Here is a 113,696-nt window from a genome sequence, read left to right as displayed (position 1 = left end):
GAGGACAATAGTGTACTTGTGACGTTGATCTATTGTGACATCTAGTGTTCAAAATGAGTGTTAACATTTTATAAAAAAAAAAAAATGTCATTACAAACTAAAACAGGGGTGACAGACAATTTAGTTTAGGGACCACATATAGAACAATTTCATCTTCAGTGGGCCGAAACGGAAATATAGTGCCATAATAACCTTTCAATTTGCACTTTAACGTTTTTCTTTTGTCATGACACATAGTATAGGTGATGAAAATGTCTATATTTATATAAAAAATCCAAAACTTACTCATGAAAATTACTACAATATCAACATAAAGCCAATTTTAATGAAACTTGAAATTAGTTTAGATGAGATCACATGAGATGAGATCTGACTTTATTAATCCCACATGAGGAAATTCAGTCATCTCAGCAGCTCAAACATCGCACAAATATAGTTGCACACAAGAGAATATGTAAGTAGATAATTAGATAAATATATATGTATATATACACATGGAATGACAGGGGACACAATACTCTGGTAGAGTAGTATTGATATTTTTACAATATTAACAGTGCATCAGTGCCATGACAGTGGTATTTACAGTTTATTACTCGGTTCCTGCTGTTGAACAGACTCACAGCAGCAGGTATGAATGAAATGTGGTAGCTCCGGTCTGCCACTGAAAGAGCTGGTTAATACTCTCACAGTGTCGTAGATGGGATGAGAGGCTTTGTCCGGGATAGATTCCAGCTTTGCCAGGATCCTCTTCTCACCCACCTCCTCTATGGTCTGCAGCGGGGCCTCCAGGACAGAACCTGCCCTCCTAACCAGTCTGATCAGTCTGGTCCTGTCTCTCACTGGAGCAGAGAAGCGCCAGCAGACCACTGCATAGAAGATCGCTGATGCTACCACAGTATCCTCGTTTACATTTTCACATTGAGGTAGCTAGCTTTCATACCAATGTCTCAGTTCAAGTTTCAGTGTTGTGTTGTGCCTGATATTTACAATGTTCTTGGGGCTTCGGTGGGCCGGATTTGTCTCTTGCGGGCCGGTTTATGTCCGACACACTCACACTCTACACTCTCTCCCAGCTCAGCTCACACAACACAGGTTTTTAAACTCTTAATCATAGAGCACATAACATAGATTTAATGCACTGATAAGAAGATTGAAGAATTTAAGATTTTAACAAATAATCTTTTTGAAACCTTGAATAAAAATCAAACTTGTCCAAGCACGTACCGTAGTTGAAGGTAATTGAACTGCCATTGAAGGTACTCATGCCATCTCATTGCTAAAAGTGTAAATTATCCCAAACTCTTGTACTCATGTAAAACTATAGCTACATTTCTCAATTGTACTCAATCATAATTAACAGTTTTGCTCAAATACTCAAAATTACTTTTCTCAAAATATCAAGTGTTTAACCTCATTTTATTATCAATAGCAGGTATTTGTGTATGTTTAAAGGATTATCCAGAACAACCTCAAACAAAGAGATGTGTATGTAAAGCAGGATGTATCTGTCAGAGAGATAAACCTATTGGCTACAAACATGCATGTCAAATCATTTGATTACTGGGTGTACTCAGCACGTATCTTTGTTTTAAAAAGTCATGATCTGGCAAAAATATATTAGTCAACTTTTATATTTGGGGGGGAGAGTAATATTCATAGTACCTTAAAACATTAATGGGAGTATTTGTAACTGTTACGATCACTCTTGCTGGAGCTTTTGATTGTGTGGTTTCATGATGTGATAGAATTGTTTTCTGTGGGGTTTTTTTAATCATGTTTCTTTAATTAGAGCATTTCCCCTATTTTACCACAAGGGGTCCTTGTTTCACAGAGCCAGACAAGAAAAAAAAAAAAAAAAAGACCTTCTCTTTTTTTATTTCCAGGGTACTACCCAATAAAGCTACATCATATATATAGACATACTGAAGGAGTATTTTCATCAAGAAGCTGTCATCAAAGTCGCAGAAAATATCTCTGCATTAGCGAGCCAACTTCACTGTTTTTTGACAAGTTTAAAAATCCAGTTATGCTTTGTAAAAGCCTATTCTCACTTATGTATAAAACAAAAAAAAAAATAGTTTTTTTTTTAAGTGGAACTCTATGTTAGGCTGAAATAACCTGTAAAACCAATATTGTAATATTTTTGGGGCGAAATTGTCTTACAGGTTGTAAAGAAAGAAGGTTGGGTCTACACGTGGCACACAAGCCACCAGCTGCCACTGTCTGTACTATCAAAGCACTTTGGCTGCTCCTTTCTGGGTTTGCCCCAGTGGATTATTTGATCCACATGAAGTGTCATTACAAGTCACACCTAAAACTGAAAATGAAACATCAAAATCATTTAAACAAACAGCAGAAGTGAGTTTTGAGCAGTATGGAGCTCGACCATTCAGGAACTAACACTGTCAAAATGAGAAAGGTGTACTTCTGACACAAAAATTAGCTCATGAAAGTTCAAATTCAGAACTGCTTTCTAATTTCACCTTCCCTACTTCCATATCATGCACACATTTCCACACACAATGATCAGCATATTATTATTATCACGGACTGGTGAAGTTGTCTTGAAAGTAAGAAACAAAAAGCATTTTTAAGAGTTCGATAAGGTCGAAATTGTGATGGCTGTCAGGCTTGTTTAGAGCATCTTCAAAACTGTGTTCCTCGTCTGCATCACTTGATCTCACAACCTCCAGGCTGCTAACATCATGGCGCCCGATACCACAGCAGCCTTCAGAGGTCTGCTGGTGGGAGTCCATGCCTCGAGGGGCCAGGGCTGCTTTGGCAGCAAATTATAGACCTGCACAACCCCAGCTGTTGTTGGGAGTTCCTTCTCGTCACATCCTTGTGGGATGCGTTCTTCCCCTCCCAGGTTTTTTTTTTTTTTTTTTTTTCCCACCCTGCAGTGGTTGGGATCCTGGGTGTGGCAAATTGAGTGGTCCAGCAGGACCAATGTCCTCACGACTATGTGCTTTTCTGATAGTTTCTGATGCATCCGTCGCTTTAGTCGACACCCTCTATCAGGTCACACTATAAAAGACAAACCCATCTGAAGGAGCTGCCTTTTGACAACATCTGTCACCCAACATTAATGCAATTTCCATAAAACCTACTCTCGGCTGTGGTAAAGGAGTGTTTTAATCAATAAACTCTACGCTGGTGGCCTCGTCTGTTCTTTCAATCCCTTCTCATTTTGTCGTCTCATTCATCCTCCTGATTTCTTCTTCTGCCTGTACATGTGTGGGTTTTCTCCCGGTCTCCACCCACAGTCAGAAATAACATGAATTTGAGGTTAATTGGAGACTTTACAACTCCCAAGTACTTCTTGAATGCGCGTTTGCCCTGTAATGGACAGGCTACATGTCCAGGGAGTATCCTGCCTTCACCCTCATTTCAACACGGTATGCATGAAAATCAAAGAAGTGGAGACAGACTCTGAAATGTTTTCCCCCCAAAATCCGAGTTCTAAAATGTAAAATAAGAATAATTACTGCCAAAAATACATCGGAGAAAGGCCATGGACACACAAACTCCCCAGATACACCTCCAAGGAATCAGACGGGGATATTCTCACCGTGAGGTGGGAGCGCTGACCACTGCATCATCGCACACATCCGCCTTTATTGGTAGAAAAAAAAAATGAAAGTTCAGACTTCCACTTGTAAGTTCAATGTTTTGTTGCATCAGTCTTGTCAGGCGCAAGCAGGTATCGTCTATGCACCGTTTTGTCCTCGACTCTGTATTGCATGAAAAAGGACACAGGCGACGATCACGCCTTGTTCTGAGATAACAATAAATACTAAAAACAAAAAAAAGTCTACACATGGAATCAGTGGGATACAGCCACAAAAAATAACTTTAATGCAATAGTGATTCAGACGCCAGTAGCCATGAGGCTGTTTGAATGAACAGACTGTGAGTATATTGCATAGGTTGTTGATCTGGGACGGTCCTGCAGGACAGTGGTGTGAAAACAATAATCTGCGTTACCGACACCCCTCCCGTCAGCGTCCCCGCGCAATAGAGTTCACTTCGCTCGTTCCTGCTGACCGCTCTGAAAGACATCAGCGTTTCCCGTGGACCATTTCCCTTAAGTGTCCTTTACGTGTTTCACAATAATTCAAGGAGGGAGGGAGAGGTTTGTTTTTTGTTGTAGGCGAGCAAATGAAAAGCATGGAGGTGGCGAGACGGCTGGTCCCCACGGCCGCTGACCCGACGTCCACAGCAGTGCAGGGAGGCCTGGAGACCTCCGTCCCCGCTGTGAGCTACCAGTCCATAAGCACGTCCTTAAAATGGTTTGTAAAAACAACATTTGAAGCACGTCATTCTGGATCGTTCTCCTTCTTCTTCACATTTGTAGATTAGCTTCAAGGTTTGCTAAAAATGTTATAAATAAGAACGAGTCACTAGTTTGGCTTTGATATAAATAATGTAATAATACATAGATCAAACAGACACTTCTCTCTAAAAACATTGAAATATTTCCAAATATTGCATTTACGAAACCATGTCTTGTGGTGCTCTTCTTCAGAAGCAGAATTCTTGACGGTCTAAGTTAAAGCCATTTTCGTTTTGAGTTCGTTTTGTAAATGCCAAACTAATCGGGGTCGAGCAGAGGTTTGCCATAGCGACAGGTCTAGAAAAACAATCTCAGCCTCCCTGAGCAGAAAGTCACATCAACACCACATTTTAAATATTGAATAAAAACACTCAAAAGCTTGGCAAAACACACCGCCCTCCGCATGGTTTCTGAACTCCCGCTACAACTTGGGAGGGGCAAAGCTCTGCCCCTCCCCCCGCCAGCGTTCATTTTGAGACTTTAAAGTACTCGATGCAAAAGGCTAATATTGTATATCACACTACCCATTGCAGTTCACACGTCTCTAACACTCAAATCAAATATATGTCTTTACAGATCAACAGAAGTCTTTGCTATTGCACAGAAATACATGTTTGTTTTTGTTGTTTTTTTTTCACTGGATACATCTAATGACAAGGCAGGTTATACAGTGACATTTTGGTTTGGTTTGACAGCGTAAATGTCCAATGCGTTCAGAAGAAACTGGATCAACCAAAACCTCTACACTGGTTGAATCTCAGCTTAGTTACTTCTTAGTGTGTGTGTGTGTGTGTGTGTGTGTGTGTATATGAGTCTGCGACACAAAGTATGAGTGTGTGTCTTCATCATTCGAATTAAAGTAAAAAAAAAAAAAAAAAAAGGCAAACCCCTTTTTCGATTAGGCTCAGCTTCACTTAACCCCTTCAGGTTCTGGACAAACCACTTGGGTTTGACTCCTTCAGCGCTGCTTGTGAGCCGATTTCACAGAGGTGAACAAGTGCTAAATGAGCGCGACATGAAAATATGACATTCAAGAAAAACACACAGGCCGAGTTTTTAACATCTGCTCGGAAAAACGTTATCGAGACGCACGGCTTGAGCGTACAGCTTTCCTCGAAAAAGGCCAAAAAAGGGATAAACCAATACGATAGCTTCCCCATTTTAAATGGAGAGGCGGCTGACTTGTGGGGCTGAATGAGCCGGGGAGCCAGTTTTCAACGAGCTCCGAGACGCTCTATTTGAACCGCAGGCCTCTCGGCCTGAAGCAGTTGCTCTGATGGAAACAAGTGCGGGAGAGGGAACCAGCGGAAAGACATGAAGCCTGCCGGAGGAAACCATTTGAAGAGACAAGACGGGACTGTAAGTGATATTTAAATATTGCAAAACATACAAAAACTGTTCTCTTTGAAGTGTAAACATTAAACCGATGTCTGATGTCATTTTTGCACATGGAGAAATTATATAAAATAAATCGTGTCTGTCAGACCTATAAATTGTTCTCATTAAAAGGTAAAAACAACATACTAAATCTGTACTTTATATTATTACTGTAATAATAATGTTCATATTAACCTTTGCATTTTTTTTTTTTGTATAAGTGAGTTCACTGTACTGGTATAAATAGTTTAAATGTTTAACATCTTAATTCATACTTTGACTCGTCTGGCTTTGTCTTTACAAGGCAAAAACAATACCTGTGCCTCTGCCATACTCAGAAACACACGCACTTACATCCCAGTATGATCACGCACCCACTCACACTCACACACTCACACTCACTCACACACACACACACACACACCCAAGCTGCCACAGTCACACGGGGTAGGTGGGGTCACCAGGAGGCTCTATGTGCGATTGAGAGTCTGGAAGATTCTGGATATTTGGAGCATGACGGGGCCGGTTTCCGGGTCGTTCATCCACTGGGTGCTGTTCAGCGGGTTCTCCAGCATGTCTTCAAAAGCTGCACACAAACAAGACGAATGGGTGAGAGACGTACTCCCATTTCTGTGCTCTTAACACCGAGATCTGCCACATGTGTGGCAGAGATCTTCCTCCATCCATGTCTCCAGCTGCTACAATAACGACTGATCTCCATTTACACATGTGAACAGAATTTATAGGTAACTGGAGAGGATTTATAATAACCGAAGTGGAAAACATCTCTATCTTAACTGGGAAAAACAGGTGTGATTGTGGTCAAACTGGGAGAAATGTGAGGCGTCAGCATGGCAGTGGTTTTAATGACAGTTAAGCAAATTAAGTTATTGTCTTTGTGTTTTTTGCTTTTACTTGCAGCCATAACTTACAACAGTCCCTTGTATGACATCAGGTCAGAGCAAAGTCAATGCTGTGCATGTAAATGTAGAGTAAAATCAAATTGACGGAAGTAAAGCGGCACTGCAGGACTGTTATTGTGATTTGAACACTGTAAACTGGGATAGAAAACATTCTACTTGCTATCACAAGTATTCCACTTTCCAGTTGGATAAGCACATTACTGGACACTGCTGATTTTCAGGTTTCTCTATTTGGGCTCTATAAAGCGATAACAACGATATTGTGATTTTACAAATAAAAACAACATTCACTTCCACTGGGAGAACTAAACGGTAAATGTGGATAATTTTAGTTCCTTTGGGGTGAACAAGCCAATCAGTTCATTGTTGAGAATGATGATCTATCAGGCAGGTTTTGTTTAATACATAGAATGCTGGCCGTGGCCGTATTAAATCAATGTCGGATGAAAAGCTGCTGAGGTGACTCCTGATGGCTATTCTTAAACCTATGATGAAGCCACTTCAGATGATGCGTTTTAATTTGGAACTATGCTATTATAAATAAACTCAACATTCGCTGCCTTGTGATTGACTGGGAATATCTCCTGAGTGTAACCTGACTGCAACCAGTCAGCTGGGGTCAGCTACAGCTTCAGGATGAAGCAGAAGGTGGAGGGGAGGACCGACGATGCTACAGGAGGCTGGTTTACTACACCCACAATGATTGGGTTCACTCATAGATGAGATTTTTCAATATATCGAGAAGGGCATGAAGCTTTTTACTTTACCACCCTGAGCAAACATTTTAAAGGGAAGTAGTGGCCAAGAACAGTAGACTGAGTAATGGATATTAAAAAATCTTAAAGGGATCAATAACATTTCTGTGTGCCTGGCTCTATCAGAGGCAAGGCGCAAAGATTACTATCCCAGGCCCCAGTTTTTTTGTGTTTTTTTAAATCTTCTATTGGGAGCACAAACACAAAATGCACATCAAAACAGGCCTAAAATTTCAGAATACAGCGCGATTCGACAAACCGTTTCTGGGGGACAAAAATACAAAAATTACGTAAAAATGCTGTGGAAAATTGGCCAGTCAAAGCCGATGGGATTTGGGAGAAAGACACAAAATGGAGTGGAGATACTAGTCAGCAGCACTCACACAAAAAATGTCTTCTAAAATTTTCCAGGTATTTTTATCGCTCTTAAAATGAAAAACTTGCTTTAGTTGTCCTAGTAGTCACTAACTTCAAGCTTACTGGTTGCTCGAGTTTACTTCAGTTAGTGGAAACGCAAACTTGCAAACTCATGTGTACAAACTCTCATGTGCACAAACTCAAAACAGATCAGCCAAACGATTTTGTAATAGAAATAAAACACAAATCTATTCAAACTTACATAACTATTAAGTCAGTGGCTGATATTTATGCTTTAACAGTTTTCATTCAACATACACCGAACAAAAATTCTAAATGCAACACTTTTGTTTTTGCTCCCATTTTTCATGAGCTGAACTCAAAGATCAAAGACTTTTTATATGTATGCAAAAGGCCTATTTCTTTCAAATATGGTTGACAGATTTGACTAAATCTGTGTTCGTGAGCAATTCTCCTTTGCCGAGATAATCCATCCAATCCCATAGTTTAGCCAACTTGTGTTCAACTGGCTTTGCCACCAGACCCCTCCACAGACTTTACCTAACAGAGTCTTGGGATTGGTCAGACCCAACTGGACCACTGGATTCTCCAGGATGGCTTGGAACAGCGGGCTGTTGGTGTCGATGCCTTTATCTAGATCCTCTGGAGAGGGTTTTCTGTCTCCCAGCAGCCATTCACACTGCACGAAGGAGAGTAAAAAAAACACGGTGAGAAAAGGCAGGTTTGCTTTCAGGAAACTCCTGAATAATTTATATCCTTATACAGTTCAGGTGACATGAACACCTTCGAGCTTTCCAGTTAAAAAAAAAAAAAATGGTTTGAAAAACACACATTTATGAGTGGAGTTCGTAGAGGCTAATCAAACTTTTTATGCGACATGTGAATAATCTATAACTGGACCGTGTAAGTTCATTGTGATCATTATAAACTGTTCCATGTGAGAACACCGTGCATACTTACTGCAGCGTCTTGCTGGTTGTTATTTACTCTCAGCGCATCAATCACCTCCTTTTCATCGAAGCCCATCTCCATTAATGCAATGACAGCCTACCAACAGACAGAGGAACTAAATATTTAGTCTGACTCCGATTCAACAAACTGCTCATGTGGAATTCGGCATAAATCTTGGGCAGAGAAATTGCATATTTTGTAAAAGAGAAAGAAGAAGCTGCGAACAGGTTCTACGACCGGCCACAGTGAAAAGTGCTGTGTTGAAGGATGGTGTGTTATTTGTGGGGACGGTGGAGACTGGTTATTTCTGTAGCGACCAGTGAAGTCAGTAGACTGCAAACATGATCCAAGTGATAGAAACACCTTTTAATGAAAGCAGAGAACACTTCAGATAAATCAAATGTAGCCTGCCAGCACTCTGGGCCCGAGAATGAAAAAACAGCCTCCTCCTACAAAACAAAGTGTAACGTGCCAAAAAATATCAAGCATTACGCCCGAAACAAAATAGACCAATGCTGCAACTGATCAATGTGGTAGATGTGAGCTGCGAGGTGAGTTTTATAAGGCAAAAAGGGTCAATTCACCCACCCTTGAATCTGGTCTGAACTCCCTTTTCCTGCGGATCCGTTTGAAGATCTCTGTGAGCTCATCCTGCCTGCTGCTCTCCTCTGAGCTCGATTGGCTGGAGAGGCTTCGGAGGAGGTTCGGACCTGAGGCTGAGGCTGAAGCTGAGGCTGAGGCTGAGGCTGAGGCCGAGGCCGAGGATGAGGCTGAGGCCGAGGCGGAAGGGCCTGGCGTGGGAGCAGCAGCTGCAGCAGCCGTGGCTCCCGCAGCACCAGAAGAGTCCTGTCCCGGTATAGGCGTGTCTATAGAAGGGTCGTCCACATGCTCGATGAGCCACTCCATGGCCTGCGTCACGGACATGCTGCGGAGAAGATCAAGCAAATAAAAATGCTGTCAATCATCTGGGACAACAATACAAATTCTGCTTTTTCCACATTTTAAGTAAAGCGGAACTGGAAAAACACAGAAAGCCTTACTGGTTTAATCGAAGAGCTTTGATGGCTCTGCTCTCAGGAAAACCCATCTCAGTGAGCTGCTGAAGAGCCGTCTCATCCACCCGATCCTCCTCATCTTCATCCAACATTGCTACGAGATGCACAAACACAGAGATCAAATGCCTAAAACTCAAGTGGATGAAAGCACCATGATGGCTGAATCAGTAATCATCGGGATTATTCTGCAGCAGCAGGGTTTTCTCAGTGTGTCCCAGAAATGCTGAACAAACAATCTACAAGACATCCAACATCTCATTCTTTCACAAACTGCCTGGGTGAATGCAGTGTGAGAGTGAGTGGTTGGTGGTGGTCGATGAAGGGCCGATGGAGCAGATTGGCAGCCGCGCTTCCGTCAGTCTACGTAGTTTACCACCATAGAGTATGGAATGAATGAATAATGCAATGTAAAGTGTCTTTGAGTGTCCAGAAAAGTGCTATATAAAACCTATGCATTCTTAGAATATAAATGGCAAAAATGTCAATATTATCACAAAGCCAAACAATTACTATGGAAAGTAATATATATCTAGCTTTCAAGACAAGATCACCAATATCTCAGCTCGGGTCTCAGTGTTGAGTTGTGTCCGCTACTCTTAAGAAACGTGTTTGAAAAAGTCAGTGTTTTCTCAGAAATTTTTACAATTTGCTTGGTGGTTTGGTGGCTGGATTGGAATCTCTTGTGTGCTGGGTTTGGCCCATGGGCCTTATATTTGATACCCCTCATTTGGAACAAGAAGAAGAAGAAGAAAAAAAAAAAAGACGGTTCACTTTACCGTTGGCCTTTTTAAAGAGTTCGACAGCATCGGGGTTCAAGGCAAGAAGCTTCTGGGCAACTTCGATGAGAGAAACTAAGATCTTTCTGAGCTCCGTCTGAAACTGCGACAACAGAAAACTGTTAGTAGAGATCTGTATCAAAACACATCGGTTAAAGCTTTGCTCATGAGATCCTCACATCTCTGATGTTGTGCTGCGTTACAGTGCGGTCAGTGTGGCGTATGGACAAGCTGGCGGTAGCTTTCAGGATGGCGTCTTTGTCTGGAGCTTTGTTATCTTGTTTCTTCTGTAACAAACAATAGAAAAAAAGAGTGGATTTAATAAGAGAGATCAATTAAGAGACTGGGCTTAGAATTTCTGTGAAATAAGAAGCTGATGAAGCTTACTTTTTCATCTGTGCTAACTTCTGCCATTTTCGGAGGGGTCGGAGGTGGTCTTTTCTTTATGAGCAGCAATACGTCTACAACGCATGAAAGACAGGATTGAGTCGGGTGTTTCTAATACTCAAGTCACGACGTCCGCACCCCTCAAACAAAATGTCTCCTACCTTTATCTTTAAGGTTCTCATCCGCAACAGTTCTGGTGTCGGTGAGGACTCTTTCTGTAGCAGCATGTATAAGTTTATGATGTGTGAGTGTTTTGGGGTCTTCTACGCTTCCGTGTACATACTGGGAGAAAAAAAAAGAAAAGAAAATATCAGTCACACTGTCTGACAAGGATTTTATTCAAACAACATGCAAGGTCTTTATAATTTAACACCCTCCCAACCCCCCAGCCCACCAGGTGCAAAGTAATAAGCACAAAACTGAGGAGACAACACAGGATTATTGCAAATAAAATGAGGACAGGTACGGCATTGAACAGATAACAGCAGGGATGATGATATTCTTGATTGTAGCACTAATGATGTTATCAACTTCATGAAGATACACTAATTAAAGCGGATGCATTGTGATCGTCTTTCGCCTGCTACCTTCTGAGGCCGCCACAACAAACCATGTGATCTGCATGTTTGACATAACTTATAAGCTGGATGCCCTTCCTGACTTTAACCCTCAGTGGGACGTGAATACCAACCTTCAGAAGCTCGCTGCTCTGAACTCTACACATGTACAAAGTCGACATATTATTATTTCACAACTTATCTGCCAGAGTCTTCAGTAAAGATATTGGGAAAAAAAAAAAAAAAAGTTTTGTAAAAGACAAAAACACAGACTGTTTCAGATTGAAAATCAGATTCTGTGTCTAACATCTGCCGAATAGAAATATAAGTTCAATATATATCATATTTTGACGGCTCTGTAGAAGAGTGAAATCAATTACAATATTAGCAATTCCAAGTTTTTAACTGTGAAACACCTCGAACACAAATGGTCAATGTTCTAAATGGAAGTGCAATCATTTAAATTTGCAAAGACAAGAGAAATGTTTTTACAATAGTCACTTCATTCATGTGAAATAGCTCCACTGTATACACCGATAGCGCCTTAAAACTAATATTTAACTAAATTACAAGTTAAATAATAACATTTGAGATTTGTTTTAATGTGTATCATATAAAGACGTTTTAATAATGAACACCTGAAGACTGTTGACACAGACTTCTTGTAAATAAGGCCTTAAAATACTATTATTTGCTCTGGCCTTCCATAAAAAATTTATATTTTTTACTGTATTAGATTTTTCTTAAGTTACTATATTTATTCACACACATTTCCCATATTTCATTGGAAAGAACTGCTAATTGCCTTGTGTCTGAATGGTATTATATGAATAAATTCCCCTGGTCGAATTTCATTATGACTGTTGAACAGACAGAAAACGAATCACAGGTTGGTCATTTGTGGATTCATCTGTAGATACACTCACTTATAAAATATTGGACGTTTTAAAAGCGGGTGAGTTTTTGAAAACATCTCAGTATTCAGTTTAGATCATATCCACCGAAAAGAAAACTCTTAAAAACTCACAGAAGAGGACGGCCATTAAGATAAGTATTGGACTAGAGTAAACTATTAATTAACTATAACGTCTGGTTCGTTCTCTGGCTGGACGTTTCAGACTGTGCAGGCTGAAGTATTAATTTCAGGTGCATTCTGCGCTGTCAGGAGAAACAAACATTGCATCACGGGCTGAGTTATGCTATAGGCCATAGAAGGAGAGCCGGGAGAAGCTGTATAATAATAGAAAGGCTGAAAAGCAGCGTGCCTCCCCGGCTCGCAGCCTCTGGGAGCAGGACGGGGCAGCTAGCTTAGCAGGGAGAGGGGCAGCCAACCTGCTAAATTATAAATAGCAAACTCTACCCAGTTACTATAAATACAAAGCCAGTGGCACTGACAGTTTACACACAGGGCACGGCAGGGGAGCGACCGATAAAAAAAAACAACAACAACACCGCCGAGGGAAACACAAACAAACCCCGAACCTACATGTTTTAAGCACCTCTCCTTCAGTTTCTCCACAGTCGTGTCTTCCGTGACCTCCTCCAGCCACTCCGTGCCGTCCATGGTGCAGATGTGTATCTTCAACACCTTCCCGGCAAATATCTTCTCCTCCTGCACGAACATAGCTGCAGTCCCGACAGTTAAGACAGCACAGTGCCGGTCCGGTGGTACCGGTCCGGGGGTACCAGTCCGGTGACGTTAGCTTAGCAGCAGTGGCTACGTGCTAATGTTAGCAGCCAGCGAGCCGTTGCTCCGAAAGTCCCCCGACAACAGAGCAGAAGCGAGCGCCGATTAGCTGAGGGCCATTCCCGGGTCCCTCAGTCGGATGGTGGGGCAGCGGTGGCCGAGCAGCGCGCTCCGTGCCCGTCCAGGTGTTTGTTTTCCTCCCGGTTAGCACAGGGCAGCAAGCAGCGAATACCCTATTTTTACTGTGATGTTTGAACTTTGAACTTTCGCAGTGCTGCTCCCGGTGCATTGTGGGAGGTGTGGTTTAAAAAAAAGAAGAAGAAGAAGAATGATAATATATATATATATATATATATATATATATATATATATATATATATATATATATATATATATATATATATATATATATATATATATACGAAGAATTAAAAATGAAATACGTCATTAATTCACTAAGCCTCAAGGAGACAAAATACACAGGAATCAGACGGGGAGCAATTGAAAACCTTTAGAGAATACATTAGTACTAGAGAAAAATTAAGAAATCACAGTCACACAGTTCTGATTCACATTTGTGTTGCACAACACTTGCAATCTTTAACATCCTGGACAAAGTCTTTATATTCCTGTGGTCTTCTTACATTGACTATGGCTGATTCAGTAGTAAGGATAGTCTGGAATAACCTCGTGTTCACTTTTACCACACATGCATTTTTATGAAGAATGTCATCCAATACTTACACTGCACTGTCCAATGTGAGTATTAAAGTTGGGTATTTTGAATGGACATATTGTGTCTGAGTTTATTATGTTATTAAAGCCAGGACTCCAAGCTGCAATTTCGTTGTGTGTATTGAAGCATGTGCATAATAATGACAATAATAGGATTCAGATTCTACATCCATACATAATCTCATCTAACATATTCATGAAATACAAATGTTAAGACATTTATTCATTGCTTGGTTATAAAAAGTAACTTCTATAAATTATGTCCTTATCTTAATCAATGTGCTTAATTAGATTGCCATACAGCAAATGTAGCAATGCACAGGCTGTTTTTCTACTACACTTATCAGTATATTTTGAGACAGCAATGTAGTAGTGGTTGGTGCTTTTCCCTCACAGTAAGAATATCTCTTATTCAAGTCCAGGTGGCATACCATCTTCTTATTCTGTCCAAACACTTGTCTTTATGGTTATTTAGTGATTCAAAATGAAAAGGGAAAGTGAAAATCATAGTCATAAAGTAAACAAACAAACTAAACTGTAATATAATTTAGTCTCATTACAAATTACGGACTCAATTACAAAATTGAATATTGAAAATGTTTTATAAACTGGTTGGAATTGACTTCGCCTAACACACTTCAGGGCCAACGCCATTGGAATCGTTGGTGTAGAAGATGGATTTACTTATTACACCACAAGATGGAGCCATAGTGATTGTCTTCAAATCAATCCATCCTTCAGACCCACTTCATCCAAATTAGTATGGGGAGGTGAGGTCTTCAGACTTCAACCAATCCATCCACAGGAATATTATACTATACTCATACTATTTACAGTAAAGAAAACATGAAGCACTGTTCATAAAGACAATAATTATGTATGTATGTTGTACCGTCTAGTTATAATGACCTTAGACAATTAAAAAAAGACAGTCCTCATGAACTCAAGACACAAACGTGCCCTTTTTATTTCATAACAAGAAACATTTTATTACAGACTGAAAACAAGTGAGGAAAATACATTTCTTGCAAATTTGAACTTTATAAGAGGAAGAGAAGATGATTCATGAAATCACAGTTTCACTACAACCTAATATGCTTTCATTTCAAATGATACGACTTCCCAAACGATACCAGGTTTTGTCTCACAAAACGTCAACGTGAACATGGCTGAGAACTTTTCTTCTTACCAAAGTGTAACAAAAACTTTTGCCTCAGTGGATTTGATGTGTATGCACTGCAGAACCGTAAATAAATATGAATTTATAAAACCTCAATATTAAATTTTTTTCTTATTTTATGAGAAACATGTTACCTAACAATATATTGTATCTATTTGTATATAGTTCAAATTTATCTATGCATAAGGGACAATAAGATACAAAATATATATTCATTCTGTTTTACATTTGCGAGGCGGTTGACTGGTGAGAGACCTCCCAGGTTCATGCTCAGGACGTAAGATTTCTTAAACAAAATCTTGCTTACAAAAAGAAAATGCGTAAGATATTTACAAAAGGAAGAACACAGCCATAGGCTCAAACAATTTGGAGGGAGAAGAAAAAAATGACGTTTCCTTGCCCCTCTGGACAACAATAAAACTCTGTGGCCAACGGGCCAGTTTCTCCAACACGACAGGACCCACAGTAGAGCCACGCCTGCCTTAACTGCCAATCTCCAAGATGGCCGTATACTGTACAACAAATCGCATCTCCACCACGTCCCCGACACACGAATGCAATCAAATTTAGAGGCACAATATATTGCTGAAATGTACACGAAGCTAAACGGTGTAACTAAAACAAGCACGTCCTTTGTTAAAGGAGAGGAGGGTGGCGGGGCTTTGCACAACTGGAAACATGAACAAAATAACACTGGAACTCAGAATGTGCTCTATAAAATTCCCCTCAATCACAATGTTCATTATAAACAAGATTATACAAAAAAAATACATATATAAACAAAGAATGAAATCATATTTTTTTTTTAAAAAGGCAAAGACTAAAAGTCCTTAAGGAAATAAATACCCAGTGTGTGTGCTGAAAGAAAGAACTAAAAGTAAAGTTTACGAAAGGGCTTTCTCTGCTCTGTGTGGGACCTAATGCCACAAACCCTCCAATTTCAGTAAGCAGGCAATGGGTATAAATAAGACATTAATAAATTAAAAAAAAGAGTGGATGAAACATGGATGTTGCTGTTAGTATAAAAGCGTAGAAAAGTTCCTATTCAATCTTGTTTACAGCTTTCCTCCTTATTGTTTGTTTGGAATTTTCACCAAGAGTGCTTTTTCTCAATAAAAAAATATACAGAAGCTCATCTGAAAGCAAAGATACAAGCTTTTTGTTTCTTCTTTTTTTTTCATTTGAATTGTTCCGGTATATGTCCAATCTGAGACTGCATGCTCGTCGGTGGACTGGAAATACCCTCCGACCAGTCGGACATGTTGGAATGAGGGGATGAGCTGGACCACTGGTCAGGGGAGCCGGGCGACGGAGTCAGAAAGGGGTGGTCGGGCACCTGGACCTGATGGTTGGGGGTGTTGTCCATGGGGCCGGAATAACTGTGCTGCGAGGGCGGGGTAAGGAACTGGGTGCTGGGCATCGACTGGTTGATGGAGGAGGGCAAGATCTGAGTCTCCTGCGGCAGGATGGTGTGGATGGGCATGCTGGAGGTTCCGGAGCCCTGCTGGAGCTCCGGGGGGCTCAGCTCTCCGCTGATGAAGTTCTGGCTGTTGGTGGTGTTTGAGTTCTGGTGCTGGAGCTGGATGCTCTGCTGCTGCTGCTGCTGCTGCTGCTGCTGCTGCTGAAGCTGCTGGAGATTCTGCATCTGCTGTATCTGCTGTGCCTGCTGCTGCAACATGTGGGACTGTGAAGCTAATCTGGCACCTGGCATGCCTTGGTAGGTCATCATCTGGGACAGGTTTGTCCCGGGGTGGCCGTTATGAAGTGCGGTGGTCATCATCCCATGCTGGCCTCCCTGGTGCAGGCCTCCTTGACCTCCTGGAGCTCCTCTGAGGGGGTTGAACTGACCCGACTGGCTCATGTTGCCGTGCATCCTGGACAGCCAGTCACACTGGCCTCCTGAACCAGACACGGGCAGGTGAGTGAGACGGGGAGGCAGCGGGTCGAACTGCATTCGAGCCAGCTCCTGCTTGTTGGGCATCACCATGTGGTTTACAGCCATGTGTGGGTCAGACATACCCTGCAGGTGGTTCAGGGAAACAGACGGAGACTGCTGGAAGGGCGAGGTCATCATGGGCGGAGAAGCCACGTCAGAGACGTAGCCGTGCGGAGACTCCAAAGAATCGACTGGCGACAGAACGGCCGAGCTGTCCAGGAGGCTGCCGGGCTTCCCGTCCTGGGAGTTCTTCTTCTTCACTTTCATGTCTTTCCCGTCCTTGCACCCGATGCCCTTGGCACTGGGCTTGCGTGCCTTCTTGCCCTGACCTTGAGGCTGAGGCTGCTTCATGCTGCCCAGAAAGCCGTTGGGCGAGCAGAGAGGGGGTGACAGTGTGGTGCCAAGTGACCCTCCGTGCATGGGAGGACTTCGTACCAGGTTGTACTCATCCATCAGGCGCACAATGTCGTGGTGCATTCTCTCCTGTGCAATGTCTCTGGGAAGCCGATCCATGTGGTCAGTGATTTCTCTGTTAGCGAAGTGGTCCAGTAAGACCTTGGCAGTCTCATAGCTTCCCTCTCTTGCAGCCAGAAACACAGGGGTCTCCTCCTACAGGTAAACCAAACAGACAAGTGTGTTAAAAAAAAAAAAGAAAATCACTGATCCACAAGAAAAGCTATTTCACAGTCCACATGCAAAAAAAAGTTCTTTCTGTACCTTGTTATTTTGCATATCTTTATTGGCACCATTCTTGAGCAGCACAATAGCAGCTTCCACATTGTTTACCGCTGCAGCCCAGTGGAGGGCCGATTTACCTGCAGAGACATGAACAGTTCCGCTCAATTCTAAGTTCCCCACTGACACGTTTCAGCACCTCGGAGATTCAAATGCATGCAACTTTTGATTACAAAGATTTTACAGCATTTAAGTGAAGCTTTACCAAAGTCATCAATGGCATTGACATCTGCATGACAGTTGATGAGCTCCTCCACAATGCCCTCCACCGGCAGCCTGGCAGCCAAGATCAGGGGCGTTGTGCCATCGTGCATGCGGGCATCCAAATCTGTGGCTCGGTTCCTGATTAGAATCTGCAGAAAAACACAATTTCATTAATTGTGAGTTTTTTCAGCAAGAAGTAGCTTCTTTGCTGCGTTGAGCTTTGTATACTTTGAAGAGCCTACCGTGTGTTCGCTTCAATGCAACCTAAACAAATTACCTTGAGGCCAGCAGGGTGTATTATATAGCACTCTCGCTTCGTAACAAGAAAATCCCGAGTTCAGTCCACAATTCAAAAATATGAGGTTATGACAATATCACACTGTGTGATTGTGTGTGTGTTTGACATCACGTCCAGTAACCTGGAATCAGATTCAGCCCTGTGAGCCTGAATTTGAAAAAACACTATCGAAGATGGATGAACAATACTGCATAAAAAAGGATGTGTACTGTTTGTTCTGTCAATTTTGTGATGGCCAACAATTCCAAGTATTTCTACATCGTCAGACGCAGTGAGACCATACTGTATCCCCAAGGGTCTTAAAACTGTTATAAAAAAATGTGCATGTGAGGAACAAATCATAGAGCTGAATAAAGGAGTGCAACCCCTGCAATTCTATTAATGGATTTGTGGATGACGTATTAGAAGAAGATAATCTGTGGTGGCAACGTGAAAAAAAGATGATGATGATCAGAATATGCAACAAAATCAATGTCACTGGATGATGTTGTTTCCATTGTTTTTGAGAGAATGGAACATTTAGTGTAATTTTACATCACTGGAGACAAGATACATTCCTGTATTTTTGTGGTAACTCTGCACACATGGAGCATGTCCAGGTCTTTAAATGAAATTCACCATAATACACTACAGCTTAGTTTATACTCCGTCTTCATTTACATTGAAAAAAGTTCCAAAATGCATCACGCAGCAAAAGAAATTTTAGTTTTAAACTCACCTTATTTCCCTTTTTTTCATTCATTCTAGTAAAAATGTTTCAGGAACAATGATGCATGCTGGGAAAAGAAACATAACCCCGAACCAGTGAAAATAATAGTTCAGTGAGCCCACCTGGAAGACTCCCTGGGCGTCAGCGGCCACGGCGGCGTGCAGAGGCGTCCTGCCCATGTTGTCCTGGACGTTGGCGTCGGCACTGGCCTCCAGCAGGCGTTTGGCGGCGTCGGAGCGAGCGTAGCGGGCGGCCAGGTGAAGAGCGGTCTCGCCGGTGCGGTCGGTCTGGTTGTGGAGGTTAGCGCCTTGGTAGATGAAGTCATTGATCACGTTAGCGGAGGCGTCCTCCTCTTCCTCGCTGTTGCCCGTCTCTAAGCCTCCGCCGCTGCACGACGCGATCATGAGGGGAGTGAATCCGTCTGCGCGGAGAGGAGCGGAAGGTAATGATGGGTAAACATCTGCATGGTCAGCACACGGCTGACGGGCAAAAGGCAGGAGGTGGCACTTCAAAGCACGTTACAACAAAGCAACAAACAAATCGAACGTGGATTGGACACGTTTGCCCGAGTTGAATCGTCTCCGCTCTCTCTTTCCGATAATGGATTCTGATCAAGGCCCCGGCACAGGAGAAGCTTCACAGGGAAAGCAGAGCTGAGGGGATAGAGGCCAGGGCTCGCTAAAGCTAGACTGCTGCGAAAACCAAGCTTTAATATCTAACTGTGAGAGGCAGCTCAGTCAGTCGACTTGGATAGGTTTTTCTCCTCTTCAAAAGGATAGCAAGCCCCAGATCTCACAGATTTGGTCGATTCAAGTGCATCGATCCACGACAGGGGAGAAAAAAAAAAAAAAAAAAAGAAGGAGAGAAAAAAAAGTATGCTCTCAAGTTGTTAAATCTGTTACTTTGATTTTTCATAGCTTCTCTTCAGGGAATTTAGCATTTACTACAAAATTGGGGTTTTTTGCATTCGATGCCTTCAATGGTTTTTGTAAAGTTGAAGAGAAGAGAGAGAAAAAAAACAGAGTGGCCCATTACTGGTCAAATGATTAATCTGATCAGGAATCAGTGTTTCCCCCCAGGCGCCTGGCTTCCAGCCAGCTGCTTTGAAGAAGATCCTTTACCCTGAGGATATGGGGTTTTAGCTACTCCTACACTCACAGGCACACTCACAGGCACACACACAGGCACACACACAGGCACACACACAGGCACACACACACACACACACACACACACACACACACACACACACACACACACACACACACACACACACACACACACACACACACACACACACACACACACACACACACACACACACACACACACCCACACACACACACACACACACACACACTCTCTGTAATTGTGAAAAGTTCATGAATCAATCAAGACTCATGCGAAGGCACACTAACACACACTCCTGTCTGAATACAGTTTTAGTTGTGTCATTTTTAAAAAAAACTTTTTCAATCATTCTGCTCAACATATTTTGCAAATTTCACAATTTGTTACACTCAACTGAGGAGATTGTCGAGGGAATTGATGTCTGTGACAGACATATCAAGAATCAAACAAGAAGAAATGGGTAAAAAAACCCACGTTTTATTTCTTCTGTCATTATGCAGCATTACCTTGCATTACGCAATTAGAGCTTTTATAAATTCACTTCTACTTGATCATCATCTGTTGACCAACAGATGAGGTTTTTTAATTTCCCAAAGTGTGTGTTTATCAGTCACCCACCTGGTCCCCGGACGTTCACATCCATGCAGTCATTCTCGATTTCGCCCTGAGGGGGTGTGGGAGCGATGGAGGGGATGCGGAGGTCAGCGGCATCTAAGTGCTGTTGTGTCCACTGGCGGTGGTCCGTTTGGTCGTCCGCCTCTAAAATCGCCTGCTCATCAAACTGCTAAAACAGGGACAGCAAGAGATTAAACGGCAAGAAGACAAAATTATTGCCAAAAAAGACATTTCAAATTTGGAAGAGATGAATAAAAATACTGAAGATTAAATAAATAACTTATCAAATATAAAGAAATCTCTGGCTGTCATAGGAAAAGAAAATCCCAAAATCTAATAAAATCATCGTCAAAGCATGAATATGAAGGAGGAAGTCATATTTTTTAGTTTTCTCACCCTGAAACGCTTTGCATCCGAAGGTTCGTCCTCTCCCCAGTCATTCTGGGTGTCATCCATGAGGGAAATGTCGGAGGTGTTTTTTAATGGCCTGAGATGAAGCAGAAAACCCAGTGAAAATCCATGTACTCCACTGCTTCCATCTCACCCGGACCCCTCAACATTAATGGTGCAGCGATGCCGAAAAACAGAAGCATTGATTCAAGTCTCACCCCACCCCTTTGCCCCAACAAGTGAATTAATGCACACTAAACCTGCGATATCATTACCATTAATGATTCACACTAAACATCCCACATTCCCTAAATTTGACTGACCACCAGTTCTGAGGCTTTTCGCCTCTCACCCCCCCCCCCCCCCATCTGACCCGCAAAGAAACAGGTACCCCATGACAGACGCCAACAGGGGTATAAACAGCAACTTACTTTAATCCCACTGAATCCTCTCCGACGGGCTCCCGTCTCTTCTTCTTGTTGGTGTCTGTGGTCTTGAAGCCCTCGGGGAGCCACAGGCGGCCGTGCTCGTGGCGGCGCTTTCGGGCAACCACCATCCCCACGCCGAGGAAGGCCAGCATCCCGACGCCGCCCAAGACCAAGTAGATCGGGTAGAGCTCCTGCGGGGTCGGGGGGTCCACGTCGCCTGGCGGGGAGAGGGACAGCATGGTCACGACGGGACCGAGCGACGGGAGAGGACTGACGCGACAGACCGGGGCGCCCAGGATCAGCCCGAGCGCGGGAGCAGAGCTAGTCCGGCACGTCTTCGCCCCGCGGTTCCCGCTCCAAAACACACCGCAACCTGCGCCGGCCGGCAGAAACTGACTGACGATCCTCACATTTGTAAAGCTAGCTTCCACTATCTATTCAGTAATAATCAGAATTGCTAACCACTTTTCATCAAAAAAGAAAAAAAAAGGGGATGGGGCGTGATACAAAAAAAAAAAAAAAAAAAAGACGAGGGGAAAAAAGAACATCACCACCTCCTCTCTCCCTTTTCAACCCAGGGTACCAAGAGACAACTTTACCATTTCTTCTTTAAGAGAAAAAAAGGAGGGGGATTAATGAACTTCAAATTACTGCACGCGCTTTAAGCTGTAAAGACGAAGGATTTATTAGGATTTTCCAGATAACAAAGACTCCCAACTTCTAGCACACTCCCGATCAATTTTTCCCCTTCTCTTTTTTTCCACTAACGATTTTGAAATGATAAACTCCCCCAACCTAAACCCTCAGAGATACATTAAGTCCTGGTATTACATTCAGCGAGGTGAAGGTTGCAGCAGCCCCTCACACTGTGGGATAAAGTGTGTGTGCGTGCATGTGTGCGAGTGTGTTATCAGTGGATGTATATGAGAGGTAGCCATGCCGTTGTGTTACGTGGGGTGGGGGTGGTGGGGGTGGGGGGTGGGATGGATGTGTTGATTTGCAGCAATTAACCGTTCTGGAGCCTGAAGGCGTTGGATTTACAGCACCGAGGAAAGGATTGATTGTTTAGGCTATGAGATTCACAACTGCATTTGTTCACCGCTGCATAACAAATACACAATCAAAGAGCGCGAGGGTTAGGACTCGACCGGAGGCCGTGCCGGATACTTTGGGCGCGAGCGTGAAGGAGCACGTGTCTGATACGACCGTGCATGTGAGGAGAGCACAGCGAGGCCTTGAAGGATCAGGCCACTGGATTTTCATGTTTTGGCCTCGTATCTTTAATCACATTCTTTTTACAACAGAACTCATCAATGTAATTACGCACACGGTTGTGCTGTGATTTTATTTTGTTTTGTTTAGTTTTTTTAAATCTCTATTTGTCCTTCTACTCCAGGCAAACTTTGCTTTGCACTCAAAAGAGAATCAATTATCAGACTCCAGGAAATTGTTACAGCCCTCCAAGAAACTTCAAATATGGATCAATGTTGCATTGCTTTTGAAAGAAAATGCAGGTAAAAAGACTAAATAAGTAGTAAATATGCTTAACTTAATTTCTAATGAAGCCACGCAATGTCATTGAAACATTTCTTTTGCAAAAACCACACAAAATAACAAAAAGCAATTGGCACACCATGCATGGCACAGTAGGTAAATCTGCAAATTAGCAAGTAAAAAACCCCAAAAAGAAACACACCCCGCTTGTCAAGTTCATGCAATACCACTTTGCACCACAAGATGGTGGAGTGAGTCACTCACTTACTTACTTGTCCTGAGCGTAGTTATTAATTACTAAAGCAAAGTGATGAAACCGTCAGAGCCAGACCGGATGCTGCAGCAACTCATGAACAACACCCAAGTGGAATAACTGGAATCCAATTAGCTGTAGCTATAAATGCATGCACACAATTCCAACTTAGGATAAAATAAATATAGTGTTTCCTTCAGAAATAACGAGTCCTCGGTAATGAAAAAAAAAACAATTATCAAAAAAGTATTCAGTATTGTTTTTTGCAAACATTTGGAAATCCTGTTTTGCTTGTCAGTTAGAAATCTGTGTTCTGAGTAGTTAAACCGCAGGAAAAAAGTTCTTGAGAAGAATTTTCCACTGAAGATGTAAAATTGCAGTCCATGGATTGTCAACAACAAACGGCTGACAACAAGTTTTTATATTAGGTTAGCAGTTATGATAATAATTCCCATTCATAAAGAAACTTGCAGTAATTGGTAGGCATGTTATTGCAATTATTTCAGAGTTTTTAAGAAACTTGTAGAATTGAGCAGGAAATGGTCCAAAAAACTGATCCATGCAAACTGCATGTATAAACTGACTTCTGAATTTGCTTTATGCTGAAGGTACGTCCCTCAGATTTCTATTAAGAACTTTGTAGCATTTGAATAATTCATTCAGATTTTCATCTGCTATACTCACTGAAAACAGCTTCAATGGTGAAGGGCACGTCCAGTTTGCCGCTGGACTCCAACGCACCGAGGAAGGCCGCGGCATCGTTTGAGCTCTGGAAACACTCGGTAGACTGCTGCAAACACTGACGATTGTCCACCTCCAAGTGCACAATGGATCTATAAAGAGGAGGCACAATCGCATGACAATCACTATCATTCGTCTGGATCTTCTTTAGTTTCAAATAAATCTTTGGAGGCGAGCACAAGGTTGATGGGCTGTTATGTCTCCTCACCCTTTGATGTGTAAATGGTCCAGCTCCCTCCTGGTTCTCCTGCTCCGCCCCGACAAGCTCCTCTTCACCACGCTCAGCACCTTAGCGGGAACCTCCGGCCACGAGTCCAGCGAACGCTTGACATTGTACTTCTTCAGCTCGTGCTCGCTCCCGTAGTACGGGTAGACCATCGTCTCCCCCTCCGAATCCCTCCTGAAGACCACGTTGGTCCGCAGGACGCGGCTCAGCTCTCGCAGGAAGCCGAAGGAGTTGTTGAGGAGGTGCTCGGGGGTGATGTGGACCACCACGACCAGCTGGCCCACGGCCAGCTTCACCGGCATGTTGTTGGCACAGTCCAAGCCGTCCCACTCGCACTCAGCGTTGTTGCAGCCCTGATCACAGTGGTCGTCGGCGTAGTGATCCTTGCAGTACTGGTCATATAGAGGACTGAAAACACGAAGCGTATATTCGATTCACACGAGTCTGGATGCGAAGTGTCTTTTGCAGGATAAAGGCTCAATACATCAGACATCTTTCAAACTGTGTTAAATAGTGCAATCTAGCCACTGTACTCTTTGCTGTAAATACTTTTCCTCGTAGTCTTAGTGTTAATATTCTATCTTTACTTACATGCTGTTTTTTTATTCTTGTGTTTTGCTGGCACAGAGGACACTGTAAACACTGTCTATACATTTCTTTCACAGTAATTATATAAAACTATTCTATTCCAAAGAAAGATAAAAAAACTAAATTTGTATTAGTTCTAAAAGTAAAAAGACAATTACAAGGAAATGGTTTAAACCTTCTCCATCTACTATCGAATATATGGATATTGTATATGAAATATATGTGATGGAAAGACTAATTGTGTCTCATAAACACTGATTTTACTAAATGTTGACTTTATCCATCAATCTGCTCTGTATTTAATTTTAATTTCAAGTTGTTTTTTTATTTTATTTTAAATCTGTTTGTTCTTCCAAGGCAAATGTACTGTTTAGGTATGAGGCCATTCACAGTGCTTTACAAAGAATTAAAAGAAATACATGAAAGCAAGGGAATTAAGTATGTAATTCTTGAGCAATTCAAATCGTGAAATACATTAAAACAAAATCATTAAGAAAGGCACAATAAAGTAAGTAAGATCTATTGTTAATTGGAAATCCTGAGCAAATGATGACTTAAGTTCTGATTTAAAAGATGAGAGTGCGTCAGCAGGAAGTTTGTTCCGAATGTGAGGAGCACTGGAACTACAACCTGCTCAGCCTTGTTTTGTCTGACTCACTTGGTAAACCTCTTCCTGGGGACTTCAGGGGTCTTAATGTTTCATATTCTACAAGTACATCTGAGATGCATTCAGGCCCGAGACCATTCAAAGCTTTATAGACAAGAAGTAAGATTCTGACCTCGCGGACACACAAGCAGCCAGTATTCATATCCATTTCATCTAATGCCGCTCTACTCTAGTATCTATAAAAAAAGAAAGACACCCACTTGCACTGTCCTTCCAGGTTCTGGCAGTCGAAGCCGTCGTAGAGACAGCCGGCGTTGTCGCACTGCGAGTCGCACTTGCCGTCGTTGAAGTAGCGCCAGCACTGCAGCGAGGCCGAGCAGTTCTTCCACGGGTCGTTGAAGTTGAGCGAGCAGTCGCCGTTGTCCCAGCCGCACTCGTGGTTGTTGCAGAGGACGTCGCAGTACTTGTTGTGCTTGCGCTCCTCGCACTGCGGGATCTCGCACTCCATCCTCACCGTCGGCGGCAGGATGTTGGTGCCGATGCCCCCCAGGAAGTCGTAGTCCAGGATCTGGCAGCGCAAGCCGTTGAAGTTGGCGGGGCAGACGCAGTGGTAGAACGGCGCCTCCGTCGTGTACTCGCACGTGCCGCCGTTGTAGCAGGGGTTGGAGTTGCAGGGGCTGTCGGTGGGGTACAGACACTCGGGCCCGGTGAACGACGGGGTGCACAGACACTTGGGGCTCTTGTGGCCGGAGATGCAGGTGCCCCCATTACGGCAGTGAAGGCTGCCGCAGGCCTGAGAGTCATATTCACACGTGGAGCCAGTGAAGCCCTGCAACAAGATGACGAAGATTATGAAAGTTATCGAATAATAATAAACATACAAGTTTCACAGATATATATATCTGTGGCAGGAAGACAGCCAAGTGGCTTAATCAAATTAATCCCAGCAGGGTGTCATTCAAGATAAACCTCGAGCAGGGTGGTTAAAGATAAAGCCCCCGGGCCACACTGTATTTTCAACCAGAACGTTTCATGAAAATTGACTGTATATTGAGATTGGAGTCATTTTCCTTTGGTTTTGTGAAAATATAGACATTTTTATCACATATACTCTGCGCCACAACAAAGAACAACTTTACAATTTAAAAGGTTATCATGGCACTGTTTTACCGGTCGGGCCCACTCAAGATGAAATTGGGATGAATGTGGCCGCTGAACTAAAATGTATTTTACACCCATGAACTCCAGGGATAACTAACGGGACAGTGGTTCCTAACGAGCAGCCTGAGACTCCTCAGGGGGAAGCAAGAGCCACAAAGAGGCTTTCTCTGCTCTGAGGTTGCCAAAATTAGATTTATACAAAAAATAAAACAGATTCAAATAAAGTACAAATTCTGCAAAATATTCTTTCAAATCTTTCAAATCCAATGTGAGAGTATTAGTGTAAGAGGTGAACATAATCTGGGATAACACCATCTGAAGACACTGTAATAATGAGTAATCTTGACTGTTCACCTTTGACAAAGTAAAATCAGCTGATTTCAGAGTAGGACTGGACACGGACGCCGGATTCACAGCTCCAGGCTTTCTGGAGGTTTTTGTAATATAATTATAATGTGATGTAAAGTTTGTTGACGTTTCCTAAGGCTGGAAATACAACTTTCTGTCCTCAGCAGTAACCTTTCAATTGATTTAATTACACTTCCAGTTCTTACTGTAAAAAATTATTTACCGGTATTCCAGTTGAAAGCCCTCATATGTTTCACATTTAAGATGTGAAACTATATCAAATCAACCTTTTGTTGGTGAGCATTACACTGACTGCTCATTTTGTCCTTTCTGTGTGTGTGTGTGAGTGTGTGTGTGTGTGTGTGTGTGTGTGTGTGTGTGTGTGTGTGTGTACTCACTGGAGGGCATTTGCAGATGAAGCCGTGCGGCGTGTTGCTGGCCACTGCGCAGGACCCTCCGTTACGACACGGCCGACCTTTGCAGCCGTCAAACACCGTGTCACAGCGCTGACCTGCAGAGGGATCCCACACACACACACACACACACACACACACACACACACACACACACACACACACACACACACACACACACACACACACACACACACACACACACACACACACACACACACACACACACACACACACACACACACACACACACACACACACACACACACACACACAAGTGGTTTCATATATTATTTAACACTAAACTGCATGACCTGGGTATTTTACAGCCTGTGGGCCACAAACTTTGCTGCTTTTATTTCAACTTGTATAAAAGTTGCTCATGATCTTAAGTGTAAGCCAATAAAAGCATCAGCATGAGACTGAGCTCTGGTTACCTGTGTAGCCGGTGCGACACTCGCAGCGGTAGTTGTTGGTGAGCTGGATGCAGCTGTGCGTCCCCCGCGGGTCGCAGGGGTTGGACAGGCACTCGTTGACGTCGCCCTCGCAGCGTTCGCCCACGTACCCCGCGGGGCAGATGCAGTGGTAGCCCCCCACGCCGTCCGAACACTTGCCCTTGTTGAAGCACTTTGGCTCGTTGGTGACGGGGTCGGTGAACGGCGTGCAGTCGTCGACGTTGATCTCGCAGTGCACTCCTGGTGGCGACGGCGGGGAAAACGAGGCAGTTCAGTTTTAAAGCAGCTAAAAACATTACTGACATCATGTGAGGGTTATTGTCGGGTTTACGGCGTTACAGAAGTTTCTCTTACACCCTGATTCAGCTCATTTTTATACAAGCGTCTGGATAAAAACTCATCAGAAGGATTTTCTCACATAAGTAGAGTGAGCGATAATTTCAGAAAAGTAAAATTTTGTGTTGAACGATCCAAAATGCCAAACATCCTCATGGTTATATCTTATTTTTTAATGCAATCAGGGTGAAGTTATCTTAAAATTTAATTTTAACAATGTGCTGTGCAACTGACTTTTTTTTTTCTCATTAAATTAAACTCCCAAAATGAAACACATAAACAACACACTTTGTTTTGCAGTCCAGTTATACACACCTCACTAATGAATTGAATAATTACAGAGAATTAATATTATCATTGGAGTTATCCACATATTCTCAAACTCCACAGAGCAGCTTTTAATAATTTGCAGTTTAAAATGTGTTTTTCTATCTAATAGAAATAGAACTATATCTAATAAAGATGCTGAGTCATCGCAAAAGGTTTTCAAACAGCTGTTTTTCTCTCTCTTTCGTGGAACTATAGTAATAATTCAATATGTTACAATTGTCGAACTCAGAATTAACTCATCATCACTCATTTCATTTTCTTTCTAAATGATTCATTTCTTAACTCCGGCATATAACAGCTCACCTCTAACTGAATTTACAATAAAAGTAGTTGCTTATTTTTTCCCAAACAAGCCAATATTGTGAAGTCATCGTGTTACTCTGATCTGCTTTTTGTTGCTTTTGAGTTTTTAAGTTCCTCAATCGATATCAGAAGAATAAATGAGTGAGGTTTCTGTGCAGTGTGCATGAACAAGAAAATGTGAAACAATGATGGACGAGGGCGTATCGAGAGGGTCCAGTCATCATTTCAGACTAAAGTGTGTTGAAAGAGATGTAATTAAACAGTTAATGCATTGAAAGTAACAAACATAACCATGTTTGTTTGTGGGTTTTTAGCTCTTCGAAAATCCGCTTTTTATAAGTGATCAACTATCATGGGGTATATCTGCCAATCAAATGCTTGTAATTATTTGTATAGTCTGTGACTCATAATAGACCAATATGTTTTTGAAAAACAGGATTGTAACTTTGTATAAAAAAAACAAAAAAAAAAACAACAACACACAATTGACTGAAGAATTCCTGAATCTAAAAGTACTTAGGTTTTTCTGCTCATATTATGTCCAGCTTCGGGGATGAACTTGACTTTCACCTTAAACTGACCCTTCATTTCTAAAAGCAGTATCGATGGAGCGCTTGACAAACAGAGGAAGAGACGGAGGCAAAACAAGAGGAGTTTTAATGCCCCGGGTGCAGTTAAGCCCTAATTAATGAAGTGTGGAGACCATGGAGGGCAGGGTGTGTGTGTGTGTGTGTGTGTGTGTGTGTGTGTGTGTGTGTGTGTGTGTGTGTGTGTGTGTGTGTGTGTGTGTGTGTGTGTGTGTGTGTGTGTGTGTGTGTGTGTGTGTGTGTGTGGGTCTGCTGACCTTGAGTTCCCCTGGGACAGGAGCATTTGTAGGTATTGATCAGGTCAATGCAGGTGCCCCCGTTGTGGCACGGCTGGGAGAAACACTCATTGATCTCCACAGAGCAGTTGGTCCCCAAGAAGCCGGGCATGCACTGAGGAAGAGGAGGAACGAGGAAGAGGGAGGTAAAGTTTAATCAATGACATGAAACAAGAGGTGCTTTTTGTTTACCTGGCTCTTTTTCTGGCATCCATCCTGCCAAGGCCAACAGATCCTCCACTCCAGAGGAGATTAACATAACCAAGCTACTTGTTTTCTATTTATAGCCAAACCTGCTCATCAGCCAACATGATGCCTGCTGTCTCATGAAAGAGCCCCCCCCCCCCCCCCCCCCCAAAAAAAATGATATGCAGGTGATATTAAAACATGTAAAGACTTGAGTGGTACGACCTTTGAAAGGCTGAGTGGTGTGACATTTGTTTCTCAATCTGCAATCCAAATTAGTCTCCTATCAAATGTCATGACACGTCTTTTATAACCTTATTAAAAAGGTGATCAACATGGTCCCCACACATTAACAATCGAAAAGTTAATTCAGGCAATGATAAAGAATTTTCCTCTGGGATGGATAAAGTTATTCTATTCTATTCTATTATATAAACTGAAACATTTCAAGTCTCTGTCAGTTTTATTTTCCTTTCTAATTCCAGCATAGAAGGCAATGACATTCAAAACGTGTCAAAATATAAAATATATTACATTCATATGTTTTTTTTTCTCTTTAAGGTTTTAGAATTATGGGTCATAAATATCACAACTAAAGCTTTTTGAAAACTTTTGGGAAATTTTCAATGGTATTCAAAAGTTATTTAGATGCACCTCAGAGGAAAAACCCAAACTGTAAAAAGTACAGCATCTCAAAATAATTGAAATAATATACTCGTTTCTATATTTTTGCAAATGTAGGCAATAATTATAAATAATTGAAAAACAATAGATGTTTGAAACGTCTCAGTTTATGTTTTATGAATATAGAAACAAAATTTACCTTCACATAATATCGGTGTTATTTAAATATCTTATTTTTAAGCGCTATTAAAACACAAAAATAATACCACACCCTAGAAATATACAATTACATTATGTAATATTTTATCTTATCTTACTTATAAAGATACCAGAATCATTTTCTAAAAAGTAACATTTAAAAAAAGCTCAATCTTTTCAATACTACTATATTTTGACATCAATAAAATACAGATAAACAATCACTTCTATGAAATATGAAAAAAATAAACTTTTGAAAACTGAAGATAAATACACATGCCTTATTCAATTCTGCCTCACATCACATAACACGCAGTATGCAGAAGGCAATAGATGAGTGTGTTGAATGGATGAGTATAGTTATATAGTTACAAAATAGCTTAAATGTACATATTTCATAGATTTGCAAGAATTGCACATAAAATTATCAATGATCCACATGTTTACAAATATTGAGTTTCTGCCATTTTGTGCAGGTGCATCTTGGATTGTTAGAAACAGAAACTTTGAGAGAAGGTTCTCGTCGTTACCTTGCAGGTGTATCCGCCCAGAAAGTCGGTGCAGGTGGCTCCGTTCTGGCAGGGGTTGGGAGTGCACTCGTCCACCTGCTGCTCGCAGTAGCTCCCCATGTATCCGATCTGACAGTGGCAGTAGTGAACGTTTCCGGCGTCCAGACACTGTCCAGAGTTTTGGCACAGGTGGGCCACGTCCACTCCTGAGCAGAGAAAATGAGACCGGAAGTCAGGCTCAGGACGCCACACTGTTGTTTTTAATCGTCGAAGCAAATTTTAAAAGCATTCAGACGAGCACACAAAATGATCCGTAGTTCCATTGTACCTCTCTGTTTGGCCGCCACCTCACAGGAAACACTCGGTACGTCGCAGTAAAGACCCGACCAGCCGGTCTGGCACTCGCAGCTGTAGGTGGTGCCCCTCTGCCAGCACGTCCCGCCGTTTTTACAGGGCGACGAGTCGCACCAGCGCACCAAGTTCTGAAACACACCCGAGAAGAAACAGATACTGACTGAGCTCTGTGCACAGCTGTGGGAAAGGAGGATGGATAATTACTATCCTGACAGGTGCTACAAACAGACTGAGATCCCGGAAAAAAAAAAAAAAGATTTATCAAATAAACACAAGAGAATATCTAAAACGACTGGAAGGCCCTGTGAAACCAAGTCTCAATGCTACTTTAAAAAGATTTTATCTGATAAATGAGATTATGCAATATATATAATTGAGATACAGTATTTTTATGATTAATAATCTAAAATTACAAAGAATAAAACATCTTTAGATCAAACTTTATGAGTTAGTCACCCGTCCTTCTCTTCCTCACCTGACAGTTGAGTCCGGTGTAGCCATGTGGACAGGTACACTTGTAGGTGCCGTAGCTGTCCTGGCAGGTGCCGCCGTTCAGACACGGTTTGGAGTCACACTCGTTGATATCATGCTGACAATAGCTGCCGGTGAAGCCCGGCGGACACAAGCAGGTGAAGGTATTGATGCCGTCCAAACAGGTGCCGCCATTGAAGCAAGAGCTGTAGAAAGGAAGAAGAAAAAGTTATGGCAAAATCAGTTGAAAAGGGCTGTCAAGTTTTTTTTTCTTCTTTCTTTTTGGGAGAGAAATTTAATCAATAAAACTGTCAATATCTCAGCTGCAGGCAGTTTCACATGTGTTTTATCTACAGAAAGTTCCCAAAGAGAAAATGCTTCTTTTCTTTTGCCTTCTCAGTGAAGTGGAGTGAAGCTACTTCCCCACAGCCACACATTCAGTACATGTACACACTACTACTTTCTAACTGCTTCCACAATCTACCAGAGGGGGCAGCAGTGGACAAGAGAATGTGAACTACAGCAGCATGTGGATGGAGATGAACCTGATGCATAAAGCTGATCTTACCTTTCCTTATAGTTATGTAAATAAAATCTGAATCTCCCCCACCCCCACCCACCCACCCACCCACCCATCCATCCCCAGTGACCTCCGTACCTCTCGGTGCAGTCGGGAGTGTTGTTTTCACAGTGGATCCCGCTGAAGCCGGGCGGGCAGGTGCAGGTGTAGCTGTTGACGCAATCGGTGCAATTGGCCCCGTTTCTACACGGGTTGCTGTCGCACTCGTTGATGTCCTCCTCGCACTTGGTCCCCCGAAACCCGGGCAGGCACGTGCACAGAACGCCGTTGACCTCGTCCTTGCAGAGGCCTCCGTTGCTGCAGGGGTCTGCGAGAGAGAGGCGTCAGGCTGAGATCTGAGGGCTCGCGGCAGTGAGCATGAGGAGCAGAGGACACACAGGGGGAAGGAGTGAGATGCTTACTGGGCTTGCAGTCGTCGATATCGGTCGCACAGTTGCGTCCGGTGAAGCCCGGCTTGCAGGCGCAGCGGTAACTGCCCAGAGTGTTCTGGCAGGTAGCTCCATTCAGACAGGGATTCTTCACACACTCTTTAATGTCCACCTCACATGTTTGACCTTTCCATGCACAAGAAAGAGAAAGAGAAGGTCCATTTCAATAATCATCTCAAAACCAAGGATGTATAAAAGTAAAACATACATATAAAGTCCTGATGATTGAGTACATAAAGCTAAATTTAACTTATATCAAATTTAAGAATCAAAAGGTCAATAAGAAATAATGGCTCAAAGAAATCTGTGTTAACAATGCATGCGATTTTACTGTTTTGCTATTTTTGGGGGGCATTTGTACATCAAATGTGAACTTTTAGGCACATTGGCTAGTATAGCCAGGAGGAAGCAGTTCGATGAACAAACTAAAATACAATTCTAAGAAAATACTAAAATTCTTGTTCTTTCTGCATTGATCCAGACCCAGAAACTTGCAACACGGGTACATTTAAACAATACTACAAATAAGTAGAGATAAGAGATGAACTGATTACCTTGCCATCCTTCCGGACAGACACAGGAGAAGCTCATGTAGTCCTCAGACTCCTGACACATGCCTCCATGCTTGCAGGGCTTGGAGCTGCATGGGGCCATCAAGGTTTCACAGTTTTCTCCTGAAGCGCAAAGAGCAAATCTTAATTTACACCCCAATTTAACTGAAAAGCAAAAAAAATTGGGGGGAATATGGTGCCGTATTATAAAGGTAACTTAACATGTTTTGTCATCCAAACGGCTAAATACATGAAGTTTCTCTACAGTACACAGTGTGGAGAAGAGGGACTGCTGTTCTCTCTTTGCTTTCTGTTTGCAAACATAAAACTAGTGCCACAAACTGGTGTAACGTGCACGCTTCCAATAAAACTGATCGCTTGATTAAGGATTTGTCTGTGGAGTGTTGGGTTTCTCTGCTTGCATTCACAGTTTGTGCACGTGTCATAAAGTGGCAGAGTGCTCATGTCCGAAATGTAGCAGGCGGGTCGGTGAAATAAGGCCTAAAGCTTAAATATATTTAGAGCCAAGATATTCTTGTTTAATTTGATGTGTAACATCACTATATTTATACATGACTAGTGCAATGTTTTAACTTTCAGTATCTGCCCCCGAACTGAGGGGGGCCTCATTTTAAGGAGTTTAATTAATAAATCAAACATGCTGTAGGGACAATCCTTCAGCTAAAACGTCTGTTTAGCCACATATCAACAAGAGTACCTAGAACCATAAGTTCCAAGGACTTCTCTTTAAAAAGGTTCCGATATCTATTGATACCTGAAAACTTACAGGGGTAATAATCCATTCAAGCTGATGACATACGGGGGGAACATAATGACTGTATTTGCGATAAATCATGGCCGTCTTAAAAGCGATGGAGAGGCTGGCATACTTGGTTTTCCAGACTGTAAACATGGAGGTTTAATTTGTCCTGTTTATGTCCTTCACTGCTTTTGAAAGTCCAGTACAAAATGCCAGAAAACTGTGCCTTTTAAAAGTACTATTAACAATTAGGGACTTTTATCAGTGGTAAGAAATGTGCTCAAGAACTAAATTTAGATTTAATTCTAGTGGTGGGAATACTCAAAGTCTCTGTGACGGTTCCTAATACTTTGGAGGGTGATGTTTAGTTTTAGCTGTGTTGTGTCAGTTGGCATATGAAGTGTGCATTATGTACTGTATGATACAACCGTTTCAAGTCCACTTTAATTGTGTCAACTACGTAAAGGAGAATGGGGGTCCTTATTTAAACCTTATTCTTTCTCTGAGGAGGGGCGTTTCTTTTCAGTTTTGTTTTGACCTCTGGGGTTCTCTTACAAGAAACACAAACTGGATCTTTCACCACATTTCACTCTATGATATCATGCTAGAGTCATGAACTTCGAGAAGCCCTGCCCAAAAGGACACTGCACCATCTTTCAGTCAGTCCTATCAGAAGATTTTAGCCAGGTTCTGTCAGTATCTGAGGCCTGCGGAGACATTTTCCTATCTGTTTCCACAATACACGGCTTGTACAGGAAGCCGGCTCCAGTTTCCGGCCATTGTGAAGCCATTTGCTTTTCTGTGAGACAGGAAGCAGGCGAACAGGAAATGTGTCAAACACCCTGTTCCCACCCCAACACAAGCGGGAGCCTTTTACTATTCAAAGTCCTGTGGATTCCCCCCCCAAAAAAAAATACATGAACAAATGCAAGAAAATGGGCCCTTAGCCTTTCCATTATTATCTGTTTGGACAAATATTAAGTGGGATGACATGAAAATAGCTCCCAGCCCTCATCGGGGATGCTTGTGTATCACAGAGGAGCAGAGTGAGTCAGAGGTTTAGTGTATTTGAGCCCTGAGGAAGTCTTGCAGCTGAACTTTACTCAACAGTTATTTCATCCCGCGCACATTTTTCCCCTCTGCCCAGAAACTTAAAGGACGCCGTGTGGAAACTGTCCCCAGGAACGGAAATGCCAGAACACCAGGCCAAAGCATGGGCGGATCAAATATTTACAATAATATTTTCATACCCGTGTAAGGCAGGATGCAGTTGCACTTGTAGCCAGCGACGTCGTCGATGCAGGTCCCCTGGTTGAGGCAAGGGTTGGAGGCGCACTCGTTGATGTTGGTCTGGCAGTTCGGTCCTGTGTGGAGAGCAGACGATTATTCACACGCTTGTAGAGCGGAGTACGGTTTTGGATGGCACGCTGAGCGGGTCGACGCTGACCTGTGAAGCCCATGCGACAGGTGCACACGTATCCGCTGGTCATGTCCTTGCAGGTGCCGCCATTCATACACGGGTTGGATTCGCACTCGTTGTTGTTGATGTCGCAGTTCTGGCCGCTCCAGCCGGAGTCACACAGGCATTTGTAGCTGAAAACCACAAATGGAAAAACCTCAGTGATATTCAACAAAAAAAAGGGTGCCACTATATGTCTGGCACAAACATTGATCACTCCAGCCAAAGTGTTGAAATTTTATTTTCAGATTGAAGCAGCTGCTTTTTTCATGTGAATATTGTGTGTTGGTGGTAAACTGAGGCGTGGTCAGAGCTTTGGTGGTACTTTTTGGAGGTAAATAAAAGCAAATGTATAACTGACCCAGTAAGAGCGTGTTTTCAGTTTATGGCAATGTGGTTTCTTATCATTTCAAGGGTGCAGAACAGAGTTCTCCCACAATTAAATGGCTCAGAAGCAGGCACTCTCCCTTTTCGGGAGTTATGACAGTGATAACTCCACATATACATTTCTGGCCTTCCTCAAATTCCCAATGGTTTCTCATTTTTCCCAAGTCAAACCCATCAAACTTTGATTCTGTTGACTTGCAGCCCTATACCATCCACTAACGGTGTCATGACAGAGAGATAGTCAGTCTTATTCACTTCACTGATCATAATGTTCTGGCTGATCTCAGATAAAGGTGTTTCCTGGTTCATAAAGCGAATGGTTGATGACTGATCTTCTTGACATTAAGCCTGAAACGCCACCTGTGAATAATCAGGAGATGAAGCACATTCCTTTTGAACCTTGCTCTGTACTCTGCATGCAGATTAACCGCCATTAAAGTCACATTAGTGAACTTGGGCACACCCGAGTACATCTGCACCAGAAGCTTTTTGCCTATGCAGTTTCCTTTAAAATACTCAGTCCACATATTACACACTGAGTATCAAAATGTGTTTAAATACTTTAAAACCATCCAGTACAAAATGATCTCATCAATCAAACTCGGTCTCCTTCCAACGTTTAATGAAAACTAATTATTTCTCTCTTTATAGTAATAAGAGGGCTGCATACACTTTGCAAGGTTGTTTTATTTTTTGATTTGCTTGCTGGTTATGAAAGACAATACCCTTTGACTTAAATAAAGCCCCCCCCCTCAAGACATTTTTTACTTTAGTCTTGGAGTACTTTGCCGTCTGTCTCACCCGTTGACCTTGTCCTCGCAGTGCCCGTGGATGCAGGGATTGCTGAGACACTCGTTGACCTGCGAGAAGCAGGTGTTGTCATGGTAACCCTCCGGGCACACGCAGGTGAAGCCGTTGATGCCGTCGATGCAGGTTCCGCCGTTGTGGCACGGGTTGATGGCGCACTCGTCGATGTTGATGCTGCACATGGTACCTGGAGAGACACCTGACTTTACTTCCTGGCATCAGATCACATGATAACTAATAAGATGTATCTTCTTTTTTTTTTTTAAATATACAACTTTTCTTCCTTCACACAAAGGCACCACACAATGAGCTCTATATCCATGTGCAGTGAATGTATCAATTTCCGCAACTATAAGGGGTTTAAAGTCGCCCTTTGTCGGCCACTTGAAGCGTTGACGCCATTCAGGCCGGTGCCACGCATAGCATAAAGGCGGCCCATTTAGCTTTAAAGCAGGGACCGGCTTCCAAGCTTTTAAAAGCTCAACTTTCAGGAATCTTTCAGGGAATCTTTTCTCCTGCCGAAATCCCCGGTGACGCTGCGGGCCCAAGTGTGTGTCCGCTCTCTGTGTGAGGGAGGGCAGCTTGCGTGTCCTAACAGCAGCAGGTTGGGGACAGGGTGGAGCGGGAAAGTGACACCGGTCGGGCCTCAGAGGAGCGTGCTCGCTCGCTCACCATCTGTCACCCTCCCCCCGTCAGGACCTCCGCCTGCACCATCAACGTGCCTCCAGTCCTCTACCTTAGACACTTGTAACACAGAGAGTTCATCTTCTTTTGGATAAACATATCCTGAGATATATTAGAATTAGAGCTCTTGCTCTAAAGAAAAGTTTGCTACAAATGTTCTTTCCTGTGATTGGACCACACAGCCTCAGATTGACCACGACCCTGATTGAAATCATGGCCAAAGGGGCTTTTCTGTGTGGAGTTTCCAAGTTCCAAGGTGTTTATCTTGACGATGTTCCCAAATTTTCCACCGAAAGTACAAAAGCACGTGTTTATGGTCAACTGGTGACGATACATTGCTGGTAGTATGTGAGTGTGTACACTTACTGTATGTCTGTGATGGACTGGCAATCTGACCAGGGTGTAATCTGCCTTCACTACTGTCAGATACCAGGGATGGATAAACTGTTTTGTAGATGTTTAAATTTAGTTTTCTTTGAAATGCCAATTGTGCTGTAAGACTTTCTTTGTTTCATTTGAAAAAGTTATGCTCAATTTACGCTTTTTTTTTTTTTTTTACTTGATTTACATTTTCTGATCTTTATCTGTTTTGTCAGCAGCAAAATGTTGAACTTACCAACACAGTTTTAATAGAACTGAGAGGAAAGATTTGTCCAAAAATGATATTATTAAATGTTCAGTATCATTAAAGGGGATTTATTACCTTATTCACCAGATTATAAATCACACTTTTGTTCAGTTGTTTGGCTGGTCATATTAGAAATATACTGTAACTTAAAAAGAAAAACTTACTCAATGATGGAAAAAATACATGCAGTAGTTCACAAGTACAGCAAAAGAGCAGAAGAAAGATGCCGTATTTATGACAAATGAGACGTAAACTCAGGTTCGAGGTGTGGTTTGGAATATACAATATGCTTAATATGATATTTATACTGGCTCCTATACTGATTCTTTACACAGCAGGCAAGTTTCAAAGTGATCTAAAACAAGCAGTTTCAGTGTCTTTCTCTTGCCCATCTTTCCTTGGATTGGCCACTATGCTTTATCATCTTGCCATTTGCTCGTGTGGCTAGATCAGATGGTTTGATTGAGATATTGTCACATTATGACTTTAATAATGTAGTGTAATGCTTTTTTTTCATAACAGTTTTCTTTCATTCTTGCTAAAAATGTGTGTGCTACTATTTAAACCCCTCTTTTTTTTATAATTATTTCTTGGAAATTAAAGGGACTGAGGCATGCTGGGAGGTTAAAGAACCCTCCCTAACTGCGGTTTGATTACAAATCACAGCCTCTGTAAGTATATGACAGTTATAGGAAATCCAATAGTTAATTTTGTACTGTAAAGCTGAACATCTTATAAATTACAGTGAAGACGCTAATTTAGAAATGGGAGGATTCTACACAACAGACCACATCCATAGGTCCATATTGGCTTTAGCTCGACATGAATGAACATATGATGATGCCCGTCTAATCATGGTTCCAGAGTAGCAACAGTTGCAGATTTGCAAATTATAAAAATGGGGACTATTGGCTTTTTTCAGCAACCTGTGCTCTTTACACATTTTCTGCCTCGTAACTGCCTCGTAACTATACTTTTCCCTAAACTGCTCTTTCTCTTTCTTCTTTGACGACTAAATTGAGTTATCGGCTATGTGTGCAGTGTGTAATAACATGACCGTTCAGCTCCACACGTCAGGCTCTTTACCAGTGTATCCCGGTTCACAGGCGCACTCGTAGCCATTGATCTTGTCGATGCAGGTCCCGTAGTCACAGGGATTGCTCTTGCAGTCGTCGATGTTGACCTCGCAGTTGACTCCTGGAAGGAGGAAGAGTTTTCTCAGTGACCGCAGACTCCGGAGAATCGCTCAGACTCGCCTCTGACTGTGCGTACCTGTGGTTCCTTTTGGGCAGCTGCAGATGTAGGCGTTCTCCCGGTCCTGGCAGGTTCCTCCGTTCCTGCACGGCTGACTCAGGCACTCGTTGATGTTGGTCTCGCACAGCCGGCCCGTGAAGCCGGGCTTGCAGTGGCAGCTGAAGGAGGCCAGGCCATCCACGCAGGTGCCGTAGTGGCAGGGGTCCGAGTAACACTCGTTGATGTCCGTCTCACAGTGCCTCCCGGAGTAACCTTGGAAATAACAACGTTCTCATTTGTCTTCACGCAATTACTTGACAATAACTCATGCATTTCTCTAGTTGTTATTGCCCTTTGGGTTTTTTTTTTCTCCTTTCTAGATGCTTGTGTACCTTCAGTGCAATCACAGGTGTACTTGTTGGGTCCGTCTGTGCACTTGGCGCCATTTTTGCAGGGCGTGCTGGCACACTCGTCGATGTCGATCTGGCAGAGGTTCCCAGTGAAGCCTGGAAGAACAACAAGAGGCTGTCATTGTGTGCATGTGTGCATGTGTGCATGTGTGTGTGTGTGTGTGTGTGTGTGTGTGTGTGTGTGTGTGTGTGTGTGTGTGTGTGTGTGTGTGTGTGTGTGTGCGCGCGCGCGCGCGCACCCGTGTGTGAGTGTGTACAGACATGGCTACTGTGTTCTCACCATTTCAAACCCTCTCATAATCCTGAGCTCATGCTATAAGAGCTCCGAACAAATCAGAAATCTGCATGTTAATTAACAACTGTGCAACACTACAAGCTCTCCATTTTCCCTTTTCACTTCTTTTCAGCAAAGCTCCAAAAGGGACAGGGGGACAGAGTAGTGGGTGGAGGGGGGGGGATTCGTTTAAAGAGGGGGGGGGGGGGGGGGGGGGGGGGGGGGGAACGAGGGAAGAATGAAAGTTGCGAGGCCTCCTGACCAAGGGGTGAGAGACAAAGGAGGGACTGTCTGCTCGACGCAGCGCCAAACCAAGCCTGTTGCCTCCTTTGTCCCCCAAAACTTTTCCATCACAATGTGCATTCTCCCGTTTTGCTTTCACCCATCCTCCCTCGCTACCCCCCCCCTCTCCCGCACGCCTCCAAAAAAGCAGCCGGCATGACCTTTGACCCTCCACTATTCAAACTGCCTTTTATTCAAAACTAACCAGCAGGCTTTCTCTTATTTCGCGTAGTTATTCCCAGCTCAAATACTCGTCTATCCTCTGTCACAGCGCAATGACGAGTGAGATGTTTCCGATGAAGAGATAAAGACCCCCACTTTACATTTTCCTGTGACAGGAACACACAGGTGATTTAACATAAAAAACAAAAAAAACTAATCCAGCGAGGACATCTCTGTCCCTTCATCAAGGGGAATTTGCTCAAACCATTCAGTAATTTCTGAATGAGCTGTGAGCGGGAATCAATTCATCTTCTTTACCACTTAGAGCCCATCCCATACGATGTGATCACTAAAGTGTGGACACGCGAGCATGGAGAGGATGTTTGCGATTCCCAGTCACTCTGAATTATAGAGCAAATCAATGAGACAAGTGCTTTAGTTTTAGTTTTGAGTTTACGCCATTTATATTTAAATAGGCTGTGAATAAATGCATAAATTCAACGTTTTTTTTATGGGAATATATAGAAGAAAAACATCTAAAAGGTTAAAAGTAGTAGTAAGACACTTTTACTGAAGATTTCTGAGTCAAAAACTAGAGGGTTTATTATTGTAGCACCACCGCAATGATGATCTATTTTTATAAATGATCCCAAAGTTAGCATTTTTTGTGGTTTCTGCCTGCAAAACGTTTCACTGATTTGGTTCTTTAGATTAGCATTTCCTGTTCCTCTATGTTGAATTTCCTCTTATTGTGACATTTTATTACAGAGGGATGCATTTGCAATGTGGAATATTTGGGCTGGCTTGCAAAAAGAGTGAGCGACTAGTAATTTTACTTATATTATTTAGACATAGATTTTATTTCCAGTACTACATATTTTCTTGAAAATTCACAAAAAACACAAGAATAACCAAAAACGTTATTTCTGGATTTTGAAATTGATCATTTAGGTTTTGCTCCTTTGTTGGCTCTGACTGTCGCTTTTCAGATTTTTCTTTACAACATGGGCTCCTGCCCCTCTGTAAAAAGATGTCATTTTAGACATTATTTACAAGGAAACTGAAACTGAAATTTTCTTAGGATAAACACCTTTTTTATTCCAGTGGCCTCAAGCCAATCTATTAAGCTTTGTATTCCATTATTTTATGAAATGTTGCCCTGTGAATTCAGGAAGAATTACAACAAGTATTTAACACAACACAGTCCAATAAACACAATGCTAAATCTATAGACGTGTGTATAACTTAGTTACAGTAAGTCACTGCAACTTGCATCCTCAAAAACTCAAGACTTCACCTCATTTGAACAATGACGTAAAGAATCCAGAAAACATTCAACATCAGAGGAAAAAGAATAAAAAGTTGACATTCAGCAGTACAGACAGAGGAGGAAGGACAGCTTATGTGCTATTAGAAGAAACCTGAGCTGCACAAACTGTCTCTTCACTAGGAAATGATCCTTCTTCACAGTTCAGTTACAGTGCCTCAAAAACACTACACTGTCTACAATCAGAACACCCCCACCACCACATCCCGCCCCCCGGGGCCCCTCCGGTCTGTCAAAGAATTTCTTACCCAGATGCACACATATGCATGCACACACAAAAGGTGAAATGCAAAAGCATGCACTTTGAAGGGGGGGGGGGGTCACATCACACACCTCCACAACCAGAGAGAGGGATTTTTATCCCCAGACTGCTGGAATGAGACATTTCAATGGCTCTCAGCAGGGTTTCCATGGCTATTCCATGTACAGAAATGAAAAGGAGGGGACCCTCGCCTCGGGCCTGGCTCGCAACAGGGACAAATTTACATCTCAAGCAGTGCGGTTAAACTACCCCCCCCCTCCCTTACCCCTTCCTGCTTCTGCATAACGGTCTGTGCGTCTCAAACACCAAATCCCCCCCCGTACTCCCCCCCCCCCCACCTTTAAAAAAAAAAAAAACACTTTCACCACCACTTTGTGCCGCTTCCTCACATAACCCTCGCTCACTGTCGCACACACTGAGTTTCTCTTAGGCGTTAAGCTCTTGTGTTCACTCTTGTTCCCCCGCTCCATTAATTCCACAGCTTCCTTGTTGGGATTTCTTTTCTGTCTCTCTTTCTTTCTGTCGTTTCTTCTTCCTTTCTTGTCTTCACATCAGGAGAATTCCTTCTTCTCCCCAAACCGGGCCGCCTTTGATACGCCGACTCTGGGTTTAGCTATCACTTCCACCTCAATAATCACGATGAAAGAATTCAAAACACCACCCCCTCCTCAAAAAAATAAAAAAAAAAAACATTTGAGGAGTTTCAAGAACCTTCCTTTTATTGCTTTCTCTCTTTTAGATTTAATAGTTGAATTCCTCCACTTTTGAACAAAACATCAAAACCTCTTGTCCAAACAGTACAACTCCAATAGCATTTCTATGCAGAAAATGCTTCAAAAGATGCCCAACAACCAACTCATTCACCACCACGTTACAATAAATGTCATTTTACGAAGCCTGGTATTCTCAGCCCTCCTCTCTTGTTTCCAGTCGCCATCAAAAGTCTCGCTCAGATCCACTAGTTTCTGCTCAATCATCACACTTGATAAAAGGGATTAGAAACTTGTTTAAAAAGTTCTAACTTCCTCAAGCCTCTCCCTATTTCTTTCTTTCTTTTTTTTTTTATTTAGAGTCTCCTCCTGGGCTGCTGCGTCTGTGCCGGGCTGCCCGGGCCCTGGTAAGCCCGCCTCAGGGCTTGGATTAGCTGCTGTCCACAGAGGTGTTTGTGTGTATGTGGTGGAGACTAGAAAGAGCGGGAACAAGATAGAGACAGAAAAGAGAGAGGAGAGAGATCGACCTCCGTGGCCCCTGGCCCCATCCCGCCGTCTCCCTTCCCTCCTCCTCCACCCCCCCCCCCCCCCCCCCCCCCCCCCCCCCCCCCCCCCCCCCCCCACCCCCCAACCCCCTCTCCCCTCTCACCTGTGGGGCACTGGCAGTGGAAGGCGTTGATCTTGTCGATACACTTGCCGTTGTTGAGGCAAGGGCTGTTGGCGCACTCGTCCGTATCGATCTCGCAGAACTCCCCCTCATAGCCTGGCCAATTAGCAAGGGAGGACCAGAGGGGTGAGGAGGGGTGGAGTGGTTAGACACAGATGGAGGCATTTTCACACTGCTGCTACAGAAATGCTGCTATTCTCATCAGGGATTAAAATTGTACACTGATAGGAAACAGTAACAAGACAACAGACTTCCAAAGCTTCCAGGTCAGGGGTGTCAAAACATGAGGCCCGTGGGCCTAAACCGGCCCGCAAGAGGCTCCACACCGGTCCGCCAAACCCGTATTTTGTGAAAACACAGACATTTTCATCACCTATACTCTGCGCCACAACAATGAAAAACTTTTACAATTGAAATTTGTGGCCCCATTTTTGACACCCCTGACAAAATGCAAAACATTAAATGTAATTTCTTTCTATAAAATTAGCTGTTATTTTGGTGTCCACCAGCTAAATGCAGCATGATGCTCTACTGAAAGCTAGCCTTATTTCTGTGGCCAGAAGTTGCATCGATTCATAATGCAATAGGATAAATGCTGAAAGCTGCAAAAATCAAGTCAGATTAAGAATTTTTGTGAAGATAAAAGAAATCCAAAGACTCACCTGGCATGCAGATACAGTGGAAGCCTCCAATCTTGTCCAGACAGGTGGCTTCATTCAGACAGGGGTTGGACATGCACTCGTTGATGTCCAGCTCGCAGCGTGGCCCCACGTACCCCCGCAGGCACTTACATTGGAACGAGCCCTTTGTGTTGATGCATTTCCCCGCGTGCTCACATGGGTTGGAACCTGTTGGAACAGATCATTGGCCTTAATTTCACTCTCTTTAGCAGGCCTCCGTGTACGTGAAGACCCAACAAAGCAGCAGTTTTGCTGTGAAGACCTGGAAAAACAGGAGGTTTAGTGTTGTTTGACAAAGCTAGACCACAGCCTTAATTGTGTGATTACAGCGATAATGCCCCGAAAGGTGGTATTTACAGCAATTATAGGTACCAGATTATCCATAATAACAGGAGGGAACAACATTGCATTTAGGCTTGTGTGAAGAGGAACATGATGCTTGTGTGGTAGTGTGACTTTTACCCAGCGAGCACTCGTCGATGTCCTGATCACAGGAAGCCCCGATGTACCCCGAGGGGCAGGTGCAGAAGTGGGTTCCGCTGACCGGGTTGGTGTCACAGTTGGAGCCCTTCTGACACGGGTTGCTGATGCAGGCGTCGTCCAGCTGGCAGAGCAGGCCTGCAGGAGACGACGCACTCAGGTTAACTTCACTACACTGGGCTCTACTTCAACAAGACCGTACGATCAACAACTACCATCAAGCGCAGTACTCCGATCCAGAGCAGAAAGGAGTGTTAAACCTAAACAACAGGCCCTGCAGGGTCTCAGGAATTTACATGGTTTCCTCCTTGTTTCTGTAACCTTCATATCAAACTGTGTTCTGCAGAAAAATTTTCTCATTGCAGTTTTGCAGTCAGGGCAACTTCACAAAAACAATGAATGTATCGGATTCCAGTGCTAATAAACTGAATAATGACAAGTCTTTCATTAGTTAGTTAGTTCCTCTACGTTCAAGATCCCTCTCAAAACATTGGAAAATAGGCAAACAATAACAAACTGTGAACTGAAAAGAACTGAAAACAATAGGATTTCATATTCTACCAATTTGAATAGGAATCAAATTCAGAATTCAAGATGAAGAGAAAAGTAGCTGATTTAGGACTTTAACTGCTATTTGCAGCGATAAAGTGATACTGACATCTTTTAATTTAATGGAAGTGTCAACAACCACATATGAATACGATTCCTCCATTGAAAATATAATTAAAATGTACATTACAGTAAAGTGTTAGGTACATGTAATATTCAGACTGTTACATATAAACAAGTTGCACGTCACTGTTTTGACATGAAAGTATCATTATTCCTTTCTTTGCCTGTATATTTCATCTCAATACATTCTAAGAAAAGACAATTAAGGTATCTTAAAAACTACCTGCAAAAAATTATTAAATAGAAAAAAAAATTATCTGTAGTGGAGTAGATATGAAGCATTTTCCTCAAAATATCTTGTAAAGAAGCAAGAGAACTTAAGCGTATTGGTGTTGTGTTACTCTCCATCCAAAATACCGCGTCTTACCTGTGCGTCCATGTGGACATTCGCAGAAGAACGAGGCGATGCGGTCGTGACAGGTGGAGCCGTGGTAGCAGGCGGCGCTCGCGCAGTCGTCGATGTTCTCGCTGCAGTCGTCCCCTGTCCAGCCGTTCACGCACACGCACTGGTAGCTGCCGTATGTGTTGTGGCACGTGCCGCCGTTCTGGCACGCGTTGGGCATGAGCTGGCACTCGTCGACGTCCTCTGTGCAGAGCTGACCTGGGGGGGGGGCCGGGAACCAAAGCGTTCAGTGTATCTTAAGTTCAGTGTATCTTAATTTGTGTAATTGCACTTGTGTGTGCATAATCATATGTGCGTCTGTAATGAAACGTATGCATACTTTGATTTGTGCATGGTCACATTTGAATGAAAATGAAAAGATTCATGTGTGCATATAGGCATCTGGAGTTGACTACACGGACCTGTAAATGTGTAATTCTTCACTTCCCTCTCAGTTGCATTTCTCTCTCCAGCCACAATAGATAATTGGCTTAAACTCCGGGTTTGTACTACCCTCAGTGTGGACTGGCAGGCTCTCTAATTTCAGTCTGGTCTGTCTTATGAGCTACACAGCCTTTATTACACTAAGTAGCACTTTTATATTGGTCCATGATTACAAACAACATCACAGGACTTCGATGACGCCTTTACTGACGAAGAGCAAATTGCCCTTAACCATAGTGACTGCGAGGCAAAACCTGAGGTGGAGGGAAGGACAAAGACTTTTAAAGGTCCTTGTACTCACGCACAAAACGTATATCACATACATACAAACTATATGCACACAAGCACATCAAGTTCTGTACAACACACACAATTTTGGTAGGCACAAGTAAAAATTATACATACAAACATGATTACACACACACACGCACATACCTGTGAACTCTGGCTTGCACTGGCAGTTGTACGTGTTGACTCCATCCACACAGGTCCCTCCGTTCTGGCATTCGTGACCCGGACAGTCATCGATGTTGTGATTGCAGTTTTTCCCTGTAAAACCTGAAACAACGAGGGAAATATCAACAACATGTTCTGATCGTTCCCTTCAGCGCTGGGTTTTTTAATTCAGGGACTTGAGTTTCTCATGGTTTGAACACAAGTCTCCCAGCTACAACAAAGGGCATGAAACCTCTCTACAGTTAAATGCGGTCAACTGTCTTTTCCTTCCCAGGAAAAGAAAGCAGCTGTGCCCTCTTGAGGTCTGTGGCTCGCTCACCATGCAATAACATTTACTCTGTTGCACAAGAGGCAACCGCTGGACTGCGCAAGTGGCACCACGCTGATGTAAAATGCAAAGTAACGGCTCCAAGTTACACCAGCTACTTACTCAAAGGTCGCCATACTACTGATGAAGCTGAATGTAGTTAAAAAGTTTAATGAACTGCAGATTTTTCAGCAAAATGAAAGTCATTTGATGCACAGACACATTTTCATATGACACATGTAGAGTCATTGTAAAGTGTAGTACTGTCTTTCTAAAGGTAAGTCCACTCCACCTGTAGCTTTATCTCTCCTAAACTCGCCTTTGAGTGACCTCTCCTTTGAGCCGGGGGACTAAGTCGAGCTGTCACTGAGAAACTGGGAACACCAGGCCAGTGATTTAAAGCTACATAAGCTTGGCTGCTCCGTAGGCCTTTTCCCCTTCTCTTGTTTCGCCTGTACTTCTGCCCCAAATACTGCAAACATAGAATAACAAATCCAAACGTTTTTGATGGGGATTTCTTTTTTTTGCACTGACAACTCACAAGATCTCAAGATCACACAAATACCAGTGATGCAGATGACTACACCTAACTCACCTTGTTCAAAACAACCTTTATTTGAGAAGTTGGGTATTAACAGCACTGCTCCAATCAGTATCATTTATACTTAAAAAAGTGCTCCGATACTACGTGTTCGGCAGCCTGTCCAAACAATGCTTGTTTTTTCAGCAGAAGTGTCTCGGCCCTACACATACAACCTGCAGGAAGCAGATCTGACAAGTTTTGCCTTCGGCTCGGGATAGATTTAGAGGGTTTTACAAAACCCGAAGACGAGCGGGGAAGCTGCAGTACAATATTTGCAGGCAATAAATCAAATTGCGTTAAAGTTAAGATAGAAATACGTACATGAAATGAAGAGTGAACGCAGTAATGCTGTGATGATCTCATTTCACTTCATTCATTTCATGTTACAAGATACCAGATGGCCACAGGCCAGAAGTCCAGCGCACAAAAGTACAAGAATTCAAAGGAAACAAGACAAAACCATAAACGTTTTGCTTCTGGTGTAAAGCTGTTGAATATGTGAACTGAAATGGCTTTTCTCCCCCAACAGTGGAAATGAGGCCACGACTGTGAGCTGAATCTGCCTCTGTTCTCATGGATCAATGCATTGTTTGTGAATATATCTCTCAAAAAACAAATTTATTGTAATATAAAAGCAACTTCTACGTTATCAGATGACCGTGATGTTTGAATCAAACTTGTGCATTTGCCTTCTCCCAGAGAATTTTCCTGGATGACTAGAAATTCTCTTAATAAATGTGTATAAGTATTATATTTCGTGACAGTAATGAGAATAGGGCAGACAGAGATATGTGTGGAAACAAGTACGGACGGATGGACGACCAGGAAACAGAACGTCTCCGGCCCACGGCTGTGAGACGTGACAAAAGGTGGCCTTCTCAATCCTTTCCATGAATGTCTGAAGTCAGTGGAAAGACATTTTAAAAAAAATGTAAAAAAAAACAAAGCACAGTCAGTCTGGGTGGATGTGCTAAAAGGGAGGGAGGTCCGCGCCGCTGCACTCCCAGCATGCTTTGCTTCTCTCCAGCATGTGAAAAGGATGTTGTCCTCTGACCATTTCCTCACGATAAGGCTGGATACCTTCCTGCTCAGCCTTGTTCACACACACACACACACACACACACACACACACACACACACACACACACACACACACACACACACACACACACACACACACACACACACACACACACACACACACACACACACACACACACACACACACACACACACACACACACACACACACACACACACACACACACACACACACACACACACACACACAAACGGCCCTGCCTTACATGACTTCATCACCGCTCCACCAGCAGCCATCAATCCTGGCATTTAAACTCTTACAGCTGCATTTAGACATTGTGGCTTGACCTCAAGCATTAAATGACCACATGATCCATGTTAGCATGACGTGTGATTTATATGTAACTTTTAAAAAGGTATTTTCCGGTTTTCATCTTAAAAACAACAATTTACTGTGAAAAATATTTGCATACAGAAGCTGGGAAACATTGAGCACTTTCACATGAACACTGGAAATCTGAAATTAGATGATTCCAGTCTCCATGTGAACATCAGAATGTGATATCATGAGAGAAATTGGATTTACAGCTAGATCTTTCTAGTAAATGGACTGTGGATGTGCATGTAAAAAAAATTGATAGAATTAAAAAATGTTTTGTTATTGCGAAACTTTTATACTAAAGATTTTCATGCATTTCAAACATTTTGAAATGTTGATCTGTATAATGCCCCTCTTCCCAAATACATTCAAAGTATCTTTTCAAAAAACAAATTATACATATTTTCTAACATTCAATTCAAACTGTCTGTACAAAAAACAAAAATCAAGCATCGTGCAAACAGATTGTGCTAATAAAGAACTAACACTACTTGTAGGTTTATTATATAGAAAGAATTGTGTCATCATATTTGCGTTCATGTGTAAATAAATCTGAAATGTATCTGTGTAAATGTATATACATGTATATACATCTAATGTTATTGTAAGTGCATTGTGATATATTATTATTTGAAAATGCAATGTCAACAAAGCGCCACTGACAACTGGTGTCCAGGCTGATGTTTCCATGATTGCAATGTGACCTCTGTACCTGGCACACAGGAACATTCGTAGCTGGTCTCCCCCTTCTGGATGCAGGTGCCCCCGTTGTGGCAGGGCGACGGGTTGCAGGGCAGGTAGCGGCTCTCGCAGTGCTTGCCCGTGTACTCCTGCGGGCATTGGCAGCGGTAGCCGCCGACCTCATTGACGCACACGCCGCCGTTCTTGCAGGGCGAGGGACTGACGTCGCACTCGTTCACGTCCTGCTTGCAGTTCTTCCCGGAGAAGGCCGAAGTGCAGGAGCAGACGTAGCGCGAGTCCACGGAGGAGCAGCGCCCGTCGTTGGCACACGGATTCGAGGCGCAGGGGTCGGCTTGGTCGCACCGTTTACCTGAGACCGCACATGGAGATTATTATAAAGTATATGTTTTAAAAGCTCATAAACTGATTTTGCAATCACACAAATTTGCTCGCTTATGTTGACGAAAGTCAGGGTGAATTTTAAAATTCATCAAAAGTATAAATGCGAAAAAGATATTGATATGTGGATAAATTAAAGTGCTTGAATACTTCGAATGCCAAATGTTATGACTGATTCTCAAGTTAAAATATCAATATTCACCTTTCAGGTAGTAATTTTAGGTAAATATGAGTTTAACCCGAACCCAAAAAAACGTTATTATACTCTTACAGAACAGATAAACTCAAATTACTATTATTTATTCTTAGTCAGAAGTGTAAAGTATGGCTGTAATTCACATTAAATATGTCGAGATCATCAAGAATAACACACAATTTGTGCTGTTTGGTTGAATTCTTTTCTAAAAAAAAGAATTTACACAGTGAGTTTAGCCTCTTGGTTCAGAATGAAAATCTGTGGTGTCACACATCCCAACTCCTCCCACTCCTCTTGTAATCCCCTCCCTTGACTTTACCTGACCATCCCGGGGGGCAGTGGCACTTGTACGTGTGGAGGCTCGCCGGCTCGCATGTGCCGCCGTTGCGACACGGCGAGCCGATGCAGCCGCTGCTGACAGGCGTCGTGCAGCGGGGGTCGGTGAAGCCCGGTCTGCAGGCGCAGCTGAAGTCCACCGTGTTTCCCTTGGAGATGGCGCTGCAGGTGCCCCCGTTCGCGCACAGCTGGTTGGTGCACGGGTCGCGGAACTGGCAACTGCTTCCTACGTAACCGTCCCGGCACCTGGAGGAGGCAATATTAGAGATGACCCATCAGTATTCTGAGACGATCAATTTCATCACAGGTGTATATTTGCCATGTTTTCTCATACCGATCACATATGGCGGATATCTGGATACCAACACACTGAGTCGGTTCTATAAATTTACCAAAAACTATGTGATCAATCAAATGTCATTGTGGCTGTGTGCATTCGATGACATGAAATCCACTATTCTCTTCTCCCCCCCCAAAAAAATCACATAAATAAATGTAAATAAACATCTTGAAAAAGCAAGAAATCTGATTGTATTTGAAGTAAATAATTAGCCTAAAATTGGGGAAAATACAGTGAAATAATTAATTTAATAATTGTTTAAATTTGATAAAAAGAAGATTTAAAGCAGCTTTCAGTGCCAGTTACAGCAATTGAAAGTGTGGAGGTATCCAACGATTGATCCAACTGCATTCAATGAACAACTTCATGCTCGTGTTTTGGAATAATAGCCTTTTTTCCAAATATATCTTTCAAATCCAAAGCCAGGTTTGTACCACTTTCATATTCTTGAGGTTTGATTTAAGATCCAAACTGTGAGTGAAAATTGAAACCAATTCAATCTGCTGCATCCCAGAGAAATACCAACAAGATGTCAATGATTTGATGAAAACCTTTTGTCTTCAAAATGTATTGGTGAACTCATAAATGTCAGCTTTTTATTTATTTCCCCATTTAGCATTTCAAAGCCAGTCAAAAGGAATTCCCAAACGCTATTTTCATGCACCCAGTCAAGAGTTCACGGGGCTAATGCAAGTCGGAGGAGGAGCAAAGGTCCCTCCTGTGTGTGCTACTGTGCTTATAAATCAGCTGCTCTGGGTAATAGCCTTCACCAGCTATCCATTTCTTTTAAAAGACAGCCCTGCCTTGTTGTTTTTACAACTCGGCAACATGGCCATGAGAAACTATTGCTTTAAACGGGACATCCATCTTTCCACAGCCCCTGCACCCGAACCCCCCCCCCACGAACAAACCACGAACAATGTGTTTGAGTTTCTAAAACAACCAAGTCTACACAGAGAGAGATGAGGGGGAGGAAGAGTGTCCTGTGATGTTTCTCACAGGTTGTGTATGAGTCGTAAACATGGTGACCGAGTTCCCAAACAGAGAGAGAGAGAGAGAGAGAGAGAGAGAGAGAGAGAGAGAGAGAGAGAGAGAGAGAGAGAGAGAGAGAGAGAGAGAGAGAGAGAGAGAGAGAGAGAGAGAGAGAGAGAGAGAGAGAGAGAGAGAGAGAGAGAGACTGGAGATTACATTCACACATTTACAGCTTCAATGATTCAATGAGTGGAGCTGAAGGGTCGTCCCCTGAGAGCGGCTCAACAAAAAGGCCACACACACGCATACACGCACATGCACAGCATGCATGCACGCACACACACGTACAGGAAGATTACAGACAGGAGCTTGATACAGTTGTGTACATGTCAGCACGAGGCAATACCGGTGTCGGTAAAATTAAGATCGAGAGTCACGTTTTACAGGAATAGTTGAAATGCTATTCCAAACACATATTTGATTAATTGTTACTAAACATGAACCACATCTTTGTTCCAGCTGCACATTGATGGTAGTTCTTTTCAGTGTGAGTTTTTTGGAATGTTTGTCTATGCATTTAGCTCTATACTATTTTAATATTTGACAAAAAGACTCAAATTGTGTCTCAGATTCATCTGTGGCTATTAGTATATTGACAAGAATCTGGTGATAAGATATGAATCACATTACAAATTGTAATCTAATTATCTAGTCTCAAAACCAAACATCCAACATCAACAAAATGACCAGCTGCCTTGATCAGAGATGATGAAACACCCCCCCCATTCCTTCAAATGTTGCCAGGTATTTACTGCAAAGTTTTCTTGCATACAGCAAACTAACCTGTTCCACTAGAGCTGCCTTATCAACAGGTAGTCCTTCTTGTTTATTTGTCATAAAATCTTGATTTAACAGATCTCGAGAGGAGAAAAAACATATTTTAGACATTTGTGATCAAGACGTTATTCGTTATAACTTTAGAAGAATAAGTGACTATAAGACAAAACTCCTTAGCACCCACATCTCCGTTCTCTTTACATCCAGAGGTTCAGTACTGTTGTCAACAGCTCTGGGCGGCCCTCACAAAAACAAAGCATCTCCTCAAAAACACCGGTGACACCAACAATCTGAGGCATTTGCGATTCTTCCTAATCCGTCCTTTTCCCAAAAAAATTGAGACCCGAGATAAAGCCGGCATCATGGCAGCCGTCAGCGGCTCTCGCTGGCCAAGATATGCTCGCGTTGACCGTTTTGTCAGCACTCATTCATCCCAAAGACAAGGCAGCATCTATGAAACGGTGTTTGAGCTGCAAGCCAACATTATGGCGACTTCAAAGCGCCACGCCAGCACCTTGGCGCTTGTCACTCCTTCTTTCTCTCCCCAAGAGGATTTTCTCCAGCATCAGACAAGGAGCGGGCGCAGGATGAGACAGAGCGGCCTTCGCTGGCTACGGACATGAAAGATTTCTGACAAGTGAATTCTGGAGAAACGTGAGAATGTAGAAGAAAAAAAAAAACCTTCAGCTTTTTTTCCAGAGCGATCCAAAGATGGGCAATGAATCTGTTGTTTATTTACTTATAATAACAAGCAGAAAACATCCTGCAGACATCAAAGCGGCATTCCCACGACATTAAAAACCCAAAGTGACACTCAAATACCTGACCAGAGCCACCGAGTCTGTTAGCCCCGAGGGGCTGGCAGGACCGTGTCCCCAAACATTCCCAGAGCGTTCGATGTGTGTGTGTGTGTGTGTGTGTGTGTGTGTGTGTGTGTGTGTGTGTGTGTGTGTGTGTGTGTGTGTGTGTGTGTGTGTGTGTGTGTGTGTGTGTGTGTGTGTGTGTGTGTGTGTGTTGGGGGCCAAGCCGTGGCCCCTGCAAGAGGACAGGCCTGTGTTTGGACAGGGTCTCCCTCTCAGGGGATTATACAGCCTTAGGACTGTGGCAAGGAAAAGAAAACATCACATGCTACGCTGCCTGCTGCACAAACAGTAGCAGTGAGTGGTGGCATGTCACCGCGCGGAGAGCGGAGGGAGTCGGTACCTTCAGTTCACTGTCACTCATCATCACACGATCAAAAGCCAGCGAGCGATGGTGTCTCGAGGCCCCGTTTACACGACAACGGTGCTCAGTGCCACAGATAATGCAAGTTTTTGGAAACACCTCCAACCCTGTCTCCGTGTAAACATGGAAAATGCCATTTTTCTGAAATGCTGCGACTGCGCATGCGCACCACGACCATAGTAAACCGTTCTTCTGCACATGCACGAGTGGACAATAACAACCACAGCGGCCTCCACAGTGTCATGACTCCAAATAAAAAAAAAATTTGGGGGGGGGGTGGGGGGGTAATTTTATTTTCAGAGCATTGCATACATTCATGTCATCTTCACTATCACTGAAACGACATACATGAAGAAAATGTCTATATTTACGCAAAAAACTAATAATTACTAATGAAAATGCCAACAATCTCTACAGGAAGTCAATTGACAGCGTCTTGATTTTATAGGTGATACACTGTTGGACCCGACCTACAGTATTCTAGTTTATTTTACCATTCTATCGAGTTAATCTGCTATTGATGTTATCTTAGCACACTGTATTATCGCCTCCCTCTTGGATTTTTAAATGCTGTATGCCATATATGTTTCTGTATGCCATGTTTATATGAATGTTTTATACTTGCGCCCCACACAGATTGCCTTATGGGGACAAAAATGAACTGAAATGAAACTTCTGGTGCAAAATAGAGTGAAATCTGAAAAAAACTAATGTTCTCCTTATATCTTTTAGATTATGCATGTCTTTACAAATTCACTCTGACAGCATGGCGTTGAGGCTAATGGAAGCTGTGCTCTCAGGGTCTCGATTGCTTGCTCACAATTTGCTTGGTAGTTTGTCGGGCTCACGGGCTTTATGTTTGGCGCCCCCATGCTGGACCCTCAGATTTTGGCGCCCCAAAGTTCAGGCCAATTAAACACTTTGAAAACCTGAATCAACCATCCATGACTTGAAGACAGTCTGGGTTTTTTTTTTGTTGTTGCCACAAACGAAAGGTGAAATCAAAGAAAACTGGAGGAATTTAAGCTGAACTTTGCTGATCTAATATCTAAGATGATTTGGTGACACTAAACTCACACTTGACTCGCCTCTACATTTTCTATGTAATCTAATCACACGCCTTTACATACAAATTCTTCCACATCGTGTTTGAGAATCTTTTACAAATCCCAGAGCGGACTGTAAAGGCATGTGTGTACTCCCCTGTGATTGGGGGGGGGGGGGTTGCGGATATTTGGCTGCTGGAAGGCCCCGTCCGAGACGAGGCCCAGCGGTGGCGGGCGCTGAGGTCGTGAGGCGCCACACGAGCTCGCTGGAAAAAGGCCGCAGGGAGCAGGTGCGCATGTTAATGAGGAGACAGCAGCTGCTGCTCTGGGCCAGTCACTGATGCCCCCCTCCTCCTCGCCTCCACACACACACACACACACACACACACACACACACACACACACACACACACACACACACACACACACACACACACACACACACTACTCCCACCACGTCTCTCCACGGCACCCCATCCTAACCACTGTGCTCAAGCCTCGTGCACTGCAAAGCATACCCCTAAAGGTTCAGGAACAGTTTTTCTTTACGGAATCTGTGTGGAAGACAAGTTGCATCAGAAAATATTTGTAAAAAAAATATAGCGATATACTCAAGACTCAAACTAACCAGTACAAAAAAAATTAAAAAAAATTTCTTTAGATTTCATGGCTGAACTTTGTCTTAAACCGGACATTTTTTGCAGTGTCTGCTTCTCAATGACAGCGCTCCCTCCTGTCAACACTTAGCGGAGAGTGAGGGAGGAGAAGGATAGGAAGAGAGAGCGAAGGATGAGTGGGGGCATTGTTTTTCCTCCCCATTCAGAGCTGACCACAGGACGAGCGTATTCAGCTGCAGTGCCTCCTCCTCCTCCTCCTCCTCCTCCTCCTCCCTCTCTCCCTCGCCTCCTCTTTTTCCCCCAAAAAATCCATCTTTGAATCATCCGTCATTACATGTGCCTCATTCCTGAACTGTCCCCCGTTTTCCCCACTCATTATTAAATTTTGCTTCCTCGTTTCAAAGCCACCCAAAAACTCACCCAGCTTCTAGTAAAGTTTTTAATTCATGAAACACTGCATTTAGATTTGTACGTCTCAGCTGACAGCATTTCACTCCCTCCGGGACGATCTCCCAAGCTGCTCTGTGACTTTTTCTCTTAGCAGTCGGCGATGTTGGAGGCCAAGAGTGAAGCAAGAGAGCGGCTTAAAATCCCCCCAAAAACACACATACACACACACTCACATAGAGGCGGTCAGAGAAACAAAGGAGTCTGAAAGAAAGGAAACTGGAACTGGTTTGGTTTGGTTTCCAAGGACAGAAAAGCGGACAGGAGCTGCCAGCTCAAGCAGGAATTTTGGTGTTTACTCTAAAGAGTCTCCTGTCCTGGTTTTTAACCTGAGGAAGCTCAATGGCGGCTCTCTGGCAGCCTCACTTTAAGGCTCTTTGAAAGAAAGAGGGGAAAAAAAAAAAAAAAAAAAAAAAAAGAAACCTCAACCAGTTTTGAAAGTAGTGCCCTACCCCTCGTGAAAAGGCAGCCCAGCGTCTCACGCCGAGGCCTGAAAAACAAACAGACGGGGGCGTCTTGCGGCCTCACCTCAGAGCACGTGGACACGCTGTCCAAACACGCCCCGGCCGAGGTGCTGCAGCCGTGAGTCAACTGTAGCGCACGCCAGGCAAACAGTTTGCTCTTTAACTTGGAGATAACCCGCGAAAGAAGGCGCAAAACAGCCCCGCTTTAACCGCCTCGATAAGGACACAGATGTATTAGAAACAGTGGAAGGTGGGACGCCAGACAATCAACGACTCTTTTATGGAGTCTTGGCTGTGTTCAAAACAAACAAGAGTGGAGCAGCTGCTCCAACAAGCGGGAGGTACTGGCCAGGAGAGCGGGATAATCTCAACAGCAGCAGGTAAACTGGAGCTGCTGGAAAGGTAAATAAAGAACACATGAAAGGAGGGGCACAAATCAGAAGCTGAGCAAATATCAGGTGTTTTGGGAGGGATCGTGTGACTGCGGGACAGCAGTGGAATTATCTCCGCGGTAAGGCCGATACTGTTATTATCTCCTCTGTCATCCCGGTCCAGGAGCCCTCATTGTTCTCCTCGCCGCTCACTTCTGGGCCGGCTCTTCTTCGATTGCCCCCGCAGTAGCCCGTGGCAACAGGTCTGCGCTGCTGATGGGAGAGCAATAACAGGGGGCCATGCGCCGGCGGTGGCAGTGGCTCGGGCCCGCAGCAGATGTTGCGGTGACATATGACCCTTGGCCAGGCGTCGCACTCTGGGAAAAAAAGGGGGTTTTTCCTGGTTGTCGGGCCAATCAGCCATCTGCCATCTTTCTGAGGTCTCACACACAGATGGGATATATGTAATATGTGGGCTACACATGTGCACTGTATACAAATAAAAACCTCGAATGGGAGCACAGGTTTTGGCAGCTGGACGCACCACGCATTTAAAGCTTTTTAAGAAGCTTACAGTGAATTAGGTTGTGCACTTATTCAATTATTGTGCCATGTAAATCTCTGTGGGACATGGAGTCAATGTCTGGTTTTGGTTTGGATTTCTGTAAACAATGTAATTATGAATATTACAGGGGTAGTCCTTTGTTTACAGTTTTTCTTTTTTTTTCCAGATTTCCGCAAACCATGACCTATGTTGTCAAAACTGTCTTAAGTTTTCCCTGTGGCCATTGATTCGATTGATCAGCAGCGCAACATGTCTCACTGTGTACACAACACGACCATTCAGCTCATCATGGAGACTGCAAACGAGACAAAACCTCTTTAAAAATCATCTTGTTTACAGTAACGCCATGCACATGCAATATAATGTATAGATTGTTTAAAAGCATTTGCATGAAAGAACAAAATAAGCTCTCATAGTAGCCCAAGAGTTGTTTTGAAATACTCATGAATATCTCATTTTTCATTAAAGAACTAAATGGAGATTTTTCCATAACTCTGATGGGACATAGGTGGGACACCGTAGACTCATTCACTACCAATGTCAATGAGTTTTACTGACCATACAGATTACTTTCTTTGCTCTCATTGTTGAAAGCATGCAATTTGTATTATCATACAACTATTTTTAAATACTGGTACAATGCAAAACAAAATCAAGGTTAATTGTTTTGTCAGTTAGTTCTGCACACGTAACATATAAACTTAAAAAAAACACAATCTAAGCGTGATACAAGTTTTATTTACGGTAATTATGTCCTATCAATTAAAAGATCAAATAAACACCTGAACTTGTATAATATTGTAACTTTTTGAGATACTGTAATGTTGACCTACAGGCTATATTTGTATAGAAAACAACATAAAGGTTTGAATAATGTCTGTTTACACACCTATTTTGTTAGGAGCCACTGAAAGCGCAACTTTATGAAAATGGGGAAAACGCAACTTTTCTGAAAAGCTGCTGCTGCACATGTGCACCATGGCCGTAGTAAATAGTTTCACTTCACATGTGCAATGAAATGGACAAAAACAACAATGGCGGCTTCCAAAGCGTCATGACTCCCAGTCCATATTCTTCTGGGAACTTTGTAGTTTTATCGATGAGATTCGCTATAAAAAAAATCCAGCTTTGTCGTCTGTCCCTACGAATATCCGTGTACTTGCCATTGTTAATATTTATAGCATATTGGTTTCTGCGTGCAAACAACAGCGCTCACTACGTCAACATGAAAATTACAACCGTTACAACCTTTTGCAAATTCATTTGAAATGTTGATACAGCCAAATTTCTAGAGCAGATATGTACTTAAAAGAAATAGTTGGTTGAGGTCAGGTTTTTTTTTCTCCACACAAGCATAGTCCGTAGTGATCTTTTAGCCACAAGTCAAACTGTGTTAGTGGAGCACATTTGTACCTCTGAGCTCCCCTCCTCTCCGTCCCTGTACCTCCTGTCAAAACCCTCCACCTCCCACCCATTCTCATTTCCTGGTCGTTTGGTGCTGTGCCTGGTCTTAGTTCCCCTTTAGTCTTGTCTGATCTGTTTTAAAAGCATTGCCCAAGGGGAGGACCCTCTCACCCCTCCTTTCCTCCACACTTCCCTCGCTCTCTCCTGTTTTTTTTCCAGCAGCGTGTATGGCATGGCAGCTCACCATAGTGGCAACTCTGCCACCGCCGTTGAAAAAAAAAAGAAAAAAAGGAAAAGAAATAAAATCTGAGACGCACCCCTAAATTCAGCTTTGATGACACAAATGGGGCCCGCTGCATTAAAAATAACTCCTTCGCTGAAAACCACACCTGGCACACGCGCAGAAGAAGAAATAAAAAAAAAAAATATTGGGCTCTTTGAAGTGGAGTGGAAACCAAAGTCAAAACCAAATCCCAACTGGCTGGAGAAATTACAGGGGTGACGCTGTGCTAGTTGCCCTCTCCTTACATCCATCCTCGTGCTCCTTCCTCTCTAATCGTCCAGGAGAGCTGACCTGGCCAGCCCACATCTGGCAGCCTTCATTAGAGACCCTGTTTATTTGGAAGCACTGCGGACATGGCCCATGGGAAAGAGCCCGCTCCCCTGAGGACCCAACACTCACAGTGTGTGTGTGTGTGTGTGTGTGTGTGTGTGTGTGTGTGTGTGTGTGTGTGTGTGTGTGTGTGTGTGTGTGTGTGTGTGTGTGTGTGTGTGTGTGCGTCTTGAGAATCATAGGAGCTCTAATGACTTCTGCCACTGCCTACTTTACGAGCCTGGGAACCACTTAATGGCTTCACGGGTGTCTGAAGGTGCAAACCGGACCCTCAGGTTGATACTGTACATGCTCACTTCAACATTTGAGTGTGGAAAAGTGTCCCATCGCTACAACTTTATTCTCAACAACTAAATGAATATATTTTCAACGAACGCTGTCTGACTCTGCGGGCAAAGGCTGAATGTAAGAGGTACAAGAGATAAAAGTCAATTAGCAGCCCGAGGGCTGAGAAACAGGTAAACCTCAGAGTGTAATTCTCAAAAAACCTGGTTTCAGCAGCCTCTTACAATCTTTTTTCAATGTTTTGTAAATGTTGATGTAGGTTTGAGTCTGCATTCTGCTGAATGTGCTCTCAAAAGCCAGTGGATTCAAATAGTGAGGTTGGGTGTTTCAGTACACACCCGAAGACGGATCATCCACATCTGCAGTCCAGTGGAAATCACCGACAACCACGCCACGAGTAGAAATTCAATAATAAAGTTCCATATACCTCAGCTTCCTCAACAGCCCGAAGTGAGAAGAAAGCAGTGTGGTGTGGCGTGAAGGAGGCCAAAACAACATTGACGTGATGTCATCAATGCTTGTCTAAAACCTTTAGGGAGCTGTGGGGTAAAACGCTATATATCCATCAAGTAATTCTGCACCATATTCAAACATACAGCCAAAGTCTTCAGGAGCTATCTATAGCCAGACCAGTGGAGAGAAGGGGTGGACCTCACAGAGGTCTATCTCAAGGGTGGAGTCTGTCTGTGGTGACATGAAGAGCCGGGGTGATTTCATCCACATATACGTTCTGAGGGTTGTTTCCCATGACGTTTGGAAGTTTGGAAGGCAATGGGACACCAAAAGATACTGATTTCTGACTAACTGATCGGGTCTATGTAGGTGTTTGTGGATCTCGGCTGGTCACCTTCCACATCTGCTCCAGCTAAAACATCAGTACTATGGAATCCAAAATCCTCACTATAAACCAGTGGTGTTCAATCTCAGCCACCAGGATTAGACACCTCTGCTATAGACTAATACGTGCTTTGCTTTTTTGTAGTTCTGTTTCCCAGATTGATCGGTGACCTAAATCTTGTACTGAGGCACTTTGTTACTTCCTTTTGTCTGGTGATTGTCATTCAATTCCTGTTTTTTTTAAAAGAGTGTCTAGTTTCATTTTCAAAAGTTAATGACTTAAAACTGAAACTAGTTATATCAATGTGATCCTAATCGGACAGCCTTCATTGTGGCAAAGCTTCAAAGTAGTTACTATTTACAGAGAAATAGATTTTCAAGTCAAAATAAATCAGAAAACGTTGAATTTGACAGAAAAAGGTATCTATCTATATATTGTTAAAATATACCATAAATGTTTAAGACAATTTTGACTTAAATACACCAAAGGTAGTACTGATTTCCCTCATGCAAACATTGATTTGAACCTTTTTCTGTCCAAACGATTGAAAAAGTCAGTTCTGCTGTAATAAAACACAACACCTAATGCGCGTTAAAACTCTCACATCATCTCATCATATTTACATCTCTAACTTATTTCACTTTAAAGCTAATGGTGACACCCGAATGGAGCGTTGGATCCCACTTCTAAATATGAAGGAGTCAATATCTGATTGGTATCAGTCTTACAATCTTTATTCCTGCTCGACTGAGCAAACCGTTGTGTCACAAGAAAGGCATTGCGCCCTAATCTCCTGAATATCCTGTGAGCGTGTTTGCGTCAGGGAGAGTGGAGGCTAACAGCACACCTGGCAGACTCGAGCTGTTTCTATGTGTGACTGAATGGGCTAAAAACCACAAGTAATCACGGTTATTATGCAGCATGCCGCTGTGTGGGCGAGAGCCCTTCCCTCCCAGTTGTTCCACGATAACCCGCAGACAGGTGGTCGGGCTGAGAGAAAATAAAAGAAATGAGGAGTTGTGGTCTGGAGCGTGCAATCCACCTATGTCCCCCCAACACACACACACACAAACACACACACACACACACACACACACGCCTTAGCCCGCGATCAAAGTTTATGTGATTTGTCTTGGCATATGCCAAACAGGGAGGCTCAAATATCACTAATCCCCAGCACCGGGGTTCTCCACCACCGAGTCGCTTCATTCAGCCAGATCTCTCCTCTCACCAGTCGGGCTCTCGCCAAAGGGAACATAACACTGGCTGCAGTGGCTGTATAAAAGCCCTGCACTATGTGCGTCTCGCTGTGTGATGATATGATCAGATACGGCACCTTTTCTTCCCTCGGGGCGCTCTGAGGCCGTTTCCTGACTCTGAATAGAGGTGCAGAAGGGGGGGATGAAGGAGCATGTGGGGGGTGGGGGGTGGGGGTTAAGATAGACTCATCTGACTGGAGCAAACAGAGGTGCCATTGAAGAATGCCCAGAATCAAAGAGACAAGGGCTCACTTTCATTGAAGTGGATGTATACTGTAGCAGTCGCACATACCAGCAAGGAATTAATGACTCAGGTTGTTATCTGAGGCTGTGGTCACTCAACCTCCAACACATCAGTAGATTCTAAGTGTGGGATTAAACTTCTCACATTTTTCACATTCTGAGGAGCTCCTGGTCCGCCTGATATAGCGAATGTCGCGTTAGTGAGAAATCAAATACTGGGTTTTCAATTGTGCTTCTTTGCAAAGTTTAAACGTCTTTGACGCCAGTCAAGTGTGGCATCTATTGCTTCCCACATTGTTCAGCATGAGCCTTGACACATCGGCTCTTAGTCTGGTTACCTTGATGCTGATCCTTCTCAGTAACAACTCAAGTTAGCTGATTAGTGCAACTTAAATGCTGTGCATAAACATCAGCAGACTATCAACACCAAATCCATTTTATTTGCATAAAAAAAATATATATATTTTCCCCATAAACATTGTTTATATTGCTTTCACACGGAATATCACTATCATGTAATATAAATTTGTAGGACCGAGGTCAATTTTTCTCTGATTATTTATTCTGTGAAAAATGCATCAACCATCCGGGTATAGTGTGGAGAAGTCATTTCATAAATATACACCTTTTGACCCATCCTGTGTCTGCCTCCTTCGACATTATGCGATCATTTCTAGAAGACTCTCTAACTGATCCACAGAACAGGTGCACGCACACTTGCACAACCAGGTATACACCTTTTGATTCCAGTAGGAACTTTGTCACAAACATTGTTGAGGTACAGCAAAAAAAATATATATATATAAAAGAGTATGCCTACACAGTGAATATATTTATAAAGCATTTACATTTTTGTCTATTTGTTATATCCTTGAGAATCAAACTATAAGCAATATGTCTTCCGATCTCAATGCCACCTGTATTCAGGGATCTGACGTTATACAGCCTCAGGGCTAGAACCAGTCCTTTTCTTGTTCCATACTTGTATGTTGGCGTCTCGCCAGCCTGGCCAGTCTTTCATCCACAACACAAATCCTACCAGTGACTTTCCTCACATCACGCCGCTATCAACAGGTTATCAAAACTTCATTGCATTATTTTTTTCTAAATTGCTTTGACAATCTAATGATGGAGGTATGTGATCTCTCAGAAGCTCACCCCGTTGCAGAAGAACTGGCTGGCGGGATCACCCCCCCGACCCCACACCACCCTCCCCCCCACACCCGCACCACCACCACCACCCCCTCAACCCCCCGCTGAAAGTTATTCTTCCTCGTCTGCGCTGCTTCTCCCACTACGTTGCTGCTTTCTAGATCCCACCGTAGTGAATGAGAGGCCTTCATGAGGCTCTCTGAAGATAAACTTCAGTCATTCGGCCGGGCCAGATATGAGGAGGACGTAGTATTTATGGGATGGCATGTCAAGTAGGCATCTTCGACAGACTATATTCAACTGAAGTATCCGATGCCACTTGCTTGACCTCAACATAACACTTGAGTTCAAGAGTGCCGGCGGTTTGATTGAGGCAAACTCCAATCGTAATTCTGTCAAGGCTGAAGAGAGGCTCAGGGGAAGAAGGAAAAAAAAAAAATCCCCTCTGCCTTTTCTTATTAGGAAATTCTACACAACTGCCAGCCTTTATCTTTCACCAGGTCAAGCAGGGAACTGGAAATAGTCGGCTGATCTTAAACTGTGCATGTTAGTCAAATATGACACTTGTTGGATATTTTCCTTTGACGTTATGCTTCAAACAGGATCCACCTGGCGGCAATTATACCCCGCCGTTCACCAGAGTCCCAGCTCTCACTGTGTGTCTGCTCTTACTGTGAAAGTCATCGACGTTGGAAAATGATTTTCAGGAGGTTCGTGGAGAACCACTGACGACAGTGAAACTGGGTTTGTCAGACCTTAAAATCTGTTAACAGGTAATGTAACCTGGTTAACTCAGTTAGATAATTTTTTTTAGGAGAGTTAACTGATTAAGAATGTAATGAACATAAATTCAATGGCCTTCTCCAAATGTAATTCTGATCATCATCTCATCAAGTTCAAACTTTCTGCCACGGCGATTCAATTCAAGATTCTCCCAAAAGAGCTTCCACATGGTTCAATTCTTTTTTAAAAACTGTATTTAAACTCAAAACAGAAGCAGATCTCACACCTGATGAGCCTTGAATCAACATCTCGCTTTTGAAATGCAGATTAAATCATCACTCTGAGCTGAGAAAGTAGAAGCAACCATTAAAAGCACAAACCCTCAACTCACAGGGAGGAAATTTATCTTGAACCTTGTGAAGCAGCAATAAGATTCTCTGATGGAAACCAACAAAGCATTACCTTTCAAAGGTTTGACTTTATTACCAATTTGATTTCATGATGGGTTTTCTTCTCGACCGTCCCAGTTTTTAAAAGCATTTTTTACAACCTGCATCAATGTCAGGAGACCCTCAGAGGTTTTTCAGTGGCAGATTAATGACAGAACACAATGAGAGAAATGCGGCGTGCTCTGTGTGCCCGCTCAAACTTTATTCAAAACTCGCGAGGATGCCCACCTCCGTGTTTAATTGGAGGAAGTCTGAAGAGGAGGAGGAGGACAGCGAAGGGGCACAATGATGGCTTTGTGGCGCAGGGAGGAGGTGGTGGGGCTGGTTTTAAGGGGTGAATACACAACAAGACCAAATTAAGTTGTGGCTATGGGGTAATGGGGCGGTTGGGAGGGGGCAAGTTTACTGCCCACGTCTTGCAGTCCCCAGGACCGGCTTGGCCCAGTCGGGTCACCTGGATCTGCGACAGTAAGGTGACACTGGCTGGTGCTGCTTCATGCCAGGTTAGAAATAGAGCCAAGCGCTAAAGAAGACCATTGTTGTAAAAGAAAAAGAGAAACTCTGTGTAGGGCAAGAGCTTGTTGCTCTACATGTGAACTGGAAACAAAGCCTTGATAGAAAAACTCAGGAGGACAAAGTACAGAACTTGTCTCCACTTTATTAGCAGAATGAGGAGAAGAAGAAAAAAAGATGTAGCCTCTGCCATCTGTCTGAGGGAATGAGAGAGTGAGAGAGAGAGAGTGAGAGTACTGAGGGCCATTGAGGAGTGGGACAAAATCCCAGGAGAGAGGCGGGGGGCTGCGGTGGGGTGGGGCAGGGTGGTAGGAGGACAGGGTTTGAGGGTCTCTCTGGGAAGCCTCACCCAGATTAGTCACACAGAATTAATCGCAGCACAGAACAATGGTCGCCGGGCTTCTGGCAACCCCAGCTGTCGCTCCGTGAAAGAAAAGAAAAACAAGATTTAGGGGCTGCGAGAGTTTGGCTGCAGAGGGGAGAGTGTGGTGGCAGTCACTCACTCAGACGCACGCACACACACACACACACACTCACACACACACAGTCTGGCACACAGTGACCCCTGTCCTCATCAATGTCCACTCATTTTTGTCTCCTCTCTCTGACCATTTGCCTCCTAGAAATAGCAACAGTGACCAATGGGAGGGCTTTCCCACCCACTTTTATTAGAACTACACACATGCCAACTGACACTCACATTTTCCACAAAAACGCACAGGTTAAAAAAATTAAATAAAACCAAGGATGAACTCACTTGCACTCTCCATTGCCATCTGGAGTGGCTTCACATCTCCCCTGGTTCAAACATGACTCCGTGGAGCATCTTAGACCTGCAAAAGCAAAGTTTCAATAACAGAAGAGAAAGAAGAAGAAAAAAAAAAGACTCTTCACATCACCTCAACTTGCAAATATTTGTTTCTCTCAGGGTACTTTACAAATGACTCAGGTGCTACTTGCACAAATGTGACATGTTGGTGTGACTCTTGCCACCCTGAAGTGTAGTTTTTTTTTTGGTGGTTCAGAAGTGGGTCTTGACACCAGTTTGTCTCTTCTTCTCTCCCCCCCCCAAAAAAAACAGTGTGTGCCATTTGGAGATTTACACAGCTTCGCAATTATATGTTTTAAAGAAATCCCCAGACTCACAGTCCAAACTGCAAAGGCGTGCGTTTGCACTCAAGTGTGAAAGAAAAAAGAAAAAAAAGTTACGTGTTTTGTGGGCAAAACTGCTGCGCAGGTGTGGGAAGTTTTAAAAGCAAAGGATTCATGTAAGAAAACGTGCAAGACAGTTTGGAAAGAAAGTTCCAAAACACTAAACAAAACCGGACGCAACAAGTTGAAGCAAAAACTATATAGGAGCAGAAATCCACTCACCTCGTGTTAGTCCTATCAGCGACAACAAGAAAGTTAGTTTCACTAACAAAATATGCATTCCTCCTGCTTTAAAATGATTAAAATGCAAATCCACGTGGGTTTTTTCATAGATCCGTTATGGTGTCTTCCTCGTCGACTGGTGAAAAACTTTTAAAAAAAACAACAACAACAAAAAAAAAAAACAATCCCGCTTCAGTTCATCCCTTAGTAGATCCACAGAAGGTTACAGGAGGGAAACAACTCCGAGCGTGAGATGTTGTCACTTCAGGTCCCGGGTTGGAAATGATCAGAGGGACGCGCGTCTCCATCCGCAGACGCGCGCTGCGCTCGAGGGGCGGATTCTCCTCCGCGCGCGCGCGCGCACACGCACGAAATTGGTTCCCCAGACAGGCACAAGCTGCGAGACTTGAGGGAGAGATAATTCAGAAGTTTGTTTTTACTGGCCCGGTTAGTTTTCAACAGCCACTTAGTCGTTAATTAACGCTCCTGGATTGATGGTTCCTCTCACAACGATTCAAGAAATACAGAAAAATACCACCAGTCATGACTGTCTTGATTATAGAAGTGTCTTTTCAACATTTTGATGTTGTTCTCAAAAATTGTTGGTCTTTCTATGTTGAGTTTGTTCTCCTCTGGGTTTTTTAGTTTGATCTAGTTCTGCAACCTTTATGACCACAAGAGCCATTGTTGTGACTTTCAATCAGATCTAGTTTAACTGGAGCTTTAAACCTTTAAAAAGAGGCGTAAGCAGCTTTAAAAGTTTCATATTTCGTTTATATACAAGATACAGAAAAACTGTCTTATGTTGCATTTGTGAAGTTTCAATTGCAGTTCAGGAAGGTGAACATTTCATTACATCTGGCCTGTTTTGTGTCTAATTTGAGCAATTTCGCTTCTCTTTTTTGCAATCTTTTTGTAGACTATTTTGACATTCAAGCTGTTTTTGCCATTTTTGCTCTTTTTTACAGTATTGCATGATATTTTTTCTATTTTTATTGTATTTTATATTCCAGGAATACTAGTCATCACACACAGTTGAGTAACATCCACAAAACATTAATGTGTGAAACTTTAAATGTTTATTTTGGCCGTCAGCCCAGTGCTTTATATTGTTCATGGTAATGTGAAGGGGAAAAAACTAAGATTGAGAACGTGGTCACGATAAGAGATAAGCATAAATACTTGAGATTATATAAGGAATATGCTCTATAAATATAGGAATAAATATGTCAAACATCAGTCTTATAGCTTGGATTTAAAAACCCACATCAGCCCACGTTCCTGCATCCATCTCTCACCTCCTGACAAATCCTGGGAACCAGCTCGATGGCTGATAGGATCTTCAGTGCTGATAAATAAATGCTGACAGGCACTTGCTCAAGTATTTACTCAGCAGATGGAAGATTTGATTCCTATCAGAGAGTTTGTGAACAGAGTTTGTGGAGCTTCTCACAGGTAACTGCTTTCATGCATACAGGTAAAACTGCTGTACAGGCAGTTTTACTTTGTAAATTAACTAAAATCTTTATAGAATCAGTCATAAATCTTTTAGATAATGATCAGTCTGAGTACTTCCCTATCAAAAACACATTAATAAAATGTGACACAGCATTGTATGTATGGGTTTTTCTATGTGGAAAGTGCATGTTCTTTTCTGTGGTTGCCATCCTTTTTGCAGGTAATCAACCTCACCTGATAATCCAAAGACTCACTGGTTAATTGTGGACTCGTAATTAGCTGTAGAAGAGAGTGCATGTGACTATTGGTCAGCTGATATTAGTTATCAGGTAGATAAATGGAAACATGGAGCAACAAGAGAGACTCAAATCCCACAAGTCAGCATGTTGGGTGTCGTCAGATCTTATAACAGGACAACACACACACACACACACACACACACACACACACACACACACACACACACACACACACACACACACACACACACACACACACACACACACACACACACACACACACACACACACACACACACAATAAACTCAGTTGATGACACTCTTGAAAGTTTCCAAAGCATTTGAAGGTTTCTTCCTCTTGTACCTCCTCTGACAAAACCTTAGAGTTTAAGGAATCTTCCAGCCCAGATTAAACTTGAATCCATCTATTCTTGTGTCTTCAATACAATCTGTGAAAGTCTTTTTCATTCAGATTCAAGCCCAGAATCCAACCTGGGGTGTTTTATCTGTGAGGCAAGAGTTCTCATCACCACTGTACCAGCCCACTGGAAAGCTGCATAAACAGTTGGTTTGTAAATGTCAGTTTACTGATCACTATTGTGAGATAAATTATGACGGTAGCATCCATGACTGGAGGGAGGGATGTTAAAACCAAGGAAACACATATGTTTGGCCTTCCAGACAGCACATTTCGAACAGAAAGGCCTGTGTTGTGAAACCCAACATGACTTTCAAACAGAGACGTTTTCCAGGAAAGAGGGACTGAAGATAAAGATGCTCTTGTTCGTATGATGGGACTTCTGTTCTGTCAAGAGTTCTTTTTTTTTCTATGATAAACCTTCAAATACATGAGATCATATTCTCATCTGTCCTCACACATTAACCCTCGAGTTACTCAGACAAGGAGGCTTCATTGACATTCATGGAAACAGACACTTTTCTTTACTTTGGTTAACTTGTTATTTTTTTGAAATTCTATGATATTATAGTTACTTACTGTTGGTATCCAATAAGCATAACTCATTTCATGCCTTGTATACACATTTTAAAATCAATGTATACTACAAATGAGATTTGAAAGTGCGTATTTAGTTAATAATCAACCTTTTTTACCTTACATTTATTCCTTCCGTGGTTTCTTCCTTAAACTCTAAATCTAAATCTTGCTGGCATTACCCAGACCCCCAGATTTTTCTTTGTGCTGCCCCTCTGCTGCTTACATTAAGTCAGCTTTCTTTACGTTAATATGTTAAATATATCATATTTATTCTGAAATGAATTCTATCAATCAATTTTAGGAACTTAGTTATGTGTGGACCTCAAGATGCAGTGAAGTGGTGTTAACCACATAAATGAACAGGAACAGTTTGAAGAGGAAGGAAACAATCTCTGGAAGTTAGACGAGTGTGTGACTGTGGATCAGCTGGAATGTTCTTTTCAATTAAATACAACTTTATTTATATAGCACCAAAAACAACACAGCCACTCAGGATGAAACTTTTGCAGCAACAAGCTCAGAGGCTGTGGCTTTTCTGCTTACCCGGTTGGGCTGGGGGGATAGAAAGAGAAAAAAAAGGATGGGACAGACAGATAAGAGAGATTCACTCAGTGAAGATGGATCAGGGCTGGAGGCTTCAGACCACAAACCACAGTTACATTGACAGAGCTCCTGCAGGGGGGGAGAGAGAGAGAGAGAGAGAGAGAGAGAGAGAGAGAGAGAGAGAGAGAGTGCACAGACTGGGAGAGAGGCACATTTTAGTGACATGTAATAGTGACACATGGTGAGTGAAAAGGAAAAGAAGATCAGAGTAGGTCCTCCAGCGTTCTAAACCTACAGCAGCTTCACTAGAAAATGGTCCAGGGTGGCCTGAAGCGCCCCTACCTGTAAGCTTTATCTAATAGAAAAGTAAAAGTACAGACTGTGTCAGCCTCCCTAACTGAAACTGGGATCTGGATCCACATAAGAGGAGCCTGACAGCTGAAAGCCTTGCCTCCCACTCTACTTTTAGAAAACCTTGGAACGTCCAGTAAGCAGCACTCTGTGAAGAAAGTGTTCTTCTGGGATGATATGGGGCAAACGGTTCTTTAAGATACGATGGAGTCTGATGGTTAAGAGCTTTATAAGTCAGAAGGAGGATATTCAATTCTATTCTAGATTTAACAGGAAGTCAATGAAGAGAAGTTAATATCGGAGTGATGTGATCCCTCCTGGTGGTTCCTGTCAGGACTCTCGCTGGAGCATTTTGAATCAATTGAAGACTCCTTGAGCAGTTATTGGGACATCCTGATGGTATGGAGATGTTCTCTAATCTTAATCCTTGTGTCAAAGAGTCTTTACAGTTAGTCTCAATTTTACAGATTACAGTTGTGCAATTAGTACACTGGTTAATAGAAAGTCTGCAGGACATTAATGTAAGTCAAAAGGAGATCGCACATTTAGATTTGTGCTACAAATCACAAATAAATGCATCTGTCATCATATAACTTTAAAACAGCATGCTTCCCAATCCAAGTGTCGCTTTTAACTGACACAAAGTCTCTATTAGCACATTGTTGGATGACGTTATCAGATCACTTGCCAGTTCTCTCAGGTTTCTGTGAAAAGTATAGTGATTCATGCTAATGCTTTGTGGGGATTTGTGTGAGTGTGTGTGTGTGTGTGTGTGTGTGTGTGTGTGTGTGTGTGTGTGTGTGTGTGTGTGTGTGTGTGTGTGTGTGTGTGTGTGTGTGTGTGTGTGTGTGTGTGTGTGTGTGTGTGTGTGTTACTTTTAAGTGCCAGGTCATCACTTTCTTCTTTTCGACCTGCCAATAAGCATCCAGTCCTCATGACATGCGGTGAATGCTAAAAATATTTAGACTGTAATTACCGGGCTGGTCTTTTTTTTTTTTTTTTCTCCCTGTGCATTAATCCACAAAAAGCCGCATTACATAGACTTTGATCTTATAATAAACATTAAAGGAGCCGTATGGTTTTTACCCTTTGAAAAGGCACAGTTGTACAGAGTTGTCCGACTGCTCTGACTCTTACTCAATAAATCACTTTTGAATGACGAGCCCTCTTGAAGCAACAACTTTGGATTATAAACACACCATATGTATATAGACTGTATCTGTCTCTGTGAACACAACCAGAGGCTCATTTGTTCTAAAGAGCAACTCGTGGAAACGGTGCCAAGAGGTTTACAGGTGAATCATCTGCTGGGGTGAGAAAACAACACCAGGCAGACGTTGATGCCCCGAGGGCAGACAGACAGAGTGTAGGAAGGCTGGAAGTGACAGAGTGGATGAATTAAACGTCCTCAACCTACATTCAAACCAGCCTGCCCAAATAAACACTGATAGCCTGACGATAATCTGATTAAGGCGATAATATGTGGCCATTGTCATGCAAATGACTCAGATTAGCCACCGTCACCACACTAAATCTCTTAATCAGCTTTGCTTTTTTGGTCATTGACCTTCAGAGCTTTTTAGCACAATCAGACAATTAATTTGAGCTCATGAATGAACAGCTTCAGCCGATTCTCGATTTCATAAATAATGAATATTGTGAGTAAAGTATGACGGGAAACTAGGTTGAATTCAGTTGATTATCTAATTCAAAGCCTTTATTAACTCCAACACACTCCTCTTATTTATCAAAATGTCTATTTCAATCATTTTTCCTCAGAAAAGTGCCTTCAGATTAACATTAAACCAACACCTTTGTCTGACCGCAATCTGGACTTTTAGACATTTGCGGTTGGTTTTTCTGAAGAGATTTGTTCATTGTGATGTTAACTTTTGGCCTCTTCAATTGTTTGCTTTCAAACAGACTAAATGCTTAAGTGACTCTAACCTGATGGTAAAAAGCAGTACTAAAATCTACTGGGGATGCTGGTGTTGGTTGGTTTACTCCAACTGCTTGAAATTCATGTCAAAGCCTGAATTACTTTACATTCTTATTGGTTCTAAATGATCTATTTTAACTTATTCAGTTAAATGTAACTTTTTATTGTCACGTCTTTCATTTAGTTCACTGGTTCTCAACATATAAAAAGAGGAGCCCAACTTGCAGAGCTTAAACCACAACTCTGATTGGCTCTTTAGATGCATGAGCAATAAAGAGCATGAATCATATGCTGCTATAAAGAGATGGTTAAATTAAAATCCACCATTTATATGTAGTGTGCAACTGTTGTCACATGTATGGGTTTTGGAAATAAAGCTTCCCGTATTATCAAAATAAAATGTATAAGTCTCAATATTTTTTTTTATCATTTGTTCTTAATAAGTAAAAGGAAATAAAATCCAGCAGCACTTGACGCAAAGACTAAATCTGTGTTTAGGACATTAATGACATTAATGCTCAGTGGACTCTCATTGACGTTTCACTCAAACACCACAGACTTGGGGCAAATCTAGGAATGTTCAGCAGATCCACTCACACATGAAGCAGCTCTGAACAAGCCATCAACCCTTTCCCATGTTGAACCTCCCTGTTGACTTTGCTAATCTGGATACTTTCCGTCTCCACCTGCGAAAGTGGGCAGATGACGTTTGGTCCCACTTGAGATGTCAAAAGCCTCGTTTCCACAGTGCCCCTTGGTGCCGGTGCCGGTCGGGTGGGGTCGGCTATCTGTAACCAGACCCATATCAGTGCCGCGTTTCCATTACACGGGGTTCGGTTTGAAATGTAGGCGGGGTTATGAACGGATGTGTAATCACGCAGGATGTGACGCCATAACGGGAGGACATTTTCCAAAAAGTGACCTGATTGCTGCCGGACAACTGATTGGCAATGGCTGCTTGCTGGGAGAACAGCGGTTGTCACGGACCAATGAGCAGACGGCAGTGTTGAAGTTCCTCCCCCTCATATCCAGCACATTGTGCCTGGTACCCCAAGTGGAGGGGTAGCGAGAAATGGTTACCAATGGTACCGGTTGGTAACGGTTCTGAGTCAGTGGAAACGCACAACAACCGGTTCCGACCTGACCCGTACCGGCACCAAGGGGCACTGTGGAAACGAGGCTAAAGACTTGACTTTCTCACGTGGTGGATCGAGGGTCGACATGAGTCCGGGCCCAAGTCCCTTATATATATATATATATTATATATATAGTTATATTACCTTTGAGGCACGCATATACTGTGTGAATACAAAAAAAAATTTTCTCGTAGTCATCCTGAAAGCTGACAGAAGCTGATGTTCATTCAAACGACTGGCTATTGTGCTGTTTGTTGTTCATTGTGTGGAAAAAAGAGAGGGGGAAATGTGTTTATAGGATCACATTGTGTGACTGTGAGTAAACAGGATTTGTGTTGATTTCCTTCTCATTGTGTTGACCTGGGGTTTGAGGTCTACCGGTGGAGCACAGATGGAAGGACCCGTTCTACTTTCTCAACCTCAAAAAACACAGACAGCTGCTCAGGATCAAACTGTGACACTAAAGCACGGCAATCTGGTTGCTAATACAGGGGTAATCATCATCATAACACAATTTCAAAATAGTGATGAATGAAGAAGCATAATTATGTGAAAGTCACTACTTAACAAGATGATTGATAGTTGTAGGACCAGAGACACAAAGGTTTTCCAGTGAGTAATCTAATGAGAGTGACCTAAACACTGGGAGGTACGTAAAGTGAAAACTAGGTGAAAGTTTAGTCTGATATTGAGGCACAGTCAGAAATAAATTGCTTTGCTTTAATCTTGAATTACCTCACAAAAGATCTGGCTTGTGATACTATTTTACAGTAAATTTTCCTTTTTTAAGAAAAGAAAACCCCCACAATGATTTGGACAATTTGCTGTATTATTTATCATCAATCATTGCTGATTTAAATATTCTTGGTGATTAATAACATTAGGTCTAGCAGCTCATAAATATATCTTTTTCTGATACTGTCAAAACCGATTACACGCCTATCATCCTCCTCAGACTTTAACTAATCCCAATTCAGACGAGCAAGAGGATTTACTGTCATTCTGGCCATATATTACTATTTCAATTACTAAATTATAGAGTAAGTTAATAGTATCAACAGTACCTACAACCAGGACAGAGGAAATGCAGAAAACATTATTGCCAAAGTATTCATGTTACAAACAATTAAGGACAAGATTACATGAAATCTTCAACAGTATTATTACCGTAATTACTGTAAATTATTGAGCACACCTGAATATAAGCTGCATCCAACAAATTTAAAAAGAAAAAAAAAACATAATTCCGGGTTACGTGATGTACCTGAACGCATCACCTATGGGGATGAAGCTACTTAACCAGTAAAAATCAATGAACTAGCCTCAGGGTTCAAGCATATGAACAAAGTAGAGCTTAAATTATGGTAACTTTAAATAATTTAGTTTTTCAAACTCAAGCAATGTGATATGCAATCAGTCAAGAAAGTTGTGTTTTTCTACAATTTTAACTGACTTTTATTTTGCCTCGATGTGATCGAACATGAACTGAGTTAGAGAGTTGAAGTCTTTAAGATTGTCAACTGAAGCAGACACAACCATCACATTTTATGGTGTTTACAAAAATGTAGATTTCGTCCTCCACGTTCTCAAAAATAACATTGCTCACAGCAGATTGTTTTTGTTCAGTTTTTTTATTTTTTTTTAATTTACTCAAACCCGCATTAAAACCGATGTTAAATTAAACCAAAGCAATTCTATTGATCAAAACCCCAGCTTTGTGTGAAGGTAATTCTGCATCCTGACTCTCACTGTTAAGGTGTAGACATTATGATGGCAGCAATTATTTCACATTACAACCGCACAGAGCTGGGATCCAGAAATACTTGAATGCAGTTTCACATTTTAGAGGGAAGTTGAATTTCCCCACTCACATAAATATTTAACCCCTGACAGCCGGCGATGACATAATCTAAACTCACTCGACGCCAAGCGTGCAAAACGTTAATATTGCGTTTCATAAAAGGCCTTGTGTTTGCGGAGAGTGTGGGTGGGCGTCGGCAGATGTGGTGGTTGAGGGTGACGAGTCCGGGCATGTTTGGTAACTCCATGCTCTGTAAAAGTCGGTTTGACATGTATCTACATATCTAACACGATGCTGCTGGAAGGACAACGGCAATCTTAGATGTTTCGTATTATGACATTAAAAAACAGACGGTTAAAACCGTTATTGTTGACAACCTGTCAGGACAAATGCACAAGAGTTCTGTCTACGTTTACAAAGTATGACAAGAAGAATTTGGTGCTGCAGTTAAGTGTTTATCCACAAGACCAAAAGAAGTCATGCACAGATTCAGTTTGAGGGGAAAATGCAATAAAAAAAACTTATACTATGTCAACTGATTTGCTCCTTTGAGTTGCTATTAAGATAATATACACAAGCTGGTAAAAAGAATGAAAAAACATGATAGTCAAATAATTATTGTATTTCTTTATCGTGGTAATCTGTGTATAATATATATTTTGAAATAAAGTTATAAGATGTTCCAAACCATGTTAATACACACACATTGGTTTATAAGAAACTATTTAAATTGCTGTTTTTCAGGTAATTACAGTAAACTGGGATACAATTTTTCCAATGTTCTGAGATAAGAAATATACCTCAGGCCCATGGATATCAACCTGGCGTGAGGAATACTGCTGGAAGAGAGCACTAGAGGTCATGAAAGGGGCTCTAAGGCCTTTCCTGCTCTGATCTTACAAGATTTGATTCACACATATGAAAGAAAAGCATGACACGGCATTTTATCAGTGCACTTTTAAAATATTCAGCCAATAAAGGTAATACAGAATGATAGGTGTAAGTGAAAGAAGATCGAAGTTCTAGCAACCACGTGTGTTATCATTTCATTGTGACTTCAATGGATTTCTCACCAGTCTTTTGCTTTTGTTGCATTCTCTTATTACCTTCTGTCAGTGAGATTTGTTGGTTTACTTTTTGTACAACTACTGCAAATAAAATTTGGATTTTATTGATCTGCTTCAATTATTAGTGTCAGGCAGTTAAAACTGTCAAGATTATGACTAGTTTTCATCTCACACACACACACACACACACACACACACACACACACACACACACACACACACACACACGTTTATTTGTCTGTTCCCGTCATGTTAAGAGTGTTTGACAGTGTTGTAAGCCAAGTCGCTCTAATCCTCCGCTCACTGACAGACCAGCTCGGCTCTGAGTGCCGATTACCTCCATGTTGTTGTGTCAACGTCTCGGCAGGTTTGTTCTTCTTTGATCAGAATCAGTTGATGGGTGACAAGCTGGAAAACTCCCACTCTCTCTCTCTCTCTCTCTCTCTCTCTCTCTCTCTCTCTCTCTCTCTCTCTCTCTCTCTATCCAGTATCCAAACAGTCCCCAAGCAGCCATTTGTAGATTCTGTAATCTATTTTTTCTTTTCTCCAGAGAAACACTACGACCACCAAAATCTAATTATATAACTTGTTTTTAATCGTCTTACTCACTGAATAACCAGTGGGTAACGAGGGGAAAGAACTGACCCTGTAACCTCAACTCTCCAGAGGAACTGTCATTAAGTTTGATGATTAGATTCAACTGCCAATAATGGCCTTTTTACTGTAAAGTTGCTTGTAAATATCAGCAGGGTTTTTTTGGGCTTGATTGTGAAATGTGTTGGCCTTTTGGGGCTTGTTCTCATCATATCTCAAGAGATAAACTGTATCATATCGATATATTTGTGGAAAATGTGAATCACATCTTCATATCGCATCTGTTGGATGCTGTTCAATAAATGGTAAACACCCTCAGCAACCTCATTATTTATCTATATTTATTAGCTATTTATTTGTATTTAATCTTTATTAAATGTCATGATAAAGTCACAGAAGCCTGGTTTCCTACATATGACTATTGCACATACTTACATTCTTTATCTGCATATTACTGCTGTGATAGTTTAATTAAGAAAACAACAATATCAGTGAATTATTTAACTTAATTTGTGCCTGTTTTCTATATAATTACAGATTTCCCAGACCAAATATATAGTTTGCAAAGTTTTGAAAAGAAAGTACATGATAAGAAAAGAAGTACAAGATGTCACTGGTAAATGTCCTCAGTAGATCTTCTTTTATTCCTGTTTTCCAGAAGTCTCAGTGCTGTGAATTCCTAAATTAGAAATGATGTAATTTCCTGGAAAAAAATGAGGTGTTGTTTTCCGGTTTATCACAACTGTGATAAACTTGTGACAACTAGTGATAAGTTGGACTGTTTTTTGTCCGACTAAAGTATAGATGCTCTAGAAAAGCTGTGCTTGTGCTTGATCTTTCAGGCAATAAATGAAAATATTACACATTTCATTCACACAGCCAGTGTAACCACAAACAAACAATCATAACTGGAGTAAAGCTGTATGAATAAATCATTGAAATGCTGAGAAAAACTTCTACATGCTGTGAAAACAACAATAAAACGCTATTTATATTCTAAATTCAGATGTCTAAGGGAACTGTAAAGCGCAAGTTAACTCTTTTGCCAGCAATGAGTTTTAAATCTTTCTTTCACTTTATGTACATCCACTGAACCCCAGCATTAAAAAAAAAAAGATTTTGTACTCTATACAACATTTAATTTATTTTTTGTTTTCTATAACTTTTGTGCTATTGTTTTCTGTTAATCTGACATATACCTGGATATACTTGTATTCTTGTGCAATCTTAGCTTGTAGACTGCTGTACGTATATTAGTTCTCTCTGGGTACCTTGGCTTCTTCCCACAGTCGAAAAACATGCATGTGTTGTTAGTATTTGACCCTAAATTGCTCGTAGTCCCTGTGATGGACTGGTGATTTGCTCAGGATGTAAACAATCTTCAACAGATTATTTAACATGAATCAGCTTCAGAGCCCTGCAGCCCTGAAGCGGATAAATAATAGATGGCCAGATTGTGAGTTTGGATTGCATGTTTTGTTGGTTACCAGATGTAACGTGCCTTTCAGTGTCTTGAAAGGTGCCTCTAAAGCTATATCATTGTTTATATTCATTATTACAATTATTATGCATTTTCTTATAATAGTATTTATCTAAATACCGAAATTGCAGGTTACATAAATCAGTTTGTACTGATTTAGGTATAATATTTAAAACAAAATCAGAATATTGTGTTAACTTAGATCAAATCTTTTTGTTGTATTTCACATGTAAATCTCAACTTTTTTCAATAAGTTTATATTTTCTCAACTCAACTTTTGTCTACAAGATCAAGACACATTTATTAAATAAATCCCTTAGTGAAAACCTTCAGAATATATAAAGATCTCTAAAAGAATAGTTCAGTGTGTCTAAGTCTTAATTTCAAATTGTGATGTCATTATTGTGTGGACAGGCTCCTTTTTACATGAAAACGTTTTGATGTGAAAACAGAAAACCTTTGCATTTTCTGTGTCTGTTTACCCGACAGTGGCGCTTCGAGTCACTGAAAATGCAACTTTTTGAAAACGGTTCCCAAGGTGGGAATTTTTCAAAATATTCCGACTCAGCTGTTGCTGTGATGCACAACGCAGCCGTAATAAACAGTTTTTCTGCCCGTGTGTGGGTAGATGGACAATCACAACAATGGTAGGATCCACACTGTCATGACTCCCGGGCAATACTCTCCTAGTACTTGGTAGTTTTATAATTGAGAGTCACCGTAATAACAATCCAACTTAGTCGTCTGTCCATACGAATGTCTGCGTTCTCCCATCGCTAATGTTTATAGTGTATTATTTTCTTCGCGTGTGCGTGTGGTTTCATGATAAAAAACAAACAACCGTGGCAACTTGTGGCCTGACATGCTAACTACATCGTTTTCAGTGTTTTTGTTGTTTCCGTGTAAACAGACGTCATTTTCAAAACGTTGGTGTCCAAGCAAAAAAAAAAAACTTTTCAGAAACAATAATGATGCATTTTCACTTGTACATTTCTCATGTAAACGGGGCCAGACTCAAGATAAATAGTACGAAGGGGACGCCATAAAGATTGCAATAAACTATATAAAGCGTATCATCATTATGTGCAGTGAACTAAATTACCATGTTGACGATGACTAAAGAATCAAGAATCCTTTACACCTGCTGGTCCGACATGAAACAGCCGCTGACCTTTTCCCACTGAGCCGCTTATGAAAAGAGGTTAAAACAGACCTGAGAGCTGCTAGACTCTCAGCTTCCTCCAACCTTGCTACGGCAGGAAAGCAGGAGCCAAAGACCCTCATCCGCATTTCCTCACATTGGCCAACGTATTTCACAATTCAGCATTAATGTGAGTAAACCCCCCCTCCTCCCTGATAAGAACAATACGGCAACACCAGGATACATTAATCCACGTTTAAAACACTAAGGAAATAATACGACTGCAATACAATGGACTATTTTCCTTCCCTCAGGTACGCTTTGGACACGATGCTTGTGAGGACTGTCTGTGCTGGGTGTGAGGTAGAGTGGGCTGATGTTTAACGTACGGCAATGAACTCACCGGCTCGGTTCAGTGGGAAAAAAGGAAACCGGAGACAAAAGAGCTGATGGGGCTTTTGTAGGCGACTCGTTCCCGACACAGTGGTGTTCTTAGAAATGAGAAGTGGGAGGAAAACGGACTCCTGTCTTCACACAGCGTGGTATCCACTGAGAAGAAGCATTTTAAAACAATCCAGGAGATGGTTTAAAAGGGATGAAAAAATTGTGCAACATATCCAACATCTTTCATTCAGTTGCATTTATTTCTATTTTGGTGAATATTTATTGTTGTGAGTTAAATTCCAACAAAGCCATCTGAATTTTTGTCATATTTGTGTCATGAGAATAGAAGTGATTAAACATCATAATGTGGGACAAGCTTTCCACTACTGACTCAGTTGTGCTGTTTATTTTTCTTATCAAAGACAATGCAATACATCAATAAAAAATCAACAACCACAATAAACAACCACCGATGTCAAGTACAGATCAACATCGGTGGATGTAAAATAGCTTTAATTAAACACAAATCAGATAGCTTCGCCATCAAGTACTGAACATTGCTTTCAAGTAGAATCATTTTCTCATCTTTTAAGAGTGGAAGTCATGCAAATTAAATCTTTTAACAGTACAAAAAAAAACAACTTTGTAAAAGCCCAGATGGTCCATATAAGGAAGCAGGAACATTTATTGAAAGTGTTTTTACCAGAAAATGCAACTGTTTGGTTAGTGGGAGATCATGAAGCTCCACATACACATGACTACCTTCTTAAAGTGTCACATTATAAGAGGTATTACTTTAATCTGGGTGTGAGTCTTTCAGCATTTGACATATATCTAAAGTTTCATTCAATTAAGTGTTAAGCTAATTCCAACGAGGTAAACAGAGACACTGCACCGATACGAGATGGGGAAAAATGCTTTGTTTTATCGGAACATGATTTTATTGAATATAAAGTCACTTGAAGTTGATGATCATCAGTGATGGCACATTTGGCGCACATATGGTGCTCATGCTTATCGATGATTAATCTATCTCATATCTATAACAACCATCTCCTTGGATAAATAATCCTGGATGAATGGTTTTTCAACCTTTCCCCTTGGTTGTAAACACATGTGACATGCTTTATGTATTACACAAAGTCCAAAATGGACAAAAATTGACTCACAAAAAAACTTTGCTGGATTGTTCACTATGGCCTTCTGAGTGAAACTTCCTGTCAAACTTCCTGTTTGACCAACGCAGCTCTGTTTTGTATCAGTGTTGCATGATTTTGCGGTTACAGATTTGTTCTGGAGGAGTTATCGCACAGAGAGCAATCAGCTTGTAAAACGTATGTAGTCACAGATCAAACTGACCAGTCGTATCACTGTAAAATGTTTCATGTTTGTTTTTTTTGGTTTCACACATTTTAATATATGTTTTGTTCTTTTTCTTTCAAATGTGTTAAACCATGAGAAAAATGCATTGACTCAACAGTACAAATCCACACTTTTCTATTCTACAGTTGTACTTGAGTAAGAAATACTACCAAATCTCAATGAAAATTCACCATCTAATAAGAATCCATTCGACCTGTGGAACTCACTGACCCAGTAATTTAAAAAGCCATTAGCACTGTTTCCTCTGCTACTGTCCATTAGGCTAATTACGCTAATGGTAGCTGGAGTGAGCCATTAACAGCGTACATTTGTCACCTTTATGTGCGCTGCAGCTGCTTCCCACTATTGTGGCGCCCTGGCCGTGTGAGCACAATGTGCGGACAGCCAGACGCAGTGGGTCAGTGGTTCTCCGGCCCCGGCTGTGGAGTCGTGGGAGGTCCAAAGACCCCGGTTCTGTTTTTGGGCACAACATCACAAACAGGAAGTCCCTGCAAAACCAGTCACACAGCGCCACTTCCTCCCTTTGTTTACAAGAAGGAGTTGAGTTAAACTCCCAGAGACTGAAGTCGTCGCAGTGTTTGCCGCCGCCGCTCCGGTCCGCCTCTGTTACGGAGCCTCTTTCTGTTTCTCAGCCTGCTTTCTATTTGCTTCACAGGGAAGGAAGAATTTTTTTTTGTCTTGATTTGTTTTCCTCAGCCAGCTCACGGCAAATAAAACATCAATAACCTCTCAGCCATTCGTGCTTTGTGCTTTAACACTTCAAAGATCTGTGATCCACATGTTTCAGAGAGATCTGGAACAAATTTTATTAAGACATTATTATTTATTGGTAAAAGTTCTGAATATTTGGACCCTTTTATCATCTGAAGACAATAAAAGTTTTAAGAATAGAGATATTGAAAATAAATCTTTCAGTATAAATTGGATACAACAAATTGAGAACATAATTTAATTCAAATGTGAAATGAAGCGTTTAACCCTACCAAACAGCTTCAAAATGCATCAGTATTTTATTGTGAAGTAGCACCCATGCTATGTAATAAATTACTTTTACTCTGTTTTTGATTTAATTGAAGGAGGCACCTGCATACATGGCATTGCATCACACTGCTTTCTCAGAAAAACTGACTTATAATCACTTGTTTCTGCATATTCTGCACGGCAGCGCATGTTTCCCCAAAGTCGTCTTGTAGTAAAACACATGAACATTTGTGCTCATCACCAGGGGAAGTTTGAATGAGAGTGCCACAGAATCTGCTCAGCCAACAACCAAACGGGCCTAATGTGGATTTTCTTTTCCTCCTCTCAGTAATAAACAACCTAAATGAGCCATAACAAAGCAACCTCTTCAGTCAAAGTAGTTCGAGTCAATTGGCAGAAATGATGACAGACATATGGAAAAGACTTAGATACCTTGCTTTGGTTACACAATGATATGTCCCTCCATCCATTTATCCTATCATCATCTTTTAAGTTTGTATCACTGCGACAACTGCTGGATACTGTGAACCATTGCTAATTGCATTATTTCCATTACATTTGTATTCATAATAACTCTAATACAACAGCAGAAGTTCACCCTACCTCCCGATCATGTGATCATGTACACATAGACCACCCTCTTCCTGATGACAACGCTGTCTGGCCAATGACAGTGAAGTACAGAAACACACTCCCTGAAGAAGGTGAGCTACTACATCCTAGAGAAACAATATATTGTAACATGTTTATCTCCAGTTTATCTTCAGTGTTGTGCTTAAGTAAATTAATTCAACTCGCTGAATAATTATTGTTTTCTTTGAAATCTCTACAATGTGCTTGGTAATCTGGCAGACTGCACTGAAAAGAATTATTCTCAGTCATTTCCACAAACACAAAAATAATTTGCTGAGTTAATGTAATTTAATCATGCCACACATCTCCCTCTATTCATATTAAGTAGATTGAATCCCATTTATTCATATTATCTGAACAACATGTATTAGAATGAACCATTTAACAACAGGAAAACTCAATATGCTCACGTTAATCAAACATATTTCTGACATGTAAACTGAAAAACTGCATAGTTGATTTTCTTTGGACTGGCGCCAATGTTCGTTATGTTTGACACCCCTGACATAGAGTTTGACTTAAACAGTTTTTTTAAAATAGATAAATAATAAAGGTGATTTAGCCGTTGCAACTGTGTGTGACCCAGGTGTGAATTCCAGCTCAGAGTCATGACAGCCTGAAGAATGGGGCGTTTGTTAAGTCTGTTGACTCTGCTTTGGATGCTCCTGCTCCTTCTCCCAGGAGGCAGTGCGCCGAGCAGGTGGTCTGCAGGTTGGAGGCAGCGTCTACGGATGTGTTTACCCTGGTGAGACATCTGGACCTGGTGATTGAATTATCTATCTATCTATCCTTTATCGAGTTTATCAGAGTACCCTTTGTGTAGAGTTATTATGAAGTTGTACTTTTATTACACTGGATCAGTGCAGGTTTCACATCATTTGTACACTTGTTGAACTGCGCAGTAATAATCTGTAGGAGGAGTAAGATTGGGAAGCCATAACCTGACATGACAGAAACTGTAGAAACATAATGACACACAACGCAGCCCACATTTTACCCCTCTTTCTAAGGAATGCATTTATCTTGTTGTAGCTTAAGACGCAGTGTGACACACCTCCGAGCCGCCGTTCCCAGGCAGAGAACACCATTCCTTTGTTCCCTAAATATTTGATGATTACCACAGTGAGAGTTCTCACTCCCTCTGCATACCAGCCTGTGTTACCTTCACATGCTGAGAAAAGCACTGCTGCTTACATCCTGTGAAGTCTCAAGTGTTATGCAAAAAAAAAATATATATATAAAAATCTCTGTGTGACCATGGAGATTAATGGAAAAAGTAACATTGAGGACCTTGTTTTGAGGATACACAAACGTCTCAAGAGGATTATGAGTTACTATTAATGTTAGTGTCCTAAAGTTATTGCAGCCTGGGTGAAGAGAAGCCGAGTTTGGGAACTCTGTGGCCTTTTCCCTTATTAGGATTCCCCAAGGGAGTGTGATTCCTCATTCCTTCCCCCGTCCGCATTTCATACTCACTTTCTCCGTGTCACTTAGAATCTCTTGCCTCTCTTTTTCTTTACCATGTTCATATTCGTGCTCTCCTTCTTTCCTTTCTCCATTTTCCTCTTTTCCACCTCTTCCATTCTCAGTTTTCCTCCCTTCATATTTTAGCATCCAGCCAGGAGCGCTTCACTCCCACACACCCAGTGGCTCTGCCATGCGTCAGAGGTCCAGGCCCGTTTATTTCCCAGAGGCGACTTGAGAAAGTTAAAAACATTTTTTCTCTGGCAAACGAAGCATAAAAACCTCCAGTGAAGTAGAAACACAGCCTGCAGTTGCAATACGCCATAATTCTCACGCAATCAAAGGCTTGCTCTGTTGCTTTGTCTCATACAAAAACAGAGACATGCCGTCATATATACGTAGAACGGAAGCTATACCAGCATGTTTGAAGGTCATATACAATGAGTTGTTTGGATTCTTTGCTAATAAAAATGAAGAAGTTACATTTATCGATTAAAAACACGTCCAGTGATGCTCAAATGTAGAGCTTCATGCCACTGGAAGGCACCACTCTCTCCAGAATTGAATCACTTCCTGCAGAATAACAGACGCCGTCTAACATCATGATGAGGTGCGTCACCTTTTCCCGGTTACAGCCCATTTTGCTCCAGTTTTCTGGCATTGCCACTTTACTTTTTAATGGCGTTGTGGAGCCCGACCCCTCTCTGGCACACATTTTTCTGGCATTAGAGAGAGGAAATGAAGCAAACTGAGGTAAATGCACAACATGAGCTGCCAGTGAACCCAGCCTGCTGATAGATCCGGGGTGTGGTTCAATAATGTCACTTGAAGACAAATCTGTCCTGAATGCAATACCTGTCCATTAAAATCCATTTCTAATAAAAGGCTTTATACTGTGACCTACAACTGTGGCTTCTAATCTTTCTTGTTCTAGAAGCCCCCAATGGGCCCCTACTGTACGACCAAATTCTGGCCCACCATCATTAACAGTAACTTCATCTTCTTCAGTTTCCAGGACATGTATAGTTGTGGTTTTATTCAACATAACTTAACTGGTGTGCAAGGGATTCTTCAATGTTATATACAATGCAATTTCTTTAAAAAAAATATGAGGAAAATACAAGATTATTTTATATGCAAATTATTCAATTATTACAAAATAAACATGTAATAGATAATTCCCAGTATAGTTTAGTCTATGTTGCTCCTGGCAAACCAACTCTAGCCACAAATATATTGAACTAAGACTCACTTACTGTTTTGAAGTAAGTCTTGTGAAGTAAATCTTGGCTCCGTAAGCTAGATAGATTTTCCAGGGTCACTCCTGACATCGCAACTTCTAATATTCTTCCCCTTCCAATCTATCCATTCTGAGTGGGATGAGTCCATTTATTATGAGAAAGTAGAGCCGTTTCATTAGTGTGAGGTCATTAATATCTGCACAGGGTCACAAAATGTACGATTCCATTAGGGTCAACACATTACACTGCTGTGAAAACACCAGCAGTGGTCAGAAATATGAAGAGCTTCAACTTATTTATTTTGCTCTCCGCCTGATTATGACCTGAGATGTGAAACGCTGAGACAGACAGATGGGTTAAAGTGTCAGCTTTTCTTTGTTATTGTGTTTGTGTTCAGGAGCTGAATCGACATGTGAAGCCACTTTTACATGTAAAACCCACCTGCTGTCATAGAAGTTAAAACCATTATATAAACAGCTTCACGGATGCTTCACGGATGCTTTACAGTTATTTTTCATGCAGAAAGTTAAATGGTTGCCGCATTTTTCCCGCACCTGCCACTGCCCTCTGAAGACCCCCGCCCCCCCTCTGTGATATCTGCCCTCCTCTGATGTAGCCGTGATTATGAGCGGGATGTGATGAGAGAGGCCAAAGTATCACCGTGCGGCAGGGACAGACTGACTCCATGACCCTGTGGAATTGTGGGTAAATATCTGCGGCCCAGTCATGGGAATGAAATAACTTCACGTCAGACTTGTGAGCCGGGGGTCACTGATATGGACTTAACCGGTGCAAGGTCAAAGGGAGGGGGGGGCTTTCTCTCATTAGGGACTATATAAACATTTCTTCCTCTGCTTCTGTCGCTCCAAAAAAACACTCATTGTGCCCCTTTCACTTTTTTCCCAGTCTATATCTGTATGAGAAAAAAAATATCTGCCGGAAAATAACTGTTTACATGAGAATTTGAGGCTCTGTGGGTTTATTATTGTTAGGTTGCAAGTGTCCTCCGTAACCCCCAATATTGGACAATAAATCTCCAATCCTTCCTCCCATGTGTGTGTGAGTGTGTGCGCTGCTTGTTTGTGAACATAATGACATAATTGTAGTTTGTGCGAGAGGAGGAAGGGTGAGGATTAGAGCTCCTCTGTGTGTTCCAGAGTAACGTCTGCATGAGAACCGTGCTGCAGCTCGTGACACGGTGCCACACAAAGCGCAAAGGAACCGGGAATCACGTGGGACAGCGAAGCACCTGAAGTCTGCAGCTCAAGGATGGGAAAGAAAGAACTGATTCACACAAGTGTCATTTACATTTAACTATATGAGGACACTTCATTTATGAGACAGAGATCCTTTGTTGGTTATTTTCAGCAAGAATCTTGTATTTCGATGAGTTGGAGGATTTCTATGAACAACACAGGAAATACTATGACCTTGGGTGTGCATTTGAGCTGATCGATGCATCAAAAAATATTACATTGCAAATATAGTTATTGATAAAACTGGACTTCCCTTAGGTAGCAGGTCTTCTCATACATTTAGCTGAATCAAAAGAATATCGGACATGTGTGCAATAAATATTTGACCATATAAGCAGTCCCATCATGCCGAATATTTAATTCAAAAACAAACTAGTTATTCTTACTTTCCCACATTTCCTTTTTTCACATTTTTTTGTTTTCTCATTTTCTTCATTTTTAAATATCTTTATAGATATATAGTTAGAACTGTGACACGTCCATTGTCACCTTGTTGTCTGGATCGACTCAAGAAAATTGTGTGATCATGAATTGATAAATGGCATGTAATCTGATTTTTGCAGTTTAGTTCACTGCAAACTTATATACTTTAAAAATACTTTTAAACATTTTGAAAGATATTCAGACCATAGTACCATGCAGCATCTCATGAAGACATCTGCCCTGCTTATGTTTTCAAGATAACTCACTTTATGTTTGTCATTATTCATTTCAATACTGCAGTAAACAGATCGATGTTAGAATTATGTTTGGATTTTTTACTAAATTATTTAACTGGAGAGCAAAGCTGACTCCTTTCTGCGGTAATGTGCTTGAACATGGAGTACACAGCATTTCTGGGGACAGCTGCTTCTCCCAGCTGCACATACACACTTAGGAGGATGTAAATGTTTGTTTTCTGCAATCCAGCTCTTTACCTTGTGGTTCTAAACAGGCCCTCGGTTCCTGTTCTCATCTACAGGTCTGCTGGATCAAAGTCGTCCTCAGCTTTTGTTCAAAATTCTCTTTCACTTCCTCAAAAATTAAAAAACATGCGTAAATTACAGACCCAGTAGCTGTTTGCTTGTGTATCTAATCCGGCTCTTGTAAGAAAACAGCTATTTGAGACTCTGGTGCAGTTCACAGGCTTCTTGAGTGTCCCCTGTTTCTAAACAGAGATAAAAACAGTAGTCTGCCTATATAGACCTGCATGCCCTCGGTTAGATCTCACGACAAGACAACTCGACAATGGTGGGAAAATTATTTTCCAACTGATCTCCATAATTGTGTGGCATTAATCCTCAAACTGCAGCTGTGAGAAAGCTCTGGAGACAAAAAGGTCTCATTATACCATTTGATTGCTAATAGCTGAAAACTACTTATCACTTTTCATTACTGGAAAACCCACAATGCATCACTGTAAAAAAAAAAGGAGCAATTTACCAACATGAAGCCTGTCATTCTTCATCGCATTCGATAAATTCACCTGTTGGTACTCAGTGTTTTTCTTCCATTAATCCCTCAAACGCTTCTTCTTCCATTTGATCTCCACTACAGAGAAACTGTGGTAAAGTGAATTACACCCAAAAAAAAGATTTCAACTTTTAATCTTAAGGTGTTTAAGAAATACGATTCAGTGATGACTCAAACATGCAGAGACTTTGTGGAGTTTAGAGCTCAAATTATCAGTCTCCCCGGCAGCTCCTTCACTATTTGAATAGACTTCAAATAACTCCAGTGCTCAAGTTACTGCTCACATCACCTCACTGCACTGCACTTTAGCAGATCCCACTTCATTGGAGAGGGCGTGAACATGACTCACACACACAGCAAACACAAATCATTAAAGTTTTCGACAGGTGCACAATGAGGTGTGGTGAAACAGTAAGCGCACTCTGAAGTATGGTGGCGGAAATGTTCAGGGTTTGGTGTTCCTCCACTGCCTCAGGCGGTGGAGCCTCGTCAAGATGTGAGAACATGCGCCTGAAAGGGGAAGTTCAACCAGAAATGGGCGCTTCGACAGGATAATCATTCAATGGACCAAAAGTTGACAAAATGGATATAGGATAGATTGATTGAACCAACAAGTAATTGAAGAAATGACTGACCAACAAACCAACCAACCAACCAACCAACCAACCAACCAACCAACCAATTCAACCCTATCTGAAAGAGATACCGTCCTACATTGTAACCCAGTACATGTTTTTGGCTGTATTCATATTAATCTCATTATAAGATTAAAACCCCTGCTTTCATCACCCAAAGCTGAACACTTTTCCCTCATATTTCTGTGAAATTAGGGGAGACCATACAAATCAGGATGGTTCAAGTACAGAAATGTTTGTTTTTTTAACTTATCAGTAACGTCAGTGATATCATGTGCATCGGTGAAAGAATTTTAGTTCGAAAGAATAGATAAAGACAAAGACAGTCCTAACAATAGTCACATGCAACAAAAGAAAATCCCTCAAGCAATGAGGAGAAATCACGAGGAACTCGTACATCCTGTATTTTCGTATCAGGTAGGACGCAATCAGAGGAACTCGGGTGCATCTCATCTGCCGGCCATGCTTCCAGCACTCGGCCTCCCACTCAGGAAGAGAGGGAGAAAGAAAACACAGTGCAAACGCCAGATCATCAGACAGCGTCTGAGGAGTCATGACGACTCATCCAGCTTCCTGCACTGGGAGCACATCAAACAACCGATCAATCGCTGGACAGATTGTTTCTTTCCTCTATTACACCTTCCTTAAGTACACACATAAACACATACGGCCTCAAGTTCCCGGTTGACTGAATTCGCATTGCTGTGCAACATCTGGAGGAGTCTGGCAGGGGAAAAGAGATATCTGGAGTGGGCTGCATGGCAGGAAACAGCCTGTTTTACCCCAGCACAAATCTCTGATCCATATAGCAGCATGGAGGGGGTTCAGCTGAGGTGAAACGACAAAAGCCTATCTGCTCTACGAGCAAAGAACTCAAATCTTAACCGATGAGGTCGTTTAAAAAAAAAGCTGGAAACACATTTCATGTGCTCTAGTGCTTTTGTTATGCGTGCCTGATTTCAATGTTCCTTTTAAAAGAATAAAGTTGTGGTTCCTGAGGGCCATTACAGCCTTGGTATAATAATGAGATAAAGAGATCTTACATTTAGAAAAAGCAGCTTAACACCTTTTAATTTGGACCAGCATCCTCTTACACTCTTGTCTTGTCTTTTTATATCTTCTTTTGTATATGATTTAGTAATTTTGAACTTGATTTTAATTTGTGATCACGTATTATTATGATTTGTTTTCTTCACTTTATTCTTGCCCGTTTGATAATCTCATTTGTTTTAATCTGCTTTTAAAGCTTTCCGTCTTGTATTGTGAAATTGGTGTTTTTCTTTTCAAATTGTGAAGCTCTTTGAGTTGATTTTTATTCATTAAAGGGTTAAATACAGTTATCGTTACTGTCATATCATTGTTTTTATTACAACAACGGTTTTTGGCAGCGAGGCCTGAGTAAATCATTGTTGTAATAAAATGTTAGTAGCAAATGATTACTATCATCAAAATAAGAACACAGATACAATTACAGACATTTTGTTAGGCTCATTACTTCATTGTTACGTCATTTTATCACATTTGAAAACAGTTGGAGAGCTCCAGAGCTGTACTTCAGCTAATATGCAGTATTAAAATAACTGTGCACATTATTGAGAAACAACTAACTGAGAAAAATAATTAAAGTAACCCAAGAGTAACTATTTCATTATCATTTCCAGTAACTAGTAAAGTAACTCTTCTACAAGTTATTAATAACTGTTCAAGTTCAAATTTAATTAACTAGAACTACTCTGACACCGTGTTAATTTGGTAATATCACATTGTTGATGTCTATCCTCTGAAATCCAAACTTCCAGGTCCAGGACAAGGGCACCGTGAGATTCACACCTACAGCCATCCCACAAACTCACAATCAGGCCGTTCATCAGTTTCCCACACTGTGCCTGACATACATGGCGTTCCCTCTCTGTTTGAGAACGGTTTGTAAATGCTGACGCTGTGCAATGTTTTGCAGCCTGCGAGGGGCCTGGACTTCTGGTTACTTCTGCCAGCCCAGGTAGAGCAACACATAGTCCCCGTTTGTTCATGTGACACCTGTCGTCCTGTTTCATCTCTGCTGACGCTTTATTTCCCCTCTCCACTCCTCCAGCACAAAGGGGAAAAAGGCCTGAGGGTTACTGCCCATTGTTTACTGAGAAAGCCCATATCTCTTTCTCTCCCTGCACACAATCGCTGCAATTTTTTTCTTCTTTTTTTTTTTTTAAAGGCAGAAAAAATTCCTTTGGAGCCTGGGAAAAAATCTCAAATGAGAAAATAATATTGATGTTTGTGTTCACACAGTGGCTCCTCATAGAGGTTTTTAGTTCCACTGCGTTTGGAGGCGAGAGTCTCTCCTCCAGAAAAACCCCATTTGCATTTCTGTGTTTCATGTGACAACAAGCAGATATTTAGCGGGGATGTTTCACACGTGAGAGCGCGAGACTGAAAAGAAAGATCATATCAGTACTTTGGCAGAATCCACCGCTGTTAGCGTTGCATGGTGGTATCAAAACAAGGCAACTGACAATCTCATCAAGCCTGCTGGCTTTATTTTGCCTGAGAATGTTTATCCTCTAAACTGTGATGAGAAGCACAGTCAGACACTTTGCATAACAGAAACCTTGTGAAACCGTTGTGTAAATGTTGTGGGGGTTTCTTTTGTGTGCTTTTGTACCAACAACAAAAACTGCATCGAGATCTTTACTGATTTACAGTAAGTCGTCCTCACACACTGCCGGCAAACAAACTAAGAAACAAAGAAAGCTATTTTTACACGGCCGCTCTGCATTCAGATCCACTGAACTGGAGCTGGAATGTCCAACAGGGACACCACGTCCATTCAGCACCTACAGCTGACTGGAAAAAAGGGTTATTTCACCTTTATTTACTACTTGTACTGGCCTCTGTGTTTCCTAATTGTTTCTACCTTCACTTGGGATAAAATTGGCATTAATCTGATAGTTGACATGAGTGTTTTCATGCCATACTGCTCTTTAATTCTTAAGTTTTTAATAAATCAGCATCAGTCCACAGTATTGTACTCTACATTCATACACATCACTCCTCAGTTGGCCTTGTTTGTAAATATTTTTTTTTTTTTAAGATGTATGATTTTCTAAGGTGCAACACCTGCACTAATTATCCTCTTGGTCACTTTCAGCACAACAAGCTGTTTGCACAATTGTCCTTATCACTGGTAAACAGATGTGAGAGCTGGGTGATGGTGCTCACTGGAATTCAAGTGTGATTTCATTTCACAAGATCCTTGTAGGAGGACACGAATGCTGTGCTGGCTTGTTCTAATGAAAAGCTTCAATTCAGAACTGGAATAACAAAGAAACAGTTTAAAGGGAAAAGAAAATGCTTCTTGACACATTCATGCATGGTCTCCTCCAGACTTCTGGCATCAATATGTAGTAACATGTTCTTTAACTTTCTGGGCCGTCCATGGATTGGACGTGCTTGTCAAGCACATCCCACAAATGCTCAATAACATTGAAATCTGGGGAATTGAGAGGCCAGGTAAGTCGTTGTCAGGTCTCCGAGTATGTCTTACTCATGCCTGTGCGTCTTACCTATATTTGTCCTTTCTGTTTTATTTTGACAGCTACCTGTTTGTTTCCTTTGAGTGTCACTTCTCCTCCTTCCTGTGTGCCTTCCCTCTGTATGTATCTTCATCTTCCCCTTCCTATTCCCTTCCCCTGTGTGTGCAAGATCGTCTTAATACTTCATGTCTAGACATCCCGCCTTGTTTCCCTTTTGTTCTTCCCCTGGATATTTTCGCTTGGATCTATTGCTTCTTCTGCACTTAATTTAACTCTTAAAAATGAACTTTGTGTTCTGAGTCTGCTTCTGGGTCCTACCATGAGTCCCGACAGTTGTCGTGTTCCTCTAAGCAATATCCAGCTGAAAGAGGCCACTGCTGTCAGGGAGTTGAGTGGGTACATATGGTCTGCAACAACGCTGAGGTAGATGATAGATCGCAAAGTAGCATCCAAGTGAATAGCAGGATCCAATTTTCTCCAGTAGAACATTGTTCAAAGCATCAAAGCCCCTGTTGGCAGGCCTTCCGCTCATCTTGGTGCCATGTGTTCTCCAGCGATGCACACGCATCCAGTCATCCATGTCTTGTGAAAGAAAACTCATGAAACCGGGCCAACTCCCACTATTGCTTCAATTAATGAAATAAATGGGTTCACTTCTGATGTTCATCGCTCACTGTTGGTGCTTTCAGTAGTAAACGGGTCAGTGAGGGCACACTGTCTAATTTGCAGCTATGAAGCCACAAAATGAGGAAAAACTGTGATGCACTTTGTATTGTGACAACTTTGTGACAGAACTATCATCAACTTCTGAGGAAGTTTGATTTACAGCAGCTTGACTGTAGATTCCAACCACAGGGGCAAAGCCTGTCCAGGGTCCTGCGTTTTCAAAAAGTTCCATTTTCAGTGGCTTCGAGCTCAGTTGACGTGTAAATAGACACCCAAACACAACAAAAGTTCTCCGTTTTCACTTGAGCACGTTGTCGTGTAAACAGGGCTTAAATCTCAAGCATCACATCTTGTGATCAGCTGTTATAACTTTCTTAAAAATGTTAACCGTTACTTGATCTTGCTGGGAATATATTGTTTTTAACAATTAGGTGCTGCACCTCATTAAAGTAAAATTTGTGTCATAGTGTGTTGGCTGCCGACCCAAGTGGTCAGTTTTAGTCCCACAAGAATGAAAAGCCGGGGGGACGTCTGCAGGGCAGGCCTCCATCAGGTCTGGGTGAACCGGTCATTGCCTCTTTCTGTATCTGCTCTCTCCTGGGAACAAGGGCTTTACTGTGCGGGCGGACAATGTGGAGAACGTCGAGGCGTCTGGCTCTCACACAGTCAAGCCGCTGGTGACAAGGGCCACACAGGCTCCCGTCCTTTCATCGCAATTATGTTTGGTCCTTCTCCTAATTGCGGCGAGCTGGCTGGGAGTGAGGAGAGGGCCGGCTGCCGGTTGGGACTGAGGGTGTTTTATTGAGCGGAGGGATGGAAGGAGGGCGAGAGGGATGAGGCGGGGTCATGGAGACGGTCGCTCGTTAGTTGCTGAACAGCTGCCAATCTCCTGGCTGCCTCTCCTCAACACCGGGATTACTGCGGAAGCAGAAACAGCGCTTCACGACTGCTCCTCTCCGATGTCTTCACCTCACCTATATACCTTTCTCACCTCCTCCCTCAACTCCTCTCATCCCTCATGCAGTTTCTCTTTCACTGACTATTTGTCATTCACGTCATAACGTCATTCTTTGCAGCTTATATTGCAAACTTTTACTTGTACTGTCTTTGTCATTTACCTCACTGTCTCCTCCTGTGTGTGGGCAAAGAGCATGAAGGTCTGCCTTCTAATGATATCTGGCCCATCTGCTGGATGATGCCAATTAAACAGACTCCACTGTTAAGAAAAGATTCAATCAACTGTCCGCGATTCCCAGCAGAGCCAACAGGGCATCATGGGAAATGTTATGAGCAGCTGCTCCGTTTCCTGTTAATACCCAGGAAAGTACCAGACTTTAGCAGGGCGCTGCATTTGTTTTGTGACAAATTAGATGTTTATTACCTGTTGTGCAGAGAAATGATAAAAACTGTTGATTCTCAAAGGACACGTGAGAACACATGGTGGTTTCGGCATAGTTCTAATATTCAGTTACAGTTTATATTGATCTTTTTACTAAATTTACAGAAGGAATCGGTGAGCAACTACTGTATTCTCTGTCTTCACGTACCTCTACATCGAATATTTCTTATTTCCTGGAAACAGCTGGAATACTATTTGGCTCAAGAAGAATACAGTTGAGTAGGAGGAGAAACCACCTCGTTTTGAGATTCAACTTTTTTAAAAAAAAACTTTTTTGAAGTTTTCTTCTAAAGGACAAATCAATTTATCAGGTTATGAGTTCACTACTTCACATGAATGGAAAGTTCTCATAAAAGGCAACAATTTGATGCTTTGGGAGTTTAGAGAAACTTTAGACAAAAGTAAATCCTAAATCTCAAAAGTTGTTTTAATTGTTGAAAGAGACCACTTTTCAAACATCTGTATTCGCTTCATCATTGTTATAAACACCTAAAGTGGTTACCAATGAACTTTTTATGAGGAGACCAATCTGACCTGCAAAGACTCATTGTGACCATTTACAACACGGTTAAAATTTGATTCTGGGAAGCTCATGTACTTCAAGAGATTATTCCAGGGCTAGTTAGTGATATGAAGGTTGTATAGCAACAATACCAAACGTCTGAAATCCAAAAGTCATCAACAAGTGAGCCTGCCAGTCAATTCCTGGTTGATACAACTACAACTAAAGGTTTTATTTCCCCTTAGTGTTGTAGATTCCGAGTAAATAAAACCGGTAGCTGGAGTTGTATCCAAAACTCTTTTGCAGCAGAATAGTTGCTAAATGTGAGACGTATCTGAGATGGCGGTCTCGACTGAGACTTAAATCACACCAAACATATAACAAAGTGACAAAGGGGAATGCACACGTTCAAAAGTCAACCCAAATCTGGTTACAAACAACCCTCATATCAGTTGAAACGTGTGTGTGTGTGTGTGTGTGTGTGTGTGTGTGTGTGTGTGTGTGTGTGTGTGTGTGTGTGTGTGTGTGTGTGTGTGTGTGTGTGTGTGTGTGTGTGGCCCTGCTTGTTGTTGCTGGACCAGCTCCTTGTATGTTGGCGACCTGAATGAGGACATTGTTCCTGTGGTGATAAGGTGTAATTTAAGCCTGATTGTGTACAAGAGTAAGAATCTGCGGAAAGTATATAGTTTGTTCCCTCCATTCAGCTTTCGCTTGTCGGGAGGAAGCCACAGTTGATTTCTCTACAACGACAGAAGCAAGACCACCAAGAACAAACTGCTACACACAGAGTTTTTAACCAGAATGTTACTTTTATATAACTCTGGGGAGAAAGCAGGACACTAATTTGTGTGGATTTTGAAGGTGTAGTCTGTCTGCAGTAGTATGTAAAATCAGAACAATGTTTGAATTTAGATTTTTGTGATGGTTAAGAAATTACACCCGTAATTTTGTATTTAATTGCAGATTTTCTGAGTATTCCGAAAACAGATTAGGTTTGGCGAGCTGGTTAGTTTCTTCCCAAAGCCATAAAACATGACCTCCAATGGATCTGTTTTTTGTTTTTGTTTTAAATTTAAAGAAAAGCATACTACGCCTTTAGTAGATGTCCAACAAATTTTACAATCTTTTCATGATTAACAATTTATAGCCAAAATGTACCTGGAATGGATCGTTTTGTATTAAGATTCTTCTGTCCTTGCTACACTAACCAAAATTCAGTTCTTGATAAATATTAAGTATATTCCTCCTTTTAAATCAGATAAATTCTGCCTAAAACCCCCTTATGTTTTTATGTGGTTTAAGCAAATAATACAGAAACATGGAAATGAAGAAATGTTTCAGAGAAGCAGCACAATATCTTTGACAGGAAGTAGGGACAAAAAGAGAGATTAGTAATGAATCAAACTAAAATCCTAATCGCAACATTATTGCTCAGTGTCAAGCAGACTGTTTTGTTACAGAACAATCTCAGAGAGGAACTTCTAAAAATAACGTCCTGACAGGAAAGCGAAACTGGTAATCTTTTAGGATACAAGAATCACCACTAAGCAGCTGCAGCCCGGGATGTGCAGTACGTGTGAATTTGCACATTGGGTTTCAAACAGTAAGGCTGACTAAACGGTGTCAGATCAGATGTGTCTGATCTTTGGTGAGCACTCAAAATCGGCTTAAGATCTCTCAGCGCATCATCGGTTCCTCTCAGACTTAATGTCAATGACGGCTATTATTACAAACATAGAAACAGAACAGAGGTGTCGTGTTTAAAAACATCCAGTTCATTAACTTCAAGCTTTATTCATAGAGATCTGGTCATCTAAGCTTTCGTGAATGGTAAAAAAAAATATATATATATACACTTTTATTTTAAAGCAATTTTAAAGCAAGCAAGGTTAAAGTGTGTTTGATTTTAATGCAACACTCAAAACCTAATTTTTAATTTACTAGACAGCCGCATTAGAATTCTCTCACCACATGTACACACTGTCGTACAATGATCTCAAACATACAAATGAAAGCTCAAGAACAACACGTATTTAGATGGATATTGTTTTGATATCAGCTTTAAAACCTTTTTTTTGTTTTTTAAGACCATTGTTTGTTGAGCTCAAAAGCTCCAGAAGAGCTACAACATAACGTCCTGGTAAAACGTTCGATTTTTTCTTTTTTTAAAATACAGTTCCTTGGAATTAAAAAAAAGAAAGAGGCTATCTTGCTCAAGGAACTGCAGGAGGATTTGAACCTGCAGATCAGCTGGACTCAAAATCGCTTCTCTAACCTCTCTGCCACCACTTGTCCAATTATATCTAATGAAGTGACTGGGACACCTTGGACAGGTCGATAGTCTGTCACACTCACACACTCATAGTACATCAAATAGTATTTGTGATTTAATGTACTCTAATGTGTCTTTGATGAACACGTCTCCCTGATTATAACTAATAAAAGAACCCATCACAGCCCAACATCAACTCAGAGAGAACCAAAATAGACATGCGGTAATTACTTGTGAGAAAATAATACTTTGTTATGTCAGGCACTGCCTGTTTACTCTCATCACTTGGACAGAGATGAGCTTTTGAAACCCGAGTAAGGAGATGAATGTCTTTTGTGTCTGAGGTTATTTTAATGTGGGTTTAAAAAGGAAACACAATACTTTAAAAGAATGTCAGCTGTTGTCTGTATTGGGTCATTTGTGTGTCCGACTGAAGACAAAGACTACTCTGAGCAGACTGAAAAAGAAGCCAAAATCTTCACGAAAGTCTCCGAACCACATCTATCCACTATTGATTATTAATACAGCTGGGAACTGGGATAGATACTACTTGAGAAATGTAATTTCCAAGTTTATAGCGTTCACGTGAAAATAATACACATGAAACAGGGCCATCTCCAGCATGTGGTTTATTTCTGCTGTTGGAGTCCAGAAAACAGACAAACAAACTCAGCATCACAAACATCCACCAATGAATGAAATGAAGCTTGTGAGGCACAATTTATTTTCATACTACGTTCCTGTACATTTGCTGCTCAGCTGGTACTTTGTTTTCTGTTAACACATCTTGCAGTCTATAATAGTTGCGGGAAAGCTTTGAAGTTACACACAGCAGAAATGTTTCACTGGAGCCGTGAGAGGCAGGGTCATCATTTTTCCAAAGAAAACAAACAAACTAAAGGAAAACAAACACGTTTTTTAGTTTATGTCCTGAGTGAGTACATTTCCTAACTTTCACCCCAAAAAAAACTACTATGGGGAGTGACGTCAGACCTGTTTCTCCACCAATTCTCTGAATACACAGATTTTCCCCGTGGGAATCTCAGTGTTGTTATTTATTATTTCCCATCGGGAAATTCCCACCTGACTCAAGAAGACAGCGCGACAGTGAACTGAATATCATCACCGTGCGTTCACATATTTACACAGAGCGAGCTGGTCAGAAAAAGGAAAGAAGAGAAAACACCTTTTTTTTTTTTTTTAGAAGGAAAAAGTCCCAAGTTACGTTTGGTGAGAAAGCTATTTCTTTGCAGCTCAAAGTGCTTCAGAATTTGAAAAGAAAAAATAAATAAATAAATCTGACGAAATCAGTTCACTATTAAAGAGAGGAAACTACAAGTAGACTAAAGTAGACTGCTTTATTAAGATAAAGGTTTTAAAACAAGTCAAATCTATTGTTTAAGACGATGCCTGGGTAGATAATAGTCTTTTAAGACCTGATTTCAAAGAAGTGAGTTCATGATTATGATGTGTGGATGTTAAGAAAAAGAGGCTCAATGATGGAGCCTTGAGGAACCCCACAAGTGATTTTCATAATTACATAAAACTAAAATTGCAATATAAAATCTGAATTTAAATTTGAGTTCCAAATAAATGAAATTAAACAATACAATTAAATAGATTTAAATTGAATTAAAAGAAAAAAGGAATTATAGATATAGGAACAACTTTTAAACCAGATATGAAGTCTGACCACAGCTTGCGAAGAAGAAACTAATATATTTACGACTACATGGCAGTGAACTAGTCTATATAGTATTATCAGGATCAACAAGTAGTATTTTTTTATTGTGATTTAAATAAGGATCAATCAGGAAGTCAGACATTCAACCCAAGGCACAGATCACTATGCATTTTTTTTAACAGTTTTTTTTCAGACGTGTATTCCCACTGAGAAACGTCATCTCATTTGCAAGAGAATCCTGTTTTTGGACAGAAGACAAGATATTGTTTCACAACATCACTCTGATCTACAGTACAAGCAATATGTAATACATACATAATAAAGCTCATGAGATGCTGGGAATGTAAAATAAGCCTCAGTACAACTTAGATCGTTACCAGTTCAGCTTTTAGGAAATATTTTGTGTATTTGTTTAGTTGTGTGCTGGATTCAGTAGTTTGAGCTGTTTTAGAAAGTTCCACCTCAGGAGTCATATTTAAGAACTTGCATTTTCGGTGGCTCTTAATACGTCTGTCTAAATGGACACCCTAAGCAACATAAGTTTTCCGTTTTCACACAAAGAAGTTGTCACGTAAACGAGGCCTTATTGTTCACATACGTTTTTGAGAATTGCCCATCACAGCATTAAGTTTTTGGGTCCGTATATTATCTCAAACTTTCTAATAACATCTCTACGCCCTGTTAATTTTCCACCCGGAAAGCTGTGAGAGATAAGACTGAGAGATGTGGCCCCATTAGCTCAGCATATCCACCTCACAATGTGGCTGCAGATATCTTTGGCGTGAAGAAGTGTGAATTCTAGAGCGTGTATTGTCATAATATTGACACGCTCTAAAAGAATGGCAGCAGCTCGCTCTGGACGTGTGAAGGCGGCCGTCTTGCTGTGAGCTCTGGGAGCAGCCGGACATGGTGTTCTGGACACTAACTGGAAGATGTACATGCTGCCGGCAGCTGCTGCACACACACACACACACACACGCACACACATACACACACACACACACACACACATGCAGAGGTCTGTGGTCACACAGCGTGCCATTGTTAACAGCTGGCAGGGGTTTAAGTGCTGTATTACTCCAGACATGCAGAGGGAAGGGGAGATAATGTGGCGTGTTAACCTTGAGTGTCAAAACTGGGATGTGACTGCAACAATGTCACACAGTTTGTTTGAAAGTGATAAACATAAATCTTGTGTGGGAGTGTTGGAGTAGTTTCACACCAATCCTGTTCCTGTGGAAAAATTGGGGGGGGGGGGGGGAAAGAAAAGAAAAAAACTTTGCAATAATATTTTGTTTATCATGTTTGGAAAACAGTCATAAGGAGACATGATGGGAAAATGTCTAAAAGAAGGCGAGATTGTTATTGATAGTACAGGAAACAACTAGGAAAAATGTTGAATTCATCCCAGGACATTTGCAGAGCAAAGAGAAGATAAACCAAAAACAACGGGGTTTGCCTGATCTAGATAAGGACGAGGTCGATTCAAGATTAATCCCAAGAAAATTTCAAATGGACTGATCATAAAATACGTCATTACAGTAAAAGCAACAATTTCAGTATAAGCAAATGTATCATCTAAAACTCAAGTAAGGAGCAGCTCGGTTGCTATTGCACCAAACTCCTGAGTAAACACAGTCCTCCTGACCGCATCATGAAAGATGACAGCTTAGAAAATATTAAGAGTGCCAGTTAAATCCAGAAGTCAAAATGACAGTAAGCCTTGTATTTTCAGATGTTGGAAGAAAAAAAAAAAATTGCAACAAAAATCTTCCAATTTCAGGTTTTAAACAGCCACATTATTCTGCCGGGATATTAACTTAATCTAAGTTACAGTAACGACATTTTTTTAAATTTTAATTAAACTATTTACATTTTGCTAAGTTAAATAACTTCAATAGTTTGCTTTCCTTAAATGTTTTGAGTTGAACACAACCTATTAAAGTTTTACAGTACATTTCTTTTGAGAAGCATTCAAGTCCGCAGAGCATCTTCCTCTAAATAACTGATGTAACTTCAACCACACATAGTTTTCACCGTGATACCATGATGCTCCTATCAGCCAGTCCATTAAGTACACTTGCACGATCCAATGGGACAGATGTGCTCCCATAAATTAGAATATAAATAAAGTTCAGTCTTGCTTGAGATTGCCAGAGAAGTTTAAACTTAAATATATATTAGTTTCTGGGGCTGTGGTTCACCGTTGTGACAATTCCATTCACACGAGAACTTCAGGAACAAGGAAACACCTCTCAGTTCGATGGAGTCTCGCTCATGACAACAAGAATAACAATATTACCTTATGGATCATATACACAAACTTTCAATACACAGAAAAACCGAATGAAACAACTGCATCAGCTATATATTTCAAGAAATACTGAAATCTAAACGAGACCAGAATTACAGGTCAAACTGCTGTAATACTGTTGTATGGAACAAAGAAACTGTGAATATCACAGGATCATGTTAACACAGATCTGATAACTGATCATCCTGAGCAGGGGATCGAGACAGAAAAAGACAGTGATGAGGAAGCAGAAGAAATATAAAAAGCAACGACAGCCATGTGACACAGTGAGGGGAAACGAGTGGGAGAAGTGGGAACCTGACCAGCCAGACCACTAGAGGGACCAGCCGGAGTGCTGGAGAGGGGAGAGGGGAGTGGGATGGCTGGGTGGAGATGAGAAGAGTTCCCATGGCCTGGAGGCCCCTGGGGAGTAGTGGTGGCAGATGTAATGTCTGGGGCCCTCCCTCCATCCCTCCTCCTCTTCCTCCTCAGCCTGGATATATACTCTTCATGTCCTGGTTCGTCTGCTGCATGTCTACTGAAGACAGGAGTCTCCTTTCCATCACTTCGTAGTCTTTATCATATACATAGAAATACAGGCAATACTACTTATCCAATAGGAAGATTTCATCCCACTGGCGCTGCAGAATTGATAACAACAACTGGAAAATAAATTCTTTTTTATCGTTTGTCCCTTGAAGGGTGATTTGTTGTGCAGCAGGTACAAGAAAGGAAAAACATCATAAAAACAGTAGAAACAGAAAAAAGACACAGTTAAACAATAAATATCCTGAAAAACACAAGCTAGACAGGGGCATTAGCAGCAAACTTGGCCTTTCAGTCAGGGGTAGTTCAGCGCAAGAAAGAGACTATTAGAATTTCTCCTAAACTGGTGCAACTGAACTTTTCCTTTATTTCTTCCCCCTCCCTTTTTTTCAAATGAAATTATTATCCAAATTGGGGAATTAGTTGTTTTCACTACCTGAAACCTCTTGAAATGAGGACATGTTTTTTCAAGCTTTGGCTTTTATATTCATCTCAACATTCAATGTCAGTGGATAAATCAAACATTCCGAATAAAATGAAAAATAAAACTACGTGTTCAGATTTGATCCTCATAATGAGCCATCAGTATTAACATGTTGTCTTTTTAAATAACAACAACAAGGACATAATTTAATTAACATATTTACACAGGTGTGATATCACGATCTTCTACTGGAAATTGGAAATCTTCTAGAAATGATGGAGATGTTATTGGTGTAATGCAGAGGTCTCCCACAAGAAGAGAATACTACAAGTTCACTATCCAATCCTGCCTGCAAAGCTGACTAATACCTCCACATCATTACGTAGAATAGTTAGTTAGAGATGTGTCAAGATCTTGAACACGTAAGACTTTTAAACTGTGTCTAGAAAAATGACCAAATTTCACAATAATGTGAAATAACTAATGTGTAATTATTCCTATTACATCCTATTGTAACTTTAAGCAAAATAACAGCAGTTGCACGTAAATAAATCTATTCTTTCCAGCTCTAGTTTTAAACTGTGTGAAGAAAATGCCTTAAAGCTTTTAATCTTCCTTCAGCGGAATATAATTACATAAAAAGATGCCAGAGGACATTGAACCTTATTAAACTGACAAATAAGGAATCAAATATGTAAAATCATTGTTTGGATTTGGTGAAATGTGCACACTTACAAAACTAATCTGATTGGTTTCAGTCATGTTTTGAATCACGAGATAAAATAAGATTTCTGTTGCTTAGAGGTTTCTTAGTGTTCAGTAAGTCTTGTGCCTGAGAAAAACTGGAGAAATGGCCGAGGCTTTAAAGTGAAGAGAACACAGTTATGAACCAAAACCACAAGAAGACCAGTGATGAAAGAGATTTGTGGGTAAAAAGAAGGCCAAGATCAAGAGTTTGAAAGGAAGTGTGAGACTGCAAAGACCAAGACCTGTGGAGGAGATAGAGCGGCAGAGAAGGAAAGGATCAGTTTTTCCAAGAGTCTGTCAGCATGAGACAGCTGTGAGGAGAGGCCTTTATCTTACTAATGCACTGTATTACAGGAGGCCTCTTGGAAAAAGCCCTGTCTCTGTGCGGCTGGATGAAACAGATCCGGATTGGACGCCCCCCCTCCTCTGAGCAGATTAGGACCCTGTGAACAGTCACACATCTGTAGCTGCCACATTAGTCTTTGAAGCCCGGCGGAGGGCTGTCAACAGCCATCAAACATAGCGGCAGGAGCAGATCTCAGGGTTCGAAGAGCAGCGGCTGGCTTTCTCTGAGGCCTGTGATGGTCTGTAAATAAACAAGTTTAAAGTCTCCGACTGATAAGAACAACTTGTGTTGGGTTTTTCTTCACTGGGAATTAGGAAAGAAAAAGAAGAGGAGGTGATGGAGGCACGACAAATTAAGCGAGGACTTCCCGGATGGTTGGAAAACAAGTGGCGGGCCATTCATGGCGATAGCATCAAGAATAACAAACAGGAAAGGACCACAGGTCCTGAGGGATGTCCTCTGTCTGCGACATGCATGTGACTTTTTCTCTTTCCCATTCACAAACATATTTGATGCATTTCCAAATGGCAAGATCAGCACAGAGTTTTTGGCAAAGCCGGTTGTCATTTTTATGTTGACACCACAGGGGGTGTTGTCGACAGCTGCTGAAAGTGACAACATAGAAACTTGTGATCTGACTTAGTAACCTTTCTGATTACTTGTTTTTAAAAGTAACTAAGTTACTTTTCAAAGGAGTAACTAGTAATCAGTAATGATATCACTTTTTCAAGGTAACGTGGCAACACTGTTGACTTCAGTACCCTGACTCTCCTGCAGAGGGCAGCAGCTCAAACACACAGTGTGTGTGGGCTCTCAGGATACTGCATGGTCTCATGGCCTCATGGCCTTTGGGAGGTGTGTGTGTGTGTGCTGTTGAACTGCACTGCGAGGAGGGTCCACATGTCCGGCCACTTCTTCTGTCCCATACAGGCTGAGGAACAACAGCGTCCCCATGTGGCAGGTGGCAGACACGCTGACTGTGCCGGGGACGAAGGTGAGCTCTTGCCTCACCTCCTCACCCTGAAGAACCACTTCAGAGTCAAACACATGATTGACTGTGCCCTTTACCATGATGCACAGGTCCTCACTGTCCGATGCTCTGATCTCCTGTGTGGGCGCGATGCCAGGGAAACCTCTGTTGGCGTGCCTTGAAGGAGGCGACGGTCCACACTTAAGGTCCGCGAAGGCTAGAAGCTCATCAGATGCTGATCACATAAATTTGTGTTTTTCAAGCACTAACGAACATTTTAAAGGTGCGACATGAGCAAAAAAACTATATTTTAAATAATTAACCAGTCAGCATTGTCTGAGAAATGTTATTAGTTATTTCATATGGAGATGACCATTTTCAAGGTCTGCTCTGAGCTCTAGGAAGTGTGTCATTGTGGGTCGGGGCGGAGGCGGGAACTTATAGCGACCCTCAAAATTGATGTCGGACCACATGTTGGAAAGCACTGATTAAAGACCCCATTTATGCAACAACTATTTCACGTAAAAATGCTAAACTTTTGTTGGGTTTTGGGTGCCACGTTATTCTGTGCCACTAAAAAAACTGCTTCTTTAAAACGGCTGCCAAGATGGAGCTTTTCAAAAACGTTCCGACTCTGAAGAAGCGGAGGAAAACACAGACGGGCAAAAATGCAACTTTCTAAAAATGCTGGGGCTCCCTCTCCTTGTAGACTGAGGAAACACTGCTACTGCACACCATTGCCAGGTTAAATGGTTCTTGTTGTCCACATGCTCGAGAAGATGGTGGCCTCCTGAGTGGCATGACTCCCCGTCCATGTTCTTATGCGACTTGGTAGTTTTATACAGTAGTTGAGAGTCACCCGGAATAGCAATCCAACTCGGTCATCTGACCAAACCAATGTCCCTGTAGTCCAATTTATAGCATATTGTTCTAAGCGTGGTTTCATTTTAAAAACAACCAACAGCACTAATTACCGTCTTCAGTGTTTCTGCCATTTCCGTGAAAATGCTGGTTGTTGGTAGACGAGTACGGAGTTACATCGGTTGGTTTGTTTGATTTGCTGGTTGGTTGGTTAGTTGTTAGACAAGTAGGCAGGTACATCGGTTGACTGGTTGGTTCGCTAAAAGGATAACTCAGAAACTTGCGCCAAAATTTGGATGGAAATCGTCATAAATCGAATAATGGATGATGGGACGAAGAAATAGAGATTAAATTTTCGTTGCGATCCCAATAATTTTCTCTCCAGGTTGAGGTTTGTGCTCCGGTCTAATAGATTCTCTGGGAAAACTATGAAACTGGTCAAAATTGTGTTAATGTGCAGGTGAATTATCTGCTTGACAATAAAATGTACTGATAGCCGTTACGTGTTAGCTTTTAAGAGTTAGCTGATTAATTTAATAAAAAAAAAATGGGAGAAATGTACTGAATATGGAATTCAAGAAGACACCCCCACTATCAATATTGGACAACAAGGACAATCCGTGAGATTGTTCTGCTGTCAGGTCTCAACAGGTGGAGAGGAGTGGTAGCAGGAGACGACAACTTGTTTTGGACATTGGCCGTCTCGGCAAAGGACGAGCAACTCGGGCAGCAATCTCCGCTCAAAATAACTTTAAGACACGACAGGGACTTGTGAACACTGTTGTGTCATGGAAAGTTAAAGATGTAAACATTGCTTTTGCTAAAGTTAATTGATAGAAAAAATAAATAAAGGTGTTTTAAATAACTGAGAAATGACATGCCAGTCAACTATTTTGGTGTAATTGAACAAATAAACCAAAAGATTAAAATCTCTTCCTTATTTATAAATCCCAATAGCTATTTTGCAACATTAACTGCTAAAAATAAATTGGCTTAATTCTGGGTGAAGCGTTATTATCACAACTAACGTGTAAATTGTACATTGAAGTGAGTATGCTTTCTATACATTTATCCTGAATATCTTTTCGCCTATTAGAAATCCCTATTAAAACAACAAAAAGAACATTTCCAGGCATTAAAGCCTCCAGTGCTGTCCATGTACATGCTGACACCACACATGACCCCATCGGAGGTCAAAGTTTAGTGTTTGACCTGGCCAAAGCCATCCAGTGCAGTGTTTTTCCACACCAAGGAGGGGTTTTGTAGTATACACAATAGGGAACAACAGTCGCAGCTTTGTCCTTTTTACTGCGACATTCACTGTCCATTCACTGCTTCCTGGGCATCTGGTGTTATGAGCAGACTGGACTTCAGTGTTTGTTTCTCTACAGATTTTCCAACGGCTCCAAACATGCGGACACGGCTGACATAGACAAACACACGAAGGGAAGCACACAGCGCCAGCGCTCACATTTCACCCCCGCAGACATGAACTGTTATCAGCGCTGGACGACGTGGCTCTGGGAGGATCAGGAAACTGGTTAACGAAAAGAAAATGTTCTCTGGGTAGTGTGAAAGAGCAGCAAAATTATTCAAACTCAACTTTCACTCAGTTGCAATTCCACTGTGATCCATTGACAAATACTGCAATGGAGTGTATCTTTAGGCCCATGGGTATTATACTTTCGTTCCATATTCATTGAATATGCTCAGCATCTCAAATGCGCAACACATGCTATTCCTTTGAAATGAGATGGTTTATTAAGTTATATATCAAAAGAAGCAGGTGTTTTTCTGCAGGCGTCACTTTGAGGTCAGCTCATGCTAAAATTAGCTGCAAATATTCACATAATCGCACATGCAACGATCCCAAGTCATAAAGTCATAAGAGTAGTGACAAGATGGTACATTTTCTGCATCATCATGCTGCTGTGACAGCCTCTTGCTTTTCTGAAAAGGCATTTCACAAGCTTTAGTGGACTGGAAGAAAGGATTTGTGCTCGTTCACCTTTGAGAGTGTCACTGAGGTCAACCGGGGATGTGAGGTTTAAGATGCAGTCTGCTCGTCTCACAGGATGAGGCTGAGGTCAGAACTTGTGTGAGTGCTGGTAGAAGTCAGTGCATAACAATACATAGATTTCCACAAATAACCTCCACAAATTCAGAATCTTTGCCTTAAACAGCTTTTAATGATGCAATAAGTCTTCCGATAGCAAGAAGTAAGAGATAAGACCAAGATAAAACTTGTATGCAGTTTTATTTTCACTTTGAAATTTTATGCTTTGTTTTGTGTTAAAAGCATTTATTATGTTGAGGTTTGAGAGCGATGGTTGAGGAGCAAATAAAGTCAATTAACTTACTAGTTTCCTTAATCATGATATCAGTTTAGGGCTTCATTACAAAAGACAACTTGGCTTTCCTTTTTATATTCTTTTTGTTCTTTTCTTTTCTCCTTTCCTTTTTTTTTTTTTTTTTTTTAGAAAATCTGACCTTTGATCAAAGGTCTAAATGTTCTTAAATACTTCAATGTTTGAGATTTTATTTCCAGAAAGATAAGCCTAATTTCTTCAGGAATACACACTTTCATTGGAGGTGAAAGGCTCCTCTGCATCCGCACCACGAAACTGCCTACTTACACTTTAAACAGAACACTGTGACGTTTACCTCGTTTTTCGATCGTTTCCTTCATTTTCTTGCCTCCCTGTATCTGAAAAATACTCAATTCACTGTAAAATTGATGGTTCTTGTATGTTGCACTTGATGAAAATATAGCAAATAGAATAGCAAATTGTCCTTCCTTGAGATCACAGTCACATTTGTAGTCTGTCTGTGTTTTGTGCAGTTGTTCATTGAGCCCGCTGCCTCAGTGCCTGAGGCCTGTAACGTGTGCCTGCTGTCTGTTGGCTGGAGATGCTATCATGTGTAATTAGTGAACGCTGTGTTTGCTGGCACATGTTCTCGCTGTCTGAGAGCAGTTATAGTCACCCCAGCTCTGAGCTGCCCCGAGGAGAAAACCCCTGCACCTGCCTCTGTTTCTACCTCATGTAAACAGGATGTGTGTGGAGGGAGAAAATGGAGATTCTTTTTTTTTTGATGGGATCAAGTTGTCAGGGCCCGCTGAGGCCATGGTACCTGAAGAGAGTGGTTGCACTGCACTGATTAGACTTGTGAGATCAGTGGGTTCACCGATGCAAATGTGTCTGAAATGAGGCGGGAGATTAGTGTGGATTACACACTGCATGTTGGAGCAAAACAATATCATTTTGGTATTCCACCTCCCTGACAATTACACTGTTGCCCCCCGCCCCCCCACCAGGGTCAAGAGAGTCCACCACTGTGCTCGAGACTCCACCACCAAACGGAGCACAAGAAAAGTTTTATCAGTGAAATCTTATGTTTTTCATTTTGAATTAGACTTAACTCAAGGTAATCTGATTGCCACTTAAGTTGACACATTAGTTTAAAACAAAGATGAGTTATTTAAAGTTCAACGTGCACCTGCAAAAAAATTAAGAATCACTCTGTGACAAAACAGAGATTTAAGTTTAATTTAATTTAATTATTTTAATTTGTTTATTTATAGATCACCTCAAACAGAGAAAACCAAACTATTTCAAGCATCATGAAGGCAATGTTGTCAATGAAAAACTCTCTTTAAACAATAAGTAACCTACAGAACCAGATTTTGAGGCGGCGCTGTTCTGCTATTCTAGTTTGAGTTAATCGAGTGCAATTATAGTGTCTAACTGACTCAACAAGGCAGACACAGACAACAACAAGAAATTTAGGAGTTCATCCCAATGGAAATGGAATCAGGTCAACTGGACTTGGTCATATGTCTCAGGGGGGATTTGACCCCTTATGTAAACAGCTTCATCAGTTCACACAGCTTACTGGACTAGATTGGCAGGTCCAGTTGGCCTGATTCAATTTGCATTGAGAGAGAATTTTGCATTGCCTCCTACCTGGACAGATGAGAATATGCATATACATGTAAACAGTTCTTTGACATGATGTGATTACAGATTCCTCGCAATTGGATTTTTTTTAATGAGATATCAAAGCTACATATGTAATTGACCATTTACAAAAACACAAATGAGAGCAGTTATTGCATGAGTATTTTGTATTACAATTAATGGAAAACCAGGACCTTGGAAGCTGGAATTGTCGTGAAAACGACTTTATTTGAAGATGTGGCAGGCTTGCTTTCTAAACCCACAGAAAGTCCTCATCTATTTTGCATCTTTAAAGATTACCTCAGTTCTCCACAATAGCAAAATGCTAGAGGCCATCATTGAAGAAAACATTTAGATTATTTTTTTTTTTTCATATCAAGATTTGCTCTCTGCGTGTCGAGTGATTTTCCGGGTCTCCACAGGCTGTCTACAGGCAGGAAAAATGGAAACCTGCCAAACACGAGGCTCTGATTTGGAGAATCCTGCCTCAGGTTAAAAGACAATGAAGTCTAGCAGGCTTTGATCTGAGTTCATATCCAGGCTGAATAACGATGACTCCTTTGGCCAGAGCTAATGATGTGTGCGGTGCGTTAACACACTGCAGAGGAGGATTGGGAGCCACGCGGGCACCTTTGATGAGTTTTATTTGTTTTTGCTTTATCCCCCTCCACCTCCTACTCACCTCAGCACACAGTAATGATGGAGGAGGGGGTACTAGTTAAGACTCGTCCATTTCTACACCTTTGTGAGCTAATTACCCAATCCTACCGAGGATCATCTCACAATTTTACCTAAAGCGAGATGATTCTATATCTGCCTGGTTAGTCTAAATTGGTGCACGTCTGTTTGCATGCTTATTGTTATTGAGGATGGAGCAGTTTGATGCAAGCTATTCCCATCCACAAGACATTTTCCTCTTTAAACCTTTATGGCATGTTCATTCAAATAATTGTAAATTGGAAAGTTCACCCCAAGGATGTTATTAAAGTTGATTTCAAAATTCTTTTTTTCAATCTCTTTTAAACTTTTGTGATTCGCTACAGACGGTGGAAATATAGACATATTTCATATAGCCTACAAAAAATTAAACAATATTGTTCATAAAATGGAAAATGAAACACAATCACACTTAGTCTGTAAATAAAGGCCTCAAAAATTATTCGAATGGAATTTTTTTTTTAGCTAAATGTTGTAAATCCTTGTTTAAGGGAATTTTTCCTATCCACAGTTGCTTATGCTTGTAAATGGTTGGGGGAAGGCAATTTTTCTGAAACGCTGCTACTGTGCGTGCACACCACGGTCAAAACATTTTCTCCATACTCACAAGTAGATAAACAACAAGCACGTTTTCCTCCACAGTTTCAGTGACTCCCAGTCCATATTCTCCCGGGACTTGGTAGTTTTATGGTTGAGTCACCCGGAACAGTTATCCGACTTTGTCATCTGTCCATACGAATGTCTGCAAAGTCACCATTCTCTAATCTTTATAGCATATTGTTTTCTCCAAGCATGTGTGTGGTTTCATTACTACAACAAACAATAGAACTAACGTGTGGCCTGGCATGCTAACTGCATTGTTTTCAGTGTTTTTACCCTTTCCATGGAAACTAACAGCGCTGTCGTGTTAATGCAAAACTTTTCTGAAGAAAAAGACAAACACGATGAGCTTTGACGTGGAATGTAAACAAGGTCTGAGATCTGCGGTCACAAGGCAGCGACAGCAGCCGTCCTTAAAAACCCCTCCTCACTGTAAGACCACAAGCTTTCTGCACCAATCAGACAAGATTTCACCACAATCGATTACCTTTCCCCAAAATTGCACAATGTAGGCTCACTTTTAAAAGCCAGCGAATACTGTGGAACTTCACATGAAAACATTATTTACATGATGGTAGTCAAATAACCTTTTCATGGTGCAGACCCTTACGACAAGTTAATGGCAGGATACACAATAAAAGTTATGTACCGAGAATGATTTCACAAATTTGACTGGCGTCAGGATCCTTTTTTTTCAAACTTGAAACTTTGCTAACTTTTGTGTTAATGCTGCGCTAAAGTAAAAACACAGAATCTCTTCAGGGCTCAGCATTAAACTTTAATCCATCTGTCCCACTTCAGAGTAATTTTCACACTCTTAGAAGTCATAATTACTAACACAGACATCGCCTTGTGTGTGTGTGTGTGTGTGTGTGTGTGTGTGTGTGTGTGTGTGTGTGTGTGTGTGTGTGTGTGTGTGTGTGTGTGTGTGTGTGTGTGTGTGTGTGTGTGTGTGTGTGTATCCTTTAACAGTCTCGGTCACGGCACCTATCTTTGCCGTCGGACCCAGGTCCCAGTCATCCCCTCCTCATTAAGCATATGTCTCATTTTCCATTTCAGACAAGAGATAGCACAGAAGTGCACACAAAAGCACTATTTTCAGTCTCTTCTGCTCATCTCGTCTGAAAGTCTAATGAGAGCAGATCAAATATAACTGACACCGCGGGGAGACAAAGGGAGCCGGGGCCCTGGGTGTGAGATGAAGCGAGGCAGAACAATGGACCTGGATGTGCCGTCACTGCGGCGGTATGGAGCGGGACCAGAGAATGCAGATGATTCTGTAATGAGGGATTAAGTGGAGGATTATGGGTCTTTATTAAGATGTTTCTGATCCTCATTAGGCTGAATCTTGTATCAGGGCATCGATTCCCCTGCTCACTCGCTGGATCGGCTGCTCTCTGGAGGAAGAGGAGAAGAGAGAGGAAAGAGAGGAAGACATGTGCTCCTAATATGCTCTACTAAAGCATGATCACTATGTACATATAAATGAGATAGCCATGCGTCTTTTCTATACAATTTCTTGGGATTTTCACTATCGTTCTTAAACTGAAAACAGAGGAGGCCGCTTGTCCTGAACATCTGAGTATATCCTCATTCAACCTCGAATATCTACGCTTAACTTCAATATTTAGAGTCTGCAGACATCCTGACAGCTTTTCAGTTACCACTGATTCAAATAGTGTCAGACTAATGTCATTGCTTGTTGGTTTTATAATTTTAGAGGAAAATAGATTTTAAGTCATAGGCTGACCTCTGGCGACCATAGCAGCCATGACAGTAGCAATACAGAGGGGCAAAAGAGAAAGTATGAAGAAGAGGAACGTTCAGCCATAACATTATGAGAGATTAAGGACAGAGTTTTAACTCAGATGCTCTAAAAAAAAAAACTTCAAAATGCCAATTATTTGGGTTTATGGAACAAAATTACATGAGTAGACTTCTCAGACCAGACGTGAGGAATTATTTCTCCTGAGGGAAGCTCGAAATTGTCGGAGTTCAAGAAAGGCAGAGACATAATGATGAACTCAATTGTGTTAGATAATAATGTATATCTCCAGATGAAAAGCAGAAGAAACTGAAGAGACAAGAAATCAAGGAGATTAAGAAATCATTGTCGGACAAGGATTGTTTTTCAACTCAGGACTTTTAGGCATAGAACTGTGACTTTGGTTGGGCAGATATCAGCAAACTATAAGAGAAAAGAGTTATTTTGCATACAATATGCACACAATGCCAGGACACTCTTGAAAAAGAGATTTTTAATCTCAACAAGGTTTATTTCTGGTTGAAGGAAGGTCAAATTAAACAATGTTAAATTATTGATATCTCATTGATCCATTCCTGCATACGATACTTTGGATAACAGTTTCCTCAGAAGTTAGTAAAAAAATCTTAAAAATACAGTTATCAGCCAAATAGGACAATGCAACCATAAATTCTTAACAATACTAATAATGATTTCAAACTGTTGAACCGAGTGAAAAATCGTAATCACCTCCATAGATCATTTAGTGTGACTATCTCCTGACCACATGAAACTTCCAACTGCATGTATCTTATATGGGAATGTACTAAAATCAAACGAGTTGATCATTCAGTTTATATACCAACATACAGTATAATTGTTGGAATGTGGCGCAATGTCAGTAGCAGTTGTTCATACGATGGAAAAGCAACAGTAAAATTCATCGTAAAGACATCATACATGTCCGCACAAGCATTTTATTGAAATTCCTCCTGCAACTTAGATTTTCAACCACACTGACGCTTCAACAGGAGCCCATTTGATAAACCTCTTTCTCTTCTATATTTTGAGCTTACCTGTGTTTCTGTGTTTCTTCACTAGATTGTACAATGAATACAGTTGCATGTAGACAAATGGTCATACAATAATATTCACATCTCATAACTCAAGTCTGAAGCCAAACGGTAAAAGCCGAGACTCTCAGCTATTCCACAGTTTACAATATGTGACAATGTCCGAGTTTACTACCCACACAAAAATATTGAAGTATTTAATCCTCTCAGATCGAGACTGAACTTCCTCCAGTTTGAAGCAACAATTTCAGCAGACACAAATATTTTTTACCACAGGAAATTATGGGTTTAGACGTTACAGCGGGGCATTAGCTTGTGCAGTTGAAAGACAAAAGTCTTACAGATGGTATAACTGCTGTATCGCAACTGAATGATCAGTCCTATTTCATAGAGTCACAGTAAATTATGCAATGACCATGAGTGTCTCTGTAGATTTGTATATTCTTCACAAAAGAAATCAGAATGAATTATCCTAATATTTTCTATGTTTTGTTTCTCCCCTCCTTGGAATTGAAATGTGTGTGAATGTCTGATGAACCAGCAGTCTGTCTAGTTTGTACCCTGCCTTTTGCCCTTAGTCAGTTGTGATTAATGTATAGATGGATGGTTCAACATGTCCTTCCTGTTGGTGGTGTAGAGTATACTCTAACAATTATTCTATATTTGCTTTTAACATTTTACATTAGAGTCTTCCAAGTGATTATAAAGCATAAAATACAACCTATAAAGCCAAAATAGCCACATTAACGATATCTATGATTGAAGACATTGAGAGATAATAAACATCCATCCTGCTTCTAGGA

At 41.6% G+C, this 113,696-nt stretch overlaps 2 protein-coding genes across 2 annotated transcripts; both read right to left on the bottom strand.

Annotated features, from left to right (window-relative positions):
• Positions 1 to 3,838: 3,838 nt before the first annotated feature.
• Positions 3,839 to 13,445, bottom strand: ubac1 (UBA domain containing 1). Its single transcript, XM_080467588.1, has 11 exons — positions 12,985 to 13,445; positions 11,103 to 11,223; positions 10,942 to 11,015; positions 10,734 to 10,841; positions 10,555 to 10,657; positions 9,764 to 9,872; positions 9,312 to 9,648; positions 8,733 to 8,819; positions 8,313 to 8,451; positions 6,178 to 6,302; positions 3,839 to 4,286 (listed from the first exon to the last, which is right to left on the bottom strand). The coding sequence occupies exons 1-10, from the start codon at positions 13,120 to 13,122 to the stop codon at positions 6,187 to 6,189; spliced, it is 1,332 nt and encodes a 443-aa protein (XP_080323714.1). The 5' UTR covers positions 13,123 to 13,445; the 3' UTR covers positions 3,839 to 4,286; positions 6,178 to 6,186.
• A 1,413-nt stretch (positions 13,446 to 14,858) lies between these two features.
• On the bottom strand, positions 14,859 to 66,501 carry notch1b (notch receptor 1b). Its single transcript, XM_080466877.1, has 34 exons — positions 66,389 to 66,501; positions 65,772 to 65,847; positions 50,636 to 50,898; positions 49,753 to 50,091; positions 46,710 to 46,832; positions 45,816 to 46,049; positions 44,759 to 44,914; positions 44,279 to 44,464; positions 43,599 to 43,712; positions 39,915 to 40,028; positions 39,562 to 39,795; positions 39,376 to 39,486; positions 36,972 to 37,164; positions 35,772 to 35,917; positions 35,575 to 35,688; positions 33,568 to 33,687; positions 32,987 to 33,139; positions 32,664 to 32,892; positions 32,010 to 32,211; positions 31,509 to 31,662; positions 31,202 to 31,386; positions 29,646 to 29,778; positions 27,815 to 28,072; positions 27,363 to 27,475; positions 25,716 to 26,284; positions 24,243 to 24,668; positions 23,978 to 24,126; positions 21,550 to 21,763; positions 21,125 to 21,215; positions 20,732 to 20,897; positions 19,105 to 19,403; positions 17,977 to 18,124; positions 17,754 to 17,851; positions 14,859 to 17,645 (listed from the first exon to the last, which is right to left on the bottom strand). The coding sequence occupies exons 1-34, from the start codon at positions 66,444 to 66,446 to the stop codon at positions 16,278 to 16,280; spliced, it is 7,536 nt and encodes a 2,511-aa protein (XP_080323003.1). The 5' UTR covers positions 66,447 to 66,501; the 3' UTR covers positions 14,859 to 16,277.
• Between the last annotated feature and the right edge of the window lie 47,195 nt (positions 66,502 to 113,696).

Source organism: Lipophrys pholis (assembly GCF_963383615.2).
Source record: "Lipophrys pholis genome assembly, chromosome: 7".
NCBI lineage: Eukaryota > Metazoa > Chordata > Actinopteri > Blenniiformes > Blenniidae > Lipophrys > Lipophrys pholis.
This window is presented reverse-complemented; position numbering and strand designations above follow the sequence as displayed.

What these genes read in the sequence shown, in the direction of transcription:
- ubac1 (XM_080467588.1), bottom strand. Translation starts at nt 13,122, where the DNA reads ATGTTCGTGCAGGAGGAGAAGATATTTGCCGGGAAGGTGTTGAAGATA. An exon ending in AAGTTAGCACAGATGAAAAA is followed by an intron (nt 10,842 to 10,941) that starts GTAAGCTTCATC and finishes TGTTTGTTACAG; the next exon opens with AAGAAACAAGATAACAAAGC. An exon ending in CAATCCCAAGACTCTGTTAG is followed by an intron (nt 6,303 to 8,312) that starts GTAAAGTCTGTG and finishes GTTTGTGTGCAG; the next exon opens with CTTTTGAAGACATGCTGGAG.
- notch1b (XM_080466877.1), bottom strand. Translation starts at nt 66,446, where the DNA reads ATGCATATTTTGTTAGTGAAACTAACTTTCTTGTTGTCGCTGATAGGA. An exon ending in ATGTCCACATGGACGCACAG is followed by an intron (nt 44,915 to 45,815) that starts GTAAGACGCGGT and finishes CGTCTCCTGCAG; the next exon opens with GCCTGCTCTGCCAGCTGGAC. An exon ending in CACCTGTGATTGCACTGAAG is followed by an intron (nt 39,796 to 39,914) that starts GTACACAAGCAT and finishes GTTATTTCCAAG; the next exon opens with GTTACTCCGGGAGGCACTGT.